General features: G+C 39.2%; 1 protein-coding gene across 1 annotated transcript; it reads left to right on the top strand.

The window, feature by feature from the left end:
• Window positions 1-38446: 38446 nt before the first annotated feature.
• On the top strand, window positions 38447-141895 carry KCNK2 (potassium two pore domain channel subfamily K member 2; the record flags this gene model as incomplete). The annotated part of the gene is made up of 7 exons (XM_082302587.1): window positions 38447-38480; window positions 68339-68649; window positions 82139-82256; window positions 116140-116300; window positions 118685-118871; window positions 127200-127339; window positions 141578-141895. 7 exons carry the CDS (start codon window positions 38447-38449, stop codon window positions 141893-141895), a joined length of 1269 nt encoding a protein of 422 aa, XP_082158713.1.
• Between the last annotated feature and the right edge of the window lie 2284 nt (window positions 141896-144179).

Genomic DNA, 144179 nt, shown 5'->3' with positions numbered 1-144179 from the left:
TCCGAGAAGGGAAGTTTAAGGCAGAACAGCTTTCCAGCAGTTCTTCTACAGGTGCTTGGTGAAGATCCTGAACAGGAAATCTGTTTGTCTAAATTGAGAAAGTGAGATTTTTGTAATAGAAGGTATTAGAAGGACTTATCCTTCTAAGAAGGGCTTACTTTATATTGTCGCGATAATAAAATACGTATTTTTAATAGTGTCATAATATTTAAGCTGTTATTCCAAAATTGGAGCACTTAGTCACTTTTCAAGTAATAATTCGAATACTTACGGGCTGCTTTTGAGACTCATGTGTCCTCTGAAAGGTCCCATCAAGGAGTAGGTAGGCACCATGGCTATCAGGGAGCCTGCAGGCTAGGGAAGGGAAATGTATTGGTTGTGTATTAGTGGAAGCATTAAGAATTATGTTTATCTTTCTACAAGTTCTATAGGTATTACAGAAGAATCATGTCCTGGCCAGAATGCCACACTACAACTGATACAGGTATGGAAAGGTTGGCACTCTGGAGTTTCCTTTCCCTGCCAGATTATTTCTGTTTGGTTCAATTCCTCTCAGTTTATAGGGCCCTTTAGACCAGATACTTTGAGAGAAAATTCTCTGTTACAACAGCATTAAAAGGGCAATTTTCTACAGGCCACAAAAATGAGCCATGGCATTGTGCAAAGGTCACATATTTTGCAATCTGAAAGATCATCTCTGCTAAATATCTTCAAGGCAAAAGAAGGAGCAGCTCAGTCTGTTACTGTGCTGTATGTGCCCAAGGGAAGCAGCGGGGGAAAAAGCACAGCGCTGAAGATTTTCTGAAGATACTCTACAAAATAGTATAGGCTCACCTCATAGAAGCCAGACCTAGAAAAACCAGACCCAATACAGCAAAGAAAGCAAACAAGCCCCTGCTTATTTTGAATTAAGGGCAGGTTGCAAGAAGACAAATTCTAAGTACACAGAATTCCTCCTATTTTATGAAGAAATGTCCCACTGCTGACAGAAGAATTTATTTCAGACAAGTAACAGGGTAAATTTTACAGCTAACAGGTAAAATTCAATGGCTGGAAGGGCCAAGTCTCAGCTTCCAAAGGCACTTAAGTTCACAGGAGTCAGACTGACAAAAATTCATAGGAAATCCAGAAGATTTCAGTCCCTACCTGTCCAGTGGTATGGTTTTCAACACAATCATGTTCCTAACTCCCACTAAAATCAAGAAAAAGCTGGTAACTTAATTTGCAAGTCTGATCATGGAGGCTAAACTTCAGTCCTCATTTTTAACTTACTTTTATCTAAGTGAAACTGTTTGTCTATATGCAAAAGTTCCAGCAATAATTATAACTGTAATTTAAATAGACTTTTGTCAGTTTAAACACTGATTTTGATTGATCTTAGACCTACTCCTGGTTAATGTGAAGCAAGCCAGTAGCACTACAATGTGCATACATAATCTTCTCCACCAGATAAATCCTATCACTTTAAACCCACCCATAAAATTCCATGCTTCTCAAGCAGATAAGTCGACTGGCACACAAGCTCAGTAGCTTTGTACTCCAAAGGGTTGTCTGGCAGCAGAAGTTGTCGACTTGTGAACTTGGATTTGCCTGATTTGATTTGACAGTTGTGAAGGAAATATCTCCTTAGAGATGATCCTGAATGTCAAAGAACATACGAAGTGCCATCAGAACTGGAAAAATCAATACAATTCTTTCTTTGGTTTCAAGGCAATGTTGTAATTTGGGGGAGGAATCAGGAGTGTCTGTCCCTTAAACAATGAAACCTTTTCTTTTGTTGTCATACACATATTTCAGAATAACTTTTGGTTTCAAAGGCACGGCTGCAAGTTCACAAACCATGTGTTTATACCTTTAACCAAAATCTAAGGGCAAAGACTTTGGTCAGGTTTTGGATCTTCATTTGATGACACCTGAAAAAGAGACTGTTTCTTTCAGAGAGTGCACATTCAACTGGTTCTGAAATTCAGGCCTCACACCGGGAGCTTAGTTTTTGGCAAAATCACCTGTCTGGAATGGCTCTCTTAAAGATAAAAGGATGCAGGTAACAGAGAGCATTAAGCAGTGTTCTGAGAAAACAAAGGCTGGAAAGATTATGAGCAGAGGTTTTTGGTGGTTTTTTTTGGTATCAGATTCTCTGCCACCTTAGACATAAAATAAAAATGTTATGAAATAAATGGGAGCAGAGTTAACTTTATTGCTTTTCCTCTGTGCTCATATTTCTAATTGTCATGGGTCCCTAAGTTAATAAAATCATCAAAAGGTCAGCTTTTTTTTGTCTTTTGAAAACATCCTTTGGTAGTCACAACAGGATATGGGCAAAGGAAGTCACTGCTCTCAAATCCAAGGTAACACATCAAAATATTTGGTTATTTTTTAAATGCTATTTATTTAGTTGTATTCCTTAAGCATTTTTAGTCGTGTTTTGGAAAATAGTGGAACGTAATCATGGCTTCATATGTACTGGCTAAAAATTTAAAAATAAATTAGTCTAGCTCCATCTCATATATTACTACTAATAATTTTGATTCTTTATTTTGAAATATAAATTATCCTTTGCTTCTTTTTTTTTTTTTCAATGTCAAACATCTTTGAAAGGCATGAAAAATAGAAGGATATTGTATTGAAAAGAGGTCTTAACCATGTGCAACTTTAGGACAGAGTAATTCTCTGTCTTCTTGTGTCCAATCCTACCACTTTAGCTCAACAATTACTCTACGATTATTTGAAGTAGAAAAACATCAGTGGGAAACTGCTCTGAGTGAGGACAGATAAAATGGAAGAAGCACGTATCAAAAAGTGTAACTGTTTGGCAAAAGTACTTTTAATTTAATAAGTGCGTGCTACGTGTAACACATGACGCAGGCACTAAACAGTTGTTGTGATGGAACAAAGTCACAAGAATGGCAGATCTTTAATTAACCAGTCCCTTGCAGGAGCTTTTACAGCAGTTGACTCATGCCATAATGTTACTGCTGTTGTTTGAACTCTGGTGACTTCCTGAAGTCTCAATCAGATCACTGTCCCAGGCTCTGTACAAATAGTCAGGCACTCATTAACAGACCCAAGAAGTTTATAACTGAAGCTTGCAAACCAGATAAACAGCAGTTAGGGGGAAAAAAATATTGTCTTTGTTCTGGAGGCTGAAAAAGCTGGCTTTGTTCATTGTAACGAGATGAAAAGATTTAACAGCAAAGAAATGCAACTTGATTTTCTGAGTATCAGACCTGTGAATAAACCTCAAGACATCTACTTTGAACTTCGTTGAAATACGCAGAATTTTCATTCTGATGAGAAGAAACACTGCATAGTTTTTGTAGCTGCAGTCATGTTTGACTTAGGGAGCCCTACAAACTCCTAGGAATGGTGTGTTTCCCCATAAAAAGCCACGAAAAAGAAAACTATTTGGGCAAGAAGTATTTTGAAAATGAATCAGATGATAGTTCAGGTTCTGAGGATTCATTGGGGTGGTCCAATACCATGCATGAGGGCAGAGCATAGGCAAGATGATGCCCCTGGCAACATCCTCCAGTCAGCTGCAAGATCAGGCCCTGAATGATGAACACCCTTTTCCAGAGCAAAGTGCCTCATAGTGAAACAAGGGAACTGTCTGGTAGAGTTTCTGAATGTGAAAGGTTCAGTCTCTTAAAAGCAGTTATTTGTCAATGCTCCTTACAAGTTAAATTCCTGTGGGCTTTACACACAGCCTTTGTAAAACCATGCCTTAGCACTATCTTTAAAATGATTCAGCACCTAATCAAATGCTATTATTTCTGCCTTTTCTTAGAATGCAAAAAATAGTCCACAGTATTTGAAAAAATGGTGTTACGTTTTGTGAAACTTTGAGCCATAGAAGACGGAGAGAGAACAAATCTTCTGCCTCACCACTGCTTAAAGTCAGGTATACAAACAGAAGCTGCTGTGTTTTGGGATAATTTCAGAACGGAGGAATTTCTTAACTCATCATGATTTATGACCACATCTGTTAAATTTGTGTAGGACAGTGTAGGGAATCTATACCACACACTCAACAGTTACCTACCCAACTAAAAATTCAGCCCTGATCTTTGCAATCATTAGATGAGGGAACAAGACTGAAGTATAGCAGGGGCTCATTTCTACTTAATGGTGTGTGTTGTTGTCAACATAGAGTCTTCAATTTCTTTGTGTTTTCTGCATTTCTGTAACACCTGAATCTGTCTCCCTACAGAAACGCTGCAGCAGTAACTTTCATTTCTGCCAGACTGCTTTAATTTCACTGGATTATAATAAATCAGTTCAATTGGTTAGTGTTATACTTTGCTATTTTACATCCATGCACAGTTCTTTTAACAGGAGACACAGGCTGTAAATTACATGTGAGTAAAAGCAGGTCTTTTTTGTAGGAGACAGATAGATACTAAAATGCTTTACCTATTGGTTTGTACCCTATAGGAATTGTACCTATTGAATATAAACCACAGCATATCTAAAAATGCAACAGTAAAAGTGCTGAATGGAGGTTGGAGAAAAGGGACATGCTTTTATCATATGTTCACTAATTACAATGCACAGATATGAAATGACCTTGCCATTGGCACTCACAGAAAACATAAGACCGACTATTTCTGAATATTTTAAATGATCTACAATGAAATAGATTAAAATATACAGCTAAGCATTTGCTGCTGTGAGAGGATCATTCTCCAAAAACAAGGGATTTGATGCTGAATCTTTGTATTTGTCTCCAGTAAGCTGTGGAGCAGCATCAGCTCCCAGATTTGAGGGCTTTTTGTGTTGAAAAATTTGGCTCTCAGTACAAAAGTTAGTGACAAGTGCAGTCTTTAAGAAGGGTCCAACATCAGTCTAGTCTCCCGTGCTGTTATTCTCTATTGACAAAATATCCTCTTTCACATAGTCATATTTTAGGATTCATCTCCACATACAACAGTGGGCTAGAAACTTGGGTGCATATGAGACCATTCCCATTGATGAGAACAAGGAAAGTTTAGAACAGTTCTGAAACAGAAACAGATTTGATCATACATATTAAGCAATGGCATTTATGCTGGAAATAGGGGTTTTCTATTGATAGAGCAAGTTAGGGTAAAAAGGAGAGGATTTTATTTGCAGGAATGCAAAACTACAGTGTCTAAGATATGCATTTGGCATTCAGACCTGACTAATAGACATTAATTATTTTTCAGCATCCTAAAATCCACATTAAATTCTTAGTGGACTGGAATCACTCTGGGTCCGTATCTCAATACCTGCAGAAGCCTGGATCCCTTGTCAGGCACCAGATATGGAAGCAGCATTTACAAACTTAATCCAGAATGTTAAAACAAACTCAGCTTGACTTTTGTTTGTGCAGTATTTTAAAGCTGGTCCAAAAATTTCCAGAAGAATAGGATTTTTGGTGGCATTATTTGTAGGTTTGTCAAAACAGAAATATTTTGCAGAGAAAGAACAGGATTTCTCTAAAATTCATGACTGAGGCCTGCAAAGAATCCTGCCATGTCACACTGACCGCTGCTATCTACAGCCGGGGCTGGCTCCAGCGGTGTGCAGCAGGAGTGGGGAGCAGCCGCAGGCACGGAGCTTTAAAGCTGCTCCTCTGAAGCCTCAGCTCTACCCTGCGGAGCACCGGCTCCAGACAATGCAGCAGCCAGCAGCCCCCAACGAGGGGAGAGATAAAAAGTAGCGAGGAGGCCTGCCCCGGAGGCTAATCCAACTTTATTGACGGGAATCCACAGAGGACAAGCCCCGCCTGCAGCGCGCCCATGCCTTATAAAGGAGGGCTGAACAAGGGGAGTAAACCAACCAGGGACCAACAAGCGGATTAGGAGGGAGGGACGCTAAAGGGATGGACTCACGTCTGGTCCAATGGTCTTGGTGGGTGGAGGGAGAGGGGTCACATGCCCCAATGGGGCGTCGAGGTTTAGGGGATTTCCAAGGGGGGAGGTATCCGAGGGGGCAGGATCTTGGGGGACTGACGGGAACCATATAAGGGTAATTAGGGAGGGCTCAGGTGATGGACACCAAACCTTCGGGAACAACAGGAGGGGTTTGGGTGATCGATAGGGAAAGAGCCAGAACAAGGGGAGGAGAACAACCATATAGGGAGCACCAGGGGAGCGGCTTGGGTCTGGGGCAAACCAACTGGGAATAGGAGCGGGGAAGGTAGGGATGAACCACTGGGGTACAGAAAACATATGAAAATGCAATAAAAACCTCGCGTCACCACACTGCCAGATGCAGGAGAGCAGAGGCTCCCAGGACTCAGTCACACCATATGGTATTCCCTGTGTTGGGTCTGCAGCCAGTCCAACACTTGCTGTTTCCAGGCCCACCAGCTTTGTGAAAGTAGCAGGACCATCCTGTCTTTTGTGACCAAAACTACATTTGCCCTTCCCGTTGAGCAGCAAGAAACCTGAGATCTTTGAGAACTCAGTTTATGCCCAATCTCTAATTCTTGAAGGCCTGGGAGACCCTCGTCTGGGATTCTCAGGACTCACTCTGGTATGAATTGCTAAAAAATGTGGAAACCCTGGAATGTGGGAATCTACAAGACAGACCCTCCATATTCAATTAATTAAAAAAGAAAAAAGGATATAAAGGCACAACTAGAGGGGTTCTAATATATATTCTAATAAGGCACCATTTCTTTTCCTTAATTTTGGAACTTCCTGTGGAACAGTTCTGTCACTCAACTCCCTCTACTAAAGCTTATCATACTTGTGTAGGATGAACACGCTGATATTTGTATTTTGTGGTATTTATTTATCTGATATCTTAAACCACAAGATTCATTGTTAAAAGCTGAAGGCAAATTAAGCAACTGTTACAGTTACATAAGTGATACCCTAGCAAGCCCCTGTGAAGATATGGATGAACCCAAACCCAGGCCATCCTCCCACTGATCATGGGATCCAATTTTAGCAGTGTGCCTGTCAGCTGCAAGGCCCCTCAACAGAGCAAAGACACTCCTTTTCAAATGCCTTTGCTGTCACTGGGTGGTATCCACTTGTAGCTACAGAGAAAACATGGAGAAGCAAGGAGACAGATGAAAGCAAGAAAGATCAAGGCAGTCCATCAAATTCCTTTGATGTGTAGGGGAGATGTTACAGTTTGGGTGTCTATACAGGCAGAAAAATAAGAACAGGAGACAAATAATAAGAAAACCATAAAAGCATGTGGAAAAATTATGACTCTGCTGTTTATTTTCTATCTCTTGTCATTAGCAAAACAGAACATGGCTTAGCTAGTGATGTATTTTAGGAGGATGTCTTTCTTTTTATAAGCACTCAGACATTTTCACTCACTTCTATGTGTCATTTCTGGGTAGCTGCATACAGACCAATTATTTCTTCTCATCCAGGACAGATACAAAATTTCCTAGTAACACTTTCAAGATTCTGAAATAAATAGAAAGAGCACCTTAATTGTATCAGTCCTTTAATCTCAATTAAACATCTGTGGGCTGCTCAAGTACTGATTAGCCTATACTCTTGCCCTGCAGGATAAAGAATGTCTCCTATCGGGCTTCTCATGGACCAGAGCTCATCTGCAAATTGTTATCATTTACACAGCATCCAAATGAAAGAACTTGACAGCAAGGAGCCTATTCATTAATATATAAAATGTAGTTGATGAAGCACAAATTACATGATTGCCTGAGAAAGTAACTGAGCTACCTCTCGAGTACACAGCCATGCTGTGGAAGCTCATGGATTTCAGTGGGCAACACAGTCAAGCACTTATTGTAACAAAGGCAGGAACTCTTTTTTGGGTTTCTAAAATAAGCACGCTGTAAGTGAAGCACTACACATTTATCAACAAGAAATATGTCCTTCCTGGGCAGGTAAAAGCAAGATATAAGTAAATTTATGGTGTTTCAGCTGATGGATATGAACCTGCTGCCAGCACTTCAGTTATTTTAGAGTCCTTTGAAAATTCAAACCCTAAAATCACATCTACCCTGCTTTACCCCCTGTTTCTTCCAAAAATCTATTTTTCTTCTTAGCGGAGAGAACGCTGACTTTAGCAGGATGGGTACAATACAGTCTCTTCCTTCTATCAATGCCCAAGACTCATCTTGGACATGGTCCACGCCTTGGAGTATCCCTTTCCCTACTGCCTGGAAGGTTTGTGGCAGCATCCAGCTAAGGATGTGCAGCCTACTCCACCAGCATGCTCTGCTCTCCCCCAGAGCAAGCAAATGTTTTCTCTCTGTTCCCTGTGAAGAAGGTCGAGTGCTGTGGCAATGGAAATTTCCTTGAGCTTCAAATTGCTGCGAAGGGTTCTGCTGTTGTTGCTGTGCAGCAATGTACTATCTGTCACATTTCAGGAATATGTTTATAATTAGTGCCTAACTTAGAGGATCAAAGACCATGATGTGTACCTTTTCCCATTCCAATCTGTTTTGTCTAGTTAAACCAGAGGTTTAAAGTTTCTCAGGGCAATAGTTGTCTTTCACTCTGTGCAGACATGTGCCTCACAAAATGAGTCTTGATCTGCCACATTTAAGCACTAGCACAGCACAGCCAGCAAGTCACGAGAAACAATATGAGTACAAATAAGCACTGAAACATGAGACCGGTGCTGTTGGAAAACCCTGAGGTTTATATGTCCACCGCACTGGTCAGCAAAAGATTGAAGGCCATTTCTTCCCAAAGGGCTGAGAAAGGGAAAAAGGGAAAGTGTTGTGTTCTTGTCCTGTTCTTAGACTTTCCCAGACATCTACTTATGGCCAGTACTGGAGACATATTTGACCAAACAAACTTCTAGTCAGATGCAGGGCAGCACTGGTAAAGTGTTTTGCCACTTCAGAGCCTTCCTATAAATGATATTATATACAATGTAAGTTATAAATTAGAAAAAACTATTCAGACTCAGTTTCTTCTGTCAGTATAGCTTGGCTGATAACTTGTCTCGACTTTTTTGAGCAAGATAAAGCCACAGGCTGCATCAGGGCCAATGACCTACAAACAGAAAAAGCCCCAACTCTACCAGTCTTGCATGTTTTATTTACTATCTGGTCTCATCTTGCCTATAAAGGCTAAAACTGGAAATAATGCCTAGTAGGAAAAAAAAAAAGAACAGAGCAAATTCACTCTTAATTAACAGGCCTTCACATGACTTACTCTGTTAACTTTATCCTAGTGTTTAGATGCCAAGGAATGGCAGGACATGTGTGAACTACATTAATTTAGAATTATGAATGTACCTTAAAAAAGAAATAAAATCAAAAGGTTGAAAGAGAGCACAGAAAAGAATATTTAACCAGAGCAGCTGGTAATTGCTGTCTCTTCTCCCTTGAGTTTTAGATATTTTTTCCATTACTTGGCTGGATTTCCTCCACTCATGCACATGCTTTGACTTTTTCTACATGACATGACATTAAAATGTTATTGCCTGACAAAGCAAGAAAATTTGAAACCAACTTCTGTTCCACACAGTGAGGAATTGCTGAATTTCTCCTCTTTTTGTCAGGTACTATGCACTGTAAGATAAACCAGTGTTCAGAACTATTGCATGAATGAACTACGTGAAGAAGTCTATCATTTATTTTGTTAGGATTTCAACAAGAAAGTAATTTCATCCCTTTAAATTGTCACACAATTTATTATTATAGTATTATTTCTATTTTCCATTTTTCAACCTCCAGAACTGTAAACCATCACTGATGTGCCATGTGGTAGGTCAAAGGTTACCATCTTGAACATAAGATCTTCCCAAGGAACTGCAGTTCCCATTTGAAACCTGCTGGCTCACAGCGGTAAGCTACAAGTTTCCACAGTTCACAGAGGTAATACGGCCTCTTCCTGCAGCAGCTGCATCAGATAGAAATAACAGACTGATGGCTGAAGAGGAGAAATTAAAAATTGGGAACTTCTTTTCCTTATGTCATGTCAGGGGCATGCTGTGCACTTGGCAGGGTGGCCAGGAAGCTCAGCCCAGAACCTTCAGCACTGGTGGGGCATAAGCAGTGTCAGGTGTCACAAAGCAAAGTCACCATCAACCGCCAGTGTGGCCACAGCAGTGAAGGGAAGCACTGGATTCCAGCAAACTGGAAGTTTCTCCAGAGCAGGCAAAAAGCTCCTGGTGGCCAAAAGCCAATAAAACAGCTCTGCTCCATGTAGTCATAAAGCCTCTAGCACAAGGATAGCAGGAACAGCGATGCTTCTGTTCCTAAATGCCAAGGAAAAAGCCCCATATGAGGCTGTATGAAGCACGATTCAGGGGATAACTACAGAGCCAGTACAAGTCACTGAGCACTGTCTGTTCAAGAAGCTGAGCTTTCTGTGACATATGTCACTAAGATGAATGTTCCTTTGTATCAGAACTGCAGTCCATCTAGTGCAGCATCCTACCACCAGGGTACTGTCTTTGAAGTACCTGAAAAAAAACCCTTCAGCAAGCGAATATATAACCCGGTTTTTTCTTGCCCTCATACTACATCTTCTAACACCCAGAAGTTACCTTCTGAAAAAAGGAAGAGATTAATTATTCTTCCCAGTAAATCTATTAGAATTTCCTACAGAGTAGTTGATACATCAGTTTGTGTCATCTTTAAACACAATTAAAAGGATGAGAAACAAGATCTCAGTGTTTATCAATACATTTTAGTACTAGCAAACACTTCAGCAGCTGCCTTGAAAGCATTTCAATTCCTCTAAAGTGGCAAGTAGTCTTAACTCAGCATTTTAAAATTTTCCAAATACTCCTGTGAACTGTATACTGTGACACTTCAACTAATGAGGCCAAATTAACAACTTCAAAGTTTTAAATTGAAGAACTAAAGACAGCCACTGATGTCTAAATGTGCTGAGATAAAATTAAACCTATGGTTTACAGCCAAATTCTCTAAAGTTGCACTGTCACAAAGGTAATGTGGTATTGGAGGACAGGGAAAAATATGTTATCAGATGTTAATAATAAATTTAGCCAAGGCTGAGACCAGCAAAAGTTTGGGAGAATTATAAGTGGTAAAGTTATCATCATTTGTTTGTGAGATCTTGGCTTAATCAGCTATTGCAGGATGAAAAGAATGATATTTTAATGTTTCTTTCCTGAGTTACAAACATAAAATCTTTGACTAAGAATTGCCTTCCCATGCAGAATGAGGCCAAAGAATTGCAAATAACTAAGAGTTAAGACTTTCTCATTATCTTAATGGATGAGGCTGCCAGCACCAGCCAAATCTGGAAGTCTCTATTTACCTACCTGTACCTGTATATTCCTTGGTGTGTCTTAAAAAAGATCTTTGGACTCCACATTTTTGGGTGACAACTCTTTGTGTATGAATGAGTGTGTTTCTATAACTTCGTGACCATTTCATTTATTTAGATGGGAACTTCTTTATTTTGTTGCAATTTCTTAATATTTTCATACTATACTGGTCCATAAGTAATCAGGACACCTTTCTGCATATTTTTATTTCTTTGTAGTTCTTTTAAAAAAAGATTAGGGAGAAAAAAAAGTGACCAGACATAAAGTCTGTTTCCCATTTTTATCTTTTACAATTGGCCCAATAAAACACTTAAAAATATATAATGATTGTAATGGGCAAGTATATTTTACTTGTGATTTTCAATCTCCATTGTAAATTTGGTTCCTGCTCCAGCCCCCACTAAAGTCCACAGTGATGTTGGCATTGGCCCCAGTAAAGTCACAGTTTGATCCTCTAGAAGCTCACAGGTGTTTTCAAGCAGAAAGTATGAAGAAATATGGGCAGGTATGTGCATGTTTGTGAGAGCAACAGAGAGGCCGCACCTCTATCTTGTATTCCAAAACTATGTACTCAAGTAGTTCTTCAAATAACGTTAGGGGTTGGTTGAAAGCGACTTTGTTTACTGCTAAAGACTTAAAAAAATGAACTCTTCAAAACGTGCAGCTGTACTGGACCTTCACAACTAAACTATTTTCTGAAAAAAGCCACTTTCTGCTAGTCACTTTCTGCTAGACTTCATCATGGAGACTCAGCTCTTCTCAGTAAATGACCACCTACAGTGGTGTGGGACAGTTTTCTGATTTTTATTTGCTCTTTCTTATCTTCTCAAATGGTGCAAGGCACAGGTTAGATCAAAAAGCAAGCAGAGAACAATTCAGTAGGAGAGAACAACATTGTTTAAAACTACAGCACCATGAAGCTAACAGGATTTACTGACACAGGACTTTAATTTTTATTTTCATTGTGCAAGCAAGAGCATTCCTGTTACAAGGCGAAATTAGTTAACAGGGCGAGATCATACAGCATAGTAGGGGAGCCCTGCTGTTCCTTGCAGAAAGAACGTCAGAACTGAAAGGAGGAGGTATTAAATGCAATTCCCTGCTGCTCGCTCTCTTAAGGCACCAGCAGCTCTCCACTGGAGGCCTGCTAGCTGCAATCAAAGTTTGCCCTAAGAGACCTTCTCCACCACAAAGCCATAAGCAACAGCAACACACCATACTAGAAAGCTCTTATTAAATTTTAGCATAGTCCTGGAAGCCTTACGTGAAGGACGATCCTCAGTTCTGCTATTTCCGAGCAAGGCTCTACAGGATTTCACAGGATCACAGGGCAGTGGAGGTGGGAAGGGACCTCTGGAGGTTATTTAGGTCCAGCCCCTTGCTCAAGCACAGCCACTCGGAGCTGGAGGTCCAGAGCCGTGTCCAGGCGGCTTTTGAATATCTCCTAGGAGGGACAGCTCACCGGGCAACCTGCGCTTTTGTCACCGGGCAACCTGCGCCTGTGCTCTGTCACCCTCACAGTGGGCAGGGATTCCCGGTGTTCAGGGAGTGCTCGCTGTGTCTCCGTGCGTGCCCACGGCCCCGGTGTCGCTGGGCACTCCTAGGAGGGCTCTGCTCCTGGCTCCGCGCCGCCCGCTGCCCTCCCGCTGCCCGGGGAGCCGCGGTACCTCGCGGGCCGAGGGAGGCAGGGAAGCAGGGATGGAGGGAGGCAGCCCGCCGCGTTGCCGCCGCCCCGGCCCCACACAGCAGCACCAGCAGCCCGCGGACCCACCCGTGCCCGCGGCTGCCCGGGGAGGAGCGCCCTGCCCTGCCCCGGCTCGCTGCCCCGCGGCCATTCACGCCTGCCCTCCCATCCATCCATCCATCCATCCATCCATCCATCCATCCATCCATCCATCCATCCATCCATCCATCCATCCATCCATCCATCCACCCTCCCTCCCTTCCCCTCCCCTTCCCCTCGGGGCCCTTCCCCAGGGCGCTCTCCCCCGCAGCAGCAGCGGCAGCGTTGGCGGGGGCACTCCGGAGCCGCTCCAGGCGCTGCTATTTATAGCTCAGCCGCGCTATTTTTAGAAGCGAGAGCGGGTCTGGCTCGGCAGCAGAGGCTGGCGAAGCGTGTGCGGCTCTCACACGGGCGGCCAAGAGAGACCCATGGAACGTGTCCGCCTGGCACATTAAACACTCGGGGCACCAACGCGGGGTTCAGCCCCTCAGACCGGCCCGGGCAGGCCCAGAGGGGCGCCTGCGCCAAAAACCTGAGTGTGAGCAAGGCCGAAGTGACCAGAAGAGCAATCCTGACGGTCAGCAGGCCCTGTGAGGGCTGTGCCCTAGTGCCCTTCTGAACCGGGCGAATCTTTGAAGGTGTCAGTAAAAAAAACAAGGTCTGAAAGCAGGAATGCTCCCCACACATTTAATGTTCAGAGCGATGTTAATGTGTAAAGATCTATTGATTGCGATGAACTCTTGAAGCGTTAAGTATCAGTCATGAAAGTGCTTAGTTATCAATATTCAGTCTTTAGAGCTATCTTAGAAACAGGCATTATTGTGGGAGTTCATTAGCTTTTTGAGAGCGTGCACTCACCCTGAAGGGTATGTCCTCTCTTTCCATGGTACGTTAAATTCACATTAAACTTAGAGGGAGCCACGTGTGTGTAATGAACCAAGGTATAGCCCAGGGCACGCACACTCTATCACCGGCCTCCATTATCTGCATTAAGTGACCAGAGGATAAATTAGGCCTCATGTGAGCATTACGCTGATATTTCCTGCAGTTTTTAAAAAATGTGTTTATCCAGAACTCTGTGTCCACTCCCTGTCAGATCACGCAGCTCCCAAATAAGCTGTTGAGAAGCTGTGTGACCGTGCAGAGCTGGAACTGAAGAAACCTCAATGGAAGAATACAGGTCATAGGATCAGGCAAAAGGTTATACCAAAGGAAAGCATAGGTTCATGTAAATTTGATGCAAATTCTTCATGGGATTGTTAGAAGGGATAAAATCTAGCATTTTCAGAGCCCAGATAGTGCTTTAGCACTTCACCTGAAGGAGTATTTTAATTAACTGTAAGTCAATAGCCAGTGGGTTTCACCCACTGTATAGTAAGAGGTGAGGAAGAGCACTCTGAGTAGAACATACTGATCACTGGTGCCCCTTGTATATACCTAAAGACATTTAAACATCAATACCACATTCCAGAAAAGGGTATAAGTTGTAGTACAAAAATTGTTGCAGTGCTTTGCCATTTTTTATGTAGAGAGTGACCTGCTGTTCCACAGTCATCCTAGAAATCCTCTCTCTGAAGGCCATCTTCAGCCCAAGTGGCATATAGAGCAAGAATGGATCTAGAATGAAGCAGTAATTGTACAAGAGGGAGGTTAAACCTCCATCTTCAGAGAATTGTTCAGTGTTTTCAGTCACTTCAGAAAACAAGCTCACGTGGCAAGTGGAAGACAGAATTTCTACCTAAAAGTTTCCAGATTAATTAAATCAGGCAACTAAACATTTTTGTCTTCTAACTTCTTGTCTCCTAGCAGATCACTACAAGTGACAAATGTTCTGAAGAGCAAGCTATGTTTTAAATTTCACCTAGGCAGTTAATTTGCATAGAAATAACTGAATAGTCCTTTAATTATCCCATAGCTCTGTTTTAGACAGACAAGAGCTATAGCTCATACTCTCTCAGTTATGTTGGTGTAGCAAGAATAACAAGTAGCTAGGAAAAAAGCATTTTTGTTATTGAAGTCAGGACACGCATGTCTGATTTCACACAGGGAACAGATGTCATAAGTAAGAAGATACCATTTATCCACAGTCGCTGTTTGGGGTTGAACCAAAAGAAAGTTGAGTAGATCACACGCCTGCAGTCAAGAGAAGCTTCTCTTAATATGCTGTTCATTTTACAACCAAGACAAGGCTTTTACATCCTTTAAACACCTACTTTTCTCCCATCAGTCATTTTTTTGATTAAAGAGGAGGAAAACCAAAACGAACATCTTATGTAGAAGATACAAAGATATTTTGAAGAGCTTCCTTTACAAACGCTTCTCTTGGGACTCCATCTCTCTCACAGAGTGGATCTCTAGTCTGAGCTATCCTTCTCTGTGAACAGGTAAGTTTGTGTGCTTTTATTGCCTTTTCATCTAAGACAGGTTTGTAGCTTGTATTTAATTAGCATATCTTATGCTGGCACTCTTGAAAATGAAAAAAAAAGGTTTGTTGAAAGCAAACTATTAAAGAAATTCAGAATGCTGAGGAATAAGCAAGAGAGGAAGGAGATCAAACAGAAAATTGCTGGTTATCCTCACAAAGAAAAAATAAGTTGTTTGCTGTTCTTTGTTCCTTTTCTCTAATTAGACTTAGCAGCTTCTCTTCATGGTGACCATGACAGAGTTTTGCTTGCAGCCTTACCTTTGTTAAACTCAGCAACAAGATTTTTTTGAAGACCCTGTTTTGTAAGAATAAGGTAGTCTCAATCTTACTGTATATAACTTCTGATTTGATATGTTTGTGGGCAATGTTTGTCTCATACCTAAAGAAAGAAATACAACTCTTTAAAAGTGATTTGGTCAAAGTTATACTCAGTGTTTGGGTTTGCAAATGTTATTCAAGATTAAGCAACTTTTTCATTTCAATTCACAAGTGGGAATAAGAAGCTTTGAACTTTAAACTCGATTATTGTGACATTCCAGTTATGTTGTTGTTTTCACTTTTTCTGATACAATTTGATCAGGAGACAACATACAAAGAAGTAATAAATACTGGTCTGGTTCTGTAACCTTTTATTTGAGTGAATAATAGCACTGGGACTGGAGGGACTACTACTTCTGCAGGTAGAACAGTGATGCGAACATTTTGTTTCTCAAAGATTTAATTAATTAGTAACATACAAGGAAGATGTATAAAAATTCAGTGTTGCTGGACTTTTCAAGAGGCACAGCAACTAAACAAACAATTGAATGATCTAGCAGCAGCAGGAGACCTGCTAATGCAAATACTTAGTGGTGTGACTCATAAAAAACAAGCTGAAAGAAAAACATTAACCAGCTTGCCCTTTCTCCGTCCCTCCTTCCTTCCCTCCTTCCCTCCTGTCTGCTTCCCTCCTCCCATGCTCTATCTTAAAAGCACAAGCAGATCAACACCATGGATATTTCCCTACTTGCACGTGGTATATCCAAAAGAATTGGTAAGGAAGGCAAAAGTGTGATGTCATTCCATTTTAAATTGTAAACCAATCTATGTCAGTCTCCTTCTTGCTGAATCCCTAAAAAGGCCTAAAGAGCTTTTCTATCTGTCTTACTACATTTATTAGTCACCATCTTGGTGTATAGGGCTTATCCAGACGTGGAGAACAATCCTGGAGTAAAAAAGCCATCAAGTCTAAGACTTCAAAGGTAGTGGTGCTGCAAAAACTCCTTAGAGGCTTTAGAACCTAGTTTTCAAAACCATAATTGTCAGACATAACTGTATAATCCCAACCTTCAGCAATCTTAACCCATCTGTGGGATTTTCCTGTGAATTAATACTACCCTTTGGTTCTCTCTTTCTCTCTGTGTTTATTTCAGTGGATACTGTTAAAAGCTGGGTGTAGCACGATGTGTTTGGAGTTTTCTCTGCAGCTGTCTGTGGCTTTATTATTCTAAATTTTCTTTCCAGGAAGCTGCAGTCACATGAGTTTAACCAACATACCTCTCACACTGCGAAGTGGTCACATTAGCAAAGGGTCACGTTTGAGTCAGTGTGAGATTCAAATTGTTAGAATTGAAAAGTATTTTTTGATTGTGGTTGCCATATGCAACTATCACTCAGGGAGGGGACCATTCTCTTTAGGGGGTCCCTGAAGCACAGGTTTTACTTCTTTAGTGAAGTTGCTGACTGTCAATGCTTACACTGCCCTGTGAACATCAGTGGAGATTGTGCATATTCCAACTCCAAGCACACCATAAAGACTGCAGAATTAAGGTGCTGCTGAGATTATTCCAGCATCTTCTTTTTTATACAGAATGTAAAAATCAGCATTCTCACTCATCACCAAGCTAAACTGATGGGTGCTTAGAAATGTATTCACATCTGCTCATTTTTCTTCAGACTACATCTTAATGGCACAATTATAAGTTACTCTTGTTTTTGCTGAAATTTAAAAAGTAAAATCTCTCCTTGCTATTTCTCATCTAATACATAAATAGCCTGATTTGTTTCTTAGAAACCTTAATTCTTGCTGAAAGAAAGTGGTAGAGGAACAAGTCTCTAAAATACATGTTTCCAACCTCTGGGAGGAAGTCTGTCTTACTAATATATTTATCATTAATCTGCAATAATGATCCAGAAACTCAAACCAGCAGGAAGGATAAAAATATAGAGGGAAGCCTTAAATAACTTGTTGACAGTGGAGAATTATAAGTAATTTAACCTCAATCTCAGCTACAGTGACCACTTGCCACTCTGGTTTTGCATGGCATTTTATTCTGTCCTTTAAACTGGTTCATCACACATCTGTAGAGCAGACGCTGTGCCTTGAGCCTTCACAGGAAACTACACAGCTGAATGCAACACCGTAAGAGAAGGCAGGATTTGGGAGCTGGTGCAAGAAGTCTGTTCTCTAAGCCTGTTTGAGGGTACGCCATCAGCACCTTCAGCTTATGATATGGACTTTGTAGGCAGGGCTGGAAGATTCTACAGGTCCTGAAGTCATGGAGCTAATTAGGCATTATAGTGATGAAGTACCTCAGCCTGGATGAACCCATCCAGGATGAACTCCATATGGAGCACTGCAGGAATTTTGTGTCTGGAGTCACACTCAAGATAGACAGGTTCAGTCTGATAAAGGAGAGTATCTTGAGGCTGTGTGTCAAATTAGGCTTGGAGTGGAAGATTTAACATCTTCACCTGAGACTCTGCTGAGTATTGCTTTTCTGTGTTCACTGCAGAAGATGCATCTGCACAGTGAAAGGAAGAATGAACACAGATTCAGTCTATTTTAGAAAAAAGCAAGATCAAATATAGGTTTGCAGACTGAGCTTCATTTTTCCGAAATAAAACTCATGATCCAGTGATTCCAAGCCCTTCACATTCAAAGGAAAAACAAGCAATATAAATGCTGATGGACATGTATGAGATTTAATTCATGGTATTAGTAAGAATTCAAATTATTTCTAACATTGTTAGTAATGCAATTATTTCATTAACAAATTTAAAAATAATTAGATGAATCTGTTTTAAAATATTTTCAGCAGATCTCAATCTGGATGTAAATGAATGATCCTTGTTGAAGTGCAGGGATATCTGCTGAAATATTTAATTTTTGTTACAAGGGCACATTCCATGGCATTGCCATGTCATGTGTTACCTTGGCTGTAACATTATATTGCCTGAATCACTATGAAAGCACAGTTCAATGCATTGTGCAAGAGACCTGGTGACTGCTTCCCAGCAGTGATGAGAATGAGTTATGAGCCTCTCTGCTTCTTCCTAAAATAACAGGGGATGAATTTCGTGTGGGCAAACACTTGACTCATTCTTCTTGGAACTGATAGCTTACCACACAGGACTTGGAGGCTGCTCAGTGAACCAGTCCATGGTTCACAGGAAGAAGAAGCCTCCAGAGGAGCTCAGACACTCAAAGAATAGCATTCTTGGCCAAAAATAACTCAGAGCACTGAAAACAAATTGAAAAAAAGTGTTGGTCTACTTGTAAATCTGTTGCAGCAACATGTACCTCCAGTCATATCTGAGAGATGAATGGTACATCCATCTCTGTCTCTTCGCTCTTCTGTTTCCAACCAAAGCTTCTTCCCAACCAAACCAACACTACATAGGATATACATAGGCTTGTGACCATGAGTCACAGGATCTATGTCAGCTGCTGCTGGTGAGGACCCTGGTGCAAGATGTGAAGGTAAGAATGGCTGCTTTGGGGCAATTGCAATGATACAGTGATATCTGCACTGGGGCTGAGAAAAGCAGGAGGACAGGCTGGAACTGTAGCAATGGCAGTGTGAGAGAGGGACAGTCCCACGTAGGATGCTGTACAAGGAGGATGGGTAGGCAGCATCCTTGGAGTGTCCTGAATGAACGTGCAAAGGATGCGATGCACCACGTTGTGTTGGGGGTTTCAGCAGTGTTTCATATGGATGTGTGTGAACGTGGGGGTGGGGGTGAGACTGATCCAGAACAGCAGAATCAATACATCTCTCCTATCTGTTCACACCCGCTGGTGAACTGGAGGTCACCTTTCCTCCTGTATCCTCCACAGATGCTGTCTGGCTTGCTCTCGGGTCTGTAGCAGACTGTGAGCAATGGCATGGCCAAGTTTTTGAGTCTGTGTGTTTTGTCTTGACTGACAGACTTCTGCAGACACTTTGGCACAAAGTAAAAAATGGCTCAGTGACAGCAGAAAGAATATGTCCTTCTTGGAGATGTGAATTCTTCCCTGGATGAAGGAGCTGCTGTGTACTGCCAGCCAGCATTCTTGCTGAATGTTAAGTTTCCAAATTAAAAAAATTATTTAACTGTACACAAGGCAATATGTGCTATGAAATGCTGCAGTGCCATTACTCTTTATGGATTGTTAGGCAGATAGAGAACCAAACCCAAACCTACCTACATACCTTCTTTCCTTCGTTTGTGTTCCCTTCCCTAATCCCTGTGCAACCACTTTTTCATGATAACGATAAAACATTCTTTCCTCTCTCAGAAGTTTAAATAGGGGGATAAAGAGAGTGACCAGCCTCATAAGAGCAAGGGAAAGGGTCTGGAAATGTTTGGTGACGGAAGGAGAAGAATTGATCATTCCTCAAAGTGTGATCACTCCTCATTCCCTTGCTTCTGAAAATACATAATTCCAGTACCGGTACCAGAGAAAGTATAATCTTTGCTAGCCCTGGGAAAATTTCAGGTATGCCTGCTCCAAGAAGTATACTTAACATCCTCGTTTGTATGCTGACAAATCTGCCTTTGTTCCAGAAATGGCACGAGTCTCCAAGGAAAGAAGAACATTTCTCTTTCAGAGTACTCGTGGCCTGAGGCTGATCTCCGTAAACTGTCTACAACTGAGGTTTCTCTGCACTGGGAAATTATATTCAAGTTGGAACAGGAATGCAGGAAATTAATGTGGTAACAAACACTGTGCTAAACACAACCATCTATATTTGGAGTTGGACTCTCCTTTGTGCTAAATCCTGCTTACCTACACAGGAAGCTATAAAAGGATCTTGAAGTGGATAAAATGGTTAGAATCAGAGGCTTTAAACAATACATGGAATACACCAATTTGAAAGACTTGCTTTAATACAACTTACTGGTGTAAAGAGAGCATAAAACAAGTAATTTAAAGGAGACATATCATTGTAAATTGGTCATAGCAGCTTCATGCTGAAGTTGAGTTTGTGCTTGATAACAGAGATAAGTAAAATAAAAGAGCACCTTTATAGACTCAATGAGGATCATGTTTTTATATTAGTATGCTAGAAGAAATATGATTAACATGGGTTTGTTCTCATGAAGACACTTGCATCGAAAAAAAGCTAGGAAGCATCCAACACTATTTGCCCATTCTTGCAGAAGGTTAGGAGGTGTCATTTAAAAATGGGAGGCCCAGATTGGCATGAAATTCCCATTTGTTAAACGTCTTTTAGGACCAAACTGGCTCTGTTCTATCCAGCTGCTGGTTTTGTTAGGACCTGTGCATCACTAGGAATGCTTCCTGTTACAATATGTTATTTTTGAACAAAGATAGGTTTCATTTGCCTTCTCTGAGAACTGGCATATGTAATGGGTTTGAACAAATAATAATAAGACTGGAAGCATTAGACAGTAACTGCTTAATCCTGCAGTAATTTTATTAATTTTTTCTTTGTTACTAAGGTGGTAAAAGTAATTGAAATGTTAATCTAGAATATTTACTAGAGCATTATGTCTACTCTATATTCAATTCATATTGCAGTGCTGTGGGTTAGAGATGGATTCGCTACTAGAAAATTACGAAATTCTTGGATCTCTGCAGTTTTGACTTAAGGGATTGAGCTGTGTAAATTGTACTTGTTTTCTGCCCACAGGGTGTAAAGAAATGATCAAACAGTTGGCAAGCTTTATATGACTTTGATATTGTTGTATCCTAACAATAATAGATCAGCAAAAGCAGGAATTTCTCCAGAAGTTAGCCTATAGGGTAACTATTTTTGCAGGCAGTATAGTGCAGGTGTAAAAAAGCTAGTGAGGGTGTGACCTTGGGGAGTTCTATACTTAGTACTTTCTGATTCAGATCATGGGTTCTTTTTGTTGAGCTTGGATAGAGTTACATGTAATATTTTTAAAATTAAGGGATATACATAGTACAAGGTGGAAGATGCTGGTGTTATTTTAAGTCTGTTTTCATGCAGCATAGAAAGTGACACAGTGTTTTGGATATTGTCCTGAGAAGAAAAGCCAAGAAATTCTGTTTTTAAATCCTGATACTGACATTTACTCAGAGCCAGAAAGAATGAGGCAGCTCCTGAGGCACAGTTACCCCACTTCTGCTGGAGAATTGTTATTTTACCCCTAGTAACTGTATTTTCAAAATGTAGAAACAATTCTTATATTATGAAGGTTAACCAGATAGTGTATAACAAAGTGCTTTGAAGATTGAGTATTGAAGAAATTACATACTTTTAAATAGGGCTCAGTATTTAATAACCTATCAGATAGCTGGCTCCTGCTCCCTCTCTCTTGAAACAATTTTGCAATTTGTTTTAATGACAGTAGGATGACCTCCAGAGTCTCTGCAATTTTCATCCACATTTTATTTGAAGACTGCAATGCCTGGTCTAAATGACTCTTTGTGTTGTCTCTAATCCCAGTTCCATGTAGCACTTTTAGTCATGTGATGATTCAGGAGACAGAACAGCTACTTAAGGCATAAGATCCTTCAGCATTTTAGATATTTTATCATGTATCTGAATTCCAGCATTATGTCAGATGCACATTTTCTGTACTTTCATCGCTCGTTATCCACTATTCAAAAAGAAAGCCAGTGGTTCCATCAGCTGAATGTTTCAGTATATAGATGTGATCAAAGTGAAATCATGACAAATAAACAGCATAGGAAAAGCATAATTGTACAATTGCAGGCAGAAGAATCAAACATGTGCCCACTTACTGTATTTGGACTGGAGACAACTATTGTTTTGTAAGAATAATTTCCCAGCTAAGGGAAAATAAACTAAATATTTCTGGCATATCTCTTAATCTGAAAATTCAGGGGAATTTAGAGCTGCACGTGAAATTTGTGGTTTAGATCCAGCTCTGGGGAAAGTAGAAGTGTCAATGAAGTTACTCGTGGTAAAATTATAACAGATAAATCTGCGAGATAAATGGTGTGATAAATCTGTGAGGGTCTGCCAAGAATGTTTATGTTGTTCTTGTATTCTGCTCCATGTGCATACTTGTGTCAATTCTCAAAGACAGGTACTCAGGTGCTGAGCTGACTGTCTCATTAGTCTGGGTGGATACGGAAATTTTTGGGAGTTGCACCGGTTCCCCTCTGCATATGGGAATATGCAATGCTGTGTGGCACTCTTCCACATCCTTGACCTGATAGCTTCACTTCAGGAGTGGTGGACAGCAGTGGTGACCTCAGGTGCCTGTATCCTGAGCTGGGGCTGAGCCTCTGGCCTTGTGCCATTGGCATTTTGGGTGAGTTGTAGCTCTTTCTTACTGTTGTCTACTCCCCAGCTCATTCCAAAGAGCATGGTTGGATTCTGGCTTTACACTCTTGCACAAGAGCTTCTCTCACACCTCAGGTGTTGGGAGAATGAAGGGAGAACATGGTCCAGGTTTCTTCATGTGCCAAAGCCCCAGACAACAGGTAGACAGGACATTATGTGACCATACCCTTGCTGATGGACACAGGGCTGTGCAGGATATGTCTCTTGCCAATGCAGACATCCAGATACATGTTAGAGGGAATTCTTCACCATTGCTCCAGAAACTTATAAGGCTACAGTAGTACTTGAAGTTCAGGGTTGCTCAAACCTCTGGAACAGAATTTGGTCTGTACTAAGTAAATTGTATTGAATTTAGAATCTGTTGTTGACTTCCAGTTAAATCAACAAACATGTATGAGAAACAATTAAATACGTTGATTGCTAATTGCACAGAAGATGTATGTGTTCTATTACATCTCATTCTGTTATTTTTGCCCTTTGGTTAATAAATATAATAAACATGCCCAACCTAAATACATTACTGCAGGATGCTAACATTCTGAGGATATTGAATATAATAGTTGTCCTGGAGAAATTGTCCAACAGAACAAATAAAAAAATACACAAATAATTTTATATGATTTGATGTGATTATTCTGTCTTAAATTTCTAAGGACAACAATTATCACTCTAATTACTTTCTCAGAAGTCCTAAATAGCAAGCTAGAGGAACAAAGGATAACCACCAGAGTCACAGACCAGTAACAGACTTAGACCATCTATAGTGAATTTCACTCTAGTGTATTTTAAACAGTTGATTGTGCAGCATATGCATAGCTAAGGGACTCTTTCCTAAGAGAAGTAAAAATAGTAATAAGTAATATATTTGTGCTTTATAGAGGTATATATCATGAACATAATTTATCTGACCTTGGTCAAACTTTGGTTATTTGTTAGAAGACTTCTCATATTTTATGAAAATGTTTTTTAGGAGAAGTAAATTATTTCATTCAAAGCAAGACAGCTGCATTTTTCAGCAAAACAAACAAAATTCCCAAATTCAGAGCTTTCAAGAACACAAGAATGTTGAACTAATCATTCAGTATTATTTTGTATTCTTTTATAAAGGTTTCAACACTGCAATTTAAATCAGCAGGCTACCTGTTCAACATGATTTTCAGAGAGATTCTGACTGAGCCCTGATTTGTAAAAGTATGTACTTTAAAAAGGTTCTCATTTTTGTAGTGCAAGTGCTCAAGGATTGAATGAAAGAGTGAAATCAAGGTGCATGTGAAGGCCTATTTTTAGTTTTGCATTTTCCATAGACAGGTTGGTTACAAATAGGATGTGAACTCTGGAGTAATAATTGAAATGCAGACCACAACCATGTATTTCTTGAAATAGCACATGGTTAAAAAGATACTGATACTTTTACGTCTGGAGGAACTCTGCTCTGTGGATTTCTTCAGCAAATAAAAAACCCCAGGAAATTGATGCTTTGAGCCTTCAGAGTCTTCAAATATTCTTGCAAGACCAGTGCAAGAAATCAGCTTACTCTTTCTGTCATTTTTCTATTATCAATCATGTAATTCATATCAAAGGAGTTGAATCAGAGCCTCTTATACATATACATTGAGCAGATAGCTCTGAAACCAGCTGACTTGAAATACAAAGTGTTTCTTTGCAGACAAGAGCTCTAGTCTTGTCTGTGTTGAAGATATTCCCATATAAATAGTATTTCCTGAGTTTTCCAGTGGTTTTCCTTAAACTTGACAGGCTGGGTTGGTTTTGGGGTTTTAGGCTGTCATTGTGTTCCATTTCAAAAATATGACTGAAAGAGGCCTGTGCTTTAATCTCCATGTGACTGCTGGATTTTTATATTCCAAACACCCACCATCCCAACTGCAATATATCTAAAATATGATCTATAACTTCCTGCAAATTTACATAGAAGTTCACAAATATTAGTCATTTTGAGGAACGACACTCATTTTAATACCAACAACCATTATGTGCCAAATAACTTTGTGTCTCCTTATCTGTGCACTTGTATTGGTAAGAATAATTTGTATCACGCATTTGTATCACTGCAGAGCAGTGTAGATGAGTCCTTGCATGGCCTCATATCACTTTAAATTTACTGCTTGAAGGCTGTGCATCAAAACATTTTGTGCATCATTAGCTTGTTCCTTGCCAGATGACGTGGTACCCACACAAATATTACCATCTGGTAACTTCTGCTTAAAGCAGCTGTTGTCAGAATATTCCAGAATTTTAATCAGCCTCTAGATTTCTACATGCCCAAGTCAAGATACCTTTTATCTCATTGCAGACAGAAGAGCTTCTTGGATGACAGGGCTGCACTACAGTGTGCTGGTCTCCCCTTCAAGCTGTGTCCATAAACAAAAGGGCCATGTTCCAGATATAAGTCCTTAGATGACAATTGACTTGCTCTAGGATAACTTCCTGTGGGAACATCTTCCAGGTCATACTGACAGAACTAAGGAGTACAGAATGCAAGAGAAGAAGAATTGTCCACTGAATTGTGATGGTCTAACAGTTGCTTTGGCTCTTGGGTTTTAAGGAAGGATGCAACTGAAAACATGCTGTTTATTTTGGTGTGATGCTTCTTAATGACTGTGCATTGATAAAAACAGCTACTTTTAGGTTTTGGGATATTTGGGTCAGATAAAAATAAAACACTGAAACCACCTGTGCTCAAGAGGAAAGGAATCTTCTCTACAGGTTTGAAAATAGGAAAATCCAAAAGAATAAATATTCTATGTGGGTTTTTTTTTTCACAGGGATTTACCTATAATTTCAGAAGGACACAGTAGTGGGAAGATACTAATCAAAAGACTGGCAAGAATAGGTCTTCCATTGCTGACATATAACAGGTGTGAAAAGTTATCCTCCATTTCCTTGAATCACCATAAAGTTTGCATTTTAAGACACAGGAATTACTTGCAGACATTTCTGTGTAACATAGTAAAAAGGAATAGCATTGATTTAGCTACAGACACTGTATGTAATAATTTCTTTACCAACACCAACGTGTATTTGTCCAGTGAATTTAGTACCTTGTTTTCCAGCCAGTGGGCTTTTGTCATTGATACAGCATGTAGTTAGTATGACCCATAGTTTTAACTATACAAAACAGCTATATTTTGCTGAAAATTATGATTCCTTCTAGGAATTTTTGGAGGAGAGAAAACTGGGACACTTATTGCTATAACAGTAGCACTCTCCAGAAGAATTCCATTGGCATGGGGTTTCTATTAAACAGCAGAATGTAGGTAAAAAGTCAGTGGGTACTTTCTTTAAAAGTTTAACACAAATGAGTTCAAATATAAATTCTCCATCATCTGATTTTACTAATTACCAAGACAAACAAATAAACAGAAAAACCCCTGCTCCCCTCCATAATTCTGTCATATTTTATTTCCCAGAACCTTAAAAATTTGTATGCTGTTGTTTTTCACATCCCCTTCTTATACTGGCCAAAATTTGTTTTCATATTTGCCATGCAACCCTTCAAAAACACCAACTGCAAAGACTGGGCTGCTGTCCTAGGAAGTGCAGATATTAATGTTGTTCCCAGGGAATGCTCTTTGGGAGTGTTTTCCAGTGCAGACACTGGTGTGTACAGATACTACAAAGAGGGAAGTGTTTTACTGTGGTTCTTGTGTTCTGCAGATTCTCAAAGCTCTCCTTTCCGGCTGAATTCTTATGATTAAGTTTTTTCCACATTTGTGGCAGCTGAAGTTGTGTGGAATTGATATCTGTCTGTCCCACGGAGTCTGGGAAAAGGTGGAGTACTTGCCTCAGCAAGGCCACAGAGGTGCAGAAAGGTCATTGTTGGTGTCTTCTGCCATTGGAATTGCAGTGAATATTTGTAGTGAATTCCCTGCTCAATTCTGGCAGAGTGGCTGCATACCCTTTCACCTGGCACTGCCACTTCTCCCCAGGTGATTAAGGGATTGGATCTCCTAGTTTTTCAGTTATTGTAGCTGGTTTGGTTCATGTCAGAACACAAGTCAAGAGCGAGCCACATTTGTCCTGTGTTAAATGGCTACCCAGAAATAGCACAGGAGATTAATTTGGATGAATATGCTGAAACAGAGTATATATGAGGACATATACTTTCTGCATTCCACTCACTCATGTTTAATGCATATTCTTTATTTTGTATGCATATCAGTCCAGGCAAGAGAGTGGGTTTCTGCGAAGCACTTTGTTTTTCCTTTTCTCTGGCTTCTCTGAAGGCAGAGACACATTCGAGGCACCCACACTCTTTTATGCATATGTGCTGCTGTTCATCAATCAGAGAGCCACAGTCAGATCATCAAAGCACTTTACAACCTTTGTCATGTACAGTTGCTGGTGTATTTTATCCCCTTCCAGCATATAATTATTCAGTCCCTACTTTATCATTGATTTAATAAGATATTTTTCTCAACCATTCAAGCGCTCCTGCTAAAGTACAATTATAGCAATTATATTAAGGAAAGTTGTGAGCTGAAAAAATGTACAAAGCCTTATTTTGAAATGAGGTAATATTAGCAACAAAAATGACATGCAGCTTGGAATTTGACCAAGATAGAACAGATTAAAGAAGACTAGTTTTTGTACCACGATATTTTTTGAAAATCATAGAAGTGTTGAAAGAACTAGGAATATCACAACAATGCTGATTTGGAAAAGACAAAGGAATTAGATTGTTTTGTTCTCGTACTTGAGTAGATCAAGAGTGATCCCGTTCAAGCAAATATAATTCTGCCAATAGAAAACCAAATGAAATAGGAGGAGAACTGACTTAGAGAATCTTTTGAAAGTGTTATGCACAAGTCAAGTCTGACATTTTCTAGTTTCTCTGTTGAAAAAAAGCAAAATAAAGATGACTTCTCTTTGTTTGCTTTTGTGCCCTAAAGAACACAAGGAAGTGTGTGGGTGCCAAATGTCATTTCAGTATAGATTACATATATGCATGCACTGTACTGGTACAGAAATCATGGCACTTTGTAGGGCATTCTGCTGCATCTTACTCCTCCAGTTTGACAGATTAAACTTCAGAATATATAGTCATCAAGAAAAAGGGAGCCTGAAAAGCCATGGCATTTCATCAGCACTTGGCTTCCCTTAACAAAACTGTCCATATGCAGAACACAAACAACAAGCTGTGTCTCCCAAGAACCATCTTGCATGATTGAATCTATGCTTGGTACACCAGCAGAGGTCTGCCATGTGCGTTAGGAAGAGACCATGAGAGTAGTCTGATTTTATCAAGCCTACTTGTGCAACACTTATCTTTCTATAAATTTTAGAGGACATAGGGACACATGACTTTCTAAATCATTTTAGACTCTTGACTGCTCGGGTCAGGTATCCTGCTTCCTACAACGGCCATGACTTCCCACTCACAAGTAGCAACTACTCAGATGTTGCCAACTTAAAGACAGAAAGTAACTTCTGTCTGCTCCTGTCACAGCTTCAAGAATTTAAACAAACTATCCATATTCTTTTATCAATAGGTAACATTGTTTTAAAGTCATCTCCACATACTGCCTGAGCTTACATACTTCTGTTATTACAACAAAATAATGTTATAGTCTCTTTTTGTAAAGCAAAGAGGCATCTATTGTCTTTGAGCTGCAGGTTAGAAAAATCTAAGTCCTCTTCTCCCCCTCTCTTATATAAGCATGATAATAAGATCTTAACTGAGTGTATCTCAAAAATGAGAGAAGGAGAATCTGCAGCTTGTTCTGCAACACTACTGATGGAACTATTTCTGGTACTAAATTTTGTTCAGTTGTAAATCTGTGTTGGCTTGAGCCCTCAGCTACCAGCTATAGATTTAATCAATGTTTGGAGCTGGATGAATAATTCAGTATGATCTATTCTCTTTCACCTTGTGAAATCCATCTTCAGGTTTCATCTCTCTCATGTATTTTTCCAGATACTACCTGAATCATTTCAAAGCTATTCATGTCTCCCTTTAGGATAATGGTTCAAATAACATGAGCAGTCTCTCAAATACTTCAAGGAGTTCTGCTTAAACAGCAACAAATAAAAAATATTGTGCAACAGCAAACCTGCAAAATTCAGCCCTGATGTTTTAGCCCCTGAGTTAAATGGGTACATAGGTGATATTCTAACAGGAGTGAAGTGAATGGCACAGTTCCCATGGACTTGTAAAAGAGACTGATTTCAGATTAGGTCCCAGTTCCTGCATGTGAGAATGTGAAATTTAGACTTGTGAATGCAGTTTTGAAGTGTGTTTTGCATGTTCATCTCTGTGAAATATCCCTTGTTGGTTTAAAAAAAGAGAATACAAAGATAACTGCAATTGCTGAATTGTAAATATTTGTATGAATGCTTATTAGAACTCTATTATACCAGCTTTATGCAGAAAAGTTCAGGTTGGCATGACCAAAATATAGCATTCTTACATTAAAGAGGTCAGATTAAGTTTTCTGCTTTGAATGACCTGGTGTAAAATAATAACAGGTGATTCATTTCCCCTTCCAAAAGTATGGCTTGACTGCTTAGACACAATATAAACTTGGCAGAAAATGCTGAGATTTAGGGGTGGGGATGGTCATTTGCAAGTTTAGAATGTCTTCGCTGGAGAAGCTGTTCTACAGCAGTCCTATGCCTGGACTAAATGATCATCCTGCCTCTGGTTTTCTTTGTATGTTGGGCTTTTTTTTTCTGGTTCTGCTAGACCTCCACTGCATTTTGTGTTCGAGTTAATGTACCTCATGTCTTTCATTTCCCATTAGACAGGATAAGCCAAGGTACTATATTCAATACTACTTATTTCTAACAGCTAAATAATGTTTCTTCCTATATTTTCCCTGTTTCTATATACCTTCCACCCAGAACCCAGTCTTCTCAGTGAACAGATTTAGCTACTGACATCAAGAAAACAAAATTATACATTTTTAAAATAATCAAGGTGTGACAGTTAATGGTGTTATGTTGAAATAGGCATAATGTGGTGATATCATGGGCGGCAGATTGATGTTCTTAATTATTTATTTTCATGCTTTTAGGTGCTTGGATTTTTAATGTAATGTAATTGGTATCATTTCATCACATTGTTACATTTAGTGCCTTCAGCTGGATTTAGGGATATGTGTGATGATTTTTTTTTTTCTTCTGGTAACTGGCAACATTTGGATGAAATGCAGAAACAACACGTAAAATGACAGGTTGGTGAGAAGAAAGGTCAGAGAGATATAATTTCCACATCACGGGGAAGATAAAGGCTAAACAAGGTTGTCAAACAGTTTTTCTCTTGCTACTTGTGTTGTGACAGAGCTGCTGCAGAGATTTCCAGCAATGTGGGAAGGAACATTTATTTCTGCTGCAAAAGTTAATGGCTGAGGCTAAGGCTGGAATTGGGTTAACTGCTCCTGTTATGATTATTAGTGGTGGCAAGAAAATTGAGTTGGGTTTGGTTACTTACATTGCCCTGTTGACATATTCCTTAGCTTTCCCTGGGTCAGTTGAAACCACCTTAGCTTATAAAGGTTTTGGGATAGACAAAAGGTGTGAAAACTTCTTCAGTTTTCCTGTCCATGTCTTCAGCTTGCTTTTCCAAGTTGCTGTAGTCCATGTAGTAGAGATGGAGTCCTCTCCTGTATTTCTTTTATCTTTTTCTTTTTTCCTTGCCTATATCTGTTTTTTCCCATCTAGTCTGATTGTTGCTGGCCTTGAAATGTAAATTTATTGGTCACAGGAGTAGGAGGACACCTCTGTATCCCCATAAGACTTCTTCCTGACTGTGGAACTAACGCCACAGGAGGAAGCAGGAACAGGGTCCATTTTTGGTATGACTCTTCCCTCACCTGGTGAATTGGTGAAAAGTAAATTCCCTTCCTCAAGTGCACCAGTTAGCAGCATCTCCCTGTACTGCTGTAGGAGGAAAGGCATGCTTTCAACAATCTATTTATAGAACCCAAATATCCCTAAGTCCATGGAAGAACAATACAGTTCACAGCAACATTGAAGTCCCTTATCCTTTGGAATAGTTTGGCTACAGATTTAAACAGATTCACAACGATCCTCTATCCTTTGTATAGAAATGACTGGAAATATTTCTGTTTACTTCTTTTGCTTTTTGGGCAAAACATTATATCATGTTTCAGATCATGACCTGAAAATATCTAATGCCCTCTGTTTAAGTGCAATGGAGAACATTTTGATTTTCATGGATGCTAGCTTGGATGTAGCAGCTCAGTTCTTATTCATCTTTCAGACCGTTAAATCTGACATATGTACTCCATGGGAAATAGAAATAATTTTGTTCCTCATGATTATGAAACCATTAGAAAGGATGAGGTACATCTGTAATGGATGTCCATTAATATAATTATTGTATTTAATAATAGGCAACCTGCCGGCTTGGATTTTCTTAATGCTTATACCGAGAGAGTCACTAATATTGACCTTTTCAAAGGACTGTGGAGCTTTTGCCTTCCTTCAGATGAAGGCAACTGGAGATGTTCACAGCACCCCCACCATCTGGAATAGACTGCCCAGCAGCACTGAAAGACAGATGTAGCTATTAGACAGGCTCTTGGTTCAACCCATTTATGTGTTGATGTTTCTTGGGTAAGATTTTTCACCTCTCTACTATAGCAATGTAGATTTGAGACTTACAGCAGAAATTCTGAGTGGGTGGTGGGGAAGTGAACAACTTAGGAAGCCAGTCTTGCTCCAGAGATGCTACTTGGATGGAAGTCAGACTCATCAGAAAGGCTCATTACAATTTCCTAATGTCTCATTGCCATCATCCAAAAAAATAACTTAATTGAATGCAAACCACATGTGAAATGTTTGAGTGTCTGGCATCACCTATTTTGTGTGTAAATATTTAAATATTATCTTATAGGTTATTGTTTTTCTAACATGCAACACTTTTTCTAAGACACAGCAGCGATCCATCTGCCTCAAATATATAAAAGCACCCATCTTTTCTATAACTGAAATGTTCTCTTGTATAATTGAAACAAAGTTTTAGTCAGTTTCTGAAAAGTGACAGTAAATAACTCCATTTTCCTGCTAGGGATATGGATTTATGCTGTCTCTTTCTAGCGATACAGTCTCACAGTCTTCAAATCAATCCTAGCTCCACAGACCTGTTGGGCATAGCAAGTTACTGCAGATCTAGATGCAGACAGCATCCATCTGATTCTGTTCATCCAGGAGGAACAGAATCCAGCTTTCAAAATCCATCCTTGGCTGGGCTGAAATTGGCAGTTCGTGAGCATGTATGAAGAGATCATCTGCTTAAGGAAAGGCTGTTTCTCTCTTCTTTGGAGGAGGATGATCTTATAAGAAAAAATGAATGCAGTAAATAGCTGAAAGCTGTGCCAGATAAAACAGAACAGAATTGGCTTCTTGGTTACCCAAATTTCTCCCTTTTCATACTCCATTCTCCCCTCCAAATTGGCAGCCTTTTTGTGAGCACTCATTCCTTCCCCTAACTGTTGGCTAAGAGGCCATTTCTAAGGCTGATGCAATATCATTCAAGATGAGAATGCTTTTCTTAGAAACAGAAGTTGTCATACTCCTATAATTTCCCCTAAAAGCCAAATACATTCTCATGCCACACTGTTCCGTGTAAAATGGCCATAACAGTTCATTTTTCCTTCCCAGACATTCATGGCCACAGCATAAATATTAATTTAAAACCAACCTGGTGACTGCCAATAACTTACCTCACGGTTACATAGATTCTTCCATGGAGACGTGGGGTGTCTTATTCTTGGGGGGAACTCCAGCTTAGCAAGGTGAGTAGGACTATGTTAATTGCAGTCTTCCTTATTTCGTTAGGCTTCAACCTTTGTGAGTCATCTGTTGTTTCCTTTTTCCCTTCTGAAGTAAGGAATCTGTACTTTCCTTTGTTTTTCACTAAATTTTGAAGTATTAATAGAATCTCTTCTTGGTTGCTTTTTTTTTTTTCTATCAATCATTTATTTTAAAACTCATTTTGCTTCTTAGTCTTTCTGTTATTGCATTCTAGTGCTATTTCCTCATATTCATTCTTGCACTATTTTTCCATATCCATCCTTAGTCCTGTGGCTTTCTTACACTTTTAATATCATTAATAGCTTAAATACTAGTAAATATTTAAATTAGTAAAAAATTTATTAAGAATTGATACAAACTATTAATTTATTTTGCACCTTTCATAACAAGTACATAATTCTGGATATACTTCTACGTAAAAATAGCCACATAAATGCTTATACTCATTTGGATCTTTTAAATTCTTGTCACACTGAGGGAAACTAATTTTCTTTTCAGTTTTTGGTTCATCACCTTTTATTTTCTCTGCAGCTGTGGTTTTGTGTCAGTGTAATATGTAATATGAAAACACAAAAAATGTTCCTATTGTTTAATAATACTTCTTGTGCCAACAGGTGCGCATAGATGTTTATGCCTTTAAAAATATAATTTTGCATCTAAAATTCACACTTTAATTCCTCTGGATCTCTCTCCTATTTCTTGGATGAAAACAAAATCATCATCACAAGTACTTTAATTATACCTGAAATCAATGGTGCTGATACTACAGTTTTACCTGTGGTGCTGTTGAAGGTGCATAGGTTCAAAACTTTACCCTCCAATAGTATCAGTAGATCAGAATTTTGTAGGTATTGTATGACTTTTCTGTAATTGATGTGCAATTCAGGGGCTGAAGTACTATGCAGGAGCAGTTTTATCCCTAATTCTTCCAGTTCTGGCACAGTTAAGGTATCTTATTTTGCCCAAGGATTTGTATTTCTACAGTAGAATACAGTCAATATTGCCTTAGTAAAATAATACAAGATTGAATAGAGAAGCATTATGGCACCTGTGTATGGAAGATTGGTTATTTAGAATGCATATGTCTTTGAGAGGGGACAAATTTTTATTTAGAGAAATAGTTTACATTTCTAACTCTTAAGAGTTGCATGTGGGAATTTTAAAAAGTGCTCTTTGTCACTGATTACTAAAGGAATTAAATTAATCTGATAGGATTTGATAAGAAAAATATTTGCTTTGAATATTTTACTCATAATAATGTCAGTCTTTCAGTGGTGCAGTTTATCCCCATAAATGGCATATCTGGTATGAATATATAAAACAATACACTTATAGGAAAGTTGTATCTTCACAGGGCAGTATAATTGGTGCCTTTACTTAAATAAGGAAACATTTGTCATTTCAACAAAGTCACAGATTCAGTCAAAGAGTGCACTCCTGGTTTATTTTCTCAAGCTCATTTAGGGCTTGCTTGCTGAAATGCTAAACTTGCCCATTTCAAGGGTTAGCAGGTTTACAGCCTACCTGTAGGACTATTTTCAGGTATTGTGGCTGATGTGAGTAGTAATAGCTAGAAGCTAAGATGTGGCAAACAAGAGCTCATTAAAAGCTGATTCACTGTAAGACAGCATGTGAGCACTCTCTTTCAGCTAAGAGAGTTCGGTTAAAATCAACACCTGCAATTCCTGAAACTCAGCTGGTTTTGGTCAGGAGGAAAATGACATAACTTCAGATGCAAGACAGAGGGGAAGATGTTGGTGTTTAGGAAGATGTTGAGGTCTGATTATTTGTTTTTTAACCCCCTGACAAGAACTAAGAGTGCTCACGGGATAAAACTTTGAAGGAACAACATTCCCATGTGTTCAGGTGTCTCTGTACACTGGCTTTGAACTTGGGCTATGTTTGGAATTGGCCCATTTTCTCAGATACTGGGAACTGAGGCCAGTTACCCCAGATGATGAAGTAAGTGGTATCTTTAGCCTAGTATTCTTAGTAACTGGCTGGTGTTAATTGTCTTGTGGGACATTCAAGTGTTTCCTCTATGTATTTTTGGTAGCTTTCCATGCCTTAGGTGTGAGGCAAGCATCTGAACTTTGCTGAACTTTGTCAGCAGTAAAGTCTTTTATTACCTTCTTCAGAGAAGGGCAATTTGAGTAATCGGTTTTATTTATTCCAATACAGTATGTCAACAGGTTTATACCTTATGCTAGAAGGCAGAAACTTTGAATGCTTTCTGTCTTCTATTAGCTGATGTAGCACAGTAAAAATTTTTCTGGTACAATAGGGAAAATGATTCTGGGGTCAATTCCAAGATTTGGTGTACTTTGCTGCTCTGCTCCAAAGCCCAGATTGCTGTGTGTATGCATTGTGTGTGGCTGTGGGACACCAGTCAAAATTGACTGTATTTTCATGTGCTAAAATTACACCAGAAGAAACTTGGAATTGATTCATGGAGTTTTTGATGGAAGAAGAGAGACAGGTAAAGCTATTTTGAGGGGTTAAGAATATTCTTGAACTCTACTGAAATGCATAATTTGGATTTTTGGGGGAATATATTCACAACTTCAAATTGCAGTCAGCACAGGAAATAAAATATAGATAAACGGACAAGAGGACAGGATAAAGGAAAAAAAAGCCCAAATCTTTTCTTAAAGTAGATAAATGTATGGAACTAATTATTGGGGCTTTTCTAAACTTAAAATTTCTCTATCTGACATGAAAATCTTCTGGGCTATCTAAGTGTGTTCTACAGCAGAGACTAAAGAGATCCTGAAAAAATGTTTTTGGTGACAGGGTTGGAGAGAAAAGAATAGGGAAAAGAAAGGAAGGAAATAGACGGTAAGGACAAGATTGAAATTAATATAAGATATACTAGCTGTAATGCTTTTTTCGGTTTCTAGGAAATGCAAATTACTCAAATTGAAGATCATGAAGAGATTTGATATCAGAGTTAAGGCTGCATAATCTTAGGCTACAAATGAGATTTGGATTATTTTATCAAAGAAAAGATAATTTGATCTGCCCTAATTCTCAGTGGAAAACCCAGCAGAGATCCCATTCCCTTAGGAATTCCAAGAAAACTTGTCAATTACTCTCTTATTCATAGAGTCTAACTCCTGCTCTGGATTTACACATGAAGATTTTCATTAACTCTCTCATATGAAGTGAACTCAATTCATACTTTTCTAATTATTGTCAGTACCCAAGTGCAGGCACATGAGATTTATAGGGAGTTGTGGCAATTGCTCACAGAAATGAGTTACACAATTTAACAGAAATGAGAAGTGAGACCAGGCAATTTGTGTGCTTCTGTAACAACCAAATGATCAAAAATGGCCCCAGTGAAGAGAATCAATCATCTGAAAGCATTTTCATAAACATGCACACCAGAAAAATGGTCTTGCCTGTAGAAAAAAAAGCCAAGCAATCAAAACAGAATTAGAGCAGAAACACAGGCTGTGTGGAAAATCTCTCATGATCATTTGTACTTTCAGGCTTGCTTTGACCACCTTTGGTCATTCTTGTAGTTCTAAGAACTTCATATTTGTTTTTTACCTAAAATTCCTGGGGCTTGGTTTTCTGTGGTATTGATTTTGGTCGGTTCTTAAGGTGGTAGCATGTACTAGTTTTTTTTCACAGAGAGACAGAAGGATGGATGAAAATTTCTGTATCACTTCAAATTAAATGGGAGCAGAGCAGCAGTGCCTATCAGAACAGTTGAGTTACTTACAGAGTAGCTGGGATCCTGTACTATAAATGCACAAAACCAGAAACATTCTCTAATTTAAAGAACTTCTTACACTAGTTACTAGTAACAACACACTGGTAAGTCTTGTTGCAAGGCAGATTTTCCTTTAATTTGCATGTTCATCTCCACCGTAGTTCTCAGGCTCTTGGTAAGAATAAAGTTTCAAAATCAAAAAAATACTATTGTGTTCCTATTTTGTTTGGCCTTTGTCAACTACAACTCATAGTTCCAACTTTTAACTGCAAGCAAAAGACTAACAATCAAAGAAGAAAAAACCCTGGTGGTCTACAATGTTTGCCTGACATCAAGGCTTTAAGCAAAATATTAGAGCTCCTGGTACAAAGCTGTGAAATTTAGGTGTGAGAAACTATTGAAGTATCTACCACAGGGACTCACATATGGCGCTTCTCCCTATCAAGAACTTCTGTGAAAATCTTCAGAAATGACATCATATGACTGTACATGAGCACTATGTTTTAATTCTATCACACATGGTTCTGTTTCTGGTTCTGTCCATATTAGCAACCTGTGAAATTCATGACAAAAAGTTCATTTTTCATTGAATAGGAGTGGGAAATAGGAGTTCTCTGTAACACAGCCTTCAGAAACAGGTGCTGGTTTTTTCTGATTGTATTATTTTGGAGTACATCTCTTGCCTAAAAAAGACTTTGGATATTAAATAGTGGCTTGAAAATGAAGCATGCATAATTGTTTGGCTACATTTTAAAATCCCAGAGGTAAAGCTAGACTTTCTTTTGCTGATGAAGATATTCCCTTTTTGTGGATGCATAGATTTACGAGTGGATTATACAGAATATTTAACAGAGAGAGAGAGATGGTTACATTCACTCTCTTAATCCCTCACCAGATCTTCAAATATTTAAAATGATATGTCAGAAATTTAAGAATAAGATTATATGACTGCCATATCACCACATTACTTAAAATGCTATTCTTTCTCTGCTTTGTTAGGTGACTGTTGTGACAATTCTATTTTCACAAATATTATGACTAGCAGACCAGATCTTCTGTGTAAGATTTCTCTGTGATATGATTTTCTAGAATATGGAATAATTGCAACAAATTGTTTTCTTTTAAGGAATTCAATGAAAATATAAGCTGTATGCCTCAAATTAATGACATCTGAACTTGGCAAGTCTGTGTACAACGGAAGGTAAGGACCTAAATGAATCAGGATCCTTTTTCAAAATGTGTATCTGACATATTCGTAATATTGCAGCACATGGGGTGGAAGGAGGGATGGGGGAGACAATTAAATTTCAAAAATACTTACAAAAAAGAAAACCAAATTCTAAGGATTATGTTATTCCCTACTTAAGACCACTAACTCTTCATCAGTGTCCTGATCAATAACAGTTGAGAAAAGAGCCTATTTTGTCACTGCTCCTTAGGAAACTCATAAATAAGAAAAGGAATTGTAGCAATGTACATCTTCCTTCTTTAAACAATGGAACAAATTTTCTACTTGGAGGCACACCTGCCATCCTGGGGGCCTTTCAGCAGCAATTAGACTGTATGCTGCATATGGCTCATGTGAATGATGCTTAAGAAAAGAAGAATTAATGGGAGCACTAGCTTTCATTTATTATTTTAAAGAAGGTATGTTCTTTTTAAACCTTCCGGAATATTTCAGATAAAATTATTCAATCTTTTAAGAGACTCAAGTAATTTTGGTTCAGGTTTGTAAGCACTTCCTAACCTGTTCTATCAGCTGCCCTTTGTAAAGTACTAGGAACATTTAAAATGTTCTATAAATGCCACATGTCATAATTAGTAACTTACCAGTTTACCTTTACTTGTGTATTTAGTATTTGGACAGGAAATACGGAGAGAGAAAACAGGAGTGTTTTGGAAGAGAATATGTTATGACGAGATGACTTGTTCAGAAGACTTCTTCAAGACAGCAATAAAGAAAATGCTGTATCTTAGAACAAAAGCATGGTGACTTCTGAATATTACATCACCAAATGAGGAACCCACAAGCAAGACATAATTTTTACTGTAAGTACCGCTACTAAAGACAAATACTTTATTTAGTTAAGCATTGCAGGTTTTAATCAGTCTCCATTATTGAGATGGTGAACTAGAGTGAAGAATTAGATTAATTGATTAAGAATTGAATTGTAGAAAATGCCTGAATGACATATAGATCCATTCTACATAAGGGTGTCTTATTTTAGTTAATGACCTTTTTTTGAAATGTCAATTTTGTAGGAAGGTCTGTTTAGACACAGCACTTTTATATATATTGAAGATTTGCTATATCTTCATGGTATTTAGGAAAATTAGACCACTTATCCAGTATGTTATTACTGAGAATGCTTATTTGGGAAGCTGAAGATACCCTTTGTCCTGATCACAAATATCACTTATATACTGTGCATATTTATTTACATGTAACAATGTGATGACTAATTTGGAGCTTGGAAATTAGGAAACTGTTGAATAGAGTGATCTTTATCCAAAAAACAACACTTAAAGCATTGTTTTAACTTAAAAACCTTAATGTAAATAGTCCCTACCACAGTCAGATATTAAAAGTCCTTGAATTTCTGTTTGGGAATTACCAGCAGGTATGTAAGTTAGGACTGGAAAGTTTTCTCAGGCCCTGAGGAAATATCAGTCAAAATCTTACAAAGAAAAAATTAATGCTTCAGTGCTTAGATCAAATGAAAGAGGAAAATCTGTTTGCAGGTCTTTATCAGACAAGGGACAGGGACTTGTACTGTAGGTTTCTGAATTAGAGATGAGTCTTTTGAGCTACTAGAAAAAGAAACTGGGTTCAGAATATTTCCCTTGCTTTTTTTGAGGTGTTTTTTTGCTTTCCCCCCCCCCCCCCCCCAATTTAGAAAATATCTGCTTACTTCCAATATGATGTATTTGCTTTTTGTTTGTAAGCAGGAATTTTCTCCTCCTGCTTGGTTGCCTGTAGTCCTCACAGAGCATAAGGGTCAGCACAATCTTGAGTAATAAATAATCTTGGATTGGGCATCAACAACTTACTGCCTTCGTAGTGGAACCTTTAATGCCATGCAACAGAACTTTATTCTCTGATGCAGTTCTGCTGATTGCAGTTTTGTATCCCCTTTGAATTCTGTCTACTGTTCAATGTGTCTGAAAGCGAACTAGAATTTGCCTTTCTTTTAGATGTTTAATCATGCTGAAGTGATGCCTTCCAAAATACTTAGCCCTGTTAACTGAAGGATCACTTTCCCTTGAAATAATAGAACTGTAATCTTATACTGCTTTTACTGCTTTAAGGTGTGTACCACAGAGGTGGATGTTCAGTCTGGAGTTACTGATTGAAAAGTCTCAGCCTGCTGGTGATTTCTCCTTGTTTTACTTCCTTTCCTGCTCTGCTGTCTTGGGGTTATCGCATACTTTTCTCGAGATTTAGTTTAACATTGCTTTCTCATGTCAGAGTCTTTAGACAACCTGTCAACCATGAGCATTACAGCTGAGGAATGAGCAGTTTTGCATCTTTAGGAAGCTGATGTACTCAACCATTTATTTTTAAATACTGAAAACAAACCCCATCACCAATTTATTTTCGAACAGGTTTTTATCCCATGATCACTTTTTTTCCCATGAATCTTAAAGGCATGGAAAAGAGCTGAAGTAAATTATACCGAAGTACCAAGGTTGTTGTAGCATCCAAGTGTAGCTGTTCTGTTGCTTGAGGCACCACTGTAAAATCATGACAAATGAAGAATACATTTGCAAGGTCTAAAGGAGACCTTAGGCAGGTTGAATGTAATTACATGGCTAGAATTCAAATAAGGCCCCAGGACCACCTGGGAAGGGAGATGTTGCTGTTAGTACGGTGCCAGGCAGGAATTGTATTTAGATTATTTACTACAAAATAACATGAAGAGTAACCTAAAGTGCACCCATAATTTAGAATGATAGAATACTAAAGAGAAAAACCTACTGTGTGAGTAATTTCCAACCTAGTAATGAAGCATAATGGAATAGACCCATCATGCTATATTATGCAATCTGCTTTTTATAGAATGTGTGAATATAGATTCAGTTATTTGCTGCCTATTGGGGGAAATTACACCAACTTAATATTCAAAACCCAAAAGTACTTTTCAAAAGTAAAGGGAAGGAAGTAGCAACTCTGTCTTCTCTGAAGTGGAAGTTTCATATAGGAGCTTGGATTAGCAGAATATAGGCCTTTTCTGTATCTTACCTGTGGCATTAAATCTGAAGGGTATATTAGAATACATGTCAAAAGAAAGTTGCTGCACCATATGGGGGGAACGTGGGGGTAAATACCATAAAACACTTCAAATATGAAAAATAAAACATAACACACACAAGCCAACAAGATCAGACAGGATTTGAAGGTTGTGTGTAATGAACATCTAATATGTACATCCTTTGGGTTATTGATGCTATTTCAGTATTTGCATGACAGTTGTTTCCAGAAAAGCCATAATCTAAATTAAGAAAGGTGAAATAAGAATGGAAACAAGGAAAAATCATAAACAGTCTAATAGCACAAGCAGCAGCTCAGCATCTTTCTCTGAGGATGCTGGAGAAGCTGAGGTGAAAGTCTTTTAGAAGAATGGAAGGAAAAAAAATATTTCTGGTATTTCTAAATGCCTTAGAAATAGGCATTATGTTGGAAAGTGGAGGAGAAAGAGCAGAAGACTGCCCCCAAACTGGCAGTCATTGTTTGGCTAATTGCTCACCTTGCAAATATTTTTAGAACATCCTAGATCATGCTGCAGCCAAAGGAATGCTGTTTCATTCTTGTAGCCTCTCTTTCATTGGTCTTTAACCTTTCTCGTTTTCTAGATTAGTTCAGGAGCTGCATCAACAAATACAGCTGAGCATTTGTCAGCCCTACAGCTGTAAGGACTTAGATTGCAAAGATTATTTTAATTTATGTATGCTTAGTATATGTGTTTTGTGTTTCTCCTGGGCCTTGGTGAGAATTCCACTTGGTCAAGATCTTGAATTTGGAAGTATACCAAGTGCAGGAACAAGGGAAAGCTGAAAAATGTCTGGCGGAAGAAAAAGTGTCAGGGTTTGGAAAAGATTGAACAAAAAAACAGATGGAAATTAATTCCCAATACCTGTCAAGTATGAAGTCAAAAAGATCTGCAGTACTGACAAAGCGTGTTTGAGAATTTGAGCGGCATCGTGTTGAGATTAAGCAGGCTTTTCGTATTTTTATTTTAATATGATTGATTGACATAGATGAAATAGATGGTAGTTTAACTTTCTTGTATGCACAATCACTTCCCATCTAAACTAGTCTGCAATTAAAAGAGAGGATTTACTTCCTACATCCACTTTTGGAAGAGAAAGGAACCACTGTTCTGGCAGGCAAATTCACATAACATTCAACATGGTATGATGCTGAAATCTTCAGTATGATGTGGTAAGCCACAAAATAACATGAAGACAAATACCTTTTTGGATTCCTTCCATTGTTTTATTTATTACATCCTTCTTTATTTTTCACTGGTGGAGAGGAAAAAGAGTACATGGTTTAAAGTAGTTGTGACCACTTTTAAGCAGTTTCAAGTTTTGAGACAATTGTCCGTCTCTGATTTTTTGAGTTACTCAAAGAGAGCCTATCTTTCTAAAGGGAGGTCAGAGTGGGCTGGGAGAGGGATATTTTTATTCCTGAAGTGTTTCCTGTAAAGATAAATGCAGGTTCACAGTGAAATGTAATATACTGTAGTCCAGGTTTCCACAGCACAACTTTGCTGGGTTTTTTTCTACTTCCTCTTTCACAGCCCCAGGAGTTTAGGCCAGAAGCTAAGAATTCCTTTCCTAACTGTTCTGCCTGCTAATGTTGACTAACAAAACCCACAAAATTTGGGCAGGATCTGTTTCCTGTTGATATAAACAATCCAAAATTTTTGGGTATTATTGTCCAGTGTGATTTTTTGGAATAAGTACTGATTAAAAATTGCCTGTGACTTTTGAGTTTTGGCCTCCAGAAGCATTGCTGCATTATCACTCTCCTAAATCAAAATCAGTGGTAACAGTTGCATGACACCAGCCTACCTTCCGTGTTCAGCTTCATGTCCAGTGCTTTGGAAGGAGATGGAATTTGGCTTTGTTTGGTCACTGTTCATTGCTTGAAATGGCATGACTAGGACTGAGTAGAGTAAGCAGATGCTCTGTTCTATGTAAATGACTGTGACTGTGGCAAAGTGCTGCCCTGCAGGTGTGTGAGGATACAGTGTGTCAAAACAAGTGGTCCTGGTGGTGGGAACAAGGTGTCCTGACCCATCAGCAGAGGCTGTGATGTTCCTTATAAATTCTCATCAGGCTGAACAAAGACACTGAACCATGTGTCTGGGAACTCTTCTGCTTTCTTGTGCAGCCTCCATAACTCAGGCACCCAGCCCACTGTTTAGACACTAAAGGTGTTGGCTAACAAGCTCTTAAATTCTACAGCAGACTTCCGCAAGCCCTTGGATTTTGTACAGTACTTTTCAATAAGTTCTCAGCACCCACAACAGCCTTGTCAAAGGTGCTGGCTTACAAGCTGCAACACACTTACACAATCTCCCCGCTCCCACACCAAACTTCAGTATGGAGCATGGGGTAGGATATGACAGCCATGTGTGGCCCAGGCAAAGCAAGGGAGGAGAGAAATAAAGACAGAAAAGGGAGAAAGAACAAAGAATATCAGCAGTCCTTAGATTCCATGTTGATCCTGCCTTGTGGATGCTCCAGAGCTGGGGTTGTGAGACAGGAATGAAAGAGAACGAGGGGGTGCAGTCCCCTTCCTTTTGCACACTTCTTATGCAAACTAGATTTTTCACGCATTTTGTTCACCTGTACAAAGCCAGCCCTTTGAGCACTCCTCCAGGAAATGAGCTGAGGGGGGTGGACTGACAAGCAGGCTCAGAGCAGCACTGTGGGACCCCCTCCTCCCATTACATCTTTTCTGCCATAACAGTCAGAAGGTTTGACCCAAAACATGCTTATTTCTGGTTTTTTTCCACAAGGTGAGTGGCCCAGAGCCAGCAGTGACAAGGCTGTGATATTTAGTGCTCAGTCTGTATGGCCTGGGGAAAAAGAGAACTGAATGCTAGTCTAGGCAAACTAATCTGTGTTGTCAAAAAGAGACAGAGCTTTCTGCAGAGAGCTTTTAAACTCTCGCCTCTATCAAACTATACCAAACTGACCTTTGTACAACTCTGCAATTTTCAACTCCTGTATACTTTCTGTGCTTAAAGTAAAGCAGCCCCACTTCAGTAACATAAGAGAAAATTGTGGCAGAAAAAGCTCTGGATTTTTACTTTAATCTTTTTTCTGAAATGCTGATAGTTTACAGGGCATCATTAACAGTAAGCTTTTTTCTTTATTAAGCCTTAGTGAAACCAGCATTCCAAAAGGAAGATTGTATTTTAGTTCTTGAAATAAATCCATTGCATTGCAGGGACACTGCAATTTAACTAATAATGTTTTTTATTTTGTTGGGTTTTTTTAAAAGACTCATGTGTTCTATAATATTGAAAGAGGTTTTAATAACTGCAGTCTAAAATATGTTTTAACACACTTTCTGCCAGAATATGCACTCTCAGAACAATAAAGACAGGCTGTTCTTAGGCATAAAAGCAAAATTCCTTTGCCAGTCCATAATTCTTCAAGCAGAAATCCATTCTAATGACTACATTTACTTCAGAAAAAAATAAGAAATTACAAAAAAACTCAGGATGCATGAAACAGAAAAATTGCCAAGTAGCAAGCTTGAAGCATCAAATTTTGCAAATTTCAAGTTAAAACAAGTTGAAAAATACCCCAGTATGTTTTTAAAAAGAAAAAGAACATCACTCCTTTGCTCCATTGCATAATGTCTAAAATGCTTTAACTAACGTTAAAAGGAAGGTGTTTTTACCCCTATCTAGCATACATAATAAATACCAAGGTACATGGAGTGGCTCTTTTTTCCTTAAATTAAAGCTAAGACTTCAGAGCTTCTTTGTTTTTCTGAAAGAATAGTCCTTTTGTAGCAGACAACTTCACATTTTGAGGCCGGGGCCACAAAGTCGCACTTCCAGGCAGCTTTCTGATTTTAAGTGTGGATTCACATCTTCTATTCTGGCTTGGGAGATGGATTTACAAACAAGTGACAATGGCAAAAGTCTACTTTGAAGTCTGCTTCCAGCAGGCAGGAAATTGTGCTCTAGAAATGTGTTGTCTGTGTAGGGCTGTGCTCTAGAAATGTGAGGCCACAGGGCTGATAAATCTCTAGTGCCAGAGAGTGTGAACAGCGAAGGTGTGTCCGTACAAGGTTGGTTCATATGCTCTGCCTGTTTGGTGTAAAAATGAGGATATTTTAAAGACACTCATTTGATTTTAAGCAAATGATTTAATTCGTTTATAGATCCACAAACATCACTTTTCAAAGGAATGAAAAACTTCTTTGAAATATGTTAAAATATGACTGTCGCAAAGAATCAAAAGTTGTTTTCATTGGTACAGGATATTTTTTCCTTGAATAAATACTCAAAAAAATTATGGTCCCTGAAAATTAAATATATGTCAGTAAAATTATAATCATCAAAAACTACAGGTTTGGGGTCAAATTAAAGGCTATTACCATCATTTGGAGTGTCCTTAGTCAAGGAATTTTCTAAGAGATCAGTAGATCCCACACTACTTGTTTAAACATTAACCTGACCTCTGTTAGATGAAGAGTGCCTGTTGCTGGTTACATGTAACAAAGCCCCCACTATTTCCCTTAAATTTTGAGCCTGGATATAAAGCAATTTAAAAGCCCCAAATCCATCCTAAAATCTCTTTGCATCTCGATTCAGTTTTTATCTTAGTTTTGGACTCTTCACAAGTTAAAACAGTCACTTATTTAAGAGCTTGATGGCAAAACTAGGAAACTATTTTATTTACTTTGGGATCAGAATTCAGATTATAATATGATATTTTTTACTGATGGTATGTGGTGAGAAGAGAAGCCCAGAGAAGAACAACGTTTTTTCCACAAAATGAATTGGTAGTTTTAGTTGTTGTTGTTGTACTGGGACAATGTATTGGACACAAATATATCAGCTGGAAAACAACTTAGGGAAGCTCATAACCTCACTTTTTCCTGCTGCCTGCTAAGTATTTATGTCTCAATATATAAAATCAGTGGGATTCTGTACCAACATACCAAGCAGTCCAGAACTGACCAACAAATAGAAGAAACCTTGCCAATCCCATGTTCTAAGCCAAAATATGTTGCTTATTTCTGTATTTAACATGGACTAAGCCTTGCACCAAAGCTAAAAAAAAAAAGTATTTTCATTTTGTATGTTTGTACTAAAAAATGGTATGTGTAGATTATTTAAGAGAAATATTATTTGGCTCATTCTCTCCCTCACAGTTTTGGAGTAGTAGATGGTGTATCATATTATAAACTGTAATACCCAAAAAAAATATTTCTTAACGATCATTTGAATAATGGAGTGTTGCTTGCTGAACTATTCATTTAAAAATCATTGAGTTGCACAGTAATCACAGGATCTCCAGTGTTATTATCCTTTATGTCACTGAAAAATGCTTGCTGTTGTGTTGTTCTGTTTTCATTTTCATCATGTTCCAAACCTGAAATGTATCACTGTCTAAAAAATATGTTGGTAGGTAATAGAGAAAGGCAAGCGAAAGGTCAAATCTGTTGCAAACTGGTGAAACACTAACCTAAATTTAAATAGAAACCACATTATATGACCAGAGATAAACAATGTATGGGTTGTAGTATAATTTATAAAATGAAGAATGTTATCATTAAGGGTGTCTGGGACTGTAGCACTCCTGAATAAGGCAAAATTCCCATTGACTTGCCTTTAAATGTGTACTGGATTCTTGGGTGGTTGAGGTAAGGGCATCTGTTTGGATTTCCTCTGCTCTATTTAGTACTTTGTTTATTTGTTCCTACTCTTAACAAAAATACATCTACAAAAAAAAATCTCCTCACTGGGAGACATGCCTACATAATGATTTTATCTTGCTAATATTGCCATTATTCTCTCAAACAGATCTTTCAATTTTCCCACCTACTGTTTGCTTTATATTTGCTCACAAAACAGCTTAGAGTATTGTGAGCACTTATGTACACATAGGAAAGTTGATAGAACGGTAAAGCAAGTGCTGGCACCACGTTTTGTTTCCTCAGGCTTGTAACTCTACCTCTGAAGAACTCTCTGGAGGCTGCTGCAAGATCCCTTCAAAATTTTGTTCTGCCGCCATTCCTTGGTTGACAAGGATCCATTCAGGGATGTTACCACCATCCCTGAAGTGGCAGGAGGGATGCAGGGACTGTACCAGAGGTTGTAGAGATTGATCTCTGTCACATGGAAGACAAGAGACCAGATCATATCCCCAACCATAAACACATGGCTTGAGGTTGCACAGCCTCAGTAGGTCTGACGGTTGGGTCTTCACCTCCTTTTTGGCGAGCTCTCATGGTGTCAGTCAGTGAGGCCATGGAAGCTGTTTTTACATGTGAACCCATCCATAGAGCAGAAGAGATCTGCCTTCACCTCAGTGTTGCTCTCATGTGAACGAGGCAGAGCCTTGAACATGTGGTTACACATTTGTGTGAGATCATGTTTAAGTACTACAACACCGCAGCTGCCCAAACTGCTCTGGCCAACTCTCCGAAGACAGGCAGGCAGATCAGCAGGGTCCATCTGCAGTGTGCACATTACTGGCTGAGCCTTGTGTATATAGTCTGATGTCTCACAGAATAAGTATTTGCTTCTGAAGAAGTCTAGGCAGGCAGAAATGAAACACTGGAGCTGAGTGCAACGTTTTGAAAATTACTATTAACTTATATTACAAACTTTTTGTAAAGACGTGCTACTTCCAGAGTAACCTGCGCTATTGCAAAGAACCAAATCAAATTTGCAGATTGAGGGAGGTGATTCTCCATTACTCTCTGCTGAGACCCCATCTGGAGTGTTGCATCCAGCTCTAGGGTCCCCAGCATGGGAAGGACTTGGACCTGTTGGAGTGAGTCCAGAGGAGGCCACCAAGTTGATAAGAGGGATAGGTCACCTCACCTGCAAGGAAAGGCTGAAAGAATTTAGTTTGTTCAGCCTGGAAAAGGCTTTGGAGTGACCTAATTACAACCTGCACCTGAAGGGAACCTACAAGAAAGACAGACAGAGTCTACTTACAAGGGCATGTAGAGACAGGAGAAGGGGCAATGGCTTCAAACTGAGAGAGAGTTGGTTTAGGTTAGACAGTAGGATTAAATTCTTTACTGTGAGGGTGGTGGAGCACTGGAACAGGTTGCCCAGAGAAGATGTGGATATCCCATTCCTGGAAGTGTTCAAGGCCAGGTTGGATGGGGCTCTGAACAACCTGGTCTAGTGGAAGGTGTCCCTGCTCATGGCAGGAGAGTTAGAAGATGATCTCTAAGGTCCCTTCCAACCCAGGCCATTCTATGACTCTATTAAATTATATCTACTACTACTGAACTTTTATTGAGGCCTTTAGTAGAATGCTCTGGTGCTTCAGATAAGACATTGACTACTCTCAAATGTTACTGTAATAATTTTAAGGAATTTTGAAAACCATTGGTCAAGAAGAGTATAAAAAACACAGTTGCATATATAATCTGGCCTGGGACTGAAGTGGAAAGACGTATATATAGAAATAACATGATGAAAAATGATTCTCACATTTTTGTCACAATCAGGTATCTTCATACCATCAGCAAACAGGAGCAAGACACTCAGGGGATACTACATGCTACTGCTTCCCTCGCTCTTTGTATGTGCTGCTGGGAGCTGAGTCCTTTCTGACAATTGCTGTGACAATTGCTACCCGAAGGGACAGCTGTGGCTTTATGGTGGTCCTGTGAGTTACTGAGAAAGGGCCTGTGCAAGCCACAAAATCAAAGGAGAAAGTGACAGTACTTGTCCTCTTCAAGGTGGGCCAGAATTCTTGCCTTTAACAAAGTGTATGATACAAAAGTAAAGTTAATTGTAAAACTCAACTGGGACCAGTGCTGTAGCTCAGTGAAACCAGTATTTCACTGCAGATGTTCAACAAGACAGTTCTTCTTTTTCATTGCCTGGGCTCTGCACACGAACTGTGTTGCCATTTGCCTGTACAGCAAGTGTTCTGGGAATCTTACTTACAACTGCTGCAAGAGTATTGGTTCTCTTGTTGAATAAATACAGCCTGATATTAAAAAATCCAAAAGAAGGTAATACATAAGCTCTGCCTTTTTACCAAAGGTAATAAAAGATTAATTTAATGAACAAAGAATTTGTAGCAATCGCTATACTTCTGGTATTCATCAAAAATACACAATATAGTAAAAAGTTGCATCTGAAAATCCTATACTGTATACGTAAAAGAAGAAAAAACTGTTTTAGCATAAGTAAAATCCTCAGAGAGAAGAAACCATATGTTACCAACCTTGCAAAATACATGTCTTTGGTCTTTTATGTGCTTCATTCCATTAATCTTGTCTTTATGCAGGCTGTAAGGAGGCTGGGATACTTATATTCAAGAATGTAATTCAGCTTTCTATTCAACTGAGATAAGTATCCAGCAGAAGGGGACAGCCCCATGAAAAGCTCACCCAGACTGCTATTGTGTGGTAAAAAGAAGGCACACAGATGAGGAATGAAGTCCTCTATAGAAGTTTTCTGTAAGTTACTGATGCTACTGCCTCCACAGAAAACTGAGCACTTGTGTAAGGATGAGAACATCATCTTCAAAAGTACAAAGCCATGGAGTAGGGTGGCTTAAAAGATCATGTTTAAAACAGGTGGATGTAAAATGTCTCGAGGTAGAGGCACAATGACAGGAAAGAAAAATGCTTCTATATCCAGGAAACACGCTTATCAACAAGCTTTGCTTAAGTGTTTGGGATTTCTAGTAAAAGCTGTCCAGAAATCCTGGGTTTAGGTGTGGGTGGAGAACAGCTTCTCCACAAAAACTCAAGTATTTTTAAAGGTACAGGCAGATAGAACTGTGAGGGGACAGTGATGGCAGAACTGTGGATGCCTCCAGGACTTGAGAGTGTGCTCTAAAGCAGCCTCTATGTTGGACCTCTTGTTAAAAAATCACCAGTTCTTCAGAAGAGGATCATTCCTTGCACAGGTTGGCAGTCCTCAGAGTTAAGAATGGGGGAAAGTCTGCAGTTCTCTATACTGAATTCTCTATACTGAACTCTCAAACATTCTTTCAAAATACTACAGCTAGGCAGACATTTGTCTGGAAACCTGTGTTTTGGCTTCTCAAAAATGTATTTACTGATCCACTGTGCACTGTGTACTTTTAATCTTAAACTAACATTAAAATGTGCTTCAGAGGTCTGTTTCCCATAATCTGTGGGAAAAATGATGGGATGAGAACTTTGCTTTTACTAAGTTTATTCAACCTTTCAGAGTGCCTTAGCCATGCACAGTTTTTCTGCATGGATGTAATTATACCCTGTACTTTAGCTATGGGTGCCTATTTGCATCTCTGCAAAGAGAGAACATGGGGATGTTTGCCAATCATGAAAGACCAATGCCCTCATCCAGGCTGGTGGCAGACAGAACAAGGCATCAGGAGTGCACATCTGGCACAGTGGGAACAGGGCTCTGTTTCTATTCTTTGCTGCCATGAGCTGGAGATGGTGAGAAATTTTTTTGAGGTGTATTAAAATATCTTTGATGACAGAAGCCAGTTCTTCAAGAAAAAAAACTTTGCTCACAGAAAAGCACTGGGCTAACTGAAGCTTCCCATGGGAACCTGCATTTCATCTCTGCTGTAGACACAATAGTGCAACTACTTGATACTGCCAGGCTAGCTAAGGTGTTGGATCAAGCAGAGTAAAACTGTCTCTTACTATTCAATATTCCAGGTGAGGCCCTGAACTGCAGTAACCCATCTTCTGACCACCTGACTACCCCTGCAGTCAGTGCACACACTTCTTAGTTTAGCAGCATCAGTTGCCTTCCTTTTTATTTCTTCTTCATCAGCATCAGCCTCTGATGCCCTTTGATAAAAGAAGAAAAAGGTATTTATCCAAAGTAAGAAAAATAATTTGCAACAGCCGAGAAAATGGAGATGGAAAAGTCCTGAAAAGAAAACATTTCGATAATCAAACAACTCATGGTCAGCCCATACCCACTTTCCTGATAAATTTTCCTTGCTCTATCCACAAACATCTATTTTGTTCCCTGTGACTGCCCAGAAAGGGTTGTCCTCTTATTCCCAATGATTTTTTTTTTTTTTTCTTTTTCACATAGGAACAAGCACAGCCTCTTCTGCAGTTTACAAGCACATACTATAAACAGAAATATATTGTAGGAGAAAGTAACCTTGCTGCCATATGCAAATATCAGAGAAGAATGTGAGGATTTGATTAGAAAGGGTAAAACAGGTTTAGTAATATGAAGAAGTAGCAAGAGCAGAAAAAGGGTGTTCCCACTGCTTTTTAAATCTGTCTTTAAATTATTTACTTGGCACTTTGACAGCTCACAATTTAAATTTTTTCATTCATCTTAATATTTAATCACAGTTTTTAATTATACTAGTAACTTGAGGCTACTTCTTAACTCAGCAATAGCTTCATCTTCTATTAATAAATGGCACATACCCTTGGCTTTGACACTTACTTGCTGTGAGTATTTCGGCTTTGGTAGAACATGCAGTTCAGGACACTGTTACTGCATCTTAAATCTCAAATCTTCTTAAATTATCAGTACAGCATTTAACCCTGATGATAATAATTTAGCATTAAAATGTTCAGTCTTCACTGCAGTTCTTAATGCTACTGTTGCTAAAATTACAGGAGATCAGAGAACAAGTACTTATAAAAAAAAAAAAATCTTATTCCAAAAGATATTCTTCCAGATGATTTTTCTTCTCAGTCTGCAGAAGAGACAGACTGGTACCTGAGAGCTGTGGGTTGGAAGAATGTTACATCTCCATGTGTGGCTGGCAGGGTTTGGGATGAAGGGTTTGGGGTTTTTTTTTGAGCTGCATGCCAGATGAACTCCTTTGCTGGGGTTACAGCACTCATGTGGCACTGGGCTGCATTGGTTTGGATGCTGCTGGGGAACAGAGGCCATCCAGCCCAAATCCACCAGGGAACACTAAAAGATCTGGGGCTTGCTGAGCTATCTACTCTCCCCACAGCTCTCTGAAATCTATGTGGCTCTGTGATGACTACAGAATGTGATTTATGGGTTCAAGAAATTTGACCGTCTTTCCCCTGAGCCTCTGAGACCAAACTCCTGTTTTTTCAGGCAGCGTGTCAGATAAATATTTTTTTATAAATTGGCCACCCTCTATTTTACAATGTTAAGTTTGTGTTCTCATCCTCCTTATTGAGATATTGCTCCAAGAGTTGGGTCTTCTCTTGCTTTTTGTGATTTCCAGCCAAAATTTATTCACAGAATAAATTCTGATTTTGTTGCCAATATGGTTCCTTAGCTCAAAAAAGACTCTTTGATTGATCTACACACAGTAATCAGATGTCTTCTCAGCATTCCTTTTGCCAGACTAAGTGAGCTGAGCTCTTCCAGTTTCTTTTCACATGATTCATCTAGAAATCTTTATGGTTTCTCTTTGGATTAATTTTTGTGGCTCGCCAATGACTAGAACTAAGTGCACTTTTCCTACTGACACTTCACCAGGATTGGCATACAGCACTCTGATGGCACTTGCTGGCCAAACCTCACCTCCTATGTACTGTTGATACTAGCAAAAAAAATCAGTATGAACAAAAGTGTGGATTTAAGAGAAATTTGATTAAATCAGACTACAAGGGCCGAGCTTATTATGCGGCACATCTCTGTAGTCACACAGTGGTAACATGGGGGTCAGGAACCAGAACCCAGTGGCTCACACAGGTAGTGCTATTTGTAGGTCATCTGAAAGGATCAGTATCACAAATATGTGATGTTAGGTGGCTTTCTGCTCAAGGGGCTGGCACTCTGGGTTTCATTCATAATGTACTAACCCTCTCCATCCACTTATTGGAGACTTACTGCTCGTAAAAATTTCTTTCCTGTCAGCTGTGGCCATAAAGCTTATCTTAGACTCAGGTTGAAGCAAGAGTTTAAGCTTAATTGGACTGTGAATAGTCTAAGGCAGAAGTGTAACATTTCCTGTGCGATGTTTTGCTTTGAACCAGAAGAGATCAACACCAAGAGGAAGAAGAGAAGCATCAGCTGCCATTTCTCCCAAGCTCCAGTGTTACACATCCGTGCTACATATGTGTTAGTTTACCTCTTAACCATTAGAAAGATTCTTCAGGGTTATAAGATCCCACCCAGGCACTCGCAGTAATTACCACTAAGAGCACTCTATGGTATCTGAAGAAGAAGCAGGGAAAGTAACACACATTTGGTGTCAGAAAAGCAAAGGAAAATGTGAGGGATGGAGAACTTGGAATAGCAGGTAAGGACTACAGTTATTGCATCTGGGCTTCTCATGAAATTCATCAGGCAGAGAGATTAAAGGAGTATTTTTTCCCTTCAGAAAAAAAAGTTTCTAAAGAGTGAGGTGCACAAAAGCTAGCTACTCTTCTTTTTCCATTAACCTCAGGCCAGAGGCAGTGGATGTAATTTAATAACCTACAATTAAAGGAGAGCAGTCTAATTACCAGTTTGTGCTAAAAAAAAAAAATTCAAGAGAGTCCCACTCTTTGAAGGAATGAAATTCTGAGAGAATTAATTGCAAGTGAAATACCCAAAAGAGAAATTTATTTAATATTTAAAAAAAAAAAAATCTGATTTTTGCTGTTTATGGGATCCTAATTTTGAGATCAGGCTACAGTAGAGAGACCAAAATTGAGAGAGAAACATGGTATGAGACTCTGACTTACATTTAGAAGCATGTGTTAGTGTTCCAGGCTGGAAAACACTTCTGGATGAGAATGCAAGTTTTAGAAAGAAAAGAGATGATGCTACAGAAGATTGGGCTGACAAACTAGTCTTAGTAAAAAATAAAAAATAAAAGGCTGACAAAATAATAAAAAAAACCCTTTAACAATTCAGTTCTCATATGGAGTGAATTTATGAGAAGTAATGTGAAAGTTTCCATTTGTCAGAAAAAAAATGGGAACAAAGCAATGCCTGGCCTTTGATAGAGCTACTAGTTTGTCAAGAAACAAAGCTATCTATGGGAAGCTGTACCTAAAAGGAAATTAAGTATAGGTATTCTGCACAGCAGAGAAGAATTTCCATGGAGATTGCTCAGATAGAGCCCTATTTGAGATGACTGAAATGTGCCCTTGAACATGAATGGTGTTGTGGCTTATAAACTGGATATTGATACCCAGATCAATATGAAACCTTAAATCAATTTGGATACAAAGAAAAAAGCCCAGGTTGTACAGTGACAAAGTCAGTTCAATAGCAGCTGTATACAAACTAAATGTAATTGCAAGGCAGTCTCTTGAAAACAGAATTTTACTTGTTATTGAGGGAGACAGAAGCTGGAAATGTGTGTAGTGCTTCTCCTTGCAGGGAGACTGCAAAGCTAGAAGGCCAGAACCATTTGGAGATAAAAAGAAAAACAAATTTAAAAACTCCAAACTTAATTAAGATACAGGCAGCAAAGGAAAAATTAGGAGGGAAATTTCACATACACACACACACACACACACACACACAAAAATTAGAATACTTATTACTGTTGTAAAAGAACACTGAGGAACATGTAGAATGAAAATCACAAGTATTTAAACATGTGCATGATGAAAGAAACTTTCTATCCATGATCATGATATCCATTATATGTTTTGGAGATTTTAGAAATGTCCATTACAAAGGAAAAAAATGTCCCAATTCTCTCAGTGCACACTTAGTACACAAAGAGATAAAGCCCAACCTGTCAAAAATTTCTTGTCCACAGGAAACTCCTAGTGTTCTCAAGTCACTGTTTTCTAGATCCCTTTGATAAAAATGGATGTAACAGTGCTTTTTCACCTCAAAGAATTACTGAAATAGAGACCACTTCAAAAAGTTTAACATGTATATGCTATTGTAATGAGGCCAGTGCACACATCTTACCTACCTAAACTTCATAGTCTGTACTAGAGAGAAAATTTATGTTAAGGAATAAATTAATAACTCACTTTGAATAATTGGCATTCTAAATTAATATGTGACTGTGTTTTGGCTTGATTCATACCCTGATTTTAAATATAATGGGTAAGTGGTTTCTATCGTAGTTCCCCTTTATCCAAATCCAAGATGCATGTACTTTTTTAAGGCACAGTTTTGTTAGTGTTTGCCTTTTGTGCTTTCTGCAGTGAGTATTTTCTGAGAGCTGCACTCTGCTGAACACCCATGGCAACTTCTTAAGTGGACAGGCTATTCCTGTGCCATGGTATGTGTGAGTTCTTCCCATTTGCCAGTGCTCAGAAGCAGGTGCAGGCTGACTGTCACTGCTGTGCTGGGGCAAGATGCAGCTGTGCATCACCCCCTTGTCCCTGCATCTGCCAGACCCAGTTCCCATGGCGAGGGAAGCCCAGGCCCAGCTGGAACATGAGCCACAGCACACTGTAGCCGGGCGTTGGTCTGAAGGCTCCATGCAGCAGGACCCTGGGGCGTGCCAAGGCTTGCAGGGGAGTGTAAGTACAGACACTGACACACAGAATGTGAGAACCGACTGCTCCAAGTTTCCAGTCTTCCTTTGAAGTCGATGGGAATTTGCCTGAATCAGGTACACATAAAAATGGGATAGAAGTGTTCAGTTTTGGCCTGTTAGGACATGGGTGTCAATAGAAAATGCTTTATTGCTGAAATCATAAGCAGCTTGCTAAATATTTTGGGCTTAACAATACTCCACCCAACAGCTTGCTGGTTAAAGCGTTCACAAGGAGGTAGAAGATGTGAGCATAGATCTCCTCTCCTGTTTCCTGAGTGGATATTTCAGCCACTGACTTGCACTAAGTGGTGACTTTGTTCTCTCCCTTTTTCCTCTGACTCTTCCCATTTTTCACTCTGTCCTTGTTAAGCACTTTAAAAGAAGCCCACCAAAACAATGCCTGGGATCTGAAGTGTGGACAGTTCCTCCCTTGAGAGATTTAAATCCCAGATCTTGACAGGGTTTAGTGCACTTCCTTTCCTTGGTGTTGCTCAGTGCCTAGCTTCTAGCGGTTCCTGAAAGACCACTGTGAGTTCCTCTAGTGGGTGACTGACTTTCCTCACACAGGAAACTCAGACTCTGACTTTGGACTGCATCTGATGTGTTTAACCAAAGCTCAGTGAGTCAGTGCAGAGCATGGTGACTCTGAAATCACTGTGTCAACTAAGTCCGAAGCTCAGAAGAGCTGAGGTGAAATCACAAGTGCTAATGACCATAAGAGAGAGATAACGATGGCTGATTTTATTTTAGTGTTGTAAATAAAATGTGCTGCATCAATACACAGTAACTGATGAGATGTGAATCTGGACTGGAAGAAAGACAGGGTCACTTACCCTTGTCCTCCCTCATTGAAGGCAACTAGACCATGTAATTCCTTTCACAAGCTGGTGACCCTCCAGCCTCCAGCTTGACATTGTACATTCTGTATAAGTAATAACTAGGGCTTTTAGCTAGTGTGTAAGTGCAGCATATGTAGATAAATATGTAGATACAAGAGATGTCTTGCATGTGCAAGTGGGATATTGAGGATGAATTGCTGTTAGGATATCAGTAATTGTTACATGCAGCTGTAATGTTACTTACTTGGAGGGAAACATGGCTGTCTGTGACACTTGAAGTATAAGGTGTGTTTTTCCATAAATAGCTTCCTGTTAAATATTCCACGCAGCAGCCACTATGCTTACATTCTTCCCTAAGTGGTCATTTTGAATGGCAAGCAGTTCAGCACTTATTGACAGGTTGCTTTCTTGTCTAAAAATAGAGGAATGTGTGTATCCTTGTACACAGCAGGTAGGCAAGTAATAATGAAAGTGATTGATGATAAAAAGCTTGCTTTCTACTCTCCTGTCATCAACAACCTATTGCGATCAAGAGAACACTAGGATAGAAATTAATCTTCCCTGAGTTATTCTAAACAGTCAACTGATAGGAGATTTCTTTGATCTCATTCAATTGAAATTGATTAATTCTGTTAATTACTCTGTTTGAACTGAGTTAGCAGGAATTTTCTGCGTGTTGCAGCATCCTTGATGGTTTGCCTTCTTGCATGCCAAACAAGTAAACTTGGTAAAGAATTTGAAAGGAGACGATGTCAACCTAGTGTTTGCTGACTAAGACTGATAATGACTATCAGTGATAAATACCTGTAGAAATTATCAGATGTAATTTCTTTGTGTACTTGGATTTTTTACTGAAACTGTCATCAGTTAAAATACATAAAGAGTCCTTGGGGCAGGAACTCCTGAATTCTTCTGCCAGGTAAATGCACGAACACTAAACTAGGAGTATTTTCTCTCCTTCTACCTCTGTCCATTTCATACCTCATGAATCCTTAATCCTGTAGGAAGAACTGGGATTACATTAGAGTACTTTAATACCTGCTGGATTATGGGATTGTCATAAACCTAGGGCAGTCCCCCAAGTTTCATGCCAACTCCTTATTCCTGATGCCTGCTGGGAAGGTTCCGATTAACATTTATAGTGCAGGACTAACCTCCTACCTGGAATCTGGTTTTTTTCCAGTTAGCAGACTGAATCTTTTGAGCTAGAGGAGGTATTTGGGGTGCTTGGTACTGTACAAATAGTCTGACATACACTGAAGGATTTGCCAGATACTGAGGACACGACTGCTTAAGGTTTGTCAGCCATCCTGAAATCTGTCTTTGCTTTATCTAGCTTTCAGTCAAAAAGAAAACTAATTTATTGTGCTAAAATGTTATTATTTAAAAAATTATCAGTGAGTATTTCTGGAGAGAGGTATGAGAAATGAAACAATAAAATGTGTTGTAGGTACCTGTTATTTTAGCTAAGCTTCAAAGTGGTTTGTCTTTCCCATGTAGCTAGTACGGACTTAAGCCAAAATAACTTCCAAAATACTTACCACAGCCGTCTGGTCCTGGGATCCAGTTCTCTTCCATCCTGCCTGATACAGGCTCTATAAAGATGCCTTTGGAGTGCCCTTCTGTGGCACTGTAGCTCAGCTGGAAGTCAGCAGCTAATTGACTCTGAAGAAACCCTTTATGCAATAGGAAGGCAAAACAGCCTGACAAGCTCAGTACTTGCTCTGGGGGTAAACAGGTAATTTACCTGTTTCCAGTAAAATTCTTTCTGTTGATGGCAAGGGAGGTGATACTTGCTGAGCACCCATGTGAGTATATTACTATTTATAACACTCAAGTGTAAAACTTCTTGTGCACAAATATGTAAGTGAGAACAACAAATACAGCTCTGTAATATTTCCCAGAGATCAGATAAAATTACAGGGCAGTGCACTGGAGTCCAGTAATGTGTTAGGATCAGTGATCTCTTAAGTGTGGCTTGCTTGAACTGGGCTTACTTGAACACTGGAGTGATAGGCTCTCTCCAGGAAGGTTAAAGATGTGGATTTAAGTGTCTTTATGCAGAAGAAACAATTAGAGTCCTTTTTGCTTATTCTGAGAGAGTCTTGCAATCATTGCACTGTTATGCACTGGAGGCTTTTCTTTTATTTGTGTTTTAAAAGAAAGCATATCTACTGTTTGCATAAAGTTTGTCCTGCTAGCCTTCCAAAAAGGCCAAATGAAGGGCTATTTTCTGGATCAATTGGGCATAAGAATTGGGCATAATATTGAGCAGAATGGTAGGAAGCATGTTTGTGTCCAGAAGCAGAAAGCTTGTTCAAGACCACCAGTGGTGAAAACTGAGCCACAAAGAAATCAAAATAAATTTCTTTTTTTTTGGGATCACTGTTTTGCTTCTAGACACCTCTGTCCAAGTCAGATGTTATGCCTCTCACTTGCAAAATGATATAAAAGCCCCCAAAGGAGCTGACAAAAGGGTAACTCCAGAACTGAAGGCAACACATACATGCAGTGGGAGTACCATAATTAAGCCAGTTTGCCATGCTGAGGGATCAGGGTTCCCAGTTTGAGTGTGCTGCTGGGAAGGCCACACCTGCCCTGCCTTTGGAAGCTGGCAATACTTTTGTGTTTTATGCTGCACAATCCTTGGCATACAGCAGCTTGCTCTGAATTCCCACACAGCTCCTTGTGTGGGGTTCTGCTCTGATGTACAGCAGATATATCCAGCATATCCAAAATCCTTCACATCTGGATTACATGTACTTTTGTGGATTTGCTGGCTGGAGGAAGGACCCCACTCCCTGTGACCCTGTAAGTTAGGAGTAAGGGATGGGGTTTTTTCCCACAAATCTACTTTGCTAGTTATAATATTGTGAGCAGGGCTGACTTTCCAAAATATTCCAGGCAATTTTTATGAGTTAGTAAAATCACCAGATCTTCCCTCTAAAATAAAGAAATTGCCAATAAGTCCACAAGAATCTGGTGCAAATATTCAGCCTGAGGCTTCTTTGCTCACTGCTTTTGTTGTATTTCTTTCACTGAGATACTCTTACTGGATAAAGCCTTAGGTAAATTTTTTGAGTCATAATCCCCTTAATATCCGAAGTTGTTATGAGAGAGAACATGAAAAGCTAAGAAAGCAATAATTTCAGGAATTGGTTTCTTTATGGCTTTTCTATTAAATTTTTCCTGGCAATCATGCTCATTAATTTGCTGTACTCCCCTTTTTAACACACATACTCACAAAATCACAGAAAGTTTACAAAAATTGTTATAGGGGGTCACTTATGCTGTATTTGTTGCCAGTATAAATAATTTAGAAAAATAATTCTTTTTATTCAAGAGTACCTTTTACACTAACATAATGGGGTTTTTTTACAATTTTACTTGCCCATTTATGTGATGGGGCAATTAATTGTTTTGGGAAAATGATTAGAAAAATATTAATCTATTGAGAATTTTAGAAATAGAATAGCTTTTATGTCCAGGCTGCTAAAATGTAATGGAAATTTCATAATATTAATTTTAGCTGTTTTATGGGAAGGGATCATACAAAATAACTTTCTCACCAGTCACAGCCCTAAGCGCATCTGGTTCTCTTTGGTGCCTGGGGTATTACATCTGGGGTATATTTATATTTGCTGTGCAAAGATGAAAATATGGGCTAGCCCTGTATTTTCTACCTATATTTTCCTTGGAGCCAGAGCCCAGCTTTTAATGTTCCCACTACCAACAGAAAATAAAACATAAAACTGTACAAGCTCATGGCTGAGTTTTCTTGCATGCTTGACATCAGTGGCAGGACACAACAGAAAGACCTTTCTTCTGGCAGGAGTATATAGATTAGAAGCCACTTTAAAGCTGAGAAGATGAGTATGAACCTGTAGCCTGTTCTTGTGCCAACACAGTCTATAGCTGCCAGTGAAAGATTAAATCACCAAGCCCTGAATTTCAAGATTACACTTTAAAGAAAATAGAAGGAAGTGCCTTCAAGGATGGAAGTGCTGAGCAATGCCAATGCATGATACATCCGAATGGCAGGAATTTATGTTTCTTGTTGCCCAAGCACCTTATGTAAACTGGGCTCTGCTCACCCAGCTTTCTGCCTGCATGGTGTTAGTGGCATCTTTATCACAGCAGAAAGAACAGGCTTTAGAACAAGCTACTGAGTAAAAAAAAAAAAAAAAAAAAAAAGTAGAAAGACTACCAAAAGCTATCTTTCTCTAAAAAAATCTGTAACATCCTTTCCAGACATATCTCTATGTAGCTGAACAAAGAGTTTGCCAGAAAACAGTCTCTTGTGCATATTTGAAAATAATTCATAGATTTCATTACACTTTATGGCTAAAGCCAGGTAGAGTAGAGTCTGGGGGTTTTATAACATAGATGATACTTAATGTTCTCCTTTTTCATTGCCTCATTTGTATTCTTTATTTCTGCTAGCAAGTCCTTTCATTATCCCTGCATGATACTTATTTAGTATTGCCAGGGCTATTTTCTCTTGTTTTCTCTTTGTCCGGTTTGTTTTGTTTCTGCCAAATCTTATTTGTGGATCACTCTAAAAAAAATCACTAATGCTATTTTAGGTGATTTCCAGTGTCCTCTGTCTGTATTTTATTTTATTTACAGATTGTCATGTCATAGGTCTGTGTCACTAATTCCAGAGTTCCCTAAAATGTGGATATAGTACTTTACAAATACAAAAAGTCCTCAGCTCCTCAAGACATGGATAAAAGTAAGCTTACGGACTCAAGGAAAACTCTCTTTAGAGTCAACACAAACTTCAGCCATTCTCATCAGGCCTGAGGTGTGCAGTCATATGTATGTTTTTTCTTTCAAAATACTCCCTGCTCTTTTCCAGTCTGCAAAGACAATACAGAGATTATGTTTCCCTCTCATAAATCATCCAGTACCACCATGAAAATCAGTTGCATGATTGGTACTATTGGGTGTGGACAGACAGATATGAAATCTATAAATTCCCATTGTCAGCCTCTTGTTATGAAGAGACCACAATGGCAAAAATGGAAAACAAATTACAAGCCAGCAATTTTGTAGAACATTTTGGTGGCTACAGAAAAGCATTTTGTAATCATCCCAAAGCACTACTAGCTGTCCCTCAAGGAGATCAGTAATTCAAAGTACTAGTAAGTTTTTTCTGTGCATAAATAATCCATAATAATGGTGACATATGGCAATTCACATTTATCACTGATGAGAATGGCACTGAAACTTAGTTATAATCATTGGTTCTGAAGCTGTCCAAGCATAATAGATTTGTGGAAACAAATATGAAAAAACAGTGGCAGAACATGTGATAAATAAATCCCATTAGGTCCGGTAACACGACACAGGCAGGGAGGAAATCCACCGGGAGATCTGCAAGTCAGTAAAGAAAAATACACACTCACAATATTAATTACAACAGTGAATACTTTATGGGTTCTAAAACAACTTCCCTCTTGCTGCAAGTGGATAAATAGATAAGGCTTACTAGCAATGGAAAGAATTAGAACCTAATTAAGACTGAAAACTGAGCTGTATGAAAATAGATGAGCACATGTAAACATTTTTTCTAGTAATTGATGAGGTGAGAAACAATGGCTTTTCTGCTTAATAAATAATTTGTCACACTGTAGGACAGACACTCATGCTAGGGAGATAGAACTCATTAATATTGTGTGGTGCAGTCGATATGCTGGAGGAAAGGGATGCCATCCAGAGGGACCCTGGCAAGCTTGGGTGTTGTCACTCAACATGAGCTGGCAGTGTGCACTCACAGCCCAAAAAGCCAACCAAATCCTGGGCTGCGTGCAAAGGAACAGGTCCAGCAGGTCAAGGGAGCTGGTTCTCCCCCTCTACTCTGCTCTGGTGAGTCCCCACCTGCAGTGCTGCATCCAGCTCTGGGGATCCCAACCTAAAAATGACATGGAGCTCTTGGAGCAAGTCCAGAGGAGGTTATGAAGTTGATAAGAGGACTGGAGCACCTCCCCTACAAAGACAGGCTGAAAAAGTTGGGGCTGTTCAGCTCAGAGAAGAGAAAGCTGCGTGGAGAACTCATAGCAATCTTCCAGTATCTGAAGGGGACCTACAGGGAAGCTGGAGAGGGACTTTTTGTCAGGAACTGTAGTGATAGAACAAGAGGAAATTGATATAATTTGGAAAGAGGGTAAATTTAATTTAGATATTAGGAAGAAATTCTTTACTGTGGGGGTGGTGAGGCACTGGAACAGGTGGCCCAGAGAGGTTGTGGATGCCCCAAAGCTGGAGCTGTTCAAGGCCAGGTTGGATACAGCTTTGAGCAACCTGGTCTAGTAGGAGGTGTCCCTGCTCCTGGCAGGTGGGTTGGGACCAGATGGTCTTTAGGGTCACTGCCAACCCTTAACATTCTATGATTCTGTGATTCTGCAGTACATATTCTAGTTCCCCCACGTATGCCTAATTCATTTCAAACTGTGAATTAGAACAGATCATGTATTTTTCAATGGGACTGTTTTAGGGCTTTACCATTTCTAGAGGCAGAGGAGGGCTGAGTATCACTCAGTTGCAAGTGTCTCCTGCCTATTGCCTTCTCCCTAGTACTGGGAGGGTGTGTTTTCAGCATGGTCACTTGAAGCAGTCTGGCATCCCTACTGCTTGTGAAGAACATGGTCTGCCTTCTTGTTTGCTCCAAAGAGAAGCAGGCTGTGTGCCATTAGTTCCTCGTTTAGTTTAAATTCCCATAGCAGGATACAACTAATGGTTTAATGGTGAAATACAGTGACATGGCATGGTCTTAATGTCATAATTATCCATAAAGAACTGGCAGAGATCTTTTAATGGTTCCAAAGAAGTCAAGAGACAAGTCATTTGTAACTCCTGCTGAATAAGTAAAATGAGCCTTAAAATTAACTTGCTATATAAGTCCAGTAGTGTTTCTGCAATGCTTTCTGGTAATAAAACTTAGCAGTAGAAGAGGTTTATCCTTGACTTTAACTGGGTGTATGGTTTGGCCAAATACTGAAGAGAGGCTTTCCTGCTATCATGTGGTGAGGAGGAGGAGAGGATACTGCGCTCAGCAGGTCCCAAAGCCTACAGCAATGCACTGTTTAATCAAAGGCACAGGTCCCCTGTGGCCAATTAAACAGGTGCCCACATTAATAAGCTGCTGTTGAAGTCAGTGAGGCAAATGCTCTCACTGGAACCCTTGTCATAACAGTCCCTTGGGAATGTACAAATTCTTGGTAACTAAATAAGATTGAAGAAGGCTGGAACCAGTGGTGCCTCCCATTACACAGCTGGTTAAAGGAGAAGAGCATTTACTGCTCCCAAAGCTGGGGGCTTGGCAGAAGCCTCTTGCTCTGGGCACAAAGCAAGTGTTCTTCATCTCCTCCCAGGGAGGGGATGGCTCCTGAAGTAGGAAGAGGAAAAGAAAGTGCTAGTGACAGGTAAGAGTACTTTTTACATGAGACTTTTAAATGGGTCTTTATAGGGTAATATTTCTCTGGAATAACTATTTCCTTACAAGTGACCTCCTGTCCTATCAAAGCTACGTTTAGATCATCTGCAGCTGTTATTTCCATGAATATGAGATTGCTATGTTTATCATGCAACTTTGACTTCCTCTGCATGCTGCATGCCTGTCTCTCTTGGCTGAGCCTACTTTTAATATTTCAAAGAGTTGAGCAGCTTCCAGCAGCCACCGTCTGTGAGTATTGTGGTCATCCTAATCCCATGCCAATACATTTTTAGACAGCATTTGACAGTCCCGTACTTTGTGAGTTTTTCCTCATGTTAGCGTGAAATACACAAGCATGCTTATACTTAATCTTAAAAACATTTTTTTTTCCCAGTTTGTTCAGATAAATCTCCTTGGCTCAGCAGCAGACCCATTTGCTTGCAAGGCTGGAATTCCATGTTGTAGCCCCTTTTACTACTTAATTTTTTCTGTGTTGGTTAGCAGGAAGTTTTGCCAGGGCTGCATTTAAGAGTGTTTGTTTAGTAAAGCTCAGGCTTGATGCGTCAAGCTGGTCAAATGTCAGCTCCAAATTTGAGGGCAAAATGGTCACACAAAATATTCAAGCAATGTGTGGTGTACATTGCAAAAAAAAAAAAAAAAAAAATTGGTGAGCATGACTCCATGGAGTAAAGGCTGGTGCTGTATAAGGCCTCCAGAAAACAGGAGCTGCTGTACACTGTAGTTTTTATTGTAGACTACAAAAAGAATTACTGGATTTGAAGGTGTCTATCACTGCTGTATGTGTAGTGTTTATATCCCAGGTAGAAATGAGAATGCAGAGCTCAAGTCCACTCTAAGTAAGTGGTAAGCTCCAGCTGAGGACTGCATTTGGGATCACAATAGGTAGAAAATATCAGCAAACTGAAAGTAGACAATGGAGATCTTTACTAGGTAATTAGTGGAAATAACTACCTTCACAGAGAGAGCTCTTCAGCTCTTAAGGTTAAGGTACCAACGCAGTCATTCCTGGAGTGGATCTCAAAATGGTTTCTTCCTATTGGGTGGAATCCCTAAATTTAAGGCCTGCTCCAAACCCTCCTGAAGCTATTGGAAGGCTTCCCATAGATTTCAATTTGTAGGCAATAAGTATGACCTTTTTTAAGCTTTTAATAACAATTCCTTCACTCAAGGATAAACAAAATCTCATTCCAAATATTTAGATTTCTAAAGAAAGGCATGTAGTACTATTTTCCACAGTATTTTATAGCAGCACAGGTCAGCATGGAGGAAAATGTTCACACCTGTTTTCCCATAGGATGTTCAAAGAAATCCTGTGAACTGATTCTTTTCCACAAGATAGGAACAGGAAGTGCTTACATAGGCTAATGATTAAGAAATCTGCTGGAGAGAAAGGGCGAAAGATGATGTTTTGGGAGGGGTTATTTTGTGTCAAAAAGATTCAGTTGTGAAAATCTTTTATCTTCGAGAATTACTTGAGCGAGGGAGTATCAGTAGTCAGAAGCAGTTTCTCTTGTGTTTGATGATTGGGACTGTGTTAATGAAGCCAACCCTGTGACTGAAGATCTGCTTGCAAGGGGTTTTTGGACTGGGCCCAGTGGCTGCCGTTACTTGACAAGGGCTCTGCTGGTTCCCAGGGATGGGCAGCAATGAGCTACAGCTCGCTCTGAAATAGCAGAGGCAGCTTCCTGCCCTGTGCTGCATCTTGTGGAGACTTGTGGATGCACTGGGGGAGAGTGGTATGATTGATGCTGCTGAAATTGGAGTCCTAAGTAACTCGATATTACACTCATTTGTATTATGTCACACTGATATGGAGAAGCGTTAAAATAAGTGACTTCTAAAGTGTTTGCTGATGGTGCTGCTGATTTAAGTGGGATTATAGCCCATTAAACACCCGATGTATGACTGTCTTTGGCCATTTTACGGATACAGCCTCTGGCTTTAAATATTTGAGACTTATACCCATTTGTTATGGTGAGTAATTTTTTAGACTTGTTAGAGTGGTTGAGGGAGCAGTTTTTGGTTTCTCTTGGTAAATTCTCTTCTAGGATTTGTCTTCTAGGCGAGTGTAGACCTCAGTGTAAACAGCTGACCCATGAATAGTGTCACAGGTGACAGATGACCAGGAAAAAGGGGAGGTAGCCTGCGGCAAAGACAGCAAGGATAATTTCAGGCTTTTTAGTGGCAGAAAGCACAGTTGAAGCAGCATTTCTGATGTATCTATCAGACTGAAATGGAAGAAGGCGGTGCGCAGGCGGTGCGTGCGATAGGAGAGCAGCTACCATCCCTGACTCCTAGATCCCACCTAGTTAACTCCTTGCAGCAGCACACCAGGCTGCCAAGCACCGGGTTAAAATCAGGCCGAGCCGGGAAGGACGGAACCGCCTGGCCCTTCAGCCCCGCGAGGCTCCCCGGCGAGGGCCGAGGTGTCCCCGTTTGTCCCCTCTCTCCTGCTAATTCGGTGGCATTTCGGACAGTTCAAAAGTTCACGGGGAGGCTCTGGCGAGGCGGCCGGCTGTGGAGCTGGAGCGGGGACCGCCGGCAGGTCCAGCCTCGCCGGCGGGGTTGGCCAGTGCCTTCTCCTCCCTCTCTCCCTCCTCGCTTATTTCCAGGCGAGACCTTGGTCTCCGCAGGTACCGCTCTGCCTCCCCCCGGCTCCCCTTTCATCTTTCCCCGGCCCCCGTGCAGCTTCTGCCGGCCGCCCAGCTGGGCAGCCTGCGCGGAGGGGCGCGCACCCCCGGCGGGCCGGGAGCGGCGCGGAGCGGCTGCCCACCCCCACCGGCGGGGGGCGCGGAAGGGGGCGCGGAGGGGCGGGGGGGGCGAGCAGCGGTGCGGCTGCTCGCCGCCCCACAAAAGGCACCGCCGGGCTCGGGCTGCTCCGCACGCCCCGCGCACCGGAGCGCGCACGGACACGGACACGCACACACAGGCACTCACACACACACGGACACGCTCGCACGCACTCACACACACGGGAGCGCCGCGATGTGCGATGCGCGATGCGCGACGTGAGGCACCTCGCACTACCCGGGGCCGGGGGGAGACGGCGGGATCCGCGTTGCCAGCCCGCCCGCCCCTGCCGCTCCCTCTCCTCCAGACCCATCCATCAGCCTCTTCCTCTCGGTCTGCTCCCGCCTTTCTTTTCTTTTCCTTTTTTTTTTTTTTAATTTTTAATTTTTTTTAAAAATTTGCTCTGACTGTATCTACCCAAGCATTGAAAAAATGCCTGCCCGTGGAGCGAGGAGAGGGCACCGGGTCGGTAAATAAGAAGTGAGTACGAGCACAATGGCGTGCCTCCCCGCTCCCAGCCCTGCGGATGCTGCATGCGCCCCTGCTTCCCCCGCACCGGACCCCGGGATGCTCCCCGCGGCGGCCCGGGGCTCCTTTGTACCTTGCCCGGCTCCTTTCCCTTCCCTTCCCGGCCCCGCTCGCGCCGCGCCCCGGCTCCGCCGCCGGCCGCCTCGCCCCCGCGCCGCTCCCCGCGGCGGAGCATCCCAGCTGGCGGCAGCTTCCCGGGGGCTACCGGGGCTGCACCCCGCGGGGGCGGCGGGCGGCCCCGGCGCATCTCACCGGCCGCGGGGAGGGGGCGGCGGGGCCAGCGGCGGTGCCCGGTGCCCGCTCCTTTGTTCGCCGCCGGCGGCCGCGGCGGTCGGCGCTGCTCCGGGAGGGCTCGGCGGCCCCGGCCGCCCGGGGGGCGCTTCCCGGCACCGGCCCTGGCGGCTCCGAGGGGCTCGGGGGCCGCCACGGGAGAGAAGGAGGCGGCGGGAAAGGGGCTCCCCCCGCCAAGGTGCGGGACGGGGGGCTGTGCCCGACCCCCGGGTGCCCATGGGGAGGGGGCCGGAGCAGTGGGAGGCGTGACCGCGACGCGCGTGGAATGCCTGGCGCCCACCCCGCGGGCTGTGAGGGGTGCCCCGGGTCCTCGCTCGGCCCGGTCTGAGGCTGCCACTCTCCTCCCGACCCCTTCTCCCGGAGCCGCGGTGTGTGCCGGAGCCCGGCGGGCTCCCAGGCGGTGACTGTCAAGTACCACCGCCTTCCCTGCAGGGACGCATCCCATCTCCGCCGTCCTGTGGGAGACTTTCCTCTAGATGTAGATCTGAGCTTTCCCACCAGCAGCTGGAAGAGCTGTCTTGGCCATTTAAAACATACTGGTTATTCAAAACAATTTAAATATAACTTGTGTGGTCACTGCTGTGGCCATCTTCCCACAAGAGACCTTTACCTGCACTTGATGTGGAGGATTTTTTTTTTAGTGTAGTTACTGGTAGTCACATGAGTTGTCCAAGTACTTGATTTACACACTCCGCTGCTCTTTTCCTAACCCGATGGGTTTCTGTAGCTGTAAATAGAAATACCTGCTCTAACAAATGAACAGCGCTTCCAGTAAGCACACATGTGTTGTAGCAGAGTTTTCTGAAAGGTGTAATCAATATACAATTAGCCCGTTAAGACTGGTATGATGAGCAATGTCTTATTTTTATGGCTGTGTCTGGGGAGTTTGGAAGTGATCATACAACTGTTCTCTGGCAGCATTTGTTGGAACATAGGACAAAATAGGTGAGACAGGGGAGGTTTTGTATTTTCCTCATACTTCTGTAACGCTGAGGTAGAACACAGCTGGAAAGCTGCTTAGCAGTGCTTGAGAGAACAGCAGACGTAAAGAACCTCTGCAACAAAATACTACCTTGGAGTAATGTAATGAAATGCAAGGGTGTAGTGGAAATCTGCTTTTGGAAATGATTGAATATCATAAGGGGACAGACAGAAAATGTTGCAAATGTGCATATGCATGTAAAATGGATATTATTCAGAGCAACAGATCTGTTGTAAGCTATCATGGCATTAAGAGAAAGATTCAAGAGTTTAAGAATTCCATTTGGAAGCAACAGAATTCATGTAATCTCTTGGCAAGAAGTTTAGTTAACGAAATCTGAGTGGCACTGTAAACATTAACTTTCTTTTTCTGTTTTTGCCAGTGGCGGCACCTGACTTGCTGGATCCCAAATCGGCCACTCAGAACTCCAAACCAAGATTATCATTTTCTACCAAGCCTACCGTGCTCGCTTCACGGGAGGAAAGTGATTCAGCCATTAATGTTATGAAATGGAAGACAGTCTCAACAATTTTTCTGGTGGTAGTCGTGTATTTAATAATTGGAGCAACAGTATTTAAAGCCCTGGAGCAGCCTCACGAGACCTCCCAGAGAACCACCATTGTGATTCAGAAGCAGACGTTTGTATCTCAGCATTCCTGTGTGAATGCAACAGAGCTTGATGAACTGATTCAGGTAATCCATACCAAACCCCTCATCACCTTGCCTTAGAGGAACAAATTCTATATGGCAGTATTGCAGTGATAAGGGGCAAAACCTTTATAAGCAAAGCTCTGTATTGGCCGAGCGATGTAACATGTGTTAAGACCAGAAGTTGAACATTTGCATTTTCATGCAAAGCCTCATGGTTGGAAAGCTATTGCTATTTTTAGGTCTGGTATGCTTGGTAGATGGCCTTTTCACTGAAGCCTCCCATTATGCTAATTAAATGATTATTCATCAGCAATATATATAATTAATAGTTCACAAAGGAATTGGTATATTGATTGTGCCTTACAAGTTCTGTCAATATTTGAAGTGCCTAATTCTGAGGAAGAAGCTACACCATCCATTGCCTTAAAGGACTCCTAATTTACTGTGATTTTATCAAGCTAGCTGTCCTTCCAGCTGTATGTTTCTTTATATTGATTTTGTTTTAAGTACAGGAAAGTACCATGGACTTCCTACTTTGATCTTAAATCTCAATTTTCTCTGCTTCTTAAAGGTACATCCACAAATGATGCACATTGGTGTGCTCCTACTAACATGACTTTACCCTTGCAGGTCACCTGCCTCAGAACCACAGGAAATATTTATTTGCAGTAGCACAGAACTAGACCGGGAGCCTTATAAATCCCCTTCCAACTTAAATCCCATCTTATGAATATCCAGTTGCACCGGAGGGAATAGCAGAGGGCTGCCAAATAACATCAGTTCTGGGCCTGGGACAATGAAATGGGAGAGTGGAGTGAACAGTCAAGAGTTGGCAAGGATTGACTCCTTCCTTAACAGTAGCCATGGCGCTGTCTGGGTCTACAGAGCCCAAGATGGGACAGGGAGGGGAGGAGAGGGTGTTGGACATCCAGACCATGGCAAGCAGGAACTCTGGATCATGCCAGATGCGTGGGCAGCAAAGATTTCTGGAGGTGTTTTTTGCCAGCAGGTATGGCTGGGAGTTTAGAAGTTGAATTTACCTCTCTACACTGATCTGCCTTGAGCATCAGCATGGACATGTTTTTTTTCAGTTTTAAATATAGAGTTCTGATGTGCTGAGTTATTTTTATGGTACACTACTTATGAATTTTAAAGGTAAGCTGGGAAAATGTCTTGTATTTTGTGACTTCTCCCCTGCCTCATTGCTAAAATGTGTTCCAAAACTGCTACCCTTTAAATGCCTGTCAGACAGTTCCTGTCTCCATAAGTCTCGACCAGGCATGCCTGAGGAGATGCTGCTGATAGTGATTTAGATGCTGTGTAATAACTGTGCTCCAGTGGTTTGACCAGCAGAACGTGAGATAACCTTTCAGCAAAATATACAAGCACATTCTGATGAAAAATAACTCTTGTAGCTACTATAAATATCCTCCTATGAAATTTTTAGGTCAGATACTGTACTTGTGAAGATAAAAAAAGAAATTTTGAAGCCGTGTTATCTTACATCATCTGTGAGATGGACCTTAAGGCAAAAACTGTTGAAGTTTGCTCTGGAGTACTTAGATATTCTAGCATTTATGATTCTCTGCCCAGAAGCACAGATTGATAATAAAAAACCACTTCATCAGCATTCAACGCCCATTTGATGTTCAGTGTAAAATAAATAAGTTTCAGTACAATCATCAGAGCACAGATAAGCATACCAGCATTAGCTTCCATCTCCACTAATGATCTTGCCACGACCAGAAAAACACAGGTGTGTGAACTACGGGGAGGTGTCACAGCCTCCCACAGCGTGCAGATGAGAGAGAATTGTGGGAAGAGTTTGCTCTGCTTGCTGTTGGGTTAAATGAAAAACTTAATTTGCCCATGTTCCCTTCTCATTGTCTGTAAAGAGAACCACGAGATGGAGGTAGGAATGTGCTGTTACACTCCTTTTATAGGAGAAGAGCTGGGGCACAGGGAGCCCACTTGGGTGCCTTGCTTTACGCAGAGTAAGTGTTAGTGAATGATATCATGTTGTCTATTGGTTGGGAAATTCTGCTTGCCCAAAGTAGAACAGGACAGCAATGCTAAAAGAGAGTCTCAAATTCACTTTTCCAGGTCTAGGCTGCTATCTTACATGTGGGGTCATATCTGTTCCCTAGTTGCTACTTTGTCACAGAAACTAAATTAGTGAAATACATTTTGTCTCTCTGGGATTATGTCTGACTGCTATTACAATATAATGCAGTGTTCAGTTTTCATTGGATGTCTGTATGAATAAAAATAAATAGTGCGTGCAAGGAAAAAGTAAATGTTATTTAAGAATTCACTGAAAGCTATAAAACTGAAAATTAATATGGACTAAAGTAGAAGGGAGTTGGAATGATTAGTCTTGTGTGAAGAAAATTACAGAGCTTACGGACTGCAATGTGTTCTTTAATCAAGTATTTACCTTGAGTCAAACTATAATGAAATTCATTACAACTTTTCTTTTTGAACTTAGTATTCTGGGAATCCAGAAACTGTTTTGGCTCTTTCCTGCTAGTCATTGCTCAAGGTGCTTGTCATGCCAGGCTTTTTCAATCTTCACAAACTTCTGCTCTGCAATTTAATCCTTATTCTGAAGCAGGCTTGACTGTCCCAAGACTGTCCACTGGCAGTACAATATATGGTAGGTTTTTCAGGTGAGCACGTTAGAGAGACTACTTGGAGAGCACAAATTCAGCTATAAAAAAGTACAAGTGGAAAGACAGTCCAGTTTGCCAGCACCCAGGAGTCATGGAGTTTCCAGCACCTTGGCTGAAATCTTCCTTTTGTCACAAAGATGTTTAAAACAGTATTGTGTGTTTCAATAAATACACACAGGATAGGGATTTTTCCATTCCTGTCTTCTCCATCCTTATTTTCTCTCACCAGTCTCCAAAACCCCAAAACAACAACATATACTGTTGCCAACTTTTCAGGTTTATTCCCTGGGTTTTGAGTTCCTGAAACTTTGTATTGTCACACTGATTGTGTGGCTCCTCTGAGTGTACTAGGTGAGAATTATACTTTTATAGACATCATATATTTTATATAGACGAAAAATATGGGGCAACAGAGAGCTGCTATGCAGCCTAGAAAATGTGCAAAGTTAATGAAATAGAGTGCTCTGATGATGGCACTGAGGTAGATTCAGCTGCCTCAGAAAAAGGACCTGTGTTTTCCTCATAACTTTTCAGCCTAGTCCAGCAGTGTTGTTCCCATGCTGACAAAAAAAGGACATGGTCTTCATGACCTCCTCTGTCTCTGACTTTGCTGGTCCAGTGTTGCAAATCTCTTTCAATCTAAAGCACTTCAGTTGCTTGTTGCCTCACTGTAGCAGAATATATCTGCAATGAACCACAGCAAGGCAGGACCCTGGGAGGCATATCCAGGTACATAATTCCTTTGATATTTTGTGAGCACTTCTATTTAGTAGCATATTAAAAATGTGCAGAAGTCATGCAGAGCATATATATGCACCCAAGAGACCAGTTTTTCCAGGCAATTTCAGCTTCTTTTGCTGTAGCCTGAAGCCAGCATTAACAACAGCGTTAAGTGGATCACTGGATGCTGTCCCCAGTGGTGCTGAGGTGGGCAGTGCACAGCACTCAGTGGTGGTATATCTAAATTTACAACTAGAGAAATATCCCAGGAGGGAGGCTTGTGAAAATACAAACACTACCTGGGTGAGTAATGAGAATACAACAGAGTAGCAAGCTGTGTATGGTCTGATGCTAAACTTCACTTTTTAAAAGTTTCAGTTGGAAGGTCTTGCAAGGATCTCACTTATTAACAGATGAGAAAGCCTTGGTTTGGTAAAGGTTATGTGTGATATCTAATACATTATAAAGCTGCAGAAAGAAACGTGGCCAGATTCTTTCCTGCTGTTTCTTCTTTTGGAAGAAGAACACACTGCAATTCATCACGAATGATGTTTTGGTTTCTCTGTCTGTTCCTGCTCTCAACTTGGCCCTGCCATGCAACGCAAAGTAACTGTCAGGTGACAGAATAAAAGAGTAAACATAGTTCAGACTGTGTAGATTTAATGTATATGTGACAAAACATATAAACCTCGTCTTCTTTTACACTAAGGATTTTTTATGTCTTCTGTCCAACAATTTTTCCCTCTCCACTGAGCTTTTTGTTGGTAGAAGCCGATAGAAACGTGGGAGTAATCCAGCTACATGCACAAATAACAATGAGCATTAAAGAATGAAATAATTCTCTAACTGGAGCTCTTGTATCTAATTATTTCAATCTACTTCTAATTTTCTTTTAGTTTGTTGACTACTTCCTACAGCAAGCTTACCACTAAACATTTAAAATGTTAGAGACATCTTTGAAACTCAGATGAACAAAATGTATTGCCAGGAACCTAGAAAAAATTCCTGCTATATTTATAGACCTGTGCATGGTAACAAATGTAAAGAGACCCCGGGTTACACTGCTGATGTGCAGGTGGCACTCATGTCCTCATGCAGTGCTGTGCAGCCACGAGATGCTTGTGTCTTCCTTCCTGACATCTCCTGGGGTTGTCTCTGGGAGCAGGTGAGCCTGACTGAATTTGATATTCAGCAACATCATAAAATTGTCATTACTGTTGTTTCATACACCTCATTCCCTCTATAGGATCTTGAATATCCTGTGGAGGAAATAAGGTGCATGAAAAACCAGTGAATTAGCTTTCTCCTTGCCCAGAACTCATGTTGTTCCTAGGACACAAGGATGCGGCCAATATTTTGTGTTATGGGATGTATTGGCAATGAGAAGCAATGGTTTGTCTCCCTGCCAAAGAAAAAACTGATAAAAAAAAAAAAAAAAGAGAAGAGCTTTTTATGTAAATACCACCTAATTATATATTGCTCAGCAGTTATTTGTCTATGTTAACCTTTTGAAACCAAAATGGAAAAAAAATATTCCTTTTAGTACCCAAGCTAGTTTTTTAATGCATTGCTTTGCATTCAAAAATGGAAAATAAGAAAAATTTTAGTTATATTATCTTAAATATCTAGAATATCCCAGCTAGCTGGTGTGAATTATTATAGTTATCTTAGTGAGTTAATTCTGAAAATTAATAAAGAGTTTTCAAGTAAAGGTACAAAGGAACACAAGTTAATAATAATAATAATGCTTTCTTCTTTAGCAGAAAGATCCTTCAAATATATTTATTCTGAAACACTAACAAGTGAAAAAAATACTATTGTACTAAACAGCACAATCTTTTAATGTGTTCCAAGTGCTGTGTGTGGTAATTCCTGTCTTATATAGATTTCATTTTGAAATCTGAACAAGTTTTCAGGGTGCTGCACCAAGCTCTCTCAGCAGTAATATTCCTGTAGGGTTTTAAATCCAGCCCCTTTCAGCATACGTGGCTTCTTCTGAAAACTGAATGCCCACAAAAACGTGCTTGCATTTAAAATAAACAGAAATAATTAACGAGCCACCAGGATTAGCTGAATTCACTTGGATCCCAAAAGCTGGTCTTCTTGAGTTCTGTGTGGGCTTGTGGCTAACGTGGGGAGAGCAGCTCTCTGTGCAGGGGTCCACAGTTATGTGCCATTCCTGTTTTCATCTCACATTTGTGTCAGCTGCATTTCCCCTTTTTTTTTCCATTCCATTCTCAGATCATGAATGAGACCAAAATGGGGATTTTTTTTTTTTTTTTTTTTAAATCTCCCTTGAGGACAAATGCTTTTTTTTCTTCTTTATCTCTCTCTTGAGGGAAGCCTGACATAATTATGAATGACATGGGCGCAGTGTTTCTTTCTTCAAACTGGCATCACCAGGAAGTCATCATGGCTTATGTGACTAATTTCTTGTAAAAATATTTTACTTTAAAGTATGTATTTGCTGCAGCTTCATTTTTATAGTTGAAGGTAGGTAGCTACGTCAAGTTGCACCTCTACCAGTAGCTGATTTTGTCTCTTTTACAGGCTTCTTCACATCTTGCATTGTAGCCCCAAGGAAACTGTCGTGGAAAAAAAAATTTTCAGGAATATGTTGTTTGATTTCAATGAGATAAGCTCCTTGAAGCCTAAATTATGCAGAAAATTGTTAAAATAAAGTAGATGGGAAAACACAGATGCAAAGTCCTTGTTTTCAGACAAACCCAAAATTTATTTAGACAAGATTAAAATTTATTAACTAAACCTATTAAGCTCAAATAAAATTTTATTAATTCTTTGAATCACAACGTTTGTAGACATTTTCAGTCCTGTGAGCTGTAGCCTACGGGTCCTCTAAGCAGGAACTTTCTGAGGTAGTTTGAATGTACAAGTTTAAACCCTAAATATTCTTAGTCTCTCCTTTTGCATTCCTTCCAGACTCTCAAAAGAAAACAGGAACCATCACATGTCAGGATCCTAGCCTGGAAGCATCATTTATGCTTTGTAAAACTTGAAGCCTTGAAAAGATTGATAGGCCAGCATAGAAGAAATTGAGGCTGCAGTATATTTTATTTATTTATCTGAGGATCCAAAATACCATTGCATCAGTTTTTTTAATGTGCCATCTGCATTTCAATTATGAAGCTTATGACAAACTGCAGATACGAGCAGCAGAGCTGCCTGTTGGTGGTGTTTTCAAGGCAATGAAAAAAGGAATGAAGGACTTTCAAAGCAGTTAAAACATGAGGCACAAGAACTGTAGTTTGAGTTGTTGGCCTGTGCGTGTGTCTGTCCTTAGTATGGTGTCTGCCCATCAGAGCACTTGGCTTATGTACTCTTAACTCTAGGTGTCCTGGCAGTCCTAACTCGTACAGCAGCATCATGTGTCTCTTTTCCTCTTGCTGTGTCTGTGTCTCCTTTCTGTTTCACTCTGCTCAGAAATAAATGTTTGAATGCAGTTGTCTCCTTCCTCACCCCCGCAATTCTACCTGAATCCCCAGATCAGAGAAATATTTATTAAATGAAAGATCTCTCTGAAAGACCTTTGATCACACCGTTACCCAGACCTTTCCTCCCCACAGACACCCACTTGCTGTGGTTGGGTCTGGATGGGTTGCAGAAGCCCCTGGGTTCTGTGTACTACTTGCTCAGGTTCCTGCTGTTCTCCCTCTTCTGATTCTGTACTCAGCTCCTGGAAGAAGGGATTATTTTTTTGCCAAACTTTCTCTGGTCTGGGATCATTTCCTCCAGGGACAGGACAGCTCCTTTTTCTGTAGTCATTTTCTACATATTAATTAAACCAAAAGGATTTTTGTAAAGTGGTTTTTATCCTTCATGAGCATTATTTGGGGGGAGAATAACAAATAAATTTTAATTGCTCTTGTCACTTCTTTGTTCAAGCAGATTGGTCTCAAACTTTTTTTGCTGCTTCTGGTGTTGAGACCCGTAAAGATTGCATTTCCTTCAGATGAAGAGTTTTATAGGACCTAGAACTTAGCTTAGCCTGATTGCATCTGAATGCCAGCTTTTGTCTTAGAAAGGGTGGCAGATATGACTCATTAGTAAGTCAGTTCTGCTGAACAGCTGTTTGCATAATTCTTTCAGTCTGTAATCTCAAGAAGCAAAGAAAAACCTTCTTCCCTGAATGTGTATGTGTATATACATGCATATATATGTGTATGTACACACAGAGAACTTATATACTTAGAAACCCATGGGGTTTGTAATACATATTTAGAAATAGAAGTGTTTTTTTGTTACGTTTCTGCATGTTTTTAGTTTGAGTAGTTGTGAAAGAGAGTGAAAAGAGTACTTCAGTTCTTCAGCATGTTGGGTACTAGTCTCCAGTGTAGAGTATACTCATACGTTATAAAAACCAAAAAGAAAAAACAAGGAATCACAGAACTATAATACAAATATTATTGCGATCTCTTTCAACATCAAGGTCCAAAACCGTGTGTTTTGAGGCTGGAGAGTTGTTTTCTAAGTGTTAAAAGCATCCTGGTGTGCCTTTGAACTGAGAACTATGATTTCCATTCCTTGTAAACCAAAGCTGAAATAAAAACTCAGGACTTGAGCAGTAGCTGGGCCATATGAGATGTATCTTTATACATGTAAAGGGAGAGTGCCCTTGTCAAATGGCAGCAGAACTATGGCAGTTAAGGAAGAAATCCAGGCTGAAAAATGGTTTTCAGAAACTTTGAGACACATCTGACTTTTTGACATCACTTTTCAAGTGACTGCCAGGAAGCACAAGCTAACTCCTGGCAAGCTGGGTAGTGGAAGAAAGCACTCACTGGATTTTATCAGAAGCATAATTTGAGGTGCTTCTATTTTAATCTTCTGGTAGAAGAGCTGAGAGTAATGAACTGTTGTGTTACATCATTTCAGAGAATGAAGTGACTGGAAGATGGTACAAAAACATGTATTCAGAGCCTGGTGTGGAACAAGGAGATGAGCATTGGAGTGACTGGTTTGACACATACTTATTTCTGCCTGATTTCCATGTGAGACAACAGTTGACTACCAGAGGCCAGCTTTCACACTTTATAACCTCTCCTTATTTTCCTGAGTCTCTGCAGACCCACTTAGTGGATGCAGCTCTCTGGCCAGCAGGCTGGCTTTTGTCAGTCAATGCCATAGACTCCTTGCAAGGTCAGAGAGCCAGAGGATAAAATCCCTGACCTAGAATTGTCTTCTGTCCTCAGAAAATGACGGTGCTCTTTGAAAGACTGTTTTCTCTCGTTTTGATAGAAGAAAAGTCACAATATTCTATGTCTTGATCTGCAAAGCAAAGTTCAGCATGGCCTCTACAGAGAGATGCCTGCATGAACATAAGAATAACACAAAACTGCACAATTTATTGACCAGGAAGCTTTTCTAAATTATACAGGAAATGAAAAACTGACATTGAATCAAAATGTGATTTGTGTTGTCACTCTCCTTTCCCCAGTGTTCTGATTTCAAGCAAAAAAAGTATGTTGTGAAAGCAATGCTTGTGTGCTTTTGGAGCTCTGGTCATGCCTGACCTCTTCACTCTGAGCTCAATCGTCTCTGCCTCTTTTCTCTGATACTCTGCTAAAGCTTGTTCCCAAATGTGGCTGCAAAGCCAAGTAGCTGGGATGTGTGGGTGTAGTGCAAGTGAGGACTTGATCTCAGACACGCTTCACGTCTATCCTGAGATACAGTACAGAGGCAGTCTAAGATTTCACCTAATTCAAAAAATAGGAATTTTCTAAAATTTTTAAATCTTTCAAAATTTTGTCTCAATTCTCTTCACTATCAAAAAAAAAGGGCCTGATTTTTTTTCACCATTATGAAGATCATTAAAGAAGAAAAACAAATTACTACAAGTATAACCATATTCTATTATTTTAAAAATCATTGTGCAGAGAAGCCTTGATTGGGTGCCATGTTCTGGGTGACCCACCCTCTGCTCAGTCCTCAGTCACCTCATATGAAACAAGTACTAGGCAAAGCTCTGGAAGAAGGTAACGCAAGCAAAATAATCTGCATAATTTAAGAATTTAATCTGTCCACATCCCTGTTCTAATGCTGACTGGTTCCGTACTGTTGAAGCAAACTGATTTTTAAACCAATTCATTTTGTGTATGGAATAAAAACCTAGAAAAATTGCCACTGAGGAGGTCATTTAACTTTAATACTGGAAAATAGTTTTGATAAGTCAAGAAGTTCCCATGTTAAGATCACACAAAATGTTTAAGCGCTGCACTGTATGATGACTGTACAGATTATATAGAATTTTCATAATTCTGCTTTTAGATTAAAAATGCACAGTTACTGTCACTAATGTGTCAGTCAGGATAAGCCAAAGATCTCAAGTGACAGAAAGAATTGAGGGAGGGAGGGAGGGAGGGAGGGAGGGAGGGAAGGAGGGAAGGAGGGAAGGAAGGAAGGAAGGAAGGAAGGAAGGAAGGAAGGAAGGAAGGAAGGAAGGAAGGAAGGAAGGAAGGAAGGAAGGAAGGAAGGAAGGAAGGAAGGAAGGAAGGAAGGAAGGAAGGAAGGAAGGAAGGAAGGAAGGAAGGAAGGAAGGAAGGAAGGAATTCAAACTCATGACAAATGAAGTTTGCTGTAGTAGTAAGGCGTCAGTCAAAAAAAGAGGCTGACGACCAAGAATTAAGGTGTCAGAGAACTGAATGTGACAGCTGTGACAGTGAATAATAAGCCTGCTACTTGAGGGCTAAGGCTGACATGCTGGCCCTCAGTGAAGTTAGTGGAGCCTTGGTTTTCATTCCGGGCTAGTGAAGTGTTAATATCCAATCCTCCAGGTAGGTTTGTACGGTGGACATAGGGCAGGAAATTACCCTGAAATTAGTGCCCTGAAATGTACAAGAGTTAGGAGATATGCAATAAATTATTTTCTTCTAAAATTTTTCTTGGGAATAGTCTTGGATGAGGATCTTCTTAGCTAAAGAAGGCTAAAACTGACCACACTAAGAAGAAAAGTCATCCTCTGATCCAAAGAACTGAAAACGCAGTCAGCCTTCCTGAAAAATCTGCAAGCAACATTCAAAGACATTATGAGACTGTAGTATAGACCTCAGTAAAGCAATAACCTTACCCACCTGTCACCCTTGTTAGTCAGGAGGACTCTTCCAGATGACTCTGAAGGAATAAAATGCAGCAGCTTTTATTAGTATCTGTGTCTGGCTTCTCCCAACATGGTCACAGCCCAGGAGAAAGCATACCATTTGTGTGTTTGAAAACAACAGCCCAGTGATGATGAGGTCATCATCTAAGCCTTTATGACTAAAACTGTGCTTAAAACAATCCATAAATTTACAAATGTGAATCAGTAAATATACAAAGAAAGTCAATGAGAAACACTGGCAATAAAAAACCCCAACTTATATGTGGTATACAACAGATTTATTTAAGAAGGTGAACATTTTGTTTAATAAGAAAACATCTTTAATTTGGAAAGAAAGAGTAAGCTGAGGGGTCTGTAAGATCATTAATTTCTTGAATGAGACAAATTAGAAATTGCTATTCAAGTGTTCCTCATAACATAAGAACTTACAAAATTACTTTGAAGTACATACAAACTCTCAGAAGGGAAATGCTTTTTAAATGATCCACAAGTAATTTGCAGATCTCACTGCCACAGAATGACTTGGCTCCTAAAATACAAGTGAGCTCCAAAAGAAGTTAGAGAAATTAATGGTAAAGCAATTCACCCAAGCCAATCTGAACACCATGATGCAGATGCAGCCTCCTACTCAGAAAGTCCCTAAAAGTGTGCATAGTCAGAACTTAGGAGGCTGTACGAAAAGGAAGCATCTCTGAAAGCAGCCCTGATTATTTTCCTGATTAGCAGTTGGATAAAATCAGAGACATAATAATAGCAGCTAATTGTCTTTTGTAGCCATCTGTTGTGCTTTGGGCAGTTTTGGGTTAAGTTGTATTATTTTTTTCCTGGAAAAATATAGGTATGGTAGATGAAGTCAGGAAATGCATAGCTGTAGTGGGTCTTTGAGCAGTTTAGATTGGAATACCTTTCGTATAAAAGGCCTTGAGGTACATATGGCTTCAAAAATGTGCAGTGATGATAAAAGCCCTGAAAACATTTTGCATCTGGATTTGTATAAAATTTGGTCTTGCTAGACTGTCTAAACAGGTGCATTGCTCTGGGTAGCGCCGTCATCCAGTACAAGAAACTGTAATGGAACAAGAATGGCTCCAAAAAATTACATTGATCCCATGTCCTCACTGCAGGGCGTGTTCCCATGTGCAGGTACCAGGACTTGTGACAGCCCTTTTCAGTCCCCTGAAATGTGACAGTGTTCAGGCTGTACTCAGCATGCTCTGTATAATGCAGTACACTGGGCTTTGTAAATCAAAGGAATATCTGTGTTGTGTAAATTACAAAATCAATTCAATGGAGGGTTTTCACTCTCCTTAGTCTGATGTGTCCCTTCTTACACAGATGGAAACACCTGTCAGTACCAGTGCTGCTGTATTTGCTCCTGCCAAGTTGTACATCTTGTACAAATGCAGAAGAAGATTTATCCTTCCAACACAAAGGAAAATTAAATTCTCTCTTCCCCCTCACTTCTCCCATCCTTTTTCCTTTCTCAGTAGGATTGAGAATTACACTTCTTCGATGTCTGCCTGTTATTAAAAAAAAAAAAAGCCCTAAAAAAAAGTTAAAGTGAAAGCTGTTAAAAGTCTGCGTAAAAATACCCCAGCTGGCTTTCTGTTGACAACCCTGGATGGTGGAAATGGTTTAGGTTTGGCAGCAAGATCCCTGTGGCTGCAGAGGGGCAGCAGTGGACTTCAAAATGGTTACTTTGTGCAGCTGAGCTTTGAAAATGGCAAACTGGAAATGTTGGATTTAAGTGGATTTAATGTTGGATTTAAGTCCCACAATAAAAAAATAGATGTCCTAGTTAATCCAGCATTCATTACTTCATAATTTCTGTCCAGATCAACAGTGCGGGAATTGTTTAGTAACACAAATGTTCTAATTTGCAAATTATCAACGTATTTTGGGACTAAAAAAAATTATTGCTACTGTACAACACTGTTCCTCTGCAACAGACTGCTCAAATGGAAGATGGTTCTGGTCTGTCCTATCACTGAATATATTTATGTACCTAATGATTGTTGGATGTCTTGCCAGACAGGAACTATTAGTTAGTTAAAATGCTCATTTTCATTTTGTGGTATTGCTTCCTCTGTTGTTCTTTTGTTAGACACCAATAATTTTTATAAGGATCATGATTAGAAATAAATAATGTTTTAAAGTTTTAAAGTTCCAGAATGAAATGCAGACTTATATTCTTTGAAATATTTATTGCAAGTCTAAAAATACTTTTTCCTGGTGTGTATTGTTTAACTCAAATACCAGTATATATCTGCAATCGTGATGTAACAAAACAGGAATACATTTTGTAATAAGAATTTACAGTAGGTGACACTGCTGTAAGAGGAAACCTTTATTATTTCTTGAGACTATGAAAATGTCACTAGTGGCAAGCTTGTTGATTTTAGTTGCTAGAACTGAATTTTTTGAGAACATTTCTGAAGTACATAGTTGTATGGACATACATGTTTGATATTTGACTGATTTTTTTTGTTGCTAGAGTGAAAGTTTTATAATTGTATGTGTCATTTTTTAAATTATTGAATTATCTGTTATACAAAAGTGTTTTCTTTAATTGGAATTAATCTGATACAGAAGAGTGCATGGGCATTTTTTCTTGGTGTTTTAAAATGACTGTTTTTAAGAAGTCCACTTGCTTGCCTAACACAACACAGGAACACTGTGGGAAACTCTTATCATAAATTTTGTCTAATGCATGTTTTTCTTCACCAAACACTTGCAGCAGTAAAAATACCTGTGTTTGCCTTCTAACTAAGATAGTGATGTAACAGATATTGTGGATTTTGTATTCTGCCTAATGATCTGGACTTTACAGCTCTTCTGAATTGCCTGGAGTGGCTGCTGAAGAATAAATTGTAGCCTGACTGAGTGATAAAGCTCAAGCAGATCAACACAAATCGTTTTCTGGTTTAGTGTTTGGATCAAATAAGTGATGTAATCAATTTACTGTGTGATGTATATGAATACAATTGCTTCATGAATATTGACAAAAATCTTTTTAAACTTGCAGCAAGTAGTGGCAGCAATAAATGCAGGAATCATACCTTTAGGAAACACATCTGCTCAGATCAGTCACTGGGACTTGGGAAGTTCCTTCTTCTTTGCTGGCACTGTTATTACCACCATAGGTAGGACACAGCTTATTATCTTTTTATAGTCAATGAGCTGAAACTCTTTTGATTTCCAGTGTTTGCATATATTTGTTAATGGTAAATCTTCCAAATCTTCTGTTTTAAGTAGAGAGTTACTTTCCAGCTGCATGACAGAAGTATTTGCTGTCTGTAAAGGAGCCCCTGCTGAGTGATTTTTCTGTAGAAAAAAAATGTTTCTGTATATTTCTGTCAGGTGACTGGAAGAGGTTGTGGAAACATTTTCTGGGGGGAATTTGGTCAACTGTACAGTCACAAGTGTTAAATAGGGCATGATTTAAAGCACATGTGCATTAAACCTTGACTGAGATGTATGGAATTTAAAGTCTGTGTTCTCCTGTTTGGTATTGTTATTTTCTCTCAATTCTGAAAGAGCCACTGTCCCTCTGAGCAGGTGTAAAAAGAAGCAGCTTTTGATATTTCAGTTTCTTCCCTTTGACTACAATACTGTACACATGGTATGCAGTTAAAAAATGTAATGTAGCTCATGGCTCACAAAGGGGCATTCACCAAGATAGATGGAAATTTGAAGATGAAATCATGAGAAAAAAAAAAGAGAAATGCATTACAAGAGTAATGTATAAGGAATTGTAGCATGGTTGCAATAATTACCACTATTGTGATGGAAGAGGATATTCTTTTCAAGGGTTGTCTGTACCTTTTTTCTTTCATTATATAGAAGTGCATAAGTAGCGTAGTTTTTGTGTTTGAATATATACATGTCTATATGTGTATGTATAAATATTATGCCTGTAGAATGTCTTTCCATATCTAGAGTAACTGAAACACAGATTTAGTGAAAAAAACCACTGAAACTCTTACCTCCTTGATTTGTAGCAAACTTACTGATTTTACAGTAGTACCTCCTCACAGTGATAAAAAACCCCAAGTATTGAAAAATCTAATTAAAGTTAAAGATTATAACCAAAAAAAGCAAGAACTTTGAAAGGATAGCTTTGTTATCAGTCTTATGTTGTCCTCTTTGGACAACACTAAAATTTATGTTGTAAGCATCTATGGTCCTGTAGAAAGAGCATAATAGTTGTTTACCTTCCCAATAAGGATAAAAGTTAACATATGAAAAGGAATTAAAAGTTCAAAAATTATTTAAAAGCAGTGGAACATTTTGTCTCACTATCTTTTTTCCAAGTAAAACTAAGGTTTTTCTAAATCAAAGTGTTTCCTGATTTAATCTATTGACCTGATTCTATCAAAACATGTGTGAGTCCGGCGTAGAAGAGAGCAGGGAATCTGCAAAGGCATCCAGGCCTGTGATCCACTGTTCCCAAGAGGCAAGATAACCCAATAGGAAATGCATTTGAAAATTAGTATTTCAGGTCATTTCTGCAAACCAGAGTTGTCAGAAGCAGGTCACACTAGGCAACAGTAAATATTTGTTTCGGGTTTTGTGATAGCAACATGAGAAAAAATGGATGAAGAAAGCCTTCCATAAAATATTTTGGGTTTAGAGTGACTGGGTTTCTTTCATCAGGGACCCTTTGTGATGGGAAACTCCCAGTCAGTTGCACTTTTGAGCTTTTCTCAGGATCCAAGGACAAGAAGCTTATGTGAAAGCTGTAGTGGTTGGTGTTGTCTTAATGCTGTGAACCATGGTTCACAGGGCTTATGGTGTGACAGAAGGTGGGGCTGTGGTGAAAAGCACTTGGAAAAGCAAATTACCTGGGAAAATGGTGGCAAACAGAACAGCTGGGTGTGCTTTCCCTTATTCTTTGTGTTATTATGTGCCAGCAAGTGATTTTGTGTTCAGAACAGTACCTTTTTGTATATGAGTAACTTTTTGAAAGTGAAGGCATTCCTTCCAGTTAGGGGCCATATGGTAACAATAATTCAATTTCTCAAGAGACTCAAAATGTGGCTTATGAGCATCTCCAGAGATTTGCCACAGGTTTCAGATAAATGCTACAAATATCTTCTGTGGACAAAGACAGGACCTTATAAATTCATAGAACAACTTTACAGAAATAATTTGCAAATGAGGTTTGATAAATATGAATAAAATTTGTAAATATTTTGTCCTTTAGTCTGTATACCTTAAGAAGTACTTGCAGATGAGAAAAGGGATTACTACCTTTAGAGGCAGTGATAGCTTTCCAGTGTCGCAGCAGATTTTGTAGCTTTCCAAACCTCTTATTGCTATAATTTTACCACATCACTTAGCCCACACTCTTCTTGGTGATATCTCGGAATCTAAGACATTCAAATGGAACTGGTGGTCTATGAATAGAATGTCTCAAACCTTTCTTTAATGAAAGCAAAGCCTTTCTTTATCAGCAGTAGCACTTGCACCCCACAAATATTTGGTTTCTGGGGAGAGAGGATAATAAATAAAGCCTTTAGCATCTGCCTAAGCAATAAGTTATTGTCTTGCAATTACTGTTATTGTTGTATCCCAGTAGTGTCGAACATCGACATGAAAAATATTGACTATCTGTTTTGGTGGCTGCTGGCAGCAGACTAGAGTCATCTTCTGGATCTCCTGTAGGTTTCCGAAAGGCACTCTGGTGGTGCCATTACATCTGTAGAGTTCCAAAGCCAGCTCACAAAAGCAGAGGCAACGCTACAGAAAACGTGGCTTAGTATTTATGTAACATTTTTTGAAGTCTGTTATAATCCTTCACGCTACCTAATAAATATTACAGTGCATAATATAAAACGAGCAAAATCAGTTTGAATGGAATATGATGTGATACTGCTACTAGATCTTTTCTAAAAAGTGGATTTAGTTGAGAGTCATAATCAAACAATTTCACAAGGATTCTTTAGAACAGATCCTTGGGTTTAGCTTTGCATTTACTACTGTGCTACAGCACAGAACTTGTTTCAGGAAGGGTTGTAGCTTTGACTGGCTCAGTTGGGTGTTCTTGCTTGTGAATATGTTTCCAGAACAAATATACCTCATCTCAACAAAGAAACGTGAAATTACTGATTATTAGTCTGTGCATATGGAATGGTTTCAGACAGTCTCTAAGAGGGAAAAGGGTAGTGGAGTGAAATAGTAATATGAAATTATCTATGAAAAATATTGTTGCATTGTTCCCTGGGATACTGTGCATACTGCAAAGTACAAAAGAACCTCTTTTTTGTCTACCTGAAAATGTCATTATCCAGTCAGTCCTCTTCTAAGATAACATGACCAAAGAAAAGAAAAAAAGAGGGTTGAGGAGAAAAGCAAGAAAAATGGTAACTTAATCATAAAGCTGGAGATAGTGCTGAGGAGGAGGGAAAAATAACCTTTAGGTCTCCTCTTTTTATTCTGAGAGCTTGTTGCTGGCACTGTGCATGATTTGTAACCTCTGGATCATTTCCTTCGATAGGTAGCTGAACTCAGAAATGGGCTGATAGACATAACCTGGACATATCCCACTTCCCCCCAGCCTTATATTTTAGGGGCGGGGAAGTTTTTACATTGGCAGCAGGGTAGAAAAGCAGACCTGTCATCTTGAAGCTTGAGACCTGTATCTAGAGAAATGAAAAAACAAAGAAGACATGCCAAGGCCTTGAGCACAGCAGTTGTTTTCCCAAATGTCTGGCTTCTCAGCACATAAAAAACATAGAGTCCTCTGTAATAGCAGAAACTGTATTACAAGAACCTCTACTAGTCTGCTATGGATCTTCAGCTAAAAGAGATGAATTATTTCCACTGTTATTCCAGCCAGCCTGTAACAATTTTTTCAAGCACTGCAAGGTAGACATATGGGAAGAGTATTTATTCAGCCTCTTGGAAGATGGAGTGTCTTGGATGGCAGTGTTGGGAGTGCCGGCAACCTTGCTGATAGCTGTGGTTTGCCAGAGTCCATCCTTTCAAACAGAGCTCCTTTAATGCCTTAGCCCTCGAGGATGCATTGCAGCCCTATTGATGTCCAAATCCAGCACTTGCTAAAAATTTGGTCTATAAATCCTAAAAGGAAGAGCACATGATTTCTTTTTGTCCTTCTCCACTTTTTGTTGTCACCAGCCCTTGATTTTCAAACGCAAACTTCTCATGTTCACTGGAAACTGAACCTCTTGAAAAGTTCATTTATGACTAAAGTCTTTAATTTGGGTTCATGCAGCTAGCTATGGGAACGTGGGGGCTTGGGCTCCAAAAGCCTAGCAACCATTATTAAAGTGTGCAAAGGAATGTGAATACTAAAAAAAAAAAAAAAAAAAAAAAATATATATATATATAAAGAAAAAAATTGTAAATATTTACACTTTAGGGACAGATGTGAATAAGATGCTGAAAGAGAGATTTATATTTTTGACTAGAAATTTCAACCTGATTAGTCATTTTTAAAGCTGCAATTAGTTACGTAGCTTCAAATGCAATTTCCGTGTAAGGAGTCATTCCTTCTGTCATTTTCCCACTGCCTGGACACAAGATTTGCTTTGAAGGCAGGGTATTTTAAAAAGTCTTACTACATTGCTTGTTGATTTGAAACAATAATAAAATCCTGCTGCTAAAATTGTCCCTTCTGGCACCATTCCACTGCATTTTTGAAATAAAAGGTAACAGAGTAATGTGCTGACAACTAAAATATACAAAATACTTTTGACATTATAAGAAGACAAATATTGTCCATGATCAGATGTATTACCTATTATGTCAGATAATTATAAAGATAAAAAAGTGCAAATGACATTGAAAAAATTGTTCTCCTAGTTCAGAAAAGTAAGAAATATCACATACTTATCTTAGAACATATTTCTTTTATTGTTTCTTTGTGCCAACAAATAAGAAACAAAGCTTTGGAGGATGAGCATGAAAGTTTCATTTTAAAAGATTGCAGCTTATCAGAGTATAAATGCTTGGATTTCTGTTTACATATTTGTAAGGGAAGAGAGAAGAAGCGAGCAAAAGAAAGTGAAGTGCAAATGCCAAGCTGATTGAGGAGGGGATTGGAGAAAAACTCCTGAAATTAAAAAAACATAAAATACATTTGCCTGAAAAATATTCTGATATGTGACTTTTCTCCATCATATTAGTAATCAAACCTGCATTTGGGTCCATTACTTAAATGCACTTGACTACTTGGTGGAAACTGGAATATAGGGCTCCCAAGAACCTGTTTCTTTCAGGGCTCCTCAACTAGAAATAATCTTCTTCATCAAGGCAAGATTGAGGATCTCAGCCTCCATTGATAGCCTGGCTGCATGCACCCAGATTTCATAGGGCTTCTAGCAGGGGTATGTGTGAGGCAAGGCTGAATATAACCAGCTGATAAGACCAGCTGCAGAGCAATGCAGAAGAAAAAGTGGTTAAAATTTATGATCTGTGAAAATGTGGTAGTAAGAGACATGCTACGGAGGTCACTGGGGAATGAAGTGGAAATGCTCCTTCCATCTCTTACTCTGCAGAGGACTCCATTGAAAACTCCTGCTGCTCTCCTGAGAGTCACATTGACTCTCTAAGTGTGTTAAACATGTATATCTCATCTGATAAGATGCCAACAGAAAGAATTTTTAGTTTTAAAAAAATCCCCCCGAGATCTCTTCAAAATTCAGTCATTCCTCCAGGTTAGTGTTGTGCTTACCTTCCCGTCCCTGTGCTGCTGTCCTTAATAGTTGTTGGAACTAAATTCGATTTTTAGTCTCTATTTGCTCCATTCTAATTTATTTTCTTTGGTTCTTTTGTTGCACTTTTGAAAAAGTGTCTGAATTTGACCCAGTTATTGGCTGTTGACAAATAGTGCTTCAATTGTGCTCTGGAGAGACCTGTTAGGATTTGGCAACGCAATTCTCCAAATATTTCATCTGAACTGAGCATACTGTCTCCCAGGGCAGTAGTGACTAAACGAGATTTCCTCTGTAATTATTTCTCCCAGGAACAGTGAGTTGAAAGTGTATTACCACTATGCCCTCAATTTTCTCCTGCATTTGCTCAGGCAGTGAGAAAGAGGGCTTATCTGACTTGAATGCTGAAGAAATAATACTTGGACTGTACAAGATACAGGAGCAATAATTAGGATAAGACTGCTGAAAACTAGGGAACCTGGGACAGTGGTGGAGGAAGGACGATGGTGAGGAGCTGAAAGGAAATTATATTAGATGAAGAGCTCAGTTAGAGACACTGAGGGCTTGTATATCAGAAAAATTGAATTAAATTGAATGAGCAAATCACAGAAAACAAATTGAGCCTCACTGACCGAAATGACTGAGAGAAAGAAAATCCTCAACAATGCCAAGGGTAGCTCTGAAATTGGAGAAGTGCAAGTTTATGGGATGATACACAGCGTTCATTATACAGAGAAGTGATTTTTTTGCTATTGTCTCTGTTTGGATACACAGGAATCTGATGTGCAGGCACATGGTAAATTGCAAGCACTTGCATGTTCTGTGGGCCATATTCAGGATCTGATATTTCTGGTGATATTGTTACTTTAAGTTATCAGCTATATTAGAAAACGTTAGGGTGATGTAGCCTCTTAGGTGTGTGAATGTACAAGAGAGTTTCTGCTTATCTGGTAAGTTCTGAATTCTGGACAAGAAATTTGGCAATGGATGGTATGAAGGGATGCTGTCTCTTTAAGGAAGGTGGTGGCATCAGTGACATTTCATATCACTTTTCCTATCTTTTTTGCCCTGATCTTTCTTTTTATGCATTTTTATTCTTTTATAATTTAGATTCAGAGCTCTCCCAACTACTTACTTTGCTTGGAACACTGAGTTTCTGACTACATTTATGTTCTGGAATATTTTTTCTGACCACCTGGAATGTTTTTCTGGACTGATGTGACTTCATTAAAATTGGTTTTTCATAAAAAAGCCTTTTAAATGTCTTTGATAAACTTCCTGCTAGGCAGCACTGACAGTTTTATTTTGCTGTGGTGTCTATTTATTGCTGGATCCTGCAAAGCAAGAAGGAGGATGCACCATTTTTGCAGTTTGATGTACTTGCACTTTCGGAGCTTTTATCTTCTCTTCGTCTCAAAACCTGAAAATAGTTGTGTTAAAACAAATTGCCAGGTTTGCAGCTTTCCATCACTCCGTTACCTTTGGTAATTTCCTAAACAACAGATTCTGTTTAAAGCAGTTCTGCTTGGAACTTCAAGTTGTGCTGTGGAGTAAAAATGTCAATTTGTCAGTTGTGACAGTCCCCAATTTACACTGCAAATGAGCAGTGAAGCTTTCACAGCTTACTCTGTTAATGCCAATGTGCTAATGGAACTGGATTTTGTGTTCTTTATTCAAATATCTCAACAATGGCTGATCAGAACAGGGTTTCTGGGGCTCCTGATCATGTCCATTTCCATTCCCAGGTTACAAAATCTTGTTGTTATCAATAAAAGAAAGGATGTGAGGAAGAATTGCCAAGTGGGGTTACGCTGCCTGCAGAATGCTAGGATGAATGGAATTATGTCCTGCTCCTTTTTTGTTTATTTTTGTGATTGGATAAGTAGTGATGCAACCAACCATGAGAATCAAATCCTATAAGCAAACAGAGGCACAGGATTTTGGAAAACAGAGAAAAAAAAGCAAATGTTTTGTGCTTTGCTTCTACATCGGGGTCACTGAGTGGGTAAGGTTTGGAGGCCAAAATAAAAGCACCTGTTCACAGCGTGCATCCCCTCAGGACACTCTGTTGGTAAGTTTTGAGCATGTTAAGCTGTTTATCTTTGTGTGCTGCTTTGTTCACAGCTGTTTCCCGTTTGTTTAGTTGAGCTGCTAAGCAGAAGTAGCTTTTAAAGAGGGAATGGCAGCTGTAATCCATCACAAGATTTTTGTGTAGTTGGTTTTGTGGGGTTTTTTTGGGGGGTATTTTTTGAGTGGGGACTCACAATATAAGACTAGCATGGGGGCACATAACCTCTTTCAAGAGCGTACCTGAATATCAGCTGAAATTCCTGCCTACTGATCACTGTAGAAAGTAGGCACTTTTTAGGTACTTTTAGCACAAGTTCTGGATTTTGAAGACATCTTGTTGAGCAGTTTTTGCAGATCTGACTGAATAGTATGTGGTTTTTATACCAGGTAAGAACATGCCTAATGTAAATCAAACTCTCTTTGCCTATCATGTTGATCTGAATGTAGGAGAGGTGGTTTTTCTTCCTGGGAACTAAGGTCTGAAGAAGGCTGCTTGTGTCATATCAAGGCTTTGGTTGATGTACATATAACCTGTGCATCTCCCAAGCCCCAGGAATGCCCCTTGGCATGCTGGCTGGTCGGAACAGGGCAGGCACTAGTGCTCATGGGGCACAGCTGGGCCTCAATATCCCAGTGGTGTGCTGAGTTGGAGAGCTCAGATCTGCTTAAGAACAGGGTCAGTTGGCCTAGGTAGACTCTTTGCCCCATATTCACCCAAATGTTTTTATGCAGACTTGGCTGAACCATTCCTAACAGCTGGAATTACCAGTTGATTCTCTTTCAATGATATCAGAAAGATAACCTTTTTGTTCCCCCCCAAAGAATATAGAAAGCATGCTATACGGGTAGCTTAAAAGACCTTAAGGATTTCTTGATGTGAACTGCTGCCAGTATAAAATCTGCTGCCTTGTGCCACCAGGATAATGGAGTAAAATATCATTCAAGTATCACTACAGCGAATGGGAATATCCATTAGCATTTTATGAAAGTGTTTCTTTTTTATACAATGGGAACTCTCTGTATTTTATAGATTTCTCATTACTGCCAGAAGCTTGATTCCATTAAAAAAAAAAACCCTGAAAACCAGAAGGGAAGCTGGGTAGAAATACAGGCAAAGGGGAAATTAACAAAACCCATTAACTTTTTTTCAGAGATTTTTTTTGTCTGTATTGAATCCTCTTGTGCTTTGGAAAATCTCACCCTCTGGTGTCATCCTTTTTCCAGAGCTGTATGAGTTGGTATGACTGCAAGCAAAGTTGTAGTTTGCATCTGAGTGTGTGTTAAAAATCCATATTTTTCAAGAGTACCAGTTTATTTCTACAGTAACAAGCACTGCATATGCAGATATATGCACAAGATCAAGAGGATAAAAATTGATAAATACGGATTTGAACTGCTAGTGCAAATATAATTGTTCAGTACAATATTACACTCTGATGATTTCAATTTTTCATTTGTCAGAAGCAGACAGTTACAGAAGACACACATTAATTGCAAATTAAGAGTAAGATAGGCAGTAAGGAAGACTTGGGGGATGCATAATTTAGGTGATAGTGTAGAAAAGTCCTATATGTGCATTACCTACCTTCTGGTCATGCTGAGTTTCACCAATGAATAGATGCTTTTCCAGGTGTGAAAAAAAAGTGATGTAAGCTAGAGGGAGGGTAATTGTCTACTACATACTAGCTAAAAGCAAATAAATTGTGTGGTAGCACAGCTATAAGCCTGTAAAACAGGATGAGTTACTGTCTTGCTCAAGGTGTTCTTATATGGAGCACTAGTGGTTAAAATTTTAGTCTGGGCTTGCACAGCAGGACTGGGGAGAATAACATGTTTTTCCTTCTAGCTAATTTATTTTGTGAAAATCATCCTCTTCTAGGTGAGGCAGTCTCTTTTTTTTTTTTTAATTTGTTTTTGTTTGATTGGGGGTTTTTTTTAAGAGCAGTTAGAAATACTCCTTGGTGTTTGTAAGAAATCAGCATCTTAAGTATTTTGATTTTTGGTTCTGTGGGGACAAATCTGCAGATTGTTTCTCCTTCATGGCTTCACAGGAGATGTGATTCCCTCCCTTTTCTGCACTTGTGTGGGATTCTGATGAGTTTTGCTGGATCAGTAACCAGAGCATGGAGAAAGCCAAGTGTAATTAAAGACAAGACACTACTTCATTTAGACATCTTTGCTGCAGTTTCTTCGTAGCAACAACACAAACTGTGTAAATTCAAGTCTCCCTGGACAGAAATCTGATCATGTTTTCAGTTAGTCTGCCTTACCTGCAGGGATCCTTACTAAAACCAGTTGTCCATCTGAAAACAGTAATTCAATATGCTCAGATACTGTGGGTATGGGAGTATCCCTTCAATATTTAGAGGGATAATAAAGAAAGTATTTAGCACTGTAAGCAGGAAAAATAATTGCAATCTTGAAAATTTAAATACTTTACAAAACCTATCCATGCTGAGGAGGCTTTTAATGCTTTGAATACAAGCATAGTTTTCATCCCACAGAACTTGGTACTCTTCATAAAATGTGCATTTTAAGTTCTAGTATCCCGTTTTAAACCTATGTCTGGTTAAAGATGATATGATTTGAAAACACTGGTGCTGTTTTGTATCTGCCAGAATGTCATGGGGATTTCTGAAATTGTAACCAAAAGGAAGAATTAGGTATGTTGGCTTAGTCCTTCCTTGTTTCTGATAGCCAGGCTTCAACTGTGACTTCTGCATAATTGCTTCCTTGCTGTCATCACCTGTTGCTGCACAGATTTTTCATTTTACTTCCTTTCTCCAGGCATATAATCTGAGTTTCCAGGCATATAATCTGAGTTAAATACCTCTCTAGAATGGATTGACAACACTTGCTACTTGTGGGCCTATCAAATAAACTCTTCTCTGTCACTGGGATTAGTTGTACAATTTATTTTAGTTCAGGAAGCATTTTTCTTTTTGGTGAAGATAGATACTTGAAGGATCAGGTTGTTTTTAGTACATGGTAGCATTTTGTCAGCCTGTGAAAACTTCTGTCTGAAGATGCTGCAAAGGAAGGAAATTCTCTCCTCTTTCCTACAATTACTTTCCCAAATTCAGAATATTTTAGTAGTCTTTTTTAGTTTTTCAACCACCGGAATTAGCCATAGTGAGGATTATTCATTCACCTGTAATTTTTGCAGAGTTTGATTCTGAAGTCATGTAATTGGATCATGTATTAGTGGTGACTTGCTCAGTTTTGCTTCACTCTTTGGATAGTGTGGCACAAAACAGATATCAGGGAAAACATGGATGGATGGCTTTGGCTCATAGGTCCTTGAGGCTTTTTTGCTGTGTGATGCATGATACTTGCCATCCACTGTGCTGGGCTCTGTGCTGTTGTGCTATTTTCTGTCTTGTTTATTTTGGTAACAAACTCTTGGAATCAATTATTTTGGGTCGTAAGGGTAACAACAGAGCCGAGCATCCCAGGTGTCTGTATTGCTCACTTTAACTGATGTCATGTTAGGGGGGTATCTTGTATTACACAGTTTAAACTGCTAATTTTTTATTTCCTAGCTCTGCAATCAAAAAATATTTTGGCATCAAAGTTCTCTCAGATTAAGGATCTGTACTACTTCTAATTTACATAATCTATTTTTATGTGATATTTGAATACTATTTTAAAAATTCCCCAACAAACTAACTGGAACTTCTTTTTTTTTTCCCACTGTAGTGGCAAATCTTTTATTCTTACTCTATAATCTTTTAGTTAAATAAGATAAGGTAATGTCAGGGGCTATTAGAGCTTCTCATTTCAATTTTTAAGTAGGTAACATCCTCTGTAGGGAATAACTCTGTTAATTTTAATGGCTTAAAAAGGTCTTTGATTATACATTTTTGGCACCCACTCAAAAGTTCTGTTGGCAGTCTGAATATAGTCTTAGATTTGGACATAAATATAGAATCATATATTTATGGAACAGTTAAGGTTGGAAAAGATGTAGTTCAACTCTTAACCAACTAAACTGTGTCCTCAAGTGCCACATTTACATGTTTTTTAAACACTTCCAGGGACAGTAATTTCCCTGGGCAGCCTGTTTCAGTTCTTCACTGGAACATGTTGAAACCCATCTGATATCATCAAATGCTTTCAGAAATCTGCCAGCATCATTGTTGGGTTAAACTGTTTCTTCTCTTCCAACTGGCCTGCAGATACTGAGTCATGCTTTTATTGCACCACAGATTGATAACTTCACTCTGGTCAGAAAAACAGACTACTTGCAGAAAGCCCAGCATTTGAGCTTGTTGAACAACCATGGTTGCTGCTTGGAGAAATGGGTGCATGAAAATACATTTCCTGGAATCTGGCAAGTGTCAGGGCACTAAGAATCATGGCAGTGATCCTGGTGAAGGCCAAGAAACTTTTTCTCTCTGGTTTGCTACGGTTTTTCCCTGCTGGAAAAAAGGATGGTAGGCATGAAAGGACATGTATTAGGGGTTGTAAACTTTGCTCCATGCTTTGGACAGTGCAATTGGAAAGTGTTATTCAATAGCCTGAGAAAGAACTTCTCTGACCATCTATCTGTCTACTGTCTAGTTAAGAACTGGCCTGAGAAAATGTGCCTACCAGAACAAGAATCCATTATCTGATTCACTGCTCCATTATAGATCACCCAGACTGAGAAATTTTTAATTTTTTTGTTTCATTATGGGATTTATTGAGCTTCGTCTGAGCCCTGAAGTGATGTTTTCTTAGGCTACATCAAAATGTAATTTAGGTTTGCACTTGCCTAAAATGCCTTATTTTGCTGTGAGATGGTTTGTAGATCATCTGTGTGAAGAGACATCTATAAATTTGTAATGACTTATGACGAATTCCTATTAATATATATTTATTACCCTAGTAAATAGCTTTCGAATCTGTACTTGCAAGCATTTCATGCTCTTATCTGAACTTTTGACTGATAATTAGTCATTGCTGTCAAATTATTCAGAATTTTCATGTCTACCTACAAATAGATTGATTTGATTGTTCAACTACACCTGTAGACCCTTTGTCCGCTATAGGTCAGTGAAGACATGGAGACACTGTTATTTGGTACTCTTAGCTCTGTGGTTTTGTCTTGCAATTTTCAAGCTGTGCTTTAGTTATGACTGGGGTAAAAGGAGCAGTAGCCAGTGTGGTTCTGCAGCAATAATTAGAGAAGAAATGAGTCAGTGCTATCAGAAATGCACACACATTATAGCTGAGCAATTGCTGCAAGTAGAATACTAAGGTCAAGATAGTGTCAGATGGGAGGGAAGATACTGAAAAGCAAGAATTAAAGATTTCATTGCTTGGTGTTTTGTTATATATGTAGATTCACAGGTAACTCTGAAGCTGCAGAGTGGTTTTGGTAGGTGTTGCATAAACAGGAAAAAAATGCTGGTATCCCTGTTGGTTTTTGGGTTAGTGTACAGAGTAAGAATCCAACTTTTCCTTCTTGGTTTTCATTTGCTTTGAATTATTTTAAGAGAGAGATGTTTGCATGGAGTACCCCACTGCTGTGGTGAGAAACCTGAATTGCTTTCATGTCCAAGTGTACATTGTCAGTTTGTTTGGGGCTTGGTGCAGAAGGGCTTTTGTATGAAAGAACATCAGTGTGCTGCAGGGCCCAAGGATTGTGCTCTGTGTGTTATGTCATGTTCTGCCACCTTTCAGGTTAACCATCCCTGGCAGTTTCCCCACTGGTAGTGAGCCTGATGAACCTACATGATAATTTAACATGGAGACTGTTCAATCCTGTATGCTAGAGAGATTTACAGAGTTTAAAACACCTTTGGAGATCAATGACAACAATAGGAAAGGAGAGATGGGAAAGAAATTGTTAATTTTAAGAATTATTTTAAAATTAATTTTTAAAATTATCTTTTAAAAAGGAGACTTCTTAGGTGAGTCTAGTGAAGGCAGTTCATAAAAATGGGAAAGGTATGCAGGAGTAGATTGCAGTAGGGAAAGATCACTATTACTCTGTGATGTATTAAGAGTTTGGAAGAATGTGTTTTTTAGGGATTTGTGCTTTTATGAGCAAGTCTTACTACATACTGATAAAAACCACAGTAAATTATGATTGAGAAAAATGGCTGTAATATGACTAGAATTTACTAACAGGTGATTATTTTGTCAGAAGAGGTATGATTTGTAGGAAAAAAGCACTATCTTTTACTAGAGCCACTCAAAACAGCTGGAAGAACAGATAAGCTTTTTGGGCTTGGCTGAGGAAGGCCTAATTTACCCAAAATACTGTTGTTTTTCTAATTGTATCCAATGTTCTACTCAAAGACACTTTTCTTTCCTATCATTTTATTCCACTTATGTTCTTTTACCATCCTGATTATAAGAGGGCTCCCCATGAATTGTTTGAACTATCTTGCATGTATTGAGAGACTTATGCCTCCACTCTCACAACAAAACATTTTAAAATGTGTGTTATTCTCACTTAATTTTTAAATTCAGATTTCCATAATGACATGCTACTGGATTATCATAAAAATAGCGAGTACAGAACTGACAGTGGAAGTGTAAAGACCCATCTGTGCTAGTCATTTTCTTTCTCCCACCATGTTTTATATTTGATATTTTAAGCACCCCAACCTTATATATTAATTGTCTGATACTTCTCTGAGTGGTAACTCATGGAGACTAGTTAAAAGCCATCATCCTTTCTGTAATTTGCTGAAAATAAGAGATCAAATTTAAAATAAATTGATTTGGAGATATGGTAGGTAATGAAGCAGTCAAAATTACTTGTTAGTTAAGAAAATTGTAATGTGTTGGTTTCGTGTTAGAGAGATCCCCTCTCCAGGCTCTGCCTGGCTAAACAAGTCTTGTCCAGTGCTCTGCAGCCTTGAGAGGGCAACAGAGGTGGGAATCAAAGGAAGAAATACAGAGATATTCTCCTAGAACTAGCAATGAGATGTTGATGATATGATGAGAGCCATATTCAGCTCTCATTAGAATTGAGAAATTTTGTATTTGACTTTGAGAAACCAACTCCTCATGAGCTGGTGGGAGTGGGAGGCTTTACACTGTGATGCTCTGTAAACCCTACGTTTGACAGACATCTGAATGCATGGGCATGTATATGAACAAAGTTATCCACTGTGGAAGTGGCCTGTCAGTCTTGGGCATGCCATGTTCCCTGCCAGCAGAGATGCTTGCAGCAGTGAACAGCATGTCTTTGCTGGGGACACAGCGTGCTGTGCTGTGTTTCAGACGAGTGATAAATACATCATGGCAGCTTGCCCCTGACTGGCCGTGCACTCCCACAGTTGTAAGATGGTTCATTCACTGGATGCAAAGATTGAGCTACTTCGTTCTCACCCTCATCCAGAGAGTTCAAGGTTTTCCAAAAGATAAATTTGTGTGATCTACTTAAAGCACCTGTTTAATGATAGGATAGAGGAAGGAAGTACTGAAAGCTGTTGGAAGACGTGAAAGATTGCCAGATGCCTGCTAGAACAGCATGTTGCTAAGTAGGCATGCAGAGAGAGGATGGAAACTTCAACTGCAGCCCTCTGTGAAAATGCTCCCACAGAGATCTGCTTATTAACTAACGCCAAAAATTCATAGCAAGGGAAGCTGAGAAAGCAGCCGGGATGGTGAATGCTTCATTGACAAGGGACCGTTGGACACAGAGTAGCGCAAAGTGTGTTCTGTCTCTGGGGATGTTATGCCTCTGTCTGGAATATGGCTTCTGGAAAAACTGTAGAGAGGATACACGTACAAAGCTGGGATGCTCCTCTGAGTTATCTGGAAGCCCAAGTGGGTGTTCATCATCCTGTGCTGGCTGCTTATTCCAGTCTCTTTCCTTCTCTCCCAGTCTTTTAATAATGTATCTTTTGATAACATCCTTTTTGTGTTGGTTCATCTACACCCACATTGTCTCCTTTTCCATCTGCCCTCCCTCTGAACTCACCTGGAAAAATAACCACAGAACTAACAGAACCACCTTACCAGGAAAGGCTGCAGCCTACATCTGAGTGAGGAAGGGACCTTGAGACAACAGGGTCGCCATTTGGAGATGCTTCTTTTTATCACTTTTATCATCTACTTTTTGGGCTAGTCTGGTGATGAGCGCCTAGTAATAAATCTGTCACATAATACATTGCATATGGCACTATCATTAAATATAGCCAAATACTAAATCACAAAGAAATTTCTAGAGAAATTAAAATCTAAAGATTCTAGAGAGAAAAACAGATTAACATTTGGCAATATTGATACATGCAGCTAGTAAATCTAAACATGAGTCAGATGGAACTATATCCAACCATGGAAATTTAAAAATAATGCTTGTGTGACATGTGGTGTAGTCAAAATGCTGGGTCCTGAGCCTACAAACATCTGTGTATGCCTGGTTTGAGAGGCATGAGGGAGTTCTCTGTGAATCATGGCCTTGGAGGACTCCTGTGGAAAAGGGATGATTTTGAGGCTAGAAGACAGCACATGCATGGAAGCACACCTGGATTCAGTATTTGTGAGTTCAGTGATGCCTAACCCCAGAGTTTTTCTCTCTTCTATTTGATCTGTGGTACAGACATATGCTTTTCAAGTTTTTCTGTAGTCGTGACATTTTGTTCTTGCTGTGAGGCACTCTGGTAATATTAATTCAAATTAATTCAAATATGCTGGAAAAAAATAGTAATTTTTTCCTTCAATCTGGGGAATACCACCAGGGTCCAGTGTACATGTACTTTTACTGAAACTACTTCTTAGAGTTTCTTGGCTATATATATTCTTATATAGTCTATAATTCTATTATATTAGATATTATTCAAATCTATGCCATTCTAGTTTTCTGTTGTTTGTACTTCAGATTTTAATGAGTTTCTTTTGATGCTGCTAAATCCTTGTCCTTTCATATAGAACGGTTTCAAGTCCAACCCAGTAAGGGACTCCTGCACTGAGAGCTTTTGGAGATTCTCTTACCTGTTCTAACAGGGTAGCTGTGTTGTAGGGCAGCTGCAGATGTTCCCATAACCTACCTCAGCTTCCTCAGAGCTAATGGGGGTTAAAATAACTTAACTGGAACAGTGAAAGACCTTCAAAAAAATGTCTTCTTGAATGTAAGAATATGAAGACTTCCTGGTATTTGGCTGCAATAACACGGCTCAGCCATGCCATGGGAAGAACAGTGTGTCACAATCTATGTGCAATGAAATTCTTTATTCCCTGACTGCTCAAATAATGTATATTTAAAGCTATGAACATATGTTTACACAAATGTGTTTGCACCAAGGTCTATTAAATATATGTATATGTGTTGGCATCTCTACAAGAAGTATATGGCTTTACCTTTTAGTAGCCACTTATTTTTGCCACCTCCAGACAAATAAGTGTATGGCAACAACTTCTGTTCATACAGAAATTTCTCTTCAAATTGATGCAAGCAGAAGAGAGGCTGACCAGTTGTGAAAAATCAGAGCTCTCTCATATATACTTTGTGCCTAATGTGTTCTGGATGGTGTTTTAAGTGTTAGTTTACATGCACCTGATACACCTTGGTAATTGCTGTATAAAATCCATTGAATGTATTTGTCTCTGGGATGCAAATGATCCCTTCAGCTGGTGTATATATAAGTAGACACTGATTTGAAACCTCTGGTACCTGAAGTTCCAGTCTGAACTGGGGTAACAGATGTTTTCACAGACAAATGGCTGCACCAATGCTGACCCGTAACTTGTGGTGTTGATGTGGTAACATTCTGGTACTCTTTTCTTTGCCCTGATACCTCCCTGAGTGGTGGGAGGGTGAGAGCACTTCATGCTCTGCAGTGTTGTCCTTCTAAAGCCCTTGGCTGACAGCTAAACTTGAGTTTCTGGTTTGAATCAGAATTTGGTTTTGAGTGATAGCAGCAGTGATCTTGGATGCATGCAATCAGTCCCTTTGAGGATAACGTAGTGTTATGCAATGTCTCTAAGGGATTTTTCAAGAGTTTTGGGAGGCCTAGCAAGGATGTAGTTTATGCAGCTATAATCTCTGGTAGAAAAACTAAATATATTTGTCTTCTAGAAGATACTGTCCTAGCAACTTTGCTGAGGAATCATACTGTGGTAACAACCTCTGGTTGAGCCTTGGATCCTGTTCTTGGTTTTGGTCAGAGAGGTTTTATTGGAGCTAAATTCTGTGCGGTTCAGGAGTTTGTCAGACTTCTCTGCAGAGGGTGTTATGAAAGAAGTGTGGGAGAAAATAAAATAAAATTAACTCAGTAATAGTAGGTGAAAAAGAACTTTGTCTTTTTTTTTTTCTGCTCTTTGTGCTCTGAGGTTTCAAGGCTCTTCAGGTGGGACATCTCATTTCACTGCTATAAAAGATGCAATTCCTCCTCCATGTTATAGAGGATAACAAGCAGCACAGGGATAGCTGGTAGCTGAGGCCAGAAACAGTTGTGGAGAGTAACATCTGAGGATGGTGAGTGAGCAGATGTAACCTTTGTACCAGCTTAGAAATGCAGTGGAGCAAAAGAACACCACTCATGTGGCTTCCCTGAAAAAGAGGAATTGAGTTAGCAACATGTCTGGCTTACTTTTTCTCATAAACAATGTGGAGAAATTTTGAATAGCTGATTTTGTTAATCACAAAATGATGAGCTCTTACAGGAAGAATTGCATTTTAATTTATATTAGTTTTATTACATGACAGCCAAAAGGCCAGGGTATATATTCAGTTTCAAGCTCTGTGTTTTTCATATGCATGACATTCACTTTGTGAACTGATATTTGTTCTCGAATATAGCTTGAGAGTGGTAGGACTTAAAATGAGTGATAGAAAAAGGGAAACGTTAGCCACTTGAAGAAGCATGTAGCTCTTAGTTCGATCCTAAAAAATTGATTTGAAGTTCCTTCTCTCTCAAGATGATTTGAGGACAAAGCTTCCCCAGTTTCTCCTAGTCTTACACCATTTTCACAGGCCAGCCTGCATCCAGGGATACTGATGCCAAGTAAGAAATTAATTTTTTGTTGGCCAGGTGCTGCATGTGCAAAGATTATATACTGACTGGAGAAAATGTTGGGTTTGGGGATATTTTTTTATGTGGAAACCTATGTTTTCTAGTCTAAATCGTTCAATTGTTCAGTGTGTGTGGTAGTTTGTAGGTTCTCAGTTGATCAAAATGATGGTTAAGAGTGGGAAGCAGTAGGGAAGACTGGGAATGCACTGGATGTTTATTAGGACTCTGTAGTGCGTACCAAGGGTTAATGGGCAAAAAGGGTTGAATGACACAACTGAGGCACACCATGGAGTTTTCAGCTGAAGTGGGATGCACTGGAAAGCTCTTTTCTGGCCTCTGTATTTCTGTGCTGCAGACATCACATTTATGATTTATATTTTTTCCCCTCCGGTTCTACTGATGTATGAAAATGAGCATCTGGAGGCTATTGTTCAGGATAGAGGAGGTAGCATCAAGTGGCTTAGTCATATCCAGTAGCCTTTTTAAAGATGTGCAGGGAAATAATTTTGGTATATAGAGCCAGTGTTCTCTCTCCGTAGCATTGCATACACTTATTTTCAGGTCACAGTGTTCTTTGGTTGGAGAAGAATTGGAAGAGGCATTGCCTGTTTAGAAATAGTTAAATGTATAATTAAAATGGTTCTAACTTTCTATTTTTTGTCAATGCATACTGGAAAATACATTTAACCTTCAAGGCAGATTATTTTTCTAGAGATGTTTTTTGAAAATGGTTATATTATTCTGGTAGATAGTTTGCATTTTAATTGGCAAAAACCTTCTCAAGATAAGGAAAGTGGTTTGTGTTTCATGGACAGCATTTTGTGATGTCCAAGTTCTGAGGCACCTCATCAGCACAGGAAACCTGAAATTTCACTTACAGAGCTGTGTCCAGTACACACTGTATATTTTTTTGAGGGGTTTTATATGCCATTGAAGATTCTGATTTTTAAATTTGATTCCTCTTTCTCACTTCAAGAGATAGAAGACTGACTTTTTATGGACACTCATGATTTGGTCTATTTTTGTTATTGTCTACATGTATTTGTAACCTGTATACGTAAATACTGAAGGCAAGAGTGTTCAAAGCTTAGTCTTACTATCTTTTTGGAAGGTCATCTCTTGTTCTCTTCAATAAATGCAGCAATATGGATTCATAATAGCTACTGTTACTGTATTTCTGGAACACTTTGATTTAGCATGAGCTAATTTCTGAAGCAATTTTCTTGATGCAAGTAACAAGAAGGAGAGGCACATCTGTTGCACCCAATTAATTTCTGTGTGTGTATGCTACATTAGTATAATTGAAGACATGAAAAGAATATGATACTATGATGTAGAATCTTTTTATGTTCTGTCTGTTTCCTGAGTGTGGTTGTATGTGAGTTCTATGTCTACTTGTTCTCATAATGGCTATTTCATTTAGAGGCAGCTTAGGATCATTTAGCTTCACTTGTGTGCCTTCCTCTAGAAGGCATCTATAACCATTTTATTCTACTGAAGGATGAATTTGGGAACAGTATTTCTTTTGAGAATAGGTTCCATCTGTAAGCATTTCATTAAGGATTTATTTAGGTTCAAAACTTTTTATCTGTGTTGACCCTTCTGAATTGTAGAACTAAGTATAAATTAAATTTATGTAGATTTGTTTAGAAGAAAATATTTCTAGTCTGATTGTTCATAGTTTTAATGCCTATAGTGCTCTAGGCTTCAGCTACCAAGTAACCCAAAATACCAGCAGTCCCTTCTGGAAGAACTGTTACAGCCATTCACGCACTTATAATTCTTGTAGAGTGGGATATTCTTCTCTTTTTTTCTTTTTGTTATGTTCTGAGTACGAAAATACTACTTTAGATTGATTTTTAGAAACTAGAGTATGGAAAACCCCTAGGTCCCACAGTTTCATCCTTTTGATTGGAGCTAGTATATGTTGGACCACAGAAACACATACTTATACTAGCACATACACCAGCACTTTGTGGTCTTATTTTGGGGAGAAAAATATGTTGCTTAAGTTCTTTTAACTTAAACACCTGGGATGCAGTAAGGTTTTGATTCATGTCTTGGTAGCCAGCTAAGAGCCTCAAGATATTTTTTTGGTGTGGAGAAATTTAAAATGACAGATGATAAATACTGTAACATTTGTACATCATCACTTAAAGAAAGGAATCAGAATTACACTATGGAAACCCACTTTGGGAATATGAATAGACATGTAATTTATAGAATCATAGAATGGCCTGGGTTAGAATGGACCTTAAAGATCATCTGATCCCAATCACCACTGCCATGGCAGAGACACCTTCCACTAGACCAGGTTGCTCGGAGTTCCATTCAGCCTAGCTGTGGACGTTTCTAGGGATGGGACACCCACAGCTTCTCTGTGCAGCCTGTGCCAGTGCCTCACCACCCTCACAGCAAAAAAAAAATCTTCCTGATACCCAATCTAAACCTGCCCTCTGTCAGTTTAAACCCATTCTCCCTTGTCCTCTTCCTATATGCCCTTGTAAAAAGTCACTCTCCATCTCTCAGGTAGAATCCTTTTAGGTACCAGAAGGTGCTGTTGATGCCTTAGATTTTAACTTTTATATTTTTCAAATCCTGTACTGCCTAGTGTGTAACTCTGAAGTTTTGTGTGGCCTGTTATCTGCTGTTCTCTCATGCTGGTTAGACATAACAAACCTCTCTGGGTTTGCTCTTCAAGGACACCAGGGCCCAAAATGTGTAAACTAAAAGCCTTTGAGAGGAGGGGTAAACCTGGGGTAATTACATCATTAACTGAAATTATAATTGGAGAATTAACCCTGATATGCAAATGGACCAAACTTATAAAAGTGTGAAGAACCCATGACCCAGGGTCCATCTTGGGTGTAGCCCCTTGGAGGCTTTGACTGCCCAGGGTGTACCTTTGAAGGCCCTTCAAATAAATACCTACTTTTATTCTCTTATTTTTGTCTAGCCTCTGTTTTTAGGTGGCCACATCAAGGCATCACTGTAAGGTCTCTGCTGGCCTTCTCCAGGCTGAGCAGCCCCAACTCTCTCAGCCTGTTTATGTAGGAGAGGTGCTCCAGCCCTCTGAACATGGCCTCCTCTAAACTTGCACCAGCACTTTCCCATCCAGCTTTTCTGTTGGAGACCTCAGGGCTGGATGCAGCACTCCAGGTAGGGTCTCACAAGAGCAGAGTAGAGGGGCAGAATCACTCTAGTGCTTGTCACACTTCTTTTGATGCAGCCCAGGATATGGCTGGCTTTCTGGGCTGCCAGAATGTATTGCTGGGTCATTTACCTTCCACCTGTTGGTGTGTAAACATAAATAATTCATTCAATGGCTCTTTTTTCTACCAGGAGTCACAGAGCCATACTGAAAAAGCAAAATGGCCACATTTTTTTTTCTCCCATTTTTGTGTTGAGAGATGAAGCTGCAAGATATACCAAACTGATAAAAGGTGCTCTTACAAATATTTCTGGTCCCCCAAAAAAAGTCCTGGTTAAAGCAAGCTAAAAATTGTTAGGTTTAAGTTTGATATCTTAATTCCTCACTGGGAAATTAATTCTTATAACCTGAGGATTATGGTATTCTCTTGATGAATAGTCTCCAGTAGAATCAGACAATTGCAGTGTAAACAAATTAATGTAGGCTTTGGGTGGGATATTTTTAAAACAGTCACTGTTTTCCCAGTTATACCAGTTGGGTTCTGTTCTGGTTGCTTCAGGAAAATGACAACCTGTAAGCAAAAGCAGCTGGAGTTGCAAAATGTTTTGAGTAATACCTTTCCATGCTAATTCCATTTAAATAAAATAGGAGACAATTTTGTTTTCATATTTGGGCACAAGCTAGTAAATCTAATGCCTTGTTCAAGCTGAATATAAAGTGAGTAATATTGGGAAGTATATATTGCATTGTTTTCTCTGTTTGCAATTGTTACCTAGGCTTCTGCAAAACCAGCTGATACTATTTGCCAAAAAAATTGAAGAAACTAATTTGTAGCATTTGACTTCTTAGAAACTCTTCAGGATATACATTCTTGCTTATGTTGGTATGATTTTCAGGATCATATAGTCCTAAATAAAAATGGAAATCCTTGGAGGGGGAAGATTACATCTGACTTTTTTTCTGACAAATATTATTTTCTGTGTGGAAGTACTAAATGCATTTAAAGAAAATGAGTGCAGACTTCTTTCTCTATATAGGATTTTTTCCTGAAATGTAGCCCGGGGAATTTTAAATTCTGTGCGTTTTCTTTTCTAAAAAGAACCTAATATGAAATTCACAGCAGCTAAAATGTTGATGAACTTTCCCTATAATTAAGGATGAGCCTGAGCTACTATTTGCTTATTCTGGTAGTAATGGAGTAGTAGTGACCCTCAGTGGGGCTAATTGGCAGATGTTATTTTCTGCAATGCATTTCAGAATGTGATAATAACAGTAGAAAATTTAATATCAATATATGCTATCTGCTGAAAATGCTATTAATAGTATTATTCTTCTTCTAGGAATATATATATATATATAAATATTACTGTTCTTACCGCCCTCTTTTAATTCACCTTAAAAGGCTGAATAAGAGCACGGGGTATGCTTTAATTAATGTGTCTTCTCAGTGCAGGGACAGTTCTATTTAAAAGTCATTAAGACTTATTGTCCTTAGCTTGCATAACCGCTTTGCTCTCCATATCTCTGCATGCTTACCTGTTTTAGGGAAAGAGAAACAATATTATTATATATTCAGGAAAAGTTTTACTTGTCTTTCAGTTCAAAGAGATATTGTGCTTTTGATGAAAAAGGAACTGTGGCTTTCAGAACATGTACTGACACTTAAGGAGAGACAGGAAAAAGTAAACGGAGGCTTTTGTGATTTAAACTTGGCAAAGCTATTCTTTCAAAGTAGGAACCAGATCAAACCTTCGTCCATTAAACTTAAAACTTTTGTATTGAATGACTCAATATGCACTCCTCAAAGACCATTCCCCTTCTTCTTCTGCTTCATTTTACTTTTTGTCCGGGTAGTGCAATCCAGGGCTTCATTTGCTTCTGGTACTTTGCCTGGGTCATCATTTGCTTTCATGTGGGCAGTCAGACTCTGCAGGGTGTGAAATGCCCTCAAGTACTTTAGATTTAAATGGGGCAGAAGGCTGATAATCTCCACTGGGATCTAAAGTTGGGGAAAATACCTGGGTTTTTTTTGGGAAGACCAGGGAAGAGACAGATTGTATCTTATGCTTCACAGCCATGAGGGTGAGAAGCATTAAATGTGTGAGCTGATGATCTGAGGTCAAATGCTCAAGTTGGTTTCCTTTTGCTTAATAAATATTTTTTTTATTCTAGGTTGGTGTGATTGGTCTGAGACCATATTTCACATCTGACTAGAGCAGAGTGTATCCATATCCCACTGTCCAAGCAAGCCTCAGAGCTGTGTTTGTAGAGGCAGATGGCTCAGTCTACACTAACTTAGCTATTTGTATTCCAGGTCAGGGCTTTGGAGGGTAGGAAAAGAAGTGAAATAATGCTTGGAAGTATTGATATGTGTAGCTAATTTTTATTTATTTTTTGGTTTAGTGTTTCTTTTCCCCTGTGAGCTGAAATACAAGATTATATAAATATAAGATCTTTAGCTGAAAGACTTATTCTCTCATGAAGCATTCTATCCCAGTTTGAATTACTTTCATATGTGCAGGTGAGGTGATTAGAGACTTCGAAAAGATTCCATTTGCTTTGTAAAAGAAAAATCATAGCCTAAATATTTAAAAAAAGGTGTGAAGGAAATAATTGCTCACAATTTTGCTACGTGCTAGAATTCCTCTCTACTGTAAATCATACTGGCTTTTTTTTAAAAGCAGGCTGGGAATATAAACAAAATGCATCAGTGCACTAAAAGCAAAAAATTTGGAATTTATTTTGCACTGCCTGACAATAATAATTTTAATGGTTTTACAGCATGCACAGAGATAATTTTATTTTCAATTAGTGCTCTGTTAGGAGCTTCTGTTTAGATTTACGGACTTTTCTGTAGACCCCTATCTTTAGACTGCTCTCTTTGCCAAAGAATGAAGTGAGAATATCTAGAGTGATAGTTCACTAAGTGGCTTGGACAAAGGCATGGAGCAGACATGGTAAGACCCTTCTCTCAATGAAGAAGGCATTGGTAGGATGCTGGTGAGCCACAGAGGGCTCATCTTCCACTGTCCTCTGAAGCACTCTCACTGCAGAGGGAAAACCCACATACCTACATAGTTTAAAGTCACTGAAAACTGTGGAAGCAGAAATTAATTCTTGTTCCTCAGAATATTTCTGCAGTCTTGTAATTGCACTTTCTTGAATTGCTTGGATAATGACATTTTATCAAAGCCTTTTTGTTACATGGTGTGGAACTCTGTGAAGTTAAAGGGCTGGTGACAGAGTGATTTCTATCATGACAGTGTTGAAAAATCAGTTGAAAATCTGCTAAGAATTTCCTTTGACAAAGTATGTGCTTGTTCATCATTGCAGATGTATATGCTGAAAGAATGAGTATACTCATGCTCAGTCATTTAAGTGTTACCTAAACAGAGATCAATTTAAACCTTTTTAAAGTTAAACATGTTACTTGCTCTGCTGAATCAGGCATGTAACACGTAAGTAGTTAGAAGTCAAAGGGGGAATTCAGTGGAAGCTATTTGTGCATGGTGGTTCATTTTTTTCTGTTTGTAAGAGTCTGTATTAGTCTTAATTCCAAAGATTACTGGAGGGGAAAAAGAGAATAACAAGAAATAGGAGACTACTTCACACTTTCATGCACTTGGTGAACCTCACTGCCAAAAAAATTAATTTTCTTTTTAAAGAAAATAACACTATGAATAAAAATCTTCAGAGCATTTTATTTTAGAAACTTGGTAGTATGCCTTCTTTTTTAACTGTAAAATTTTGTTTTATTATATGCTGGTAGGACTGCATAGAGAAGCATTTTTATTAGTAATAAAATACTCAGCTATATGACATTATGTACAATATTATGTGTATGTATACATTTCCTCTTGACATATATTCTCTTTCTTCTCCCCACTTGTCTTGCAAAGATTAAGCAAGTGTGTATTTAAATATGTGCAAATGAGGAGTTTCTCTATCCTGGCAGTTTCCTTGCTGCCCATCTCCCCTGGACTCCTCTCTTTGCCAGGATTTCCCTGGATACATGGGCTGGGTATGTGTAGCTTACAAGGAAGAATAGATACAGGAAGAAAAAACTGATGAGGCAAAATAATAGTATTCTTAAACACTGACCTGAGGAAAGGCCTCTTAAATTGAAACTGGTTGTGTGAAGAAAAGTTTAAAACCAGAAAGAGGATTGAAGCTTCCCTAACAGGTCAGGGTAGCTGCACTCATTCTGGCCTCTTGAATCAGCTTGTCACAATCTGAGGTCCAGATCTGCAGAGCGCAGGATTATGGAATTTTCAGTTCTCGTTTTAAATCTGTGACTTCACTGCTACCAAGTCGTGTTTATAGTTTGTTGCTCTAAGTCTGGCATAGCTTCAATTTGCGAGCGCTTTTGCCACATTTTATATTTCATAAGGAAGACAGAAAGAGGTACAGGCAGGTTTCCACTCTGCAGGAAAGAATATGGATTGCTTTGCCCCTAGGATGGAGAGGCCTGCAAAAGCCTGTTTTACCCAGCACTGAGAATTGATTTATTTGTAAACAAAATGCAAACCTGTTTCTTCAATTACTTCTAGGGAACAAAAAGGAATGGTATTTAAAGAAATCCACCAAACTCCAGAAAACATTCTTTCAGATTTCCATTAAAGTTGCAGTATCAGGTTGTTTTTGTCAGTACATCTAAAATTCACCATTTTTATTTTTCTGTGGATCACCTGGAACCAAGTATTTTATCCACACATTGGTATATTGCTAATGAATTCTTTTGTAGAAGGAGTGTTGCTTTGTCATATTTGATATGTGCTTACACTTGATAAGAATATGTGGCTGGTAAAAGTTTCATGAAATGGTGAAATATTAACTTTTTACTTTAAAGTACATCATGTTTTTGCTAGCTGTGTTAGCCTGACATCTTGCTCCTGTGAAACAATTTCACTTAGGGGAAATAAGTAAGTGGGAGTTTTTGGGTTTTGGAGCTGATTCAACTTTGCTAGAATAAGAATTAGAAGTAAAATTAATGCAAGCAATAACAACAACAAAAAGAAAATAATTGAAAAAAGCTCAGAAGCCTTACTACCAATGAGATGTAGATACTTTTTACTGGGCGAAGTGACAGCTGAAAGAAATGCAGAATCTGTGCTGGGAGGCAGAGCCATCTGAGTAGATGTTTAATCTTCTAAGAGTATTTTAACAATCATTACCCAGTTCCTTTAGAAATTGCCTTAGCAACTCAGTGTGAGCTATTGAATACTGCCATATTCATACAGAGACCTTTCTTGGAATACTCTTTCACCTCTCCAGTACAGCACTTTGACTTGAAGGAAACTTACTTTCTATGAATATTTATAGCCTGTTCTTTTACAAGAAGTTTTATTGATTTGATTAGTGCTCCTACAGAACACAGATTAAAAGAAACCACTGAAAGGAGATCAACTTCTGTATTGTCAGTTCTTGAATATTGCACACTTTATTAATGTCAGTCTAGGCTTTCCTGTTATTATTCCTGGTTAGAAGAGAAGTATTGGTAATGTCTTTTTTTCAGGCTTGAGACAGAACTTAATAACCTTCTAAATAATCTATTTGCAGTTTTGTGACACAGAATTACGGGCTTGTGCTAAAAATCAGAATATTGTAGTTTGGAATCCAGAGAATACCAAACACTCAATAAACAGCAGTAATTTGTGACAACATGGATCCCAAATCACTGACTAAAACTGTGAGAATTGGCTTCTAGAAGCTGGAGTGGGTGAGTGAAGTGGCTGAGTCACCAACCCTGGAGGCATAAGATTGATGTGTAGATGTGGCACCTAGGGACAGGGTTTAATGGTGGGCTTGGCAGTGTTAGGTCAATGGCTGGACTCAGTCTTTAACAGTCTTCCCCACCCTAAACAATTCTATGAAGAAATTATGCCAAACTTCTGTAGAGATTTTCAGTTTCGTAGCAGACCATGGTCTAAAACATCTCTGTTATTGCACAGGGTTCTTCCTTCAGCAGGATTCATGCAGGAATTTCTTAAATTTAAAAGCTAAATTATTTTCTGTATGTGCAATTGATGAATGAACTTGAAGGAAGAGCACTATCTGCATACTCATGCTGGGATCCACAGGCAACAGCTTGTGAGCAAGGGCTGCATCATGTAGTATGTGCATGGGTGAAAGAATTCTTGTGTATATACAGCACAGAAACGTTGTGCTTTCAAAGCAAGAGTATTTGTATTCAATTCATTTAGGGATTTAGATTTTAAAGTAATCCTTGGACTTACTCAACCTTCAAATTCTCTTCCTTTATGTTCAGGAATGTGTGTGTGTGCACATGTGTTGGTCCTGACAGGAGGGGAGTCCAAAGAGTTTGTAAATATTGGCAACATCTATGTCTGTGTACTTCTATCTTGAGCAAGACTGACTGAGGGTCTTTAAGGGCTTCAGATGTCTAACTTCCACTAATTAAGGGTTAGTGTAATGCACAGTCCTCAGCCACTGATCTGGTGTGAGCTATGGACCTAAATAATATAGAGAATTTTGGACTTTCCTTCCCACTGTGCTTCAGTCACCTCCCTGTAAAAAAGGGAATAGGAGTTTTCTAGCTACTTTGAAATATTGGGAGGGATGTCACACGGAGAAGTGAAAAAGCCCTTGTACTATACAGAGCCATAAAACCTCATGGAATATGTGTTTGTAAATATGCAAATAAATAACACTGACATACACAAGCATGTCAAACTGGGAGTGTCGGACAGAGTTAAGAAAATGAAAGGAAAAGAGATCAGTTTAAAAGTGTGGATTATTTTTTTCCACACGATGAACACAAACATGGAAGTTTTACTGCTTCTGCAGTGTGTGAAGGGATTTCCCCACAGTCAGTGTAAGTACAAACATTGCCTTTGTGTTTAATGATTATGTCTAGCCCATTATTTATGCTAAAAAGGATATCTTATTCATCTGTGATTAAGTGCATATCTCTGCTTTGGCACTGTTGGGCAGGGATGTATTTAATGCTAATCTCCTGAGCCCAAGTAGTGATCCAAAGGGAAAAAAGGATTTTATTCTCTAGAAATGAGCTACCTTTTATAATTTTTTCAGATAGCTCTCAGGGCCTGGAAAGAGCATCTTTTGATCCTTAAAATCAATTTGACATTCAGTATCAAAACACGTGTGCCCTTTGAAAAGGGTAATCATTGTAATTGAGCTGGGTAGTCAGGGTTGATGTGAACCTATGGCTACACCACTTTCAGTGGCACACAGTTCGGTGGCTGAGGCCGAGGCTGTAGCAGCTGCTTCCCCTGGCTCCAGCCTCCTGGGAGTCAGCAGCCAGGAGCTCTGCCTTTTCTCTGATTCTGTGAAATCTCAGTATCAACTTTCGTAATTCACTTTTATGTAATTAAGAGTGTGCCTGTTCACCAAATAATTTATCCCGCAGTGTTGCGCTGTTCCATCAATGGACTGCATAGCCAAACCTGCTGAGAGTAGTTTCTCATACCTCATACCTCAAAATATATGACATTAATTTGGGATAATTTTCACTTTTTTTTTTTTTTTTTTTGCTATGTCATGAATGATGCCTTGTGTAACCTGAGTTTTATCAAAAACAGGGAGAAAGCATTTACTTGTATTTGAATTTACATTTCCTTGTATAGAACGAAAATGTTTCAGAACTTCCCCATAACTTTCAATCCCACTTGAGGTATTTGAAATAAATGAATCATAGGTGGTGGCACTCTCTTCCAGTCAATTTAGCAAGTAAAATTTAGTCTTAGAATTCTGAAAAGCACCTATGAGCTCTCACATGAGAAATACTTTATTGATGCTAGATAGTTTCAGTAGATTCCTTGCTTTGTCTGGGAATTTTATGTAAAAAATATGCTCATTTGGAGTCTCTGTATTTCTAACTCCATTTGTAAATGTGTATCTACAAGAGTTTTCTGAAGATGTTGGTTAACTAGAAAGCAAAGGGATCTCTTTCTCTAGTTAAAATAGAAAAAAAATAAATTAGTTTTCAGTCTTCCTTTTTATGAAGGTGTGAATACAAAGATGCTTATCATCCAAACAAAAGTGTCATGTCAATTGTATGAGAATTTACAGCACTTCAAGATTTTCTATATTTGCAATATAATGTATTGTTTGTCATGGGGGGGAAGACTCAACTGGGATTTGAAACTTCAGACATTGTTTTGCTCTAAAGTAGTAATATGTAGTTATTAAAGTTACTAATATCTGCTTAACAGTGAGTCTGCTTCTCATGGGAAAGTTACAGATGCTTTAGTTCTCCCTGAAATATGTCAAAAAAGACAATGTGAAAGTAAGGAATCCTATAAAATATCATTTTGATTGGGGTTTTTTTGGGTTTTTTCCCCTTTTCATTTTGCAAACCTGTGCTTCCACCTCTATTGCTGACCAAAGGGATTCAGATTCCCTTTGAATCTGATTTGAATCTCAGAGACTCTAAAGAGTTTGGAGTTGAAACCATGGAATTATTTTGTTGAGTGGAGCAATTACTTACAATCTACTTACTATGGCCTTTTATTCTTAATTCACTCAGGGGTTACTGGAAGCTCCTTCTAAAAAGCATTTCTTGTCCACAGAAGGACAAGACAAAGGATTTGTCAGAGACAAGTCCTTTGTCTATTAAAGGCACACTAAGATTTTAGCAGGACATGAAAGGGATTTGGTGAAATTAGGAGGCAAATCATCTTCCTTGTTGTGAAAGTGAAGTGAGGAGAGTGCATTGGGGAAGAATAGTCTGAAAAGGATACTGACAGTTTTTTGGATGAAATTTGATCTCATTTGGAATGTTAAATTTTCTACTCTGTACTGTTCATGGCAGATAGCATTGGTTAAAATCTTTGAGGGAAGCTTTCCAATGAACTCGTTAATTTCCTCAATCAAACCCAAGCACAGTGGTTGAAATGGGGAATAACCTGGTTCTAGGAACTTCCCCCTCAGTAGAAACAGAGGAAGGGATGAGCTGCACAGGACTGAAAGTGTGAAGAATAAGCAAGGTACTGAGGCTGCCTGTGCAGTTGCAGTGTGCACATCCTGTTCCCATCCCATCCAGGCAAGCAGCTCCCGAGGCAGGGAAAAGGCAGCAGACCATGTTGTGATGTGGCTGATTCTGTGAGGTTTCTCTGTGGGCAAGGCAGTCCTAGCCAGACTTTATGCTGCCTCTTGAGTGGAAGGGGGAACTCAGAAGTGAAAACATGCCAGGGGAGCTACTGCATTGAGGCCAGATGTTCCTGCCCTCCACATGGAGGAGAGCAGGGATATGCAGCAGCATTCCTATGACCATGTTCTGTTCTCCCAGCACAGTGCCCAAAATGAAGGTTTCCTTGGTTTTTACCTAGCAACAGAATTCTTCTTTTTGTTTCTATTATAATTATTTAAAGGAAGAAATAATACTTTTCTGACACAAATCTCTTGGGAATTACATCAACCCTATGAAATATAAATACATTTCCTCTCCTGTTGAATAAATAATAGATTAGGTTTTCACTGGAGAAGCTGAGAGTAGGATTTAAGGACAACTTGTGTAACTCACAAAGTAGGCTGCAGTGTACAGCAGCAGACGGTTATAAAACATGACACAGTAGGAAATGCAATTTATGTGTGATGGAAACCCCTTGGTAGATCAGGTCGCTAAAGTAGGTACCCTACCCATGGTTTGTATTATGTTCAGTGAGCATCTGGACAGAAATAAACTTCTACCTGGTGAAGTGTTGTTTTATCCAGTAATGTGTGAGATTTAATCATACAATTAATCACCCAATGCCTTTTCTGTTGTTTATGGAAGAAAAGCATTTGACAGTTTTCAGGATGAAAACCAAGAATTTGAGTGTAAAAGTGAAGTACCATCCTTCCTTCCAGGAAGACATAAGTCTGATTTAGGGAGAGTACCCAGAGCTGAATGTGAACTTGGTGTCCTCATATCAATTAGCAGTAGATGAGGAGCATGCTGCAGAGCAACAGCCTCTCTAAGAGCTGTGGGATGCTCACAGAATGCCTGCTTGTTTTATGGGGCCAGGCAAGCATAACTGCCTGCTTGGCATGTGCTCCACTGGGCTGGTGTTTTGTCACCATTGTAAGACGTCGCTTTTGCAGAGAAGTAAATAAAAAGTGATTGCCAAATCCCCTAGCATGAGTTTTCTAAATCTGGTGCATGCAGACCCCTGATTCTGAATTGCATTAAGACCTCCCAGGAATTATAACCTGGAATAATTCAAGCTTCTGTTGATGCATAAACAGGCATATTTATGGAAACAGATCAGCTTGGATCTGTTTGTCCCTTTTTGATTGGTGATGAGCTAATTTTATTTTAAGACATGAGTCTTTACTCCTCAGTGCATGAAGGGACAGACAGAGTGAACTCAGTGGAGCTGAAATTTCCTGAATTGTAATTTTAGTCCTGACTCTGGTTTATGGAGAAGTATATTATGTTGGTCTAAAGTTGCTATGACTTTTTGCAGTTTTCTGACTCAGACTTTTTTCATTATGCTAGTGCAGGGAACATTTACAAAGTTGTAGGGCTCTGCAACCTGTAATTGATTTTGTTCCTTTTTTTTTGTTTGACAGGGTTTACTAGTCAGGATTTGGGGAAAACTTTAATATCAGCTGTCTTTTCCCTAACTGAATTCTATCAACCTTACATTTGTTGTTACATAATTGCAATCTGAAAACTGATATTAGAGCAAATGATCTAGGAGTAAAATATATTCCCAGTGGGATTTATTTTTATTTTAATGAATCATAGTATAGCTTGGGTTGGAAGGGACCTTAAAGACCATCCAGTTCTTACTTCCCTGCCATGGGCAAGGACCCCTTCCACTAGACCAGATTTCTCAGAGCCCCATCCAACCTGGCCTTGGACACTTCCAGGAATGGGGCATCCACCGCTTCTCTGAGCAACCTGTTCCAAGTTGAGTGAGGGACAGCTTTGTCTTGTGTGTTCTGAAAGGAAAAAGTAGTTTTGGCAACAGAACTTTGGTGTAGCTCACCTACATGAAAGCAGAACCAAAAATTAGGATAACAGACTCCATAAAGAAAATCTGTATGTTAAACAAACGTGCTCAGAATACTTAAATACAAATTCTGATAAATAGCTAAGATATACATTAAATGTGCTCTATATTGTAGGAATTTAGTTATATTGTGAAAAAATATTAAGCTACTTTAAAAATAAAATGTTGATTGTTCTCAGGAAAATTGGATTTTCTTAGAGGGATTTATGTGCATATGATGTTTTCCTTATGAAAAATTTAAGACACTAAGACAAATTTCTCAGTTACATGCTAAAACACTTTGCTTTTATTTGCAAGTTATTTTTCTAACAATAAAGGTAATGTTAAAATAAACTTTTGTTTAATTTCTAAAGATAAGCCTTTTTATGACAAGTTTTCCCTCTTGCCTCCTTTGAAGGGCATGTTGGTCTGTTAAAAAGTGAAAGAACGTTGGCAATTCTGGGGTGTTACAGCTACTGCTCCCTCAAAACATTAGTGATCCTTTGGAGGGGAAAATCTCCTGAATTAAAACTCAGGACTTAAGCTCATGAAACTTGTCTGTAGGGTTCTGCTTATGTGACCTTGTCCAAATCATTAAATACTGGTCCTGGGAGATGTACTTGAGGGCATTCCACAGGTGCTGGGCCCTGTGCTCTTGGTATTTCTTTTTCTCTGTTCTAAGTGGACCAGCAGCAACTGAGCCATCAGAGGAATCTGGGGTGCTCTTTTACACAAGCCTGTGAAGACAAAATGATTTCCACTTTCAAAGGGACAGAGATGTGAACTGTTACTCTAAGCTTTGTTCAAAGGAACCAAAGCCTTTAATAATGAAAAATCTTTAATAAGGAAGAATTTTTATGGTAGAAATCCCTGTTTTGCTCATCCAGGTGGTTTGGGGTTTTTTAAGCTACTTCACTTTGAAACTTGGCTCATCTGAAAGAAAATTGTGTGTTGTTTACAGGTGCTGCAGCCAGTGACAGACACTGGCAGGCTAAGGAATAGATTGCTATTCACTACATGTAATAGATGGTAAGAGTAGCTCAGTGAGGATGGTATGACCTACATTTTCATTTAATTTCTCACAATGTTTGCTGTCATATGTTTAACCTGGTTAGCCTTTTTTTAACTGTTCTGTTCCTGCAGTTCTTTTAAAATTTACAATGTATTGTGTATAACCTCTTAAACATCTCAAGTTGTTTGTAATTTAGGCTTTGGAAACATTTCTCCACGCACACAAGGTGGAAAGATATTCTGTATCATCTATGCCTTATTGGGAATTCCTCTGTTTGGTTTTCTGTTGGCTGGTGTTGGAGATCAACTAGGGACAATCTTTGGAAAAGGAATTGCCAAAGTAGAAGATACCTTTGTTGTGAGTATGCTGACTGCCTCATCTGGGTTTTCTTGCTGCTTGTTCTGAATTTCATAAGTGAAATGAAAAGCCTGAAAAACAGGGTATAGCCCGTTGCAATCAGATGTACAGGAAAAGGTAGGAAGGACTTGGCACTTGCTAATGAACACCTCTGAGAATTAGGTGAAGACACATTCCCTACCATGATTGTGGTTGGGATGAGGAATAAGATCCAAAGAATTTTATTTTTGCTCTGCCCTTTTTACTCGTAAGCTTGCTGTGATGCTTTCCCTTAAAGCATGTGATAAATGTATTCATTGAGATTTTTGAAGCAGTGAATGCTTAGTAACCAACTTTGTAGCTGCTTGCATCAGCACTGCAGGTGTTAGGACTGGTTTTCCACATCAAGCCCTACCCTTGCATGCAGGACACCTTTTCTATATAGAAAGGGTCTGACATGGCTTTATTTTTGATGCAAAGCAAACTGGGCCTGTGCTGAGTAGCCTTATGCAACAGGCAAACACAAACTTGAAAGCTTTTGAAGAAAAGGCATGCATTTTTGGCTTTGAAACATCAGTTCATGTCCAGACAAGGTGCTGGTGAATAACACAGATTTCCATTGAGATTTGTCTAAAAAAAGCAAGAACATTCCATAAGAACATTTTATATTTTCTGGGTTTTCATAACTGATTTTTTTTTTCCTAAAATTAGAGAAGTTCTGAGATCAATTTGTGTTTCTCTTGCTCATAGAGAGAATGGTTTTCCTTTCTTTTTATAATGGGTGTATCCCTACAACAAGAATTCCCCAACATAAAAAGCAGCATCTTGCTGCCTTCTGACAATATCTGAATGAAAACACTGGTCTATATATTGCAGCCTGGAACATTCCCTAATTCTGTTTATTAGTTTGCCTAAAGAACTGGGAGATGCAGATGGGTCAGAGCAGGGATTTTTATGTTCCCATAACACATGCTGTTACTCTGATCTGGGTCACAAAACTTGACCTTGGTCATGCTGGCTGTAAACACAATCAGTTCCCACTGAATTAAAAACAAGAAAACGTCCATTCTGAACAATATTTTCAGTTGATTTCTGTGAAAGTTTCTTGTATAATTCCTTCTTTTAGGTTGAACCAACATGCATTGAGTGGATGGAAAATGTCACATTGGCTGGGCACACAAAATGGGACTTTGCAGGGGTCTGTTCTAGCTTTAGTACAGTTTAGAAAAAATGTTCATACACAACAGCTAAATGACGTGATTCATTAAATCTGCAGTTGGTCTCAAGCTGGGGAGAGAACTAAAACTTGGAGGATCAAAATGATTTTAAAATTTTTGAAAAGCAGTCTGACTAACTAGACAGGATTAAATTCAGGCAGGACAAATTCAAAGTAATATACGATGGAATAATAAAATATGCAGCTGCATGTCAGGAACCAGCTAAGTGCAATTTTATAGGAATGCTCTGTGGGCTCTAGAGGTTAGCATGCTAACATGGGTTAATGTCATACTGCCATGGAAAAGCATGCACCATAGGTAAAACTGTAAACAGGCAAAGCATAAGAAAAGGTCATTCCATTCTACTTTGTGCTATTTTTTCATATCTACTTCTGAGTACAACACTTAATGAAACATGGGCTAGTTTGCTGGTGCCAAGGGATAGGAAGAAATATAGGGAAGGGAAGAAAAGGAAATAAATTTATTTGATTTAAAGAACATGTAACTAAAAGGGAACACCCCTGGAAGCTTGCTGGAAAGAGAAAATTAACAATTTCTTTGTCTTGGATACAAACCTAAATAGTACACTTAAACGGAAGGAGTTGAGATATAGGTTAAGGATTAGGAAAATTATCTGATGACAAGAGTGTGGTCACAAGTAAAGTATTTGCAGTGGCTTAGGTGGGTTTTTGTTTTTGGGCAGGTTTGGAAAAGGGGATCTCTTACGTCCCTTCCAGCTCTGTTTTGTAGGATTTTGTTTAGCTGATTATTTGATTACAGAGGACTGTATGATTAAAATTCACCTTATTTATTTGGTTATTTGTGGATGTACAAAATTAGAGAAATTGCAGGTGCATGCACTACTTGCAACTCACTTGAATATCTAGACAGCCCTCAAAACTTTCACATCATCAGCTGTTAATATTAGTGAATGCTACACACGCTGCTCAGCCATGAGGAGTCCAGCCCTGCTCTGCGTTCACTGCTGGCAAATGTTTCCTAGGATAGTCATGTTTGCTTTGAAGGCCATTTCAGAATAAAATCCTGCTTGAATTTTTCTGTTTGTTTGAGAATTATAATGCACTGCTCTCTAGAGCTGTGTAGTGCACGCTGGGGGTGATGGGTGCTGATGTGCACGGTGCAGTTTTATTAACAATGGGTTTCCTGTCTTTCCCCTTCCCTTTCCAGAAATGGAATGTGAGTCAGACAAAGATTCGCATCATTTCAACAATAATATTCATACTGTTTGGCTGCGTGCTGTTTGTTGCTCTTCCTGCAGTTATATTCAAGCACATAGAAGGCTGGAACACACTCGATGCAATCTACTTTGTGGTGATCACTTTAACTACCATTGGATTTGGTGACTATGTTGCAGGTAAGATTTTTTTCATAACTCTTTATCTTATAATGCTTGGTACAGTGGTATTTATTCTGCATCTTTTCTTATTTTTGAGACAGATGTGTCTCTCTTGTGGTGCCTCTCTCCCAGTTTTATCCTTCATCATTCATGTGATGGGGCCTGTCCTCCTTTTGGTTAATGTGACAGTGTGGAGACAGGAGCTGGGACAGTGAAATTCCTGGTGCATGTCTCTACTTACTGTTTTTTCTCTTCTTATACTATTAAAATTTAAGTAGAATATAATTTAGGTAGGGGGTTTGTTTTATTTTTCTTACAGGTTATGAAGTGCAAACACTAATAGAGCATCTTAATCTGAATATATCTTTTCAGCTGGACTTGTTTAAAATACCTCACCCTGTGAAGTTATATAACATAAGTTTTGTGTGCGTCCCTTGCTTTCAAAATATTCCAGAATTCTCTTTCTGGCATTGGAATATCTGATTTCTGTAGGATCTGCTGCATCCCACTTCTATGATTCTTGGTTGTCAGTACATGTTTGCCCATGTGTTTTTTGTAACGTCAGGAGAAGTTTTAGCACAACCTGTAGATAACATGTCCAATTTCTATGGTCCCATTAAGCTGAATTATTTGCAAATAACTTTTTTTAGCTCAGTATATCAAAGTCTGGGCCAGTTCTGTGTCAGCCTTTTTCTTGAAAAGGTGTCAGAAGCATTCATTCACTTCTTAGATTTGAGTAAGTATATGCTGTCTGTGCTGAGAAAGCATGTTGATCTGAGTCAGTGATGCATAGAGGGTGAGGTTCAGGAATTCAGAGCTGTTTGCTCTGAGCCTGAGATTCGTTTTCCTTGGCCTGGTCTGATGCTTCTGCTGATGCAGCTCCACCATCTCTCTCATGAAACACCTCTCTACCACCCCTGAACTCTGCTCAAGCCAGAGGTGGCTGACAAGGACCTTTGTGCTGGTCTGCTCTCAGTGAGCTACTCTGCTGGAGGGAACTGTTTTAACTAGACACTCATATGCTGTGGGCTCTTCCTGTGTCTTGTCTATGCCCATGGCTGTTGTGCGAGTCCAAGTGTGCCAAGCTGAGGCTCTCAGGTTGGGTAACTCCTCTTGTAGATGTGCTGGAAGTTTTGCCTTGATGGCAGTAACGGGGTCTTGTCACTGGCAAAAGCTTTTCAACTTGACGAGGTCCAACAAGGACCTCTAAAATATCAGAACTGCTTGGCATTTTTGTAAATGATCTGGGTAAAATGGGGGTAAATTTAGTTGTTGTTGACAATACTAAGCTATTCAGGGAGCCTTAATTTTTAGACTGCTTGCAAGGTTGCCAAAGATTCTTGTAAATTACAGAACAGAGCTATAAAATAGCAAATCAAATTTCTTTTGACTTTTACATAGTTATTTGTGATGTGTCCAAATGTCTTTGTATGTGTCTTGACTTCTGCCTTTCCATTGTCTTTCCCGTATTCTTTTTCTTTTCATTTCATCTTCATAATTTGTGATTCTGGTCAAATGACAACTAGCATGAAATAAAAAATTTATGCTGTTTTCAAGTCAAGAGTCTGGGTGTTTTAGACTTTCATTCCTGAAGGGTACATGTATGCCAGGGAATAAAAATGATAGTGTATAAAGGCCTGGTTATATTTACTGTAAAGCATTATATGAAATGGCCCACTTGGCTCTAACTAGAACACTGAGTACATTCATCATTACTCCCATTATAAATTTCCATAGACTTCTCTATTTGTAGACCATTTGATATCATAATTTTTTTCCTACATCGTCTCCTTTTAAATTTTACCAGGAAACACTTTCTCTTTCTACAGAATGTCCTTGAATTATATTGTTCTATAGCTGATGGCCTTTTATGGTTCACTTGATAGATGTTCTTTATTTAATTAAAAAATCCTACTGTAAATCCATTATTTCAAAGTATCAGAAGTGCTTTCTAGTTTCTTTGAGCAATATGCATGAGACTTGTATTTGAACTGAAGTATGCTATTGACTTAAAGGAGGAATGGGATCTGTAATTGCAGAGAGAACTTGCGAGAGAACAGGGTTAGATGGCTGCCTCCATCATAACTGGGAGGTTAACATTCCCATGGGACTATATTTTGACAGAGATAAAGTTGATAATATTATCAACTTTGGGTGAACTAAAATACTCTGGTTTTGGCAGGTGACTTGAAGGATTTTTCAAAAATGTCCAATTGTTTCTTTTGCAGTACATAATTGGCTGGTTAAATAAAGATTTTGAAAAATAGGTAAGGTATTAATTGGCTGAGCTTTGCATTGTGGAAGTTTGCAGTCATCGGTGTATCTGTAAGAACGAAATTATGAAGGAAACTGGCATTGCAAGTTCTCAATGGAGCTGATAGAATTTGTCCTAAGAGCTAGGCTTCCTTTATAATTTTGAGGAAGTATGTAGAATTTTTTGCACCCTAACACATTAGTATCTTCTCTTCATGATTTTTTGGTTTGCTTGTTTCCCTTTTAGGTAAGTCATAACTGCAGAGTGGACATTAAGGGCCACTGATATTTTTGTGGTAGTCTTTGTCTGGAGAACTCTTCTTGAAGTTTAGGAAAGCTGGGTGTCACAAACAAGGGAGAAACATGAAGAGTTAAGGCATGTAATACTGTGTAGGGGTGTAAAAGAGGTGGTCATGATAGAATATTGTGGTTGCAGAGCATGCTGGTCTTGGTTCTGGTTTGCCATGGTGAGAAAAAAGCAGCAAACAGAATGATGCTCCAGTCCACTTAGTGTCTAGATGCAATGCAGTTGAAAAAAATCCTCACGGTGGCATTAATTTGTTCATTTTGCTGATTCTTTTCTCCTTAAATAATACTTACACTGAAAATTGCCTTCTTCCATTTAGCATTATAGCCAAAGCATAATTGGTGGGCAGTGATGCTCTGATTTGCAATTATATCAGAGTGTACTTTCTGCAATAGAAGTCAAATTGATGATTGTTTTAGTGCTTGGAGGCACTTCTGATAATCCATAAACATATGTCAGTTTTGGCCCATTAAGTTCCCTCAAAACCCCAAAATTCCTATATATATGAAAATTTTCAAATCTTTTTTTCTGTGAACTGTCATCTCAGAGGAAAAAAAAACCCCTAAGTTTACAACCCCTACAAACAAATCCCATGGTTGTGTTAACATATGTGTTGATGTGTAGGGAAATATTTCTGAAATACTTATCATTTTTCACTAACATGAAACTATCTGCTTTCTGGTGCCACTGCAAGTAGGAGCCAAAAAGAAAACTTTCAGGAGGTACAGGACACTGTGTTACTCAATAGCTGTAGCAAAAGGGAGCCAACAGAAGAACCTGGGATTCAGGAATATAATGGTGTCCTTGGCTGTAGCACAGGCTGTCATATTAGAAATTCTTTTGTTCTCCAGGATTTTTTTAGAACTTTCTTCTTTTTTGTACTGGAGACCATGTACTCTATTCCCAGAAACCAGAGGGAGGCAACATTCCCTTCGGTAGTCAGAGTCTAAGTTGTTATTTGGAGCCTGTGGAAGTTTCAGCTGGGGTTTCCATTGGCAAGAGAAGCCTTAAGGCAAACATAAAAGACTGATCACTCCTAGTGTGTGCAAGAAAGGAAAAGATGAAAAGCCCTTGTAATGCATGTTCAAGAAAATATATGAATTGTATTTGAAAAACTTGACTTCTTTGTCTTATGAAATGACTTGTTTTCTAATTTTTGGAGTGGTTGAATTTTTTTGGAGGGAGAGAAACGATTTTTTTATTTGAAGAAAGATTATTGTAGCTTCTCACAAAAACAAAGAAGAAAAATTGTACTACAGCCTGCACTGCCTTATGAATATCAGGACATAGTCAAACATCCCTTTTCTTGTTTTCAAGAGAAAACATTGACTTTAACATGACAGAAGAAAACCCAATCAAAACTATTAATACCTTGTGAAAGACAAAAAGAAATCTTCTCATGTTGAATGTGCCATGATTTTAGTACAATGAAATATATTTCTGGATACTAAGGTTGGTACTGAGGCACATGAATATGTGTATAATTGACAACATACTGTTCACATGTACAGATAAATTCTTTAACTTGCAGTGCAGTCTGGAAGGCATAGTCAAATATTTCTAATGGCATTTATCTAAGAGGATTCAAATCTAAATTAGGTGGCATGTCCACAACTTGACTGAATTAAGTAGAAGGCAAAAATATAAATAGCATATCAGTAGTCTATTTCACAATGGGGCATAATGATGATATAAGATTGTCTCAACTGGTTCAGTGAAACAGATCACAGAATTCTGCAAGTCTTACTTTAAAAATGTATTCCAACTCTTTTGTTACTTTTGTGAGTATGGTTTTTTTTTTTTTTTTTTTTTGCTTGGCTTATTTTCCATTTTTGAGCCCTGATTTTTAACTTACTGCTTTTTCACTGTTTCATTCTGTAACACACTGATGTATTGCCACTGTAATACACATACCTGTCTATGCACTGTTGCTTGGTCTGAGACCCAGTTTGTAGTGAGCTGAGCTGTTTTAGTCTCATTCAATGTCACCAAACGGGGGCACTTGACCTGGTGGTCATAGCAGCCCAGTTGATCTGCTGTCACTGTGTGATACCATGCACCAGCAGAGAGAAATTGCTGTCATGCTGAGCCAGGGGTGTGTCCAGCATCCTGGAGGAGAGCTGTGTGCTCTCCCACAGGCTTCATGCCTTTTTTTTTGGCATCTGGAGGAGCTCTTTGCCCCCTCAGGACTTGGTGCCCGTAATAGGGGCTCTCTGGTGTGAGCCATGCTTTAAGGTTAAGTTGGAGCACTGTCTTGCTTGGTGTCTGTGTAGGACAGCATGTGAGGAGTGTTTTAAATCTGTGCTTTGTATTCTGAAGTAGCTCTCCATTTTCCTCTGAGCGGCATCACGTGGCTCATATGGCCTACTTACATTCCATCTCTGACAGTGCAATATCTTGTCCCCAGCCTTCTGCATTTCCGCATCTCCACACGAGCTAGTCTTTCTCTGTCCCCTTTTTTTTGCAGTCCTCAGAGGTAATTCCTTTCAAGTTGCAGGGCTGAACCTCCATATTTCTTTGGAGTGGGACAAATGACATTTCTGGATTAAGCATGTTCATCAGGTTTGTCACAACAGGGATGGTGGACAGCTACTTGTTATTCTGCAATTAAAACTGGATTATATGATATTTCTATATCAGATTAATTTGTACTGCTGATGAAAAATCATAGACATTTCCTTGTTTGCATTGCCAGCTTTTGAATAACCCAGAAATTTTTGCTGGTATGGAATTGAGATACTCAATGTTGACAGCACTTTCTATTCTCTCCTTCTAAATTTGAAGTAAAAATGCAAAGCCAACCAACTTAACAGAAATAATTACATGTTTCTATTTTGAGCTGCTTAGCTGTAGGAAAAAAGGGGAAAAGAATGGCAACAATGAAGAAAATTATTTACTTTAAAAGTACTTGTTTTACATAAATAAATAAGTAAAAAAGATACATTTGTAATCCTGATCTCTTACCTGAGAATCAGAATCTGTTCTAAAGCACTCCTGAAATATTCTCTAATGCCTTTCTTCACTGAAACAGAGTTCTCAACCTTAGTAAGGAATATGTTTGGGCCATAGAACAACTTACATTTTCCAAAGCGTTGAAAATACCAAATAAAAGTTATTTGGCAGATACAAGAATGGTGGCAGCAGCAATGCAATAGCCTTTGATGAAGATGGATAGGAAAACTTTGATTTCTCGTAGACCTCAAGCTACTTTAAATCAAATCATTACCAGAAAACATCTTGGCAATAAACTGTGGCTGCTCTTGCTGTAACAGATTATGGCAGTGAGACTGCTAGATTTCTTCTTCATTGTGGTTTTAACCTATTTTGGGTAGAGACTAAAGAAAGCTGGGAAAATTTTTGTCCCTCAGCCCACAAAATTGGGCTTGCCAAACAAGCAACAAAATTCAGCTTCTGCCTTCTCAGCATTTTGCTTCCTAGAGGGCTGCATAAACCAATTTGCTTTGCAAAAGAAACATGATGATGTATCATATTGATATGGTTTTTACCATGTTGCCCATAAAATCATTAGATTATCTCATATACTTCAGTACATTTAGCTTTGCGTACTCATACACAAATGCATTCATACCCATTTAAGTGAATTTGGTAGTTAATGAATTCTTTTAGTTTAAATTCAGTACAGCTGAGTTGTGATCACATTTCTCTATGAAATCCTATTTAATGACATTCCCAGGTAATTGCATTATGGCAGTTTGAGCATGACAGGAGACAGTACAAACATCCTCAGGTATGTCTCTCTCTCCCTGAGATTTGATTAAATTGTGAAATCACCCAAGGAGTCCTTGAAATTCAGAAGCTCAACTGCTAATAAAGATTTTAGTTGTGAAACCTTACCCTTGAGTATTTCTTTGGATACCTTTTGTCCCTTTAACTTTAGGGAAGCTGAACTCCTTTGGGCATGGCTAGATGGAGCCATCTCCTGGCCAGACAGCATCGAAAACTTGGTTGAACATGAATATGTCCTAACTCCTGCCTCGGTGATTAACTTTGCTGTAAATAAAATGAGTAAAAACTGTGAAGGAAGTGCTTCCTGCAGGCTGGCAGAGTTAGGTTCCAGTTTCGGTTTATAAACATAATATGCCAAAAATTAAAAACCAACCATGTGGATGCGTTCTATGATACTTGTGCATTGTACGAACAGCTGAAGAAGAGGATGAACCACTGAATGTGGCCCATTACTAGAGCAAAGACATGGTGGTAATTAACCATTTTTTGAACTACAAAAAATTTTGGGTCAATCATCCCTAAAATTCCGTTTTACTAGATTGGCATGAGATGGATGTTGTTAACAAATAACTTGATGTTTTTTCTTGTGCTGTGATAAACTCAGCCCTTTGGTGGCTGGATGTCTTCTGTTCCAAACAGAGCCCTGTCTTCTACCTCTGCTTGGGACTATGAAGGCATCAAATTATATCCACTTGCACAATGTGGATTAATCTCTTGAGTAGTTAAGTAAACCATTGCAGCTCAAAGCTTTTTTTTTTTCTTGATGCAAATATGTAATTGACATGAGAAAAACAAAATTTCTGTCTGTGAGGGCTTCCATACAAATCTAGTCATCAGTAAAATTCTTTGTTATTTGCATGCAATCTCTCTTTGTTATTTGCATGCAATCTCTGTGATAATACAGCTGAGTAAAAACGTTATTCTCCATGAGAGTCAATATCAGTACTGTAACAAGATGCTTGATATTTTCAGGCCAATTTCCTTTGATTTGTTTTATTATAGGATGCAGATACGTAAAACAAAGTATTGTGTACCTGTACAGGCTACTTTAACGTGCCTGAGAATGTTTTACTATGGAGTCTCTTCAACTGTGGGCAGATACACACATCGAAATTCTTGCAGCAGCCCAAACTAGAAGTCTGGTTTTACTTGTTGCAACATAGCTGAATTACAAGTTTAAGGCTTCTGTTTTATTGCATGGCAAGATGTGAAATGTGAGTTATTTGGTGTTGTCAAGAGCTCTGGATGAACATAATTTTTTTTGTGTGGAAATAAGACATCTGATCTTTATAGCCGTATTACACCTGGAAGCTGTTTTATCAACATCTGAAATTTTTCCTTTTACTTTAACATTGGAAAGAAGTGACTGGTGCTTATGGCAGTAGGACTCAAAAAAGCTGCCTTCAGCTGACTTCTCTTTTATCCACCTTTTTTTTGGGGGGGGGAGTATGATCAATTCAACTTAAGTCCCTGTACTCTGGTTTCCTTCCGCAAAATGGAGACTATAATATTTGCCTACCCACCAGGGGCACCTGTTAATGCAGGTGCTACTCTTTCTTTACTGAGGCTAAAGATTTTATATAAGTATTGAGATGTTTTAAAGTTCTTACAAAACCAGATTTCTGAGGATATGAACACATTGCATACTTTGGAACAATATTTAAACCTCTGGTACAGCATCATTATTTGGAGCAGGTGGGAAGTCATTTCATTCAAGCTGTCTTCACTGACCTCTATCTTAAATGATAGTATATCAGAAGTTGAACCAGTTTGTGTTCATTCAGTAACTATTATGAATGGCTAGCAGTCATTGTCTAAAATTTGCATACTCCAGCCATTGCTTCCAAGAGCAAACTAATTTATATAATTTGTTCAAATTCAACAAAGTATTTTGCTAGGAATTTTTGGGTAAAAAATGGGTAAAAATTCAGAAGTTTTAAGACATTTAACTTCTTTTTTTCTAGGAAAATTACTTTTAAAAACATCTTTGCACCTATAGCTTTTAAGTCTGATTTAATTTTAACTGTATTGTTTTTCAGGGGGATCAGATATTGAATACCTAGACTTTTACAAGCCAGTGGTGTGGTTCTGGATCCTTGTCGGGCTTGCTTACTTTGCAGCTGTCCTCAGCATGATTGGAGACTGGCTAAGGGTCATATCAAAAAAGACAAAGGAAGAGGTAAGAATATTTTGAAAGGTGAAGAAACACTCCTTTTTAAAAACTTTGAATAGAAGCCAGGTGAGCTTATGGCTGCTTTTGCTCTTAGGGTGCATGGGTCAAAGCCTTTTCTGTATGAGCTATAATGCTGCAGCTCAAACTGCAGGAAACTACATAGCAGCCCATTCAAACATAGTGTTTTATTTTCACATGTCTGCATAGCAAATTAGATTAAATGTATTATTAAATTAAGTGTATATGAACAGTTGCACTTGATTTATGGGGGAAAAAATCTTAAACTACTGTTCTAGGCAGTAGAAGGTAGGCCTTAATTTTTAAGGCAAAAATAATTCTGCTTCATTTCTATAAGGGATGTAGGTATGTAAAGAAAGTACTTATGTAGTTATATTTGAGATACTATGTTTCATAGTGGTAAGAAAATAAATTTTTCATATCATGCAAGATATTGGAATGAATTATTTAAATATCCCTGGGTGTGTATTACCATATCTTCCACAGAATTACTTGGTGTTTGTAGTCAGGTATATTGCTTTCAATTGAAATATGTTTCACTTGTAAATGTGTATTTGTTATTCCAATGTTGCAACAGTATTTTACCTTAAATTTTGCCATTTAAGAAAATGTCCTGGTTTTGAAAATGTTAGAGGGTAAATAAAATTTCCTTCAGTTGTAGTGTGCATAGTTCAGGTTTTACTGGGAGTCGGAGAAATTAATTTTGTTTGAAGCAACATATTATTTCCCTCTAATTTAGCTTGAGTTCCTTTGCACGCATCAGTTGATTTATGATACTCAAACATAAAAGCTCTAATTTGTTTTTGATGGAATGAATATGTTGGCTACTGTGCAGTGGCCTGCTACTTATATTGTTTTAAATTGTTTTCCTAGCTGTAGGGCATGGCATCGATGCCTAGATGTATTCCTGGCAATCCTTGAGTTCCCAAAGCCTTTGCTCTGAAGGGTAGCTTACCCCTGTGTGCTTTCACTGACTGCAGCCCCTCAGGGTGCCTGCCACCTCCTGAGCAGGAGCAGGGGCACTGCTGGCAGCAGGCAGGAGGGTGGGAGCTGGGCTCCTGGGCAGGATTAAACCCGCTTTGTGAGGAATGTGGGGTAGGAAGCCCTTTTCCATTGCCCTTGCTGGATCATGGCTCTGTGGTTAGAGACAGCTCTGTGACAGGTCTTCTGCAAGTACACTTTCAGCAGGCAAGCCATAACCACTTAGCCCTGAAGCAGAGGGCAATATTTGTTGGAACAGTTTCAGTTTAAGAGTGTCATCTTTTGCCACATGCTGTAAATTTGAAAGGGTATTTATGACCTCCCTTCCACAACAAGCTTTACTAGTGCCCTCCACACACAGGGAGCAGCAGGTACCATTGGAGTGCTCCCATTTGCAGGTTCAGCAGCTTGCATGATTGCAATTCTGTTTTCTAGAAAAGCCCTGAGGGTGCCTTTAACAGGCAGCCTTACACAGCTTACACCAGCTGCAGGGAAACCACTGCATCAATTCAAGTGCCAGCAACCTGCATGGCTGTGTTGGGTTATTTTGAACTTCAGAATTAGGTTGGGGTCTCCCATTTTTCCCTCTGCAATAGGAAGAAGCAGGAGAACACTGGTGTGGGCTCCCCAGGGAAGTGGTCACAGCACCAAGCCTGCCAGAATTCAAGAAGCATTTGGACAATGCTCTCAGGCACATGCTGGAATTTTTGTGCGGGACCAAGAGCTGGACTTCAGCGATCCTTGCGGGTCCCTTCCAGCTCAGGATATTCTATGATTCTAAGCATGGTGTTTCCTCTGGGGAGTCTCCTGCTGTCTAACTGTTCTCAACCTGGGGCATTTCCTAAACTGTCTTTAGTTTCCCTGGGTTACTTGTGTCTGGATGTTTTGGAAAAAAATATGATGTGACTGAGGGGCTATGACTTCAGACTATGCAAAAAATGTTCTCAGGCTTCTTTTTGCTGTATTTTCTCAGACACTGTTGACACATTTTAGTTCTTCACACTATTTCCTAGAATTAATTTGATATTTAACCTCAGTTTTCTCATATTCATTTCTGTTATCCAGACAGCATCTTATCCAGAGATCTTAGTATGTTGACTATATAACACACTGAGGTTTCAGTCTTATAATGATGATAATATATTAAGAATATTTGAAATTTGTAGTATCTTGTGTATATTAGTCTACCTTGAAATAGATCTATTTCAACGTAGACTAACTTTGGAAAATATTTAAAGACACATGAATTGAAGAAACTTAAGAATACCTCTAACACATCAAAAGCATTCCTATTTTTATCAGGGAAAACTGTTTTCCAGGTTATGCAGTGCAGAGCTTCTTTTTCCCAGGCACTGGGAATGTGTAACTTAGTGTATCTTTTCATTCTTTCTCACCTTTATAGCCTAAACAAGCATATTCATTTTGTCTACAGCAAGGAAAACATCATTCTTCAGATATACCCAAATTGTCTTGGCTGAAGCAAATATTGGGAATACTGCTGAATACAAGTCTCATGTGTATTAGGTTAGATTAAAGACAGACATAACATTATTGGTGCAGTTTGTTCAGTTAATAATAACTCTGATGGTCAGAAATCTTCCTCTTTATTTTTTAACCCATTGCTCAGGCATGTGTGTGAATTCATAAGAGAAATAAAAATGCTTTAGCAGTTTAAAATTCTATAGTTTTAACAATGGCAGAGACCAGTTTGAGAATTGAATTATGACATACCTTGTGTGTTTGTTAGAAATTTTTTGTTTTATTTTCTCTCTTCCATCCTAATGAAACTTTGTAGGAAGAAAGTAATACAAATATATTGCATTTTGTTACAATATTGGCTATAAGCATCTTAAAAATATTCACTTTTTACAGGTCTCATTTTATGATAAAAACTGCTGCTCTTAGCTCATTCTTGTTATCTGCCTGGGGAAATCTGAGTGAAGATGATTAAAGAGTTTAGTGGAAATGTAGTTATCAAGTCTCTTCTGTGCCAGAAGCCAGATGAGACTGGATTTCTTGTCTTTTTTTCCAGTTAAACCTAAATTTACAGTGGACTGTTCCAGCTTCTATGGATGCAGATTATAGCAGAGGAACCTCTCTGCAGTTCCAATATACATCAGTGCAATGCAAAACCCTAGTTCCAAGTATGGGGTTTATTTTTTTAACTGTCTTAGGGAAGTGTTCTGTCAGTCCTGGAGGAAATAGCCTCTTATACCTAAAGGTAGCCTTTGAAGTTGGAAGCAATGTTATATATTAAAACCTACTGAGATACAGAATCCATGATAAAATCTACAGAACTGTGATTAATAGCACCCTGAATACTGAAGCAGTTTCATGTATTTCCTAGGAAATAGGATGATGAAAACCTTCTTTGCTGAAAATTATGGGGATTGTTATGGGAATCAACACATAAATATAAAGAAGATTTTGTATAGGACTTGTATCCTACTTTCCATGAAAAAACAGTAGTCTACCACATTTTAAATACAGGAGGGAGTAGATCATTCAGTAGTGATCAATTGTGCTGGTTTCAGCAGTCTAAGATCAAGCAGCAAAGTGTAAAGAATGTTACTCGAGTCCAGAATGGAGTCAGAGAGGTTGCAAGTGTTGAAAAGCCCTTCTTTACTTCCCCCCAACAACCAAAACTATGTATCATCAGAAGTAGATTTCTTTTGACAGGCAGCCATAGTCTCTTTTTTTGCCTTTTCCTATAGTCCAAGGTAAAAACTGTCAATAAACATCAGCATATTTAGGGTATGAAGGGGAGTCCTTCTTATTCCAGGGAGGAAGCATGCTGAAAATGAATATTACCTAAAATCTATAGTTCTATTCATATATATTTTTAATGCAGTTGTATTTTTTTCTTAGTAGCAGTTTACATAAGACTTTGAGGCGATAATGCGTTTCACTGTTTCAACAAAATAAAACATGTATTTTTTTCAATATTCTACCAGCAAAGTTTGCCATATCCAAGTAGATCTGAGACAAAAACAATCTGATCAGATATGCACTGATGCACAAAACTTCTGTATTTTGATATTAAAATCCAGATAACCAGTATGTCAGTCAGTTGCTCAGGTGGCTTTTGTCTCCTGAAACACTCTGGAGAATTTTGAATGCATCAAATGGAGAGGGAAGTGAAAGACAAGTAGAGACAGAAGTGGGAGTTTTAGAAGGATAGATCTGGAAGCAGTTCATACAGTAAGATAGATGAAGTGTCAGAAAGTCACTGGAACATGCTGTGTGCTATAATCTTAAGTAGGCGATCTGTCTCTGAAGTTCAGCTTCAGCTGTACTAGCTTGGCTTAAACTCCCTCCTCTTCATTATTCTCTACACTCTGATTACTCAGAGCACTTTTAAAGTCTTCTGATTTTAGTCTCTTTGAAAGGTAAATTTTCAGCAAGATTTTTTTCTTGTTGTATTTTTTTCTTTTTCTTCTGTATGCAGCAGCTTCTGAATTCCAGCATTTTCAGCAAAAATGCCTACCTAACCAACAACCTTAGGCAAGATTGTTGGGCTATAGGTCCTGTTCTCTTCACTGTATACCATGAGTCCAGGTGACTGACTTATGTTAGACATTAGCTCAGTTTGGACAACTGATTTTTTTTCATGCTGCATGTCTGTCTTTTGAATTGAACAACATGGATCCAGATTTACGGACCAAGCCTAACGTTTCATGCGAAATAACATTCACTTCTTGTGGAAATTCAAGAGGCAGTTGCTATAGTTGATATTTATAAACAAATTCAACAAATTTGACTCATCTGAGTCATCATTCAGTTTAATCTTCTTGGCACCAGTGACAGAGCTGTCACTCAAGTCTGTCAAAACAGAATTAGACTTGTCATGGTGATGCCATGGAGATTATTGCACTCCCCATATTATTTGTTGCCTTTTTATTAGCTTCAGGCTAAAGGTGCTCACCCAGCATAAGGGTCCCAGCATAAAGAGAACTTAAGCCCATTTCTCATATCCCCGGAAAAGGGACCCTAGATGTAGGCTGTATGTGTGAAAAGATGGAAAAATTAGTGGACTCAAGTGAGAAACAGTTTTGAAGGGTTTTGGTGCTCCAGGCAAACAGATTGTCCTTGGAGGCTGTGTAGTGAGGGTGTATGACCAAAGAGGAGGAAGAAGTTGTTCAGTTGGTAAATGAACTTTTGACCTGGCTCTCCCTGTTTCAAGAAACAAAATTCATTCACTTAGAAATGAAGATGGTAGACAATAGCTCTTCAGTCTGGTGATCAGAGACTGTTTACAGAGATGTGAGTCATTTGCTGGTCCATTTTGCATTGCTCCAAGTGAGATGGGTCAGCTTCTGTTGAAGAAAACAACCGTTTGGGCTTTTGCTTTTCTTACATCCACTCCAACCAACCCCCCCAACTCCTGGCAAAAGAAAACAGATAAGCAATCCAAAACATAAAAGAAAAACAAGCAAACAAAAAACCAAAAAAAACCCCCCAAAAGACAAGAAAACGTCAACCAAGCAAAACCCAAAAAACCAAACCCAGCTGCAGCAGTTTAAAGAATTTTAGATCCACAAGTTCACTGGATTGGTCAGGCTGGTGTGATGGATGTCTCTTCCTAGAAAGCACTGAATTGCAAATATTTGTGGGACACAAGTATAATGTGAAAGCCATGGCATGCAAAGTAATTTTGCAATGCAATGATTAATACGGGTAACAATTCTAAGATGTGCTAGCAGGGGATCATTGAGTTTCTGTAGGAAAGTGGTGCTACTGCTGCAGGTGTTGTTAAAAGGTATGTTACCAGAAAACAGTCTCTAGATTTGTGGTCTAAACTTCAGAAAGAGTGCAGAGAGCTACAAAAATGACAAGGGAAAAATCTGAAGAGAAGTCTGTCTAGCGTTAAGAGGGGTTTTTTTTCCTGTACATCCAAGATGTGCAGAAAAGTCTATTTGAGAAGGAACAGTCACATTCAGAAGGTGATTGTTTTCTATAATTTCTATGAGATTGGGAGAAATACAAAATCCTTCTACAGTCAAAGCAACCTCATGTCTCCAGTCAAATTTGACTAGCAACAGGACAAAAAACCATCCAAAACAATCCCAAAATATAAGGTGAGAGTACAGTCTCTCTATAACAGCCCTGAGTCTCAGGGACGTATAAAGAGTAGTATTGGTGTAAGGAGGAGATGGAAATGACTGGCCTGGTTCTGAATGCACCTTGATCTCTTCCTTTCTATGAGTTTAACTTATGCTGGTGATGTTCTTGAGTCTGCCCTAGCAACAGTCTGTAATACTGAGTTTCTATATTGATTAGTTTTTTAAAAGTCTGCTGTGGTAATATGTGCAATAGTGAATAGGAAAGAACATCTTGTTCTGAGAATTCCAGGAAAACTAGACAGCTGATGGCTTTTGACACTTTTTTTGAGATCTTTCCTCGTAGTTTTGTGTACTTTGTACATGTGATGCTTACTTTACTTCAGATTCAGCACTCACACAGATAACATTGACACAGTTTTGCTGTGGTTATATTTATATTTGTATAATGCCTCTTAGCTGGGCATACCAGGCATTTAGAGACTGCTGTTTTATTATTGCATATTGAGTACCAGGTCCTGCTGGGGTGCTGATTACAAGGCATGTGCTGCCAAGTACACTTCCATGAGGAGCAGCATGGCCCAGGGCACGGGGACACTGTCAGTGTCTCTCATGCCAGGCACTGTGCCTGGCCTTGCTCTCCCACAGTGCTCAGAGAAGGAGAAAATTACTCCAGTGAAGGCTGCATGCAGCAAGGGAGTGATGGCAAGAGCTATTGAATTTGCAGAAATAAAACTAGGGCAAGAGACTTATACTTCATAATAAGAGAAATTGTTTAAAGAGAGATCATTTATAACAATGTCATTTCTTGGAGTTAATTACCCATGAAGATTCCCAGAATGTATGTTGTGATGGTCTACATTGAGAAACCTTAATTTTGGAGGTAAGATGTAATTGATCCTTTGTGACAGCAGTAAATAAATCTGTGGTTTACTTTATTGTGGGCTGAAAAGATTCCAGATTAAATATCACTGACATCTTCATGATTAACATTCCTGAAAACTTTACTTTTTTTTTTGTTTGTTTTTTTTTGTTTTTTTAGGATAATCTCAGTACTTGAATATTGTTAGGAAAAGACTCCAGAACATGTTACTAATGCTGAGTGTATGAATCTGATAAGTGTCTTGAGGATGAGTCCCCAGACAAAGCCAGTTCAGCAGAATGCCCTTGCAAGTAGGTGTGTCGACATTGAGGAAAATGCTTTGCAATTGCAGATAAAGGGGACTGAAGAAGCTATGGAATACTTCCTTTCACAAGGGATTGGTGCAGTTGTAATATTAGTGATGAACAGCCAAAGTGGAGCTATTTCACATAAATATCACTCCAGATACTGACATTAGAAAGTTAAGAAATAAACAGCTCTTGCTGGGCCTTGACCATGTAGTTACTATAATCATTCCTTGCTCATTACCAAGTAAAAATTATAATTCCTTTTTTACGTTTGTTCTTTTTTAGCATATCTTTATACGATAAAAAACGTCCAATAAGTTATGAAACAGTTGTTGTCTCTTTCCTCTGGGAGAAGGTTGAGGCAGTCTTTCAACAGCCTGTGGCTTGGGTTTCATTATGTTTCTAGTATAGTCCTGAAAATGTTTGCTATTCCTGGCTGCAGCCAAGTGGTTGGCTTTATAGCACAGGCAGAGGATACACACTGTTCTCCTGAATCACCTTAGGCTCAACTGATAGAGATTTGTGCAAACCTAAGTAGTTTCTTGTGGCTAATACAGGTGCATGTCATTCACTCTCACCAGGATGAAAGAGGGGTTGGATGGCTCTCTGAGGCAGCTGAAACAACTGAATAGAAATTATTTTTAAAGGGAAAATGTCAACATCTTCTTTTTTTAATCTTTATCTTTGGAAGTTAACAACAAAGCAGAGTGTGAGAGGGAGAGATAATCAGGCCCATAACTTGTCTACACTACTGAGACATACACACATGCAGCTCTATGCAAAGAGGTATCTGATGGGCAATATTCAATAATAGTTCTGAGGAAATACCTAACACAGCAGTCTTCATATTTATGGAAAAACATAAGGTAAAACAAAATAACTGTGTTCACTGTTAGTATATCTGCTTCTGTTTCGTAGGCATGCTTTTTAAATAATATTTTTAGGCTGATTTTATTTTGTTGAATAAAACCATGATAGAGGAAAAGGCCATTTCTCGCATCTGCCATCTGTCACATCTCCACAAAAGATATTCCCACAGCTGCCACCATAGGAGTTCCTCCACAAATAAAATAATCAAAATTTGTGGGCTCTCTGCATTCCCATTGGAGAATGTGGTTTATTTCATCCAAGGCATCAGATGTGTTCATGGAAGTTATGTGGGTGAAACCAAACAATCTTTGCTCACCAGAATGAACTTGCGAGCATTGCTTATTACAGGACTGAATAATCCAGTTTCCATCAGGAAAGCATTGTTCCCAAAACATTTCTGACCACCATGGCAACAAAACCACAACCTTTCCCCAGAAGATGACAATTTCACAAAAGACACCCTTTTCCCCCTGATATTTGTCTGAAAAACAGAGGGATGGGTATAACAGGGAAGTGGAACCAAAATAGGCATCACTTACCGCTTCACGTGCTTCATATGTGCCATTCACTTTGAAATTAAAGTCTGGTACCTTAAAGACCTGGTGAAGAAGAGTTCCCTGCTACAGAACTGAGGTCCTGACAGGATCAAGTAGAAGATGGTGGTTAAACACCTGAGAAAGCTCAGCATAGGTATCTCATTTAGTGATTGTGGTATTTCTTGCATTTTCTGGCTGTTTACATTTAAGGACAAGTAGAACGCACTCTTCTCTAAACACCTGTCCACAGCTATTTTGTGTATGTACTAATAACACTATGAAAGTAGAAATACTGAAAGCCAGATCACTGGGTTGGGAATTTTAGGTGGACTATAAATGAGATTCCCTTAATATGCAGCAAATGCATGGGTTTCACTAAAAGTTTTTGTGAAACTTATCTTTTTCTCTTCTGCATTCTGGTCTTCTCTAACCTATAGCCAGCTGAGGTAGTGAATAGAAATTTGTGTCCAGTAGCAACTTGGGTGGGAAAAGGTGCCATATGATTGCCCAGGAAAGTGAGATGGCAGGTAGGAAGCCCCCCCTATGCACTCAGGGATAAACCCACCCAGCAGCTGTGTTGTTAAACTCATCACCCAGGTACTCTCTGTACCTACATTTTTTTAAAAAGGGACTTCAATTTCTGTGAATGCTGGGTGAGTTTCCTGAGAACTAAGACAAAATGTTATGTTCTGTACTCTGCTGCCTGCATAATTTGACATGTAACGCACTTTCTAGTTTTGTCTGAGTAGCACATCATAGAGAGGTTAATTGGATGTGTTATTTTTAAGTAGCAGGATAAAGTACACTGGAGAGGAAAAATGAAGCTATGAAAACTCAGAGAATGCAGTAGGGATAAATGTTTGACATTATATACTGGGGAACATCTAGACCATTAAGAATATCTGTAAGGAAGGGCACATTTTTTCACCTAAAATGTAGTAAAATGGATACCTCCAGCTCATCTACTTGTTTTTTAAATTCAATTTTTTGGCTTGCACAACCATGCTCATCATAAAATGTATGAGCCCTGTATGCCAATGGGAAACAACATAAAGCACAGCTATGACAGAAAAAGCTGCACACATTATTTAGAAATATATGTTTTCATTTTCCTGCATGACATATATATAACACTATTTTTTTTTTCTTATTTGCTACTCAGTGGTTTGTCTCCTCCTGAGTATATCATAACTTTTATGTCATATATCGGAGCTCCATCCAAGCAGGATAGATTTCTTCCTACTCTGTAAATACAAGTAGATTAACTGATTATACTGTAATGTTAGGATTTTTCAAGAATCTCCCTGAGACAGAGGAGCAAAACTAAAGCAAAGTTAAGTTAGGCAAGTGCATTTGTCTTGGTTTATTTAAGGATGTCCTTAATTATGCTTTTGTTTGTTTGTTTTCCTGCCAGAGCACGGATGTGGCTTAATACAGATGACTTGTGTATTGCTACATGGCTTGTGCTTTCCAGACTCTTAATAGGAAGAGTGGTCTTCCTGAATGGAGGGAAGTTTTGCTCATATAAGTATTTGGATAATTTTGTGAGTGTCCAGAAAGATTCTCAAACTCTTGACAAGTATAAGGAATTAGAGTAAAGGTAGTGGAGAATGAAGCAGGTGCTTCAGTACGTTCAAATGCTTTTTTAGTTTTAACAGTATCATCCCCTTGGACATACTTACATGCTGGCTTATGCTGCTGGCCTTTAGCTGAGTGTGGAGCCCAGCTAGACAGAAAGCTAAAACACAGTGGCAATGAAACTGGATAGGAACTTTTGGTCCTGCTAGAGATATTGACTGAGAGCCAGTTGTAGGACATTATTCATTTAGATGGATTTTGGCAGGAGTAGGAGAAGCAATGATGGCTTAAAGTCCATGGGTTTTTTTCCTAGTTCTGTTAAATTTAGTATATCTGTCTTGAAGTTATACTGGTGGTGGTGTATGTGTGCAGCCTGGGAACTGTTTGGTCATTCAGGAATTTCATGCAGCGTTTTATTGATGTCTGTTTTTCACTACACAAACTCCCCAAAAAACCCAAAAGTGGCTTTAACAAGAATGAGTAGAATACTCTTCACAAATAGTTCAGAGGCAATTTCTCATTATATCCTACTAGAGCAAATGTGAGATTTCCACCACAGGTAGGCACACATATATTGGCATAGACATTTGGAGGTGCTACTGGAGATGACCCGTGGTATTTGAGACATCCCCATAGGGCTGTTGGATATGGTGCTGATCATATGGAATATCCTGGCAGTGGTAGCTGGAGGCCAGGGAACCTGTGCTGGGCAAGGAATTGTGCCAATGCTGTTCATTTGTTAGAAAAGTTGTGGGTGTTGTTTTTGGGGTGGTTTTTCTGGGGGTTGAGGTTTTGGGGTTTTGGGTTTTTTGGGTGTTTTTTTATTTTTTGGTTTGGTTTTGTGGGGAAGTGTTCTGTGTGGAATATTTACTTGTGTTACTATATACCAAAATTCTTGAGAACTTGTTATTGAGACTTGTCTTCCCTAGAATCATGAGGCAGTAGGGTGCTGCTTCCTGCTTCTTAAATACATAATAAAGTTACTAGCTGTTGATGTTCAGTGTAGCTAGGTTGATACTCCTTGTGAAATATGTCTAACACCTTGCAGTCTAATTTGGATTTTGATGTGGAGGAAGTCAATTCAGGAGCTGGGATAGGGACCATGTCCCCATTACTAGTGGCATTTCTCTTCCCTGAAGGTTGAAGTGAGAAGCATCACCAGATTAGTGCTGCTTGTTGTATGGCTGAGTCAGGTGCTATCACTGTGACATGTTTTTCATATTGCTTCTGAAATATTTTGTGACATTTGGCCTTCTGTTAAGTATGTAGTTGTCAATAATTTCTGTGACTAAGAGGCCTTGTCCTCATGTCACACTGCCCCCAACTATGACAGCTGTAGAATCTACAGAGCTGTGTTGTAATGAGGCAACAGAGCTGGAGAAAAGTAAATAGTTGTCACAGTAGGTAGGTATGCAAAGAATTTCATTTTCTTGAGCAGCACAGGCAAGTGGCATTTCAGAGGCTTTGCATAAGACATTTTTTTGTTGTCAGAACCTAGATGAAGAGGAGCTGTAATGCAGTGTGATAAAGTGTCATAACCTAAGGACAGAAAGAACCTGAACATACATAGATATGTCCCTATGGATCAAGGAGGGATCAAATTATATAAGCAAATTACTAATGTACGCTGGTAGTTAAAACTGCACGTTTCTTTTCTTATAACCTGTTGTGTTTGAGTCTGGAAGTGCCATGGAACTAAGAGCTTTATTTAGAAGAGGTAACATTTTTGAATGTGTTTCAGTTCACATGAAAAGTAGGGGCTGAGAGCAGTGATTTGGGGCATGTATAGTACAAAGAGCACTGAACTCTTGGTTTCTAATGTGTGCCAATTCCCTCTGTTTTCCTACTAACGCATGTTGATGCTACTTAGTCATAGTATTACTAACAGCATGTTGTAATTTGTATTTTTTCCTACTGTTTTAATATAAACCAACATCACAACTTTGGTGTATGGGCAGGTAGAATTGTGTCCACTGTGCTGATGTTCCACACCACCTTAATTAGAGTGAGCTTATCTCCAAAGGCACATTTATTGATGCTCATCAGCTGGCTACACAAACTTGCTTTCCCAAAGAAATCTGATTAGAATTCAGTCATCAGATACCCCAAGCTACAATTTCAAGATTCTCCTGAATAACTTGCATGCCCAAGAGCAGCTTGCCCTGTGTGAGACAGGACCATCACCAGGAACATTTTGAGCCTGTCCTAGAGGTTACAGAGACTTGCTTTCTTCAGAAGCAAGTCCAGTTGATTTTCTTTCCTGGATAACATGAAATCACGTGGGAACTGGGAAAAAAAAAAAAAATTGAAAGATTACAGGGAGACAGTTCAATTGTGCTGAGACACAATTTGAAAGCCTGATAGCATCTCTTGTATGTGACCATATGCAATGCCAGAGGTGTGCCTGAGCAAAACACCTGGTCTGTTAAATGCTTACACAGCTGGTGAGGGGTACATATAAATATATGCAGTAAAATAGAAACCTGTGTGCTGGCTCTTTACTCCCCCAGACAGAACCATTCTCCAGAACCTGAGCAGCCTGTCTTTAGTAAAGCATAGGAAAAAGAGAAAATTGCTCCAGGGTTGCACTGATACTATTTATCATATTTTTATTACTTGTTTACTACAAGTAAAAATATTGGAGCAGCTGAGATGCTTCAGCATTGCAGATTTCATTATGTTCAGATCTGAAGTGCAGTGTGTCTGATCCTAGCTGCACAAATTAAATACTAATAATCATTCAGCTAGGTGAGTCTTCTGTGTATTGCAGATAATTACCCTTGTTTTAGAAAATACATATTTGTCCACATTTATCATCTTCACTGAAGTGGAGATGAATGTAATAAAATGACCTATGAGTAAAGGGATCTTTTTATTTTGTTTCTGGAGGGGGAAACTTTTCCTGAAACCCTGTCACTCCTGGATGAGCTGATTAATTTTAACCTTCATTATATTCCTGTTTTCCAGTGCACTGCAAAGCATGAATAAGCTCGTGGCTTTTTCTCTGATGGTTTGCTCCCTATATTTTTCTGTGTAAACTCTTTTTTCATTTCTGTGCTTACCAAGTCAGAGTTTTCTTGCCAGTGATTTAAATTCTGGACTGAGCAGTACCAATTAGACTAATTTATTTATGTGGGTTAAATTCTCCTAAAGTGCTTCACTTTGGAGTTATGTTTATGAGTGGTTTATCTTCCCTGTGCTGTACCTTCCCACTATTAAGCTGACTAGGGAGCAGAGATTTAAGGAGAAATAATCAGTTTCCTTTGCAGTTGTAATGAGATATCATCATCAAAGGGTGCCTCTTTTAGTTACTGATGTAACTTAGTGTAACAGTGGTTTGACTGAAATACAAGTGCAAAAATATAAACAGTAAATAAATGACAGGCCATAGTTTACTTCAGAGTAGATCTGCTCAGTCTACCTTATGCCATATCTGAGGAAAAATAAGAATGTTTTGGGCTTGAGGGTGGGAAGCAGATATGCCACTGAGGTGACTTTTAACTGTTGCTATGTTGGTGCTATGTTTGAGCGAGTGCAGAAAAGAGAAAGCAAACACCTGATGGTCCCTTTAAAAAGGCTTTTCTGTCTAAATTTAGAAAATTCTTTGCCAAATCTCCCAAGGATCTTTCCAGAGACAGTGAAAGTGCTCATAAATAACCCTCACCCTAGTAACAATACATAACACAGCCTGGATTGCTGGGATTTCAGCATCCCCTGACCAGCTGGGTATTGTGCAGCTGTCAAGCCTCTGCAGCTTTCCTGTATTGCTGGCTGTCTATGATAACAATTAAAAAAAAAAAAAGCAGCAGAAAATATTTTTATTTGTGTTTTTGGAGTTGTTGTTAGCTCTTACTAGTGCAGTGTTTCTTCTTTAGTTGCTGTCAATAAAAGACTGAGTCTTTGGCATGAGAAATTTGTGCCGGCGGCAGCTCTTTGGCAGCCCTGCACTCTCACCAGGCTCCTGAAGGTAAACAGTGTCTGAAGTCCTTGGTTCCATAATGCCTCTGTTTTATTCCTGATTTTTGCTGCAGGTTGGGGAGTTCAGAGCCCACGCTGCAGAGTGGACAGCCAATGTCACCGCTGAGTTCAAGGAGACCCGAAGGCGCCTGAGTGTGGAGATCTACGACAAATTCCAGCGGGCCACCTCCATCAAAAGGAAGCTCTCTGCAGAACTCGCTGTCAACCACAACCAAGACCTGACCCCCTGCAAGAGAACACTGTCAGTGAACCACCTGACCAGCGAGAAGGACCTCTTGCCAGCTCTGACAAAGACGGACAGCATTTACATGAACGGCTTGACGCCGCACTGTGCAGCAGAAGAGATAGCCGTGATCGAGAACATTAAGTAGCCATGACTTTGGATCCCATTCCTTGGGAAGCTCTTGGCTTAGACTAGCCATCCACCTTTTTTTCCTCCACCCTGTCGATGACCAGTGCTAGCAGCATTTTATATGTGTGCATGAGTTCCACAGAAAAACTACAGTCCCGAGTTACCATCGCATCTCTTCAGAGACACAAAGACGAATGGCACTGCTGGTTCCGAAAGATGCTGGAACAAGCAATGTTTTCTGCCTTTATCTGCCCAGACTGTTTTTCACTTCTAATGTGCCATACGGCCTCACGAATGAATCTCACTTGTTTATGGTAACAATGTAGCTTTGAGGGATCAGTCCTTAAAATTTCAGGGTCTACCTTACTGAGCCTAGGAATGGACCATTTCTGGACTACAACACATTTGTAAATGGCAAGAAATACTTATGCAGCCTTTTACCTAAGAAATTTTGGTCAGTGCCTTATCTTTTGAAGAACCAGAACCTCTACAGTTCCTGTACAACTTTTGTTTGTTTGGGTTTTTGCATGAGAAATGTGTTTCATTTAAGCTTTCGTTCTTCTTGAGATGATGGTGTTTCAAAGGTGTCTGTTGTGAAGATACCAACCAGCACGAATGAATGCCAAAACTCAACAATCATCAATTGATGTTCTTAGCTCCAAATTTAAAGGCACTGCAGTTTCAAAAGTTGCAAACCTGTCCCCCAAAAGCATTTTGTTTTACTCAGGTCCAGCTGATACTTGTTCATGCTGACTTGTAGGATTTGCAGACCCTTTTCAGGTCTTAGTTTTCCAAGCAGTGTTCAGCAGTTGTTTTTCTCTGCATCAGATGTACCAAAAAAATCTGCAGCTTATCTATCACAAAATCATTTGGTAGATGACAAGAGCAAATAAAAATTACTGTTTTGATGAAAGGCAGGGGGAGGCTTTTAATTGCTGTGTTCTAATAATCACATCCAAAAAACAATGCAGAAGAATACAGCTATTTTTAATAAGCATAAACCTTCTGCCAGATATTTGGTATGAAAAGGAATCTTAATTTCCTTTTTAAGTCAAGTTACTCCAGAGGCTACATGTTATTTTACCCAGGAACCCTGGTGGAGTGCTTTCCTGAATGTCACGTGAGCTGCTTGTGCCAGAGCTGTGGCTAACGTGGGAATGCAATTGAAACTGGTATCACTGTGACTTTCTACATTTCAAATAGAGATGGCTCTGAATATCAGAGCAGACATGAAGAAGAGCTGATAAATAGCACAATCTGAATACCGATGATTGTTCAGACAGGATAGGCTGACAAGAAGCAGATCTAAACCAGACTATGGGGTTTTCTTTATTGGTTTTAAGAAAACACATTAATTTTGTACCTTCTGTTTTGCTTATAGGTGTACATGAGATTCAGAAGAAATGCAGGATGGAATGGATAATTTTGCATTTTTTTCCTTATGTTAGTCCATTGTAACCTGGCTGTACAGAAAATGAATAGAACAGGCCTTAAAGAAAAATTTAGGCTCTGTAAATTAAAAAAGAATGGGACTTTGCTGATTGGGCATGATTCAAGTGGCAAATCTTACAGCATCTCTGACCATTAGATAACATGCAAGATATGAATGTTCATGTTTTTGGATGCTTAGCTTGTTTTCTAATAAATATAAGTTAATATGTAAATTCAGTGTAAATATCAGTCAATTAACATTTACAGAGAGTACGCTTTTAAAACTAAGAAAGTTCCATGACACAGCACCGAGCAATGCTCTTATAACAAAGACCCTTGTCTCCCCAGCACAGTGTTCTGAATGTCCACATGGCAAGGGTTCTTCTTGCCATGTATAAACTGTGAATTGTAATGAAAAATAAAGTTTTTAATTAAAATAAGCTTTCCTGAATCTCCTGCTTGCTATAACTGGAATGCTAAGGAGCAATTTGTGAAACTGATTTTTATGCTTTCATTGGTTACAGACTACAGCAGTTTGCCACCTGCTTTAATTTAAGCTGGTTTAGCAATAAAGGCTTGACTTACCCAGCTCAGAAATTACTATTTTTTTTTCTTGATATTAAAAATGATGCTCTTTGGTTGCCATACCTTAAGTTGTGTTTCTTGCTATTTTGTTTCAAAAACTTATCAGGATTCAGTTTCTTCATCATATGCTACAGAGCTTCTGGCAATTGCTCCATCCTTGCCCTGGGGGAGGCGCAGGGGGCTCTGCCCCTCTGTCCTGCTGGTTTTCGTGTGGTTGCTAGTACCTTTCTGCAGAGTGTGTGAACAAGCAGCTCTGAGAGCAGCAGCCTTTCACCCTGCAGCAGTTG

The sequence above is a fragment of the Coloeus monedula genome (genome assembly GCF_965178545.1).
Source record: "Coloeus monedula genome assembly, chromosome: 2".
Lineage (NCBI taxonomy): Eukaryota > Metazoa > Chordata > Aves > Passeriformes > Corvidae > Coloeus > Coloeus monedula.
Note: the sequence above shows the minus strand (reverse complement) of the source record. Positions and strands in the feature narration are given on the sequence as shown.